Raw genomic sequence first — 144,179 nt, 5'->3', positions numbered from 1 at the left:
TGGCGTTGCGGATTCGGTCAAGGAGAGAGGCGATCAGAGGTAGTGGATATCGGTTCTTGATAGTGACGTCATTTAACTTCCTGTAGTCAATACAACAACGAAGACCCCCTTCCCTCTTAGGGATAAAAAATAGAGAAGAGGAGGCTGGGGAACGGGAAGGCCTATAAAACCTTTTGCAAGCATGTCGTCCAAATAATCACGTAAATACGCATTCTCCTTTTCAGTGAGAGCGTAAACTCTGCTGCATGGAATCCTTGCCCCTGTCTCTAGGTCAATGCGGCAGTCATAGACCCTGTGTGGAGGGAGGATCTCGGCTTCTTTTGCATCAAAGACTGAGTGCAGATCTTGATAGCAGGTTGGTAGTTCAGACTTATTCTCATCAATACTACTACACATGGGTACCTCGTCAGCGGAAGCTCCTACTGCTTGTGCACCTGGTTCTGGCGGAAACGCTGGTTCTGACGGAAACGCTATTGTAGAGGTTTTCCAATTGATATCAGGGTTTTGGGATCTAAGCCAAGGAATACCCAAGAGCACCGGGAATTGAGGAGAACAAATAAGATCAAACCTTATATCTTCATGATGCTCAGGTTCTATGGTCATGTGCAATACAGTGGTATGATGTGTTACAGGGCCTGAAACAAGTGAGCTGCCGTCTATGGTGGTAACATGACTGGCTATCTCTTTTTGAGTACAAGGTATCATGTTTTCCTTGGCCCACTCCATATCCATGTAATTCCCTGATGCACCAGAATCAACCATTACCAACACATGTAAGCCATGCACTCCATAGGACAGAAAGGCCGACACATACATATGGATTGGTGGGGTGCTATTGTAATCAGAGGAAGAGACTGTTAGTCCTGACCTACCTGGAATCCTTGTCTCACAGGATTCCAGGCTACCTAGTTTCCCGAATACTTGGACTGTGCGGGTTTCACTGGGCAATCCTTCAAGAAGTGACCTGCCTTCCCGCAATACAGACAAAGTCTATGTGTTCGTCTTCTCTGTCTTTCTTCTTGTGTGAGGGGCCCCCTTACTATGCCTATCTGCATGGGCTCACTCTCATCGCTTGGTTTATCTACAGTGCTCTTCTTCTCTCTTATAGGCAGATATCTTGCTTCATGTTTACCCCTCTCTTTCTTTCTTTCTTGAAGACGATGATCTATCTTTACCACTAAGTCAATAAGATCAGTACAGGCTGTCGCTAGATCTACGATCTGTGAGAGAGCGTCCTTCAGATCGTCTCTTAAGCCCCTGTAAAACATTGTACTACGTTTCTCCTCTGGCCAATGGGATTCAACTACAAGTCTGCGAAAGGACGTTATGTAGGCGACAAGATCTTGATTACCCTGCTTCAGATTCAATAATTCCGTATCTGACGAATGGGTATAGACATGTCTGTCGAAGAGTTTACGAAACTCCCTCCTGAATGCGGGGTAACTATGCAACAGTGGATCATCTCGGTCAACTAACGGTATGGCCCAATCTGCAGTCGCCCCACTGAGGTAGGATATTACAAAAGCTACCTTCGCCTGCTCAGATGGGAAACAAGTAGCCTTACAGGAAAAATGTAGCTGACATTGGCTAAGGAAAGCGGCACATCGTGCCGCGTCTCCTGCATACCTTTCAGGGGGTGCTAAAGGTAGGGAAGGAGGTGTGGTTACCTGAACCACTGATGTGCCTCCCCCCGTAGCTCCAGCAGTCTGTTGTCTCTGTAATGCGTCCACCCTAGATATCAATGCTTGGGTCTCGACCTGCAAATTCCCCAACATGCTAGCTACATCCGATAGGGAAACAGATTCGAGATCCATGACGCTCGGGCAGAACAAACCACGTGGGCTTTACGTTCTGTAATGATTTCCAGGCAGGTTCCGCAGGAGCGTCAGGAATCCGAAGATAATCCACAGCCTTCCCCTACGGCCTTCCGACTCTATCAAACACTAGAGTACCGAGAGGCTCGCCAGGGGAAAACAGGGAGACAAAACAAGGAAAGGTGGGGGAAGAAAATAACTTTGGCTGTAATCTTCTGCATGAAGTGGTATAAACACTGCAAGGACTTCTGTCGAATGTGGGGGCTGAAAGAAAATACAAGCTTTCTAACCACAGTTAACATACACATATAAATGTAACATATTTTCTGTACATGAACTTTACATACCATAAATGTCTTAAGCTAATCTGTAGAACAGATGTGTAGTAGCTGTAAGGTTTGGCTCGAGCTAGTATTGGAGAACAAGAAACAATAGTAACTACTCTATTATTACCATGAGCATGTGTAATTCTGTTCTAATGTGCAGGGCTCTTACTTAATAACCTGTAGAAGGCTCCTAAACGAGCATCTATATCGAATTGGACTGGACAAGAATCTGATGATAACACCACTGTTTTGTCTGGAAGTCTATGATACAAAACAGATGTCTATTAGGTCTCAATGTAGAAATATTCCAATAAAAAAACATAAATGTAGCGCACAGCGCTGTTACCGGGATTCTGGGTTATGAGGTAGAAATTCTGCGCCCCACACGAGTCCACGCAAGTATCCCCAAACACACCTTTGATGATGGCCAGGAACACAGGAAGTGAAGGGAATAGCTGATTACGGCCAAGTAAGAACATACGGGCAAAATAGGAATCGGGAACCCACTGGATGGCGGAGACAAGGCCCGGCCGCCGGGTGGTGAGTACAGGAAAATAAACCTAAATACCTAAAAGTGTACCCTGCTGGACGGCGGAGACCAAGCCCGGCCGTCTGGTGGAGCAGGTAGGTAATGGGGATTGTCGGGAATGCTGCCCGGCCGGACGGCGGAGAACAAGCCCGGCCGTCGGGCGGAGCAGGTAGGTAATGGGGATTGTCGGGAATGCTGCCCGGCCGGATGGCGGAGAACAAGCCCGGCCGTCGGGCGGAGCAGGTAGGTAAGGGGGATTGCCGGGAAATGCTGCCCGGCCGGACGGCGGAGAACAAGCCCGGCTGTCGGGCAGAGCAGGTACTAAGAACAAGGTCCCGTGCAAAAGTATAAGTAACGGAACAACAAGGGGAGCAGAAAAAAAAGCCTAAGCAACGTAGGACGGAGAAAAACCCGGCCTTGAACTGAAACCGGAAAGACCAACAGGAAGTCAGGCAAACGGGAACAAGACGGAACTGCAACAAACGGAGCTTGACGCAAGAACGTAAAGCGTCGCTCCAAGGGCTCTGGAAGCATTTATAGGGTTTTCTCTAAAAGGGACAGTACATCGTGGATCACGAGGCATGACAAACGCACACAATAGCAAGGAGCTCTTCAACATCGTGAAGGAACTCTCCAACACCAACGACATCCCGCCGTCGCAAGCCCTGTGCGACTCCCTTGCCACCTTCTTCCACTGCAAGATAGCAGACATCCACGACAGCTTCAACACCCAGACAGTCCCAACACACAGCAACACAACAGACCCTCCGTACACTATCGACCACGACCCCCTGCTAGCCTGGGCCAGCTTGAGCATCAATGACACCATCAAGACCATGCACTCCATCCACTCCGGCTCTCCGTCGGACCCATTCCCGCACCACGTCTTCAACAGAGCAAGCAGTTCCATCGCACCCCACCTGCGCAACGTCCTCAATCTCTCCCTCGACACCGCGACCTTCCCAGAGATCTGGAAACATGCCGAGATCAACGCCCTACTCAAAAAAACCTACGATAGACCTCAAGAACTTCCGGCCCATCTCTCTGCTCCCCATCCTGGCCAAGGTCATCGAGAAAACCGTCAACAGACAGCTAACCCGATACCTCGAAGAAAACAGAATCCTGGACCCTTCCCAGTCAGGGTTCCGCAGCAACCACAGCACAGAGACTGCCCTCATCGCCGCCACCGACGACATCAGGACCCTGCTGGACAACGGCGAGACCGCAGCACTTATCCTTCTAGACCTCTCTGCCGCCTTCGACACCGTCTGCCACCGCACACTACGCATATGCCTCCATGCTTCAGGGATCCGAGACAAGGCTCTGGAGTGGACCACCTCCTTCCTCTCCAGCAGAACCCAGAGCATCTGCCTCCCCCCATTCCGTTCCAAAGCCTCGGAGATCATCTGCGGCGTACCTCAGGGATCCTCCCTCAGCCCAACGCTGTTCAACATTTACATGGCCCGCTCCCATATGTAGCCCGACAGCATGACCTCAACATAATCTCCTACACTGACGACACTCAGCTGATCCTCTCCCTCACCAAGGACCCCATCACACCAAAGCCAACCTCCACGAAGGAATGAAGGCCCTCGCCAACTGGATGAAGACCAGCCGTCTGAAGCTGAACTCGGACAAGATGGAGGGCCTCATCCTCGGCTCCAACTCTTCAGCCTGGGACGACTCCTGGTGGCCGACGGCACTGGGGGCAGCCCCGACACCCACCGACCACGCACGCAACCTGGGAATCCTAATCGACTCAACGCTCTCAATGACCAAGCAAGTCAACGCCGTCTCCTCCTCCTGTTTCAACACCCTCCGCATGCTCCGCAAGATCTACAGATGGATCCCGTCAGATACAAGAAAGACAGTCACCCAGGCCCTTGTCAGCAGCAGACTCGACTATGGAAACTCCCTCTATGCGGAAGCCCCGACCAAGCTCATCAAACAACTACAACGCATCCAAAACGCCTCGGCACGACTGATCCTCGACGTACCACGCCACGGCCACATCACCCCCCACCTGAAAAACCTGCACTGGCTCCCCGTCAACAAGAGGATATCCTTCAAGCTCCTCACCCACACGCACAAGGCATTCCTCAAAACTGGCCCAGCCTACCTCAACAGACGGCTCTCCTTCTACATTCCCAACCGCCAGCTATGCTCCACCGACCTCTCACTCGCCACCGTCCTGCACATCCGAAGAACATCCACCGGTGGGAGATCCTTCTCCCACCTCGCCGCCAAGACAAGGAACACCCTCCCACTGAGCCTACGACAGACCCAAGACCTGCTGACCTTCAGGAGGATACTCAAGACCTGGCTTTTCGATCAGTAGGCCCCCCCCCCCTCTCCCCTCAGTGCCTTGAGACCCTCGCGGCTATGTAGTGCGCTTTACAAATGATTGATTGATCCCTCTGCTTCCAGCCTGGTGTTGTTTCTCAAGGCATGAGAAGGGCTTCCTGAGGTCCTGGTGTCTGGCAATGGGACACAATTTGTGAGTGGGGATTTTGACTCTTTTCTTGTGTCTTGCAACAGTAAGCATTTGAAGAGTTCACTTTATGATCCACAGATGAATGACCTTGTGGAGGGTATGAATCGTGTTGTGGGTGAGTGCAACAGGTGGGCCAAGTCTGGCCCACCTGATGGCTGATGTGTGGCTGACATCGAGGGACCTCTCCACTCTCCCCCGACGCCGTTGCTGCTCTCACAGCCGCCGAGTGGGGAGAGGGGACAAAGACTACATTTCCCAGCGTCCCCTGCCTGCCTGACGGGGACGCTGAATCATGCATCATACTCCCGCGCCCGGAGGCGCATAAATACGAGCTGCTCCTGCGGTGGAGCGGGGGCTCTAGCTCGTGGGGGTAACATCGTTCATTGACCTGTGTGGCTGACATCGAGGGACCTCTCCACTCTCCCCCGCCGCCGTTGCTGCTCTCACGGCCGCTGAGTGGGGAGAGGGGACAAAGACTACATTTCCCAGCGTCCCCTGCCTGCCTGACGGGGACGCTGAATCACGCCTCATACTCCCGCGCCCGGAGGCGCATAAATACGAGCTGCTCCTGCCGCGTCGCCGGGACGCGCGTGGGCGGAGCTCGGGCAGAGGGCGGGCCGTCTGTGGCCGTCCGGGGACGACAAGGGACGGGACGGGACGGGCCACCCCCCCTGAGGCGTACCACTCAACATGGGTAAGCGTAAATTACAAACTTCAATTAATGGAGGATGTGTTAAAGCGAAAGTCCCACGAAAATCAACTACTTCAGCTAACATCATGTCCTACCTTACTTCCGCTGTGGGTAAGCTAAGTAAAGAAATTGCTAATACCGAACGGGAGCTGGGACTGGAAAATACTACACCAGAGACACCGGGGGCTGCTCTGAACATTAGGCAGGCTATCCCACTGGAGCCCAGGATTCTAATTAATCCAAGCATTGACATTTTATACCCGGCCCCTCCCAACACTCTATGCCCTGAGGAGGATAACCCCGCCAATATCGTAACAGAGCAAGGACCCTCAAGGGGTGATACAAATACAGTTAAGAAACGCGGTAAAAGGCAGTCTAAAATGTACAAAATGCCTATCACAAATCAACAGAAAAAAGGACATTCTGCATCTAGCCACTTTGAATCTTCTATGAGAGACATGGTTGAGAGTATCCTCACAGAAAAACTGGAAACCATACTGACCCAGATCTCTAATGACATTATTGAGACTTTAAAGGAATGTGTAGCAGAAATCCTGAGTAAATGTGAGCGTTTAAATGCATTTTTAGCTTCAAAAGATCGTCATCCCCCTTTGTCTAATGACCCCCCCATTATTAACCCCCGACCCCAGCAAATGCAGCCTCCGGAGGTGATAGGAGAATGCACGCCACTAATCCCTTTGATTCCTCCTTCCTCTCCAATGCACCATAGTGGTATAGTATCTACTGGCCAAGATAAGGGTCCTATGGGCCAGGCGCTGGGTACAGCTCATTTTAGCTCCCCCCTCCCCTAAGGACATCTTAACAACAGGGAGGGCCCACCATAAAGGCAGGAGCTTGGGTCTCAAACCCATCATTAACCTACCCCCTGAGGCCACACCCTTTGTAGCTATATTAGTAAATGTACCCCCATTGAAACCAGGAGAGATGGAGTCCCAGGACACACTGTTAGCTAACATCAAGACATGGTGTGATGAAAACTGTTCCGGGGGTAAAAATATATCTGCCAGTATAAATATGGGTAGACGAGTAGGATGGTTGGGGAACACACAAAATAAATTTAAATGGGAATTGCCTCATTGTGAATTTTAAGAGACCCTATGAGGCGACACGTTTATTTTGGGATGCCACGGAAATGGATGCTAATGAGGGAGAGATAAGAGCTTTACCACTTGGCTTCTTTTATCCACGGCCAGAGCCACCTAGGAGCCATCTAGGGGTGGGCTGTCCTCTAGTGCCAGTAAGACATCCGGTCTGCCTAACCAGTTGGGCAACACAAAAACCAGGCCTATTACCAAAACCACAAAACCCTAGTAGAACAGAGCCCATGGAGGGACTGGCATTAACTGATAGGTTTTCACCCCTATCACATTTGGGAGACATAGATTGACTGACTCGCCAAGAAAGATCAATGAATCAGTCTCAATGTAACCCCTTAAATAAAGAGGGGAGGGGGAAACCGGCAAAATTGATGAGCTGGAACATTGCAGGATTACGCTCCAAGAGGGAAGACAAAGTATGGCTAGAATTTGTGAGACAGTATGATGTTGTGGCATTACAAGAGACATGGGACAGGGAGTGTAATTTCTGGGTGAATGGGTTCACCTCGTATTTTGTAGCTGCCCGCATGTCCACATCAGGGAGAGATAGAGGAGGGCTTATGTTTCTGATCTCTGTTAATATAAAGGGCACAGTGAAGGTGCTTAACACTACCTCCCCAAATTACTTAGTACTTGAAGTAACCCTGCCTAAAAATAATGAAACCCTAAATATTAACTTTTATAATGCAATGCAGGGAGAGCACTCAAATGAGCACCTCCAATCATTAGCTAAATTTTTTATTACATATAAGGAAGCTCAAACCACTTTTTTTCACTTCATCTTGATGGGTGATTTTAACGTTCATCTATGTGACCTAAATGGCCAGTATAGAGATTATAATTACCCGGATCACTCGTCCCACCAACACTTTGAACACAGCGCAAAGGAGGCTGCCCTGGAAGACCTGCTCTCGGACACTGACCTGTTCGAGCCAGGGTTCGCCGACAAGAAGGAACGGGTTGCCACGTATAGTGCTAGGGACATAAAACCATTATAGACTATATGTTTATATCTCCTGGCTTGTTAAGTTCAGTTATCTTTTATAATGCTATACAATCAATTTTTAGTGATCACAATCCAGTGGTGCTGGAACTTGATAATAACTTACTTTGTTTTAATAAATCAGTAACCACAGAAGCCGTAGTTGAGGTTGTAACAAAGGATCAGGGGAGGAGATTAAAATGGAACAAAATTACCCCAGAGGACTTTTTTAACACAATTAGATCTAAGGTCGGGAAAGAACTTAATGCCTGTAGCGACCCGCTCAGATATGGTGGGGATGTCATCACCTCATACGAAGCAATTTGTCACCAGGTCTCAAGTGATCTTACAGTGAAGGTACAACAGAAAGTAAAACCGGCGCAAGGATGGTTTGACCACAAATGCACAAAAATTAGAACCCCAAAGATAAGCATATAGTATCCTTGTTAAGGAAAAAATATAAAACTATCCTGCAGACACGTAAAAACGAAGTTAAAAAAGAGGCATGGGACTCGCTATATGAGAAAGCCACCCTGAGGGATAGCTCCAAATTCTGGTCAATCGTTAATACCCTTTTATTCAACGGTAAGGAGAATGCACCGTTAGAAGTTAACATCACAGAAAGGGATTGGCTAAATCATTTTGAAAACATATATGGGAGTAACCTAGAGCCTGTTACTTATGAGCCACTTAACAGTGAGCCATTGGTGTCCCCCTTGAGATTCACTATAAAGGAAGTGCAGAAAGCAATAGTAGATACGGCTGGTCATAAAGCACCCGGCCCTGATGGGGTGCCTCCCGATATGTATAAAGCCAACCCTAACTATTGGTCAGTAATCCTTACAAACGTTTTTAACATAGCAGCCTGCTCTACCCCTGTCATCTTCCCCGCCTCCTGGTCACGCTCCATTATAATCCCCGTATTTAAAAAGGGCTAAAGGGGGGACCCAAGATGCTACAGGCCAATTTCTTTAATTGATTCCTCAATTAAAATATTGGGGAAAGTAATTTTAGCCAGGATAACAGACCTGGGCCACTGAAATTGACATCTTAAGTAACGTACAATACGGCTTTAGAGCCGGGAGAGGCACCGAAGACCAGTGCCTAAATTTATTATTATTATTATTATTATTTATGGATTTTATAGAGCGCACGGCTACCCCCCACGGGGGTGTCCCGGCGCTAAAGTTATCTGCTAGAAGAGAAGAGCAATCTAGATAGAAGCGAATAGCCAAGTTTTCAGGCCTCTACGGAACAGAGCTTCAGATGGAGCGAATCTCAGGTCGATCGGTAAGCTGTTCCAGTGTTTGGCAGCTAAGACAGCGAAGGCTCTGCCACCCATTCTTGAGCGCCGAAATCTAGGCACAAGCATGAGACGCAGATTGTTAGAGCGAAGGTCTCTGACTGAGTAAGACAGTCTCAATCTTTTTCTTAAGTACTCTGGGCCGGAGCCGTTCAGAGCACGATAGGCCAGAACAAGCGTTTTAAATTTGATACGGCTGGCTATAGGAAGCCAGTGGAGTTCTTTACGAAACGCAGAGATAGAGTGTCTATATGGGATGTTACCAATCAGTCTTGCCGCAGCATTCTGTATCACCTGCAGGCGTTCAATTTGATACAGAGGGGCCCCAGCATATAGACTGTTGGCGTAATCCAGATGGGCAATGATTAAAGCCTGAGTGACGGTTCTGCGAGCCTCCATTGGCAGAAAAGGGAAGATCTTTCTCATCATTTTTAGTTTGCCAAAGCAGGTCGCAGTAACCTTATTGATTTGAGGGCTACAGGAAAGGGTATCATCAAATGTGAACCCCAGATTGCGGGCAGAGTGGACCGGGACTGGAGGGGGGTTAAGTACCGTAGGCCACCAGAGTGGGGGTGGGATGGTCATTTTTTGATTAAAAAACAGGACCTCAGTCTTGTCAGTATTAAGCCGTAGGTGATTTGAGGACATCCACGCACAGATTTCGCCCAGACAATGGCGGAAGCTGGAGAGGCTGGAGTCAGAGTGATCTCTAAATGAGAATATCAGCTGAGTATCATCAGCATATGAGATCACTCTGACTCCACATGCCTCCACCACTCTGGCCAGTGGGGCTAGGTAGACATTAAAAAACAGAGGGCTTAGCGCTGAGCCTTGTGGGACTCCGCGTTCGAGTGGTTTGCATCCAGATTTAAAGGGTCTGAGAAGAACCCTCTGTGAACGTTCCAGAAGAAAAGAACTGACCCAGGCTAAGGCAGTGCCGCTCAGTCCAATCTGCTCTAGTCGGCCTAGGAGAATTTGATGGGACACAGTATCGAAAGCGGCGGATAGGTCGAGGAGAACCAACATGGCCTCCTCGCCCTTATCCACACACTCTCGCACAGTCTCCGAAACCTCGAGTAGAGCGGTCTCTGTACTGAAACCAGCACGAAAACCGGACTGGGAATCATGTAACAGAGAGTGGGTCTCTAAGTACTCTGCCAGTTGTAGTTGGACTGCCTTCTCCAAAACCTTCGAGGGTTTCGGGAGAAGGGAAATGGGCCGGTAGTTAGTGAATTGCGTAGGGTCAGCATCAGCCTTCTTCAGGATGGGCACAAGGAGAGCCTCCTTCCACGCGGAAGGGAATTGGCCTAATCGTAGGGAGGCATTCCAGATGGTGGTGAGTGGCTCCAGCAATAGGGTAGACAGTTCACTCATGATTTTTGGGGGGACAGGATCTATCGGGGAACCCGATTTGCACTGTAAAAATAGTTTAAGTGCAAGATCCGGCGTAAGAGCCTTAAAGGAGTCTAGGGTAGGAACCGTATCCTGGGTGGTAGAGGCCAAGGGGAGGGGAGTGGCAGGTGGAGGAAAGGAGGATGCAATTTTTTCGATTTTTTCTTGAAAAAAATCAGATAGTCCGCTGCAAAGAGACTGGTTGGCTAAGTTGTTGGGGGTCATAGCAGGAGGTTTTACAAAGTCTTTGACAATTTTAAACAGAGTCTTAGCTGAATTGCCAGCGGCTTTTATTTGAGTGGCAAAGAACTCTGTCATGGCAGATTTTTTTAGTTTGATAAATTTCTTAAGGGCAGCTTTGTAGATAATTTTAGCCTCAGCATCATATGTCCGTCTCCAGCAGCGTTCTAATCTTTTACAGTGACTTTTCTCTGTCCGTAAAGAATCTGAGAACCAAGGAGCAGAGGGGCGAGATCTTGCAGAGGATACCGGTAGGAGTGGAGCAATTTCGTCCACCGCAGCCGATAAGATCGTGTTGAATGTATTAACGCAGTCATCAATGTTTACCACTTGAGACTCTAGAGGGTAGCTAATTAACGGCTCTAAGGCCGAGCAGGTGATCTTATGCCATTTTCTCCTGTAATCTGTTCCCAATACCACCGGAATCGGTGCCTGAGGGAGGGGAATGTCCACCCTAAGTAAAAAATGATCAGACCAGGTAAGGGGGAGGGAAGGATAAATAGTGATCCCTGGGAGGTTGGAGAAAATAAGATCCAGCGTGTGGCCAGCCACATGTGTAGGACCTTGGATTAATTGCTTCAGGCTTAAGCTATGAAGGGCGTCAAGAAAACGCCTTGCTTGAATACAGGTAGGATCATCTACATGGAGGTTAAAATCTCCTAGAACCATAAAGTGCGGGTGCTTAAGGGATAGATCCGTGATAATGCTTATCAACTGAGATAATGCAGAGGGTGAAGCTTTAGGGGGATTGTAGACTAAGATGCCAGTAAAGTAAACTGCAGCTAGGTCAGCAATAGAAAAATACATAGCCTCAATCAGTCCAATGTTCATAATTTTTTTAATGGTTATGTTAAGGTGGGATTTGTATAGGATGGCCAAACCACCTCCCGTTTTTCGCTCTCGGTTAATTCCCAGAAAGCGGTACTCCGGGGGGGTGGCAAGATGGATATCCGGGTTAGAGGTATCTTTAGTCCATGATTCTGTAAGAAACAGAATATCCCAACTGTGAGTGGTCAGAATCGACCAAATTTCATTGGCGTGTCGAGGAAGGGATCTGCAGTTGATCAATGCTAGTTTCAAAATACGAGCCTCCGGAGCAGGAGAGAGAGGTAAGATACGTTCACTCCAAGGGGGGAGAGATAAGTTACACTGAGGACAGTTAAAAGCCTGTCCGTCCAGGTTATTAGGGGGGCAGCGGGCCGATGTAACACAGGAGCCCACTCCTATTTGTAACAGCTGTGCCCTAGACCAACTTACCCGTGAGTCGGTAGTAGCCTGAGCAGGGGGACTGGCCCTAGGCCCGGGCCAGGCGCGGACGGGCGCAGACGGGCTTGCCTTAGGCACCCATCTTATAATTAACAAATATACGGTTGCGGCTAAGGGTTCAATCTTTCTGGCTTTTATGGACTTATCCACAGCCTTTGACCTAGTCAACAGGTCAAAGCTGTGGATAATGCTCCAGGAGCTAGGACTTGAGCAGGCCCTGGTGAACTTTTTGGCTGAATTACACAGAGACATGACTGCATCTATAAGGATGACGCAGGAGGGAAGATGTACGGCTGGGTTTAAATCCGGTAGGGGGGTGCGCCAAGGGTGCATTTTGGCCCCAATGTTATTTACATTATATATAAACTCCCTGGAAAATGTTTTGGTAACTGCAACAGCAGATATTCCACGTATGGGAGGAACGCCCATCCCTGTACTCCTATACGCGGATGACACAGTGTTATTGGCAAGGACCCCCATCGGCCTACAACGTCTTCTTAACTCTTTTGGAGACTTTATGAAAAAACTGGACCTAGTTATTAACATTGAGAAATCGCATGTCATGTCACTAGGGAAAAGGAGGAATAGTTTTAAAACCTCCTTTTGTAATGACTCATTAATATCCAGAGTAAAAGTCTTCACGTACTTGGGGGTCGTGTTTGACAATATAGGCTCATGGGTCCACCAAGTTTTGAATAAAGTAGCAGCCGTGAGAAGATCTTCGGCTGCTATTTTAGGGTTTGCTAAAAGACTGGGAGGCAAACCAGGAGAGGCAATACTGTCCATCTACAAAGCCAAAACTATGGCCATTGCAAGGTATGGGGCAGCAATATGGGGCTATAAAGATACAGCTCTCATCCAGAGAGAAGAAAACAAATTCCTGCGAGCCCTATTAGGTCTCCCCCAATCTACTGCTACATATGCAGTGCATCTGGAGCTTGGGATGGGATACATCTCTGATATATTAAACATGGCCCCCATCCTACTATGGATCAGATCCTGGCTGAACCCCAATCTCACACTGAACCAAAAAATCATCAGGGACTGTATGTTACTTGATAAAGTGATGAAAATACAATGGCTGTCCTTCATTAAATCTACATCTAATTATTTGGGACGACCAGAGATTTACACCAACCCAGAAGGTTTAACCAAAGCGGACATCAGCTGGGTAAAAACAAACATTCTAAGGTCCAGAGAACTGGATCGTGAAGTCACAGAAACAAGTAAACGAACTGTGAGGGTTCATTATATGCTGATATTGTCTAAATCCTTTCAACCGTACTTGACAATCGTCACCAAACCTTTCCATCGATGGCTGATAACAAAATTTTGTTTTAATCAGTCGCATTTGCTATTGGGAATTTTTAACGGGTGGTGTAAACCAGAGGACGCTGCTCCTTGCAAGTGTGATGACCATTCATATCAGGACTTGATGCACTTTGTGTTTTTTTGCCCATTTTATATGGGAGGCAGGAAAAAGTTTATCATCCCACTATTAAAAGATAATGGGTTCTTGCAGGTAAAACCCGCATTACTCTACCTTCAATTAATGGAATACCCTGTCGTCATGTTTGGGGTAGCAAACTTCCTGGTTGCATCCATCCGCAACAAGAAGAACAGATTATTGGGGCAAACATCCTCGGATTATGTATTATCTCAAATCGTAATTGACCCCACCAATTAATTGAGAACGCACATGAAGTAAATTCTGCTGTTTTTAAATCTGCATTGATCTGCCGACTACCATGTGCAATCTGTAAGCTTCCACGAACATTTAATAATTCGACACCACTGTGTATTTTGTATATATGAAATGTACATTTTGTGTAATTTAATTTTTATTCTTTTTGTATTAATTAATTTTGATACTATCATGTGTCTGTATAATCAAGTCAAGTCAAGTCAGCACTTATATAGCGCACTACATACCCAGAGGGTCTCAATGCACTTGAGGAAAAGGGGGGTAATTTACTTATCGAATATCCAAGTTTTTAGTTGTTTTCTGAAGGAGAGGTGGTTCTGTGTAAGGCGGAGGTGAATGGGGAGAGAGTTCCAAGTTTTTGCCGCTAAGTAAGAGAAGGATCTTCCCCCCATGGTGGTTCTGTGGATGCGCGGGACAGCGTATATATAGCATATAGCATATAGCATACTTTTATGATTTTAAAATAATCGAATAAAGTGGATTGGATTTGATTTGAAGTCTGGCCATCATGATGTGACAAAGTCTTTGGACGGCATATTATGGTTTTATATGACAGCTCCCCGTTCTACAACCAAGGTTTGTCCGTTTGAATTATTGAGGGGGAGGAGAGCCAATACAAGTTTCAAACCAGGATGGATGAACAAGTGGATCAAGTCAGTGTCTGACGTGGAGTGTCTTTTGTTTATTGTAAGAGAGAATGTTGATTTCTCAGACCAAACAAAAATGTTTGTTTGATCAAAAGAAAGCTGTCAAGACTGTTCCTGTGGGTGTGGGTGATTTGGTGCGTATCAAGTCTCCTGTCCATATTAAAAAGGGGTCGAACAAATGTGGATTACTGTGATAAAGGTGGGAAGAAATGCAGACAAGGTGGAAGGTGGAAAGTGGTGGAATGTGGGCAGAATTGTTAAGGTCAAGAGGAGTTATCCTGCTGGTGGTGTGGGTGACTCCTCTGGTGTTTCTGTTAGGAGAAGCTCTGGGACCAAGGTCATACCCAGCGTATACCGCGTGTGAACTAGTGTTTTCCTTGTATGCTGTATTTTGCTCTGTTTTGGGGGTTATTAGTGAGAAAGGAGCATATGTAGTATCTATGCTTGGTGCTGGAGCAGAGTGTTTTGTGTTTCCTCTGTCATTCTCTCCCAGAGTTTCCATGGTTTCTTAGTATACTTTCTGTTGGGACTGTATTGGTTCAAAGGCACTGTGTGCGGTTGGAGCTGGATGGGAACTCTGTCTACCGTGTAGCTTTACTGAAATAAAAGAACTGAAATCAACTCTGATCCTGCTTAATTACTACAGGGATGTGGTCAGGCAGGCAACTAGAGCCAAATTTTGTTTGGGGGCTGAAAAAGATTTCATGGGGGGAGGGGCGCAAATTCTTCCAGCCCCAGGCAGAGTGGCTCTAGGAAGGGGTGAAGACAAAAGCCTCATGAACAAGTAAATGGTCTTTTAAAGACCTGTGAAGTACTCGGGTGACACACACGACGGTTGGCTGAAGCCCGGTGAGCCCAGTGGGTTTTGCGCCCCTGGATGTAGTGACCGGCTGGTCCCTGTTCTAGTGTTTCTAATTGTATGCTTGTACCACACTCCCTGAGGGCTGCTTACACCATCACCCCACACCCGTCCATCACAGATCATGTGACCCTGTCAATGAAAGGTGCCTGGCACACGTGTCCTGGGCCAGTTCCAGATACCAGCTACCTGTGTGTGTGGTCATTATAAGTGTATGGGAGGCCTAGGGCCCCGACACCTTACAAGCACTCTCTCACCTTACAAGCACATCTCTCTCCTTCCTCCCTCTCCGCCAGCAATGCTGTTTTGCCCCCTTTCTCCCCCTGGTAACCCTTCCCATCTCCCTCCATCGGGCCCAGCTGAACCATCTCCTTTCTTCAACTTCCCCTTCTCCCAAACCCCCTCACTCTGCCAGATGCCGGTTCCCTCACAGCCACCCCTCCTAGCCAACAGGACCTCTCCAACCACCTCCCCTCTTTTCCTCCCAAACCTCCTACACTCCTATGACACCTCACAGTCCTCCCCTCTCCTTTCACCCCACCGCCTTGATCCGCACCTCTCTCCTCCTAAATATGTCCTCAATTCCTTTCCTTCGTGCAAGGCCAACAAAGACAACTCTCCCTTCACATCCGATACACCAACCCCCGCTCTCAACCCCCACCTTTCCCACCTATGAACCCTATACCCCAACTCTCCTCCTGCCCCCCCACCTCTCCATGCCCTCCACCACCTATTTCACCCCATCCGTTTGCCATCGAGACACCCAACCTTCCGTGCTCTGCCCTACTCTCTCTTGAAAATAAGCTAGGCTCTCTTGGGCGTACAATGCAGTTGGTGCCGAATGTGCTTCTGTTACAGGCTGATGCTAAGTACAGTAATCACCAGTGGACACTGGGTGTTTGTTTGTGATTTGTTTTACTATGACTAATTGTGCTTTGTGGTGATTTTGACAGTTGGTCCTATCATAAGTAAACCTTCTCTTGTAAACATTTTCTTGTGGCAGTTGGCTCCATATATATACCTTGATGAAGGGCCCAACAAACACCCACCTCTCTTCCCGGACAGCACATTAGTTCAGATCTCTTCACCCGACATCTGGAATATGTGCCCCCTTTCAGTCCTTTTATTTCTCCTCATCCCCGATTTCCCACTAACACCCCTCTCATATCCCCCCCGCACTCCTTCTCCCCATTTTCCCAACATGGCCACCACTCGAGCTAAGGTTGGAATTAATTGCTACAAAATCATTTATCCTCCCGGCCAGACTGGAGTTCTGGACTTTTTGGTTCCGTCCAGAGGTGTCAGGGATAACACCCGAAGACCCCGGAGTTCCACCTGTCTTGGTGCACAAACAAACAGAAACCCGGGCTTCTCGATGGTGGCGTCAAAGACCAAAGGTTTATTACTGCAGGGACACAGAAGTCACAGAAACTACACATGGGCAGTATCTAGGAGCCTGTTCGATTTGTACAAAGAGGGTTGCTCCTTATATACTAAATATTGGGCTTCAGGCAAATTCTTTACATGTTACCACAGTTCTAAACATTCGTGTCTTAAACAATAAATATTTGGCGTTGCACAGGGATCGTCAACAGTATCTGATGTCAAAACATTACAAATGAGGGGTTCCCACTAGTCCATCATAATCCCATGTCAATTCTTCATTCAAGACCCGGACCGCCTCATCGTAAATTTCGTTACCTCCCCCTAATAAAGGCCCAGAAGGAAAGGAGCAGAGCCAGGTGCAGAAGATAGAAAGACAGGATAAGAAATGTTTGTGGGTCGTAAATGGGCACGGTTACCAGCTTCGGCCGCCTAATCATGATCAGGCCAACGAACACAAGAACCAGTATAGCAGGACTGGCCTCAGGCTGGGGAGGCAGTTCTTGCCGAGTCATGCTGCCACAGCGTTGCTGGCCTAAGGTGCACGTGTCACTAGCAAGGTGAATCGCCGGTTAAGGCCTACGTGTCCTTAAATAAAAAGAAGTCATTGCGTGTCCATAGACTATGTGAGGGCAAGGAATACAAAATGGCTTCCGTGTTCTAAGATGGATGCCATGGGTAAATCACAAATGTGTTGGTAACAGGAGTGCTCTTGCTCGTAGCATAGCGAAAACACCAGGGTATACTAAATGGATCATTTGCGGTTCACTGATACCAAAATTATGTATTTACGACAATGATTACAAACACGAGTAAAATCGTCACGGAACCTCAGACCCTCCTTTTGCCCTTACATAGGCAATTACTCAGTCTATATCAGAGTCTAATTCTATGCTCATTAGGTCAGCAACATGTTGTTGCGTCATCATCCTGTCTCGTGTCTTTTCTCCTAATGTAGGTGGTTTTCTGAAACAGGTTGCAGCACAGAGGCTACACAGAGCGGGACCACATTGGATAATAAGGCAGCACGAGAACAGAAATACTAGGATGACACCAATGACCATCAGAACCTTCCATCCCCACGCTGATACCAGAGTCCAAAACCACTCCATGAAGGACCAGTTTCCCTTATCTACGTGTATAGAGTCGGAAATCTTATGTAGCTTAGAGATTGCTTCATAGACTGTTGGAGCATTATCTGGAATAAAGACACAGCAGCTTGATTGGATCATTCTGCATACCCCACCTCGATCTGCAAGTATTACGTCTAGAACCATACGGTTCTGCAACGTCATGAGACGATCCGCCTGAAGCTCAGCTGTTAAGTTACTAAGGGCACCTGCAGTTTCTGTAATTGTAGATTCAACTACCCGTGTTAGTTGACGAAGATTTCTACTATTGGCCATAGGCCCCCAAAACGGAAGGAAACCTTTGAAGAAGTCTCCAGCTTCTTGACCAGCGGTATCTTCCTTGCTGAAGACACCTCTTGCTACTCTGGTTTTGTGATAATCTGAAGAAGCAGTGTATGTCGGGGGTAACAATCGAGCAATATAACATGAACCTGAAAAGTCAGCAGGCAGCCATGTATATGCTCTGTCCTGACAAATGAAGTAGGTACCCCTAGCAGTCAGAAAGGCAGGGGAGGAGTTAGACGGAAATACGTAAGTCTCAACGCACTCACTCCTCCCTAGCTGAGCTCTCGGATTTCTCCCATTTCCTTGCAAACAGACCTGACCTCGGTGAGGCACGACCCAAACTGAAGTGGAGCTTTTACGCTTGCTTTCTCCCAAACTAAGGCGATACTCTGTAGAGTTCCAACTCAAATACACCAGTAATTCATCTCTAGGATAAGATGGAGTATTATTGACGTCTTTAATCATATCAATAATTCCCTGGACTAAAGCTTTGTTGGCTGAGTTGTATTTAGTGGACCGTGGTGGACGCGGAGGATAGGTCTCAAGGGCATATGAAAAAATGGTCTGAAAGGCCTGAAATGATCCATTATAGCTGAAAGGCAAGACTAGATAGGGAATGCCTTTATCCATAGTGTGGGGTATCAAGCCACACACCCAGCAGTCTGTAGTATTAACTATCAGTTGGTGTTGATGCAAGAGCTGTACAAATGTATTGTTAATAAATTCTGAGCGTCGAGCTTGTTCGTGTTCAGGAAATGAGTGAAAAGAATGCATAGAAGAAACCGTAGAAGTAGTAGGATCAAGGGAAGGTACTGTAGTTACTGGCATAAAAATCAAATGTACACCAAAGACGATTCCACCCACCAACGTTATCAAAACAATTAAAAATGTAACTGCACATTGCATTAGAAAGCATTTGCTGTGTAGTATTCTGTACAGTCTATTTCTGCGAACATAAATTACATTTTCTCGTTGTAGCTCAGGAAGCTCCATCTTCTACGACCGTTCGCGACCACTGATGATGTGTACGTAGATGAAAATGCCTCTATCAGCCCTGGGAGTTCCCAGAACTAACAGAAAGATCGACCTTGTGTCTGACCCCCGCAGATTCAACTAGGCACACAGCCACGACCCTACGGCTACCCAGACGGCAAGGCAATTTTAAAACAAAAAGAAACAATACAAAGTATTAGCAAACTTCCTGGCTGGAGGCAATGTATAGCAAATTCAAATCTGAAAATAGGCAGTTTCCTGCTTTATTTGTCCATATTGCGAGAACGTAAGTTGTATCTCAGTTTTGCAGGAGCTGTCTGATCTGGAAACAATGTATTTTCAGCTAACGTTGCAATGTTCACGTTCGCAGATGGCAAATGTTCTTTGGGTGTGGATGACAAATGTTCAGGGTTCAAAAGAGCAGTTTCAGGAGGAGAGTCAGAATTTGGTGAATCCGTGATTAGTTCTGCATCGCTGAAAGGTATGAACCTGGGGACTTGTTCCGTTTCAGAGGCACCGATTCCTTTCTTTACCCAGTTGTCGTAAGGAAGTGGCAGAGGCACACGTTTAGCATGTGTCGTATGGATCCAATTTTTCCTTCCGGCCACACGAATAGCAGTTCTCGTTGCTAGCAGGACTTGGAAAGGGCCAATGAATCTGGGCTGAAGATTTTTTGTTCTTGCAAAATTTCTGATGACCACCTGATCACCCGGTTTCAGCTGATGGCCTGGACTCTCCGGTGGCTTTGGCAATGCATCGAAAACCTGTTGGTGAATAAGACTCAATTTAGCAGTCAAGTCGAAAAGGTAATCAATTAACATTGGGTATTCCAGCTGCTTAAATTCTTTCGGTCTAGGTACCCCCCAAACATTTGCAGGACGGCCAAAAACTATTTCGTAAGGACTAAGCCCTACTCTAGAATGTACAGTTGCTCTTGTTGATAGCAAAGCCAAAGGCAATGCGTCTGGCCAGGACAAACCCGTGGATGCTTGTATCTTAGCGAGTTTCAGTTTAAGGGTGCCATTGTAACCCTCGACTAAACCCGCGGACTGGGGATGATTCGCACTATGAAATTTCTGTCTAATCCCTAGGCCGGCACACACACTCTGCATAACTTTCCCTACGAACTCACTTCCGTTGTCTGACCATACAATCCGTGGCATTCCGTATCTGGGGAAGTATTCTTTAAGAAGAATTTTGGCAGTGGATAAGGCAGTATTGTCCTTCAGTGGGTATGCTTCGATCCATCTGGAGAAAGCACAAACTACCACTAGGACGTATTTCAGATTATTGCAACGATCCATGTGAATGAAGTCTAGCTGGATCACCTCAAAGGGGCAGGAAGGAGGAGCGAAGTGACCTGCAGGTGTGGGGATTCCCTTGCCAGGATTATGCATCAAGCATACCATACAATTTCTCACCACTCTCTCTGCACACTTACTAATCCCGTCATTCTTCCAGACCGGAGCCAACATCTTACAAATCCCTTTTGAACTGATGTGCGCTGTTCCATGTGCCATCGTTACTACTGCAAGCACATACGCATCAGGCAACATCCAACGCTGTTGTTCCGACAAGTCAATCCAACACCCACTCGAGTCCAATTTACCCGTGCTCTCTCTCCATGCAAGTTTTTCCTCCTCAGTCGCCTCTTTCTGAATTACCTTCACGCTTTCCACTGTGTTCTCACACATTCCAGACTCAGAAATCCATCTTGCAGACGTTGCAACATACATTCTACTCATCATATTTCTAGCTGTCTGTTTTGCAATCTCATCAGCAAAAGCATTCCCACGACCAACATCATCCGTGATTGCTTTATGAGCACTGCATTTCACAATCGCAACTTCAGTCGGCAAGGTTAGAGATTCCAACAAGTCATTAACTAGCTGACCATGTTGAATCTTAGTCCCATGGGACGTAATGAAACCTCTTTCTTTCCACAAACGGCCAAAACTATGGGCCACGCCGAACGCGTACTGACTATCTGTGAACACATTCACTCTCTTTCCCTTAGCTAAAACGCACGCTCTTGTTAGCGCGATCAATTCTGCAGCCTGGGCAGAATTCTGACTCACTCTTGCAGTCTACACAATCGTACTCAAAGTTGTTACTGCATAAGCAGCAGTCACATCACCATTCTCCAATTTGAAGCAAGACCCGTCAACATACAACGTGCCATCTGGTTCTGACAACGGAGTGTCTTTTAGATCGATTCGTCCTTTTGTTTCTTCCTCAGTTTTGAAACAACAGTCGTGTGGTTCGGAATCACTCGACTCTTCGCTAGTCGGCAACAATGTTGCTGGATTCAATACATTGCATCTTTTGATCTGAATATGACTAGCTAACAGTGTCAGTTCATAACCTGATAATCTAGCACTGGTAAGGTGTTGCGTCTTGGTTCGGTTCATGAGTGTATCCACAGCATGAGGAACCATAACTACTAGCATGTTGTTCATTACTAAACCAGCAGATTGTCGAATGGAAGCTGCAGCTGCGGCTGTAGCTCTCAAGCAACTAGGCAATGCTCTAGCTACTGGATCTAATGTTGATGAAAAATACGCACAAGGGCGTTGTTTATCACCAAATTTCTGCGTCAAAACACTCAATGCACAACCTTCTCTCTCGTGGACATAGAGCGTGAATGGCTTACTGTAGTCGGGTGTACCCAATACAGGTGCTGAACACAGTGCATTTCGTAACTCAGAAAAACTCTGCTGACATTCAGCAGACCATGGTACCGGACTCGGAACACCTTTCCCAGTCAAGGCTACCAATGGTTTTGCTAGAAGAGAAAAATTTGGGATCCATTGCCTACAATATGAGGTAATACCCAAAAAGGCACGTACTTCTCTCTGCGTGCTAGGAACGTTCATCTGTGCAATTGCTTTTATTCTCTCTGGGGTCAACTTCCTTCCCTCCTTTGAGAAGAGATGACCTAGGTAGGTCACTTCTTGGCAGCAGTATTGCATTTTTGAAGGTGACACCTTGTGATTCAAATCTGACAAGTGATGCAATAAAGAAATCGTAGCTGTTTTGCAAGTTTCCTTGTCATCGGCAGCCACTAGAAGATCATCGACATACTGTACTAAAGCAGAACCACTAGGAAGTACGAAGGAATCTAACTGGCTTTTTAATGCTTGACTGTAAATGGATGGGCTTTCACAATAACCTTGTGGAGCGCGTTTAAATCTAAAACTTCGTCCTCCTAGAGAGAAACCGAAGATATCTCTGCTTTCCTCGGCTATCGGAATGCTGAAAAAGGCATTTTTCAAGTCGACAACCGAAAACCATGCTGCTGTAGCAGGAATCATCGTTAACAATGCAGTAATGTCTGGAACCACAGGAAACTGTGGGATCACAATTTTATTAACCTCTCTAAGATCAATTACGAACCTATATACTGGAGGCTTTGTAGGGTCAGTTCGTTTCAAAATAGGCAGTACAGGACTATTACAGACATTACCTCTAGTCTCTTCTATAACGTCTTTCTTGATCAGGTCTTGTACTATCAGTAGGAGCGCACGCTCACCTTCATTAGAGATTCTGTATTGTGGAATTCGTGGAAGTTTGACATTTGCTTTCAAAGTTACTACATAGGGTGGAATTTCCAATAGACCTACATCATTAGGACCAGTCGCCCAAATAGTATCAGGGAGTGAACGCAGCTCTGGTGGGAGCGCATCCATCGACAAGTACATCGGAGAGATTATTCTTTTACCCAACGTAAGCTGTACTCCTGCTGGAGAACAGTACAATGTTGCGTACAGGCGTTTTAACAAGTCTAAACCAAGCAGATTTTCGTTACAACCTGTCGTCAAAATCAGGGGTGCTTTCAATTGACGTGGTCCAACAGAAATAGACAAAGGACCAGAAACAGGGTTGTGAACAGGGGCGCCCGAAAAACCTACTGAAACGTTTGTTGAGCCAGACAAAGGTGCGCCAGGGAGTTTCGCATGTATGATAGAACTTTTTGCTGCACCAGTATCCAACAGAAACGGTTCGACTATACCTGATGTTGCTACTGCGACATAAGGCCCACTCTGATCTACTGGAACTGATACTACTCCCTCTCTTTGTCCATGGCTGTCCTAGTACTCACTTTGCTGAACTTCCTCACTAGCTTCATAATAGTCTTCGACATGATACTGTGGAGACCTATTCTGTTGGGCAGGTTGTCCATTTCGCTGGTCGAAATAATTAGAGGGGCGATCACTCGTCTGCGGAGGCATAGCGCCTCGTCCTCGACCTCTAGAGTTTTGCATAGAACTACCACGACCTCTCTGAGCTGCCGCAGCATTATTTTGCGTTCGAACTGGACATTCACTTTTGTAATGACCTTCCTTTTTGCAATAAGCACATTGATTCCATTGGTATTGTGGCCTTTGAAAATTATAATCCGTTCTTTGATATGACCCTTGCTGCATATTCGTCTGATTCATGCGAGGCGGATAAGCTTGCTGTAAAAGTACTTTAGTTTTCAAATCTTTCGTCTTTTTATCTGATTTTTCCTTTTCTTCTTTATCCCTGTTTTCATAGTACTGAGCAGTCGCAAGTATTTGCGCAGTCGTAGAGACAGCCCACGCACTTTCAGAATTCTTTAATTTACCACTAAGTTCTGGCAACAGATTGTGCACAAATTTATCAACAAATAATCTCTGACCTCCTTCTGTGCTCATATCCTGGCCACTATGATCCACGAAAGTCTCTTCGAATCTTGTGAAAAAGTCGGAGACGCTTTCGTCTTTCTTCTGTTTGCACGCGGACAATTTGTCCCAGTTAACGCGCAATGCTGGCATCAAGGTTTTCATTAAATCGATTATTCTACCAGGCAAATTAGCAATTAAAGGTTCAGGTTTGGAACCACCTATTTGTTGACCATCCGCTGCAATTATAGCTGCCCAGTCACCACCTAGGGCAACTGGATGATTCTCTTTACGAATTTTAGCCCAAATTGGTTGCGGTACTACATTACCAAATAGCAGATCTATGTCAGCAAGATTCAATACACAAGCGTCAACTGTTTGAGCCAACTCTTTGTAGTATCCTGCAGGATTTTTACGCGGATCTGGCAAGGCCTGTTTCACTGCTAATACTTCAGCTCGCTTCCATGGAATATGTATCCAGACTCTCTGGAATTGGGCCGGAGCGGCTGCAATACCAAGGTTTGCATTAGCTTGCACAGCTTCACGCCAAATTGGTGGAACCTCTCTCATTGGATATTGACGATTTCGTTTCGTACTACGTTTCTCTAATTCTCTCGGTGAACGAAGGGATGAGTCATTCCTATAACTTAAAATCAGTTCCATCGCTTCTTTTATATTTTGTCCAACTATCATACCTGCAGCAAACTCTTTCTGAACATTAATTAATTCTCCTAGATTTGATTCAGGGTCATCCTCTTCCAATTCCTCACGTAGAAGGAAACACATTTCATCGAACACATATCGTTGTGTCGGTTCGTTCCATTGCATAAATGTATCTAGTACATTTTGTACATTATATCTTCCAACTTTCGAAACCCATCTAAGAGCAGTGGAATCTAGTATTCCTCTTTCTTCAGTACTGGGAAGCTGACTACGTCTCTGCACAGAGTCAGAGGTAGGAGTCTTAATCAGAGTTTTATAGAAGGGAGATAGAATATTAGAGACAGAATCAGTGATTCTTCGACGAACAGAAAGCGGAGTCATAATATTAACAGAGGCAGTGAATAGAGTAGCAGTTGGAACAGATAGATCAGGAACAGTAGGAGTAGCAGGAAAAATAGCTTGTGAAGTAGCAGGTGTGAGCGACACAGGCATAGGTAAAGAAGCCGGCAACCCTAGAAGAGGGGTTGTCGAAGGAACATTAATATTGACCACAGGAGGTACAGGAACTTGATTCAGGGGAGCGGGGACAGGGACACCAGGTTGTCCAGCAACCGGTAATTGAACATTCGGTATAGGTGGAGCCGTAGCACCCTGTGCATACGGTGGGGGTGATCGTAACAAGTAAGACAACAGGGGATCCTTTTCAGGGTCCTCTACTATCTTAGCCGTACTCGATGGCAAAGCAGGATAGCACTTGTCTATCGCTAAATTACGCTCTCTATCGGCCACCTCCATCGCTTTCTCAGACTCGTTGAGTTGCAGCTGCCTAGCAGACTGTTCTAAAGTCAACACTTGCTCTTTCTGTTCTTTCTTCAACTTTTTAATTTCTCTCTGTTTAGATTCTTTTCGCCAATAACGGAAAGAATCAAACATTGCCGGCCGGGCTTTCTTCTTAAACAACCTTCTTTCTAGATTATCGAGAACTTCAGGTTCAAAACTACCATGTAGTGGCCAACTAAGGACACCATCTTTCTCTGTGTAGTGGATCCATATCTCGTTATAAGAGATAGGGCCCACACCAAACTTGCAATAAAGATCATAAAGGGGAGTTCCAATCGGAGGAACCAAACACGAGTCCTCCAACTGGGAATCACTGTTGCAACTAAAACAAGACAACATACAATTTTTCCGACTTACCATTTTATAATCCGGAACACAAAACAAACAAGACACAAACAGAAAAGATGCGCACTCGAACCAAGAACTTAGGCCTACCAGAACTGACAAATGTATCGATACCTGAACTGAACAGAATGATTATCGTAACCAGAATAACCAGTGATAACCTTACAGAACTGAACTGAACTGAGAACTAAAAGGATTATCCAAATAGGAGCAACCCTTACAAAATAACCAACTAGCAACCACTGAATACTTAACTGAGGCACTGAAGACGTCACCAAGGAGAAACCCGTCACGTTTCGCCGTACTGAGGACTGCACCTCGGGTCCAAGACAGGGCGACGGTCAAGGCAACGGACCACTGCAGCCGTCTGAACGGGAACCCTCGTGGAAGAGAACGTCGGGGCCACTTTTGCGATATGCCGGGATCGATGAAGTGGGGCGCCTCCCTCTGAAATCTTCACACGAAGCTCCTCGAACTCTTCAGGCTTTTGGACCGGTACCGAATGACGTCGCCCCACGTTGGGCGCCAATTGGAGTTCTGGACTTTTTGGTTCCGTCCAGAGGTATCAGGGATAACACCCGAAGACCCCGGAGTTCCACCTGTCTTGGTGCACAAACAAACAGAAACACGGGCTTCTCGATGGTGGCGTCAAAGACCAAAGGTTTATTACTGCAGGGACACAGAAGTCACAGAAACTACACATGGGCAGTATCTAGGAGCCTGTTCGATTTGTACAAAGAGGGTTGCTCCTTATATACTAAATATTGGGCTTCAGGCAAATTCTTTACATGTTACCACAGTTCTAAACATTCGTGTCTTAAACAATAAATATTTGGCGTTGCACAGGGATCGTCAACAGTATCTGATGTCAAAACATTACAAATGAGGGGTTCCCACTAGTCCATCATAATCCCATGTCAATTCTTCATTCAAGACCCGGACCGCCTCATCGTAAATTTCGTTACCTCCCCCTAATAAAGGCCCAGAAGGAAAGGAGCAGAGCCAGGTGCAGAAGATAGAAAGACAGGATAAGAAATGTTTGTGGGTCGTAAATGGGCACGGTTACCAGCTTCGGCCGCCTAATCATGATCAGGCCAACGAACACAAGAACCAGTATAGCAGGACTGGCCTCAGGCTGGGGAGGCAGTTCTTGCCGAGTCATGCTGCCACAGCGTTGCTGGCCTAAGGTGCACGTGTCACTAGCAAGGTGAATCGCCGGTTAAGGCCTACGTGTCCTTAAATAAAAAGAAGTCATTGCGTGTCCATAGACTATGTGAGGGCAAGGAATACAAAATGGCTTCCGTGTTCTAAGATGGATGCCATGGGTAAATCACAAATGTGTTGGTAACAGGAGTGCTCTTGCTCGTAGCATAGCGAAAACACCAGGGTATACTAAATGGATCATTTGCGGTTCACTGATACCAAAATTATGTATTTACGACAATGATTACAAACACGAGTAAAATCGTCACGGAACCTCAAGACTAAAGCTTCAGTAAAACGATTGAAGCATAACACTATTGAAAGTTTCCCAGATTCCCTTTTTGTTGATCAAGTTTACAATGGTCGTCTTGGGAGGCGCAAAAATGATTTCATTTTCTTCACTCACGACACCCCCTCTTGGTCCACCAGTTTTTATAATTTCCTTAACGTCACCTCCTCCTCATCTATCCCTCATGGGAAACAACTAAAGATTTCCCCCTCTGTGTATTTCAACGGCTCCCTCACCATCTCACTCTATAACAACGGCACTGTCATGATTCAAGGTAGAGACACCTGTCTCTCTCTCTTTGACCACCTCTTCCCCTCCCTACTCCTCTCCTCTGTGACCAGGTTTTCCCCAGACTCTCCTTCTAGCTCCACCCACTACTCCCTTTCTCCTCCCCTGACCCCCATACACTCCAATAGGCTGCACCCTCGGGAGGCACAGGTCAGACCTCTTCCCTCCCCTTCCCTTGTACCCTCCTCTCCCTTTCCTCCCACTTCACTGTATGCCCCCCCTTATCACGTCAGCCTTACCACTAGCTAATACGCTCCTCTTCCAATCTGCACCGTCCCAGTACTCCATTCTCGTTTCCTCCCCCCTACTCCTACCTGCTACTCCCTTTTTTAGTCCACCCCTCCACCAACCTCCTCCCCCAGCTAGTTTCCCTTATGCTCCCCTCATTCCTCCCTCTCCCCCTCTTCTCTCCCCCCTCCTCCCCTCGCTTCTTACCCCGATTTCTTCACAATCCCATTGCATCTCTCTCCTTCCTCCCTCTCCGCCAGCAATGCTGTTTTCCCCCTTTCCCCCCCTGGTAACCCTTCCCATCTCCCTCCATCGGGCCCAGCTGAACCATCTCCTTTCTTCAACTTCCCCTTCTCTCAAACCCCCTCACTCTGCCAGATGCCGGATCCTCACAGCCACCCCTCCTAGCGAACAGGACCTCTCCAACCACCTCCCCTCTTTTCTTCCCAAACCTCCTACACTCCTATGACACCTCACAGTCCTCCCCTCTCCTTTCACCCTACCGCCTTGATCCGCACCTCTCTCCTCCTAAATATGTCCTCAATTCCTTTCCTTCGTGCAAGGCCAACAAAGACAACTCTCCCTTCACATCCGATACACCAACCCCCGCTCTCAACCCCCACCTTTCCCCACCTATGAACCCTATACCCCAACTCTCCTCCTGCCCCCCCACCTCTCCCTGCCCTCCACCACCTATTTCACCCCATCCGTTTGCCATCGAGACACCCAACCTTCCGTGCTCTGCCCTACTCTCTCTTGAAAATAAACTAGGCTCTCTTATCACCTCCATCTCCCAGCTTGTATTTTCCATTTCACTTCTAAGCTCCAAGATTTCCACTTTCCCATTCACCTGAACTCCTTTGGAAATCTCTCACCTTCCCACGAGATGCACCTCGCTCCCTCACCCCATCATAGCCAAGCATAACCTGTCATCTGCAAACATCGCTCACTCACACAAGCCCATGAACGCCACCCTTCTTCAACCTACATCTCAGAGTAACCCAACTATCTACACTATTCCGACCATCTCCTCTGTCAGAACCAAGCATCCTCCTAAACCCTCCCGTGCACCCCCTTATAGGTATAATATCCCTATCACCCTTCTTAGCCCAAGTGCCCCCATCACCAAAACAGTCTCGACAGAGCTGCGCTGTCTGCTCCACAACTGCAGATCTGCAATAAAGCACAAACTCGAAATCTCTGACACCATCACCCTTCATAATATTGACCTGTTCTTCCTAACAGAGACCTGGTTCAATGATACCTCTCACTCTATGTTTGATCTCCGATTACCCACAGGCTACTCTATCTTCAGGAATGACAGACCTATCAAAGTTGGGGGAGGTGTTGCAGTCATCTTTAGAAACTCCCTTCAACTTAAGGCTTTTCCCATCAGCGCCCTTCGCACTTTTGAATGTCTATCTCTTGAGCTTCAACTACACCACCCCTCACCCCTCAAATTCCATTTCATTTACCGCCCACCTGGAAGCTGCCCTTTGTTTATAGAGGAACTCACTGACTTCATCAGCGACCAATACTCGCAACGTGAAAATCAGACCTTCGTGGGTGACTTCAATCTCCACTGGGGCTCTCTGCAAGACTCGTCCGCGAACCTACTGGCCACCTTCCTCTCCACAAACGATCTTATCCAACACTGCACAGAATCTACACACTCTAAGGGCTCAATCCTGGACCTTGTTATTTCTAAAGCAGGCATGCTTTCTATCGCTACCCCCTATTCACGTAGACTGGTCTGACCACCTCCTCATTCCATTCTCTCTTCACCTAGCACACTCTATAACTCTTGGCCAACCTAAGTGGGCTACCCCCTGGTTCCGTGACACTAAAAACATTGACACTGTTTCCCTCTGTGAATCTGCTTTGCTGTCACTTCCAAGGCTAGACCCGAACCTAGATGTTGACGATTTCACCTCCCAATGCCTCTCAGTCCTTGCAGTAGAAATCAGTAATGTCGCTCCTCTCCAAAGCAAAAAGAAAAGGCCCATTCCCTCAGCACCTTGGTTCAACAAATCCCTCTATGATTTAAGGTAGCACCTACGACTCTGTCAGGTGCCCTCGAACATCCACCGGAGCGGACGATGTACCCAATGCCCCTCCGACTCAGACGTCACCGGAACTACAAAATTCAAGGTAGCGTCTAAACCGGGGGCGAAAGGGGAAGTGGAGAGAAAAAGAGAGACAGCCTTGGTTGAGAATTGGTATATCTTCTCTGTAGTTGATAATGGTGTCTTTAATAACTGCACCTAGATAAAGACAAAATGAATACTTAACACATGGACTAAACCACATTCTAAACCTTTCTCATTATTTAGTCACTGCATTTACCCATATCAATCTTGGCTTTAGCTTCTCTCTTGTTGATTGTTGTGATTCCCAGTTACCCACCTTGGTGCTAGGGTACAGAACATTAGTGTTATTATCGCCCTGATACGTTTTCAGTATATTATCATAACATTTCAGACCTGCTCTTTACCTGGTAGTAACTGTGGAAGCTTTTATATTGTTCAACTGAATTTCTGAGTTCGTGGACAAGTTCATATAAATATGTATATCGAAAACATTATATGACCAGACGCATGAGTTCCTTCACAAGCTGCTAGAGCAGTCTGACAACTATGAGTTGTTTGCACTCATATACTGCATTGACCTACAGTTCCTTCACTGCAGTTCATAGTTCAAAGGATAGGAAAAGGGAATAAAACAAATTAAACAAGCCTGACTGGATTTCTTTGAATTTCTTCTCCTCGCGCCAGACGAAGTTTCATCCCACGTTGCGCATGCGATAGTTTAGATGAAGACTTCTTATCGGGAAAGACTGCTTTCGAGTTTTCAAGTTATTCAGAAGATTATTTTCAGAGTTCGTGTGAAGGCGTGCTTCGTCCTGCAGAAACACAGTTCTAATTACGAACGCGCACCTTGCCTTCATCTTCAGTCGTGTGACGGGCAAACACTAGACCGCTAACCTTTGCAGGCAGCGTCTGTACTGCACCACCATGTTTGCTGGTAAATGAATTCCGTATACTGTTTAAGCAGTGTCTTAGTGTGAGTATGGGGGTCGTACACCCTTTCTTCCTGAACTGACACCTAGTATGTCTACGCTGGCGTTGATTCTGACTTCCATTAGTTCTAGCCACTGATATCCTGACAGTACCTCCCTCCAAAGGGGTCCCACCCATTTTGGGTTTTGTGGATGGACCTTGTGGAATTGTTTTACCAACCTTGGTGCATGTACATTAGTAAAGGGTTCCCATGACCATTCTTCTGGTCCAAAACCTTTCCAGTCAACCAAATAATACAACACCCCTTTGGTAATTTTGGAGTCTAAAATTCTACTGACCTCAAACTCATTTTCTGACTCAATTATCATTGGTAACGGTTTCTTTTTGAGTCTGGCCTTGGCTGGGTTTCTCTTCAAAAGTGATATATGAAAAGTTGGGTGAATTTTTAGGGAGCTGGGAAGTAGTAGTTTAACCACCACAGGGTTTATGATTTTTTGAACCTTGAAAGGACCAATAAATCTGGGTTGGAATTTCCTATTCCCTTTTAGTCTTAGGTGCTTAGAGGACAACCAGACTTGGTCTCCCAATTCGAACTGAGCTCCCACTCTCCTTTTCTTATCAGCTTGACTTTTGTATGACTCTTTTGCTTTTGTCAGATTTTCTTGGGCCTTTCTATAAGAAATTTTTAAACCGCTTACTACATCTGTGACCGCAGGCACTGTCTCATAATTTTCCCCTAACATTAAACTAGGATGTCTTCCCGTGTTTAAGTAAAAGGGGGTGTAACCAGTAGAACTGTGAACTGCATTGTTATAAGCGAACTCCGCCGTCCACAGTAATTCAGACCAGTCACCCTCCTGTTCCATCAAGTAGAGTCTTAAATATTATTCCAATTCTTGATTGACTCTCTCGGTCTGACCGTCTGTTTCAGGATGGTAACTGGTAGAATACCGGGAGTCGATGCCTAAACTGTGCGTGAATTTTTTCCAGAATTTGGATACGAATTGAGCCTCTCTATCAGAAATGATTACTTGGGGAATCCCATGAGCACGGACTATGTGTTGATTAAATACTTTAACCAACTGCGGTGCAGTGGGTATAGTCTTCAATGAAATGAAATGGCTCATTTTGGAAAATGAATCTAATAACACCAGTATGGCTGTGTATCCCTGGCTAGATGGTAGGTCTACAATTAGGTCAAGAGACACCGTATGACATGGATGCGGTGCATTGGGCAGAGGTTGTAATAACCCTTGTGGAGCCTGCCGATTGGGTTTCCCTTTTATACATGACTCACAAGTTGCAACATACTGTCTCACCCGAGTTGACATGCCTGGCCACCAAAAGTATATTTTAATCAACTCTAAGGTTTTCTTGGGTCCTTTGTTACCTGCCAAATGATCATTGTGACATGTTCTCATAGCTTTCTCCTGCATTTCTTTAGTTGGTAGGTATAATTTCCCTTAATAATATGGAAGACCTTTCACCAATTTTCTTTTATCATCTTCACCTACCCAATCGCTTAACTGTTTCTCCGAGTGAGTTCTCAGGATTTCAGTGGTGAATTCTTCTGAATGAATTGCTCCAATGATTTTATTTTGAGGAATAATGGGTTCTTCTGAGGTCACTCTTACAGCATCGGATGTATTCATTCTAGATAAGGCATCAGCCTTCCCATTCTTCACGCCTGGCTTATACGTAATGACGAAATCAAACTCCGAGAAATACAATGACCATCTCAATTGTCGAGGAGTTAGCGTCTTTGCTGATTTTAGGAATTGTAAGTTACGATGATCTGTGTATACTGTCACACACTGTTTGGCACCCAGTAAATAGTGTCGCCAATCCTGAAATGCCTCTTTGACAGCTAATAATTCTTTGTCTGCAATGGAGTAATTGATTTCCGGTTCTGACAATTTTCTGGATCTCTAGGCCACTGGGTGAAGTTGACCTGTCTGCTTGTTTCTCTGCGATAGGATTCCGCCCGTGGCAAAGTCTGAGGCATCTGTTTCCACAACGAAAGCCTGCTCTGGATCAGGGTGCATCAAAATTGGAGCTGTGACGAAAGCCTTCTTCAAAAACTGGAACGCATCTTCAGCCTCTTGGGACCATTCAAACTTTGTATCCTTCTTTAAGAGCCGAGTGATGGGTGAGACCGAAGCGGAGAAGTTAGATATAAATCTCCGATAAAAGTTGGCAAAACCTAGGAAACTTTGTATTTCCTTTACGTTCCTTGGCGATGGCCAGTCTTGAATGGCTTGCACCTTTGACGGGTCCATTGATACACCTTCTGCCGATAAGACAAATCCTAAGAATTCCACCCGATCGGTGTGAAAAACACACTTTTCGAGCTTAACAAATAGGCAATTGTCTAACAATTTCTGCAAAATGGCTCTGACATGTACCACATGATCGTCCATGCTGAAAAAATTAGTATGTCGTCTATGTAGACGACAGCTACTCGATCTAGGAATTCGCTGAGCACATCATTGACCAGATGTTGAAAGGCTGCTGGCGCGTTGCATAAACCATATGGCATCACTTGATATTCAAACAGACCGTATTTGGTTCTGAAGGCCGTTTTCCATTCGTCGCCTTCAGCCACTCTTACTAAATGGTACGCCCCTCTGAGATCGAGCTTAGTATATACTTTAGCTCCTTTGACTTGATCCAAAAGCTGTGAAATAAGAGGCAATGGATATCTGTTTTTTACTGTTACCTGATTCAATGCTCTATAATCGATGCAAGCGCGCAGAGTGCTGTCTTTCTTGCGTCGTAAAAACAATGGTGATGACACTGGGGATTGCAAAGGCCTGATGAACCCGATCTTCAAATATTCCTCTAAATATTCTTTCAAATGAGCGTTCTCTGTTTCGGTTAACGCGTATATGCGACTGCAAGGTAATTTCGCTCCAGGTTCCAATTCGATTTAACAGTCGTATTCACGATGCTGTGGGAGTCTTTCTGCATTCTTTTTATAAAACACGCTGGCCAGGTCTTGATATTCTTTGGGAATTTCGCCTGTTTCCAACACACAAATGCTATTTGTAAGCAGAGCTAATTCCTTCGCCGGAGATCCCTCTGGTTTGTGACTCAATTTCGCAAAACAATTGTTCTTGCAATATTCTGAATTCAATGTGACAGTTCTTCTCTCCCAATCTATAGTTGGGTTGTGTTCGGACAACCATGGTAGACCCAAAATCAATTGAAACTGGGGGGCATCGATGAGGTTAAATCTGATATACGCACGATGTCCCTCCAATCCCAATAGTTCTAAAGTTTCTGTCTCTTCAGTTAATGGACCTGACGTAAGGTTGGTACCGTCTACAGCCTTAACCACCTCGAAGTGTTTCTTTTTCACCGCCTTTATACCAATTTCTTGGGCATACCTTATGTCGCAAAAATTTCCGGTGGCGCCTGAATCTATCATGACGGATACTCCGTGGTTCTCTTTTGCTCCAAAACTTACGGTGAAAGAGACGATCAAATGTGGAGCTGCAGATTGCAAGGTATTGGCTAATTGTTGAGGCTCTTGAGTTGGCTCCTCTGTACATCCCACCAGGGAAACTCCGTTCACTGGTGGGATCTGTCTTTTAACCCCGCATTGACCTTCGATCTTTTAGGGCACTCTTTCACGAAGTGTTCCGAACCACCACAATACATACACAAATTTTGGGTTCGTCTTTTCTCTCTTTCTTCTCTAGTAAGAGGGCCTCTGATGGATCCAATTTGCATTGGTTCCTCTCCTGATGCAGCATCTGACTTGACACCTTCGGGCTTAATGCGGTCTAATCTTGGAACAAAAGACTTGAAATCCTTCCTCTTTTCTGACCATCTTTCAAACAGACGGTGCTCAATTTGAAGAACTAAATCAATTAATTCTGAGATTTCCTGCGGTTGTTTTGGAATTTGTGCAAGAGCATCTTTTATTCATCTTTTAAGCCTCGATAAAAAATGGCCGATCGTTTGGCTTCTGGCCAATCGAATTCCACAATCAACTTGTTAAATTGTGCAATGTAAGCCACCAGGTCGCGATTTCCTTGCTTAAGGTCCAACAACTCGTTATCAGTTGCTTGATTTGCCGTTCTCCTGTTGAAAATTCTCAAAAACTCTTTTTTTAAAAGTTCAAAATTGTACAAGGTCTGCTCCACAACTGCAGATCTGCAATAAAGCACAAACTCGAAATCTCTGACACCATCACCCTTCATAATATTGACCTGTTCTTCCTAACAGAGACCTGGTTCAATGATACCTCTCACTCTATGTTTGATCTCCGATTACCCACAGGCTACTCTATCTTCAGGAATGACAGACCGATCAAAGTTGGGGGAGGTGTTGCAGTCATCTTTAGAAACTCCCTTCAACTTAAGGCTTTTCCCATCAGCGCCTTCCGAACTTTTGAATGTCTATCTCTTGAGCTACAACTACACCACCAGTCACCCCTCAAATTCCATATCATATACCGCCCACCTGGCAGCGGCCCTTTGTTTATAGAGGAACTCACTGACTTCATCAGCGACCAATACTCGCAAAGTGAAAATCAGACCTCCGTGGGTGACTTCAATCTCCACTGGGGCTCTCTGCAAGACTCGTCCGCGAACCTACAGGCCACCTTCCTCTCCACAAACGATCTTATCCAACACTGCACAGAATCAACACACTCTAAGGGCTCAATCCTGGACCTTGTTATTTCTAAAGCAGGCATGCTTTCTATCGCTACCCCCTATTCATGTAGACTGGTCTGACCACCTCCTCATTCCATTCTCTCTTCACCTAGCACACTCTATAACTCTTGGCCAACCTAAGAGGGCTACCCCCTGGTTCCGTGACACTAAAAACATTGACACCGTTTCCCTCTGTGAATCTGCTTTGCTGTCACTTCCAAGGCTAGACCCGAACCTAGATGTTGACGATTTCACCTCCCAATGCCTCTCAGTCCTTGCAGTTGAAATCAATAATGTCGCTACTCTCCAAAGCAAAAAGAAAAGGCCCATTCCCTCAGCACCTTGGTTCAACAAATCCCTCTATGATTTAAGGTAGCACCTACAACTCTGTCAGGTGCCCTCGAACATCCACCGGAGCCGACGATGTACCCAATGCCCCTCCGACTCAGACGTCACCGGAACTACAAAATTCAAGGTAGCGTCTAAACCGAGGGGGGGGGAAAGGGGAAGTGGAGAGAAAAAGAGAGACAGCCTTGGTCGAGAATTGGTATATCTTCTCTGTAGTTGATAATGGTGTCTTTAATAACTGCACCTGGATAAAGACAAAATGAATACTTAACACATGGACTAAACCACATTCTACACCTTTCTCATTATTTAGTCACTGCATTTACCCATATCAATCTTGGCTTTAGCTTCTCTCTTGTTGATTGTTGTGATTCCCAGTTACCCACCTTGGTACTAGGGTACAGAACATTAGTGTTTTCAGTATATTATCATAACATTTTAGACCTGCTCTTTACCTGGTAGTAACTGTGGAAGCTTTTATATTGTTCAACTGAATTTCTGAGTTCGTGGACTAGGTCGTATAAATATGTATATCGAAAACGTTAAATGACCAGACGCATGAGTTCCTTCACAAGCTGCTAGAACAGTCTGACAACTATGAGTTGTTTGCACTCATATACTGCATTGACCTACAGTTCCTTCACTGCAGTTCATAGTTCAAAGGATAGGAAAAGGGAATAAAACAAATTAAACAAGCCTGACTGGATTTCTTCTAATTTCTACTCCTCGCGCCAGACGAAGTTTCATCCCACGTTGCGCATGCGATAGTTTAGATGAAGACTTCTTATCGGGAAAGACTGCTTTTGAGTTTTCAAGTTATTCAGAAGATTCTTTTCAGAGTTCGTGTGAAGGCGTGCTTCATCCTGCAGAAACACAGTTGAAGTGCGCAGTTCTAATTACGAACGCGCACCTTGCCTTCATCTGCAGTCGCGTGACGGGCAAACACTAGACCGCTAACCTTTGTAGGCAGCGTCTGTACTGCACCACCATGTTTTCTGGTAAATGAATTCCGTATACTGTTTAAGCAGTGTCTTAGTGTGAGTATGGGGGTCGTACACCCTTTCTTCCTGAACTGACACCTAGTATGTCTACGCTGGCGTTGATTCTGACTTCCATTAGTTCTAGCCACTGATATCCTGACAGACTCCTGGAGAAACAATGGAGGCAAGCAACTTCCACCAATAATTTGGCCACGCTTCGCTCAGCAAGATCCAAGTACCACAAGCACCTCTTCCTTGGGAAAGCATCACACTTCAGAACCCTCCTTGACTCAGCCAAAAATAGACGCAAAAAACTATTCGACCTCATCAAGAATATTAACTGCTCTCCCCCAACCGCAAAGTTGGAGGATTCTACAAAGAAAGCTGCTGATTTCGCTGTATTCTTTGACAAAAAACTGAAATCACTTGTTGATCAGGTCGCTCATCCGACCCCTCCAGAGTAGCGCTAATCACTAGCCATTTGGCAGAACTTTGACCCCATTTCTGAAGATGTCCTCCTCAAGTGCATCCTCGAAGCAAAGCCCTCCAACCATTCTCTTGACCCCATCCCTAGTGCCATTGCCATTGACTTCTATACCCATTCTCTTCCCTATTGGACCACTCTGGTCAACCTCTCCCTCTATCGAGGCTCCCTTCCTGTTCCCTTCAAAACTGGGCAGGTCACCCCTCTGCTTAAAAAACCCACTGCGGATGCAAATGACCTCAACAACTTCCGCCCATCACTAACCAACCCTTTCTTGCGAAGATCACAGAAAGATGTGTTACGAAACAACTCTCTCGTCATATCAAGGACAAGGATCTTCTTGACAATTGTCAGTCTGGCTTCATCCAAGACTGCAGCACTGAAACAGCCCTGCTGCTAGTGATTGATGACGCGCTGCGGATACTCGATTCGGGGGGGGGGTCTTGTCTTCTAATTCTCCTTGACCTTTCTGCAGCCTTTGACACTGTCAATCACAACACCCTCCTCAACACTCTTCAACAGAGAATGGGCATGGAGGGCACTGTGCTCAAATGGTTTGCTTCCTTCCTCTCTGATAGATCCCAAATGATCAAAATAGCGGACAGTCTTTCATCTCCTTTGGCGGTGGGTCAAGGTGTTCCTAAATGCTCTATACTTGCACCCACATTGTTCAATCTCTATTTGGAACCACTGGGAAATCTCCTAAGTAAATCTGGGGTACACTATCATCTCTACGCAGACAACACTCAAATCTACCTCAAGGTTGCCTCCACTCACAATCTCTCCGTCCTAAGCTCTACTCTGGACTCCATTCAAAACTGGATGTCTATACATCAACTAATTCTAAATCCCTCCAAAACTGAATTCCTCCTCCTCTCCTCCTCACTTTCTCCTCCCCCGGTTCAATCATGGATGGACCAGATGAATCTACTGAACAATAAACCCATCATTGTTGACAGCGCAAAATCCCTTGGTGTCATCCTCGACACAAAACTCAATCTAATCTCCCACATTAATTCAATTGCAAAGTCTGCTTGATACCAACTGCCCCTTCTTTGGGGGATTCGTCGCTTCTTCCCGGACCATGACCTTAGAACTCTGGTCCAATCGCTGGTCCTCTCCAGGCTGGACTACTGCAATTCTCTTCTTACTAGCCTCTCCAAATCCCACCTGTCCCCCCTCAAGTCTGTTCTCCATTCAGCAGCTCGTTTCATTTATGGGGCAAAAAGAAGCGATCAAATCACACCCATGTTATCCACACTCCGTTGGCTTCCCATCGAGGCAAGATATATCTACAAGACTGCCTGCATTACCCACAAAGCCTTGCACTCCTCCTCTCCTCACTACCTGACGAATAAACTGAAACTCTCTGGAGGCTCTAGACCATCACGAAATGCGGAAAATCTACTGCTTGAACCGCCCACTTTCAAGAAGGAAAGATCGATGGCCCCATCCTTTTCAGGCAGCGCGGTGAGAATCTGGAACTCCCTTCCTCCGCAGCTCCGGACCACCGCCTCCTCCCAGGCCTTCAAGACGGACCTCAAAGTTCTCCTCCTTCAAAGACACTTCCAAACTTAATTCACGCCCTCTCTATTACCTGAAGGAAGATCTTCCATTATAGAAACTTCTTCTTTCCAGGACTATGGAAGTGCCTTTCCAGCGTGTTCTTGTGGTGTGAGAGTCTGCCATTTATTGTAGTATTATCCTTGTCCCTGTGTTTGGCACTCGTTTATAACATGCACACGTCACTTTTCTCTTGTATCACACCGTTTGCTACCTCTTACATTTTGTTTGCTTTCAATTCTTGCACAAGTGCCACCATTGTCTACGTAATGTTTGTTTTTGTGTGTGAGTGTCCTCCATTTATTGACGCTTTTGTAACCTGCACACATGTCACTTTTTTTCTCCTGTAATGCACCGTTTGCTACCTCTTGTATTTTGTTGGCTCACGATTGTCACTTTTGCCTCATGTAATGTAACGTTTGCTTTTGTAATTTGCTCACTTGTAATGTTCTCATGTATCAGTTCTGTTCCTATTGTGAAGTGCTCTGACACCTTCGGGTAAAGTCCGCGCTATATAAAAATGCATAAATAAATAAATAAATAAGCACAGTTCTATGTTCTGGGCCTGTCCTGGTGAGCAGTGCCCTGTGATCTGAGCATGTCCTGGTGAGCAGTGTCTTATGATCTGGGCATGTCCTGGTGAGCAGCGCCCTGTGATCTGGGCATGTCCTGGCGAGCAGTGTCCCCTGATCTGGGCATGTCCTGGTGAGCAGTGCCCTGTGATCTGGGCATGTCCTGGTGAGCCGTGCCCTGTGATCTGGGCATGTCCTGGTGAGCAGCGCCCTGTGAGCCGTGTCCTGAGATCTGGGCATGTCCTGGTGAGCAGTGCCCTGTGATCTGGGCATGTCCTGGTGAGCAGTGTCGTGTGATCTGGGCATGTCCTGGTGAGCGGTGCCCTATGATCTGGGCATGTCCTGATGAGCCCTGCCCTGTGATCTGGGCATGTCCTGGTGAGCAGTGTCCTGTGATCTGGGCATGTCCTGGTGAGCAGTGCCCTGTGATCTGGGCATGTCCTGGTGAGCAGTGTCGTGTGATCTGGGAATGTCCTGGTGAGCAGCGCCCTGTGATCTGGGCATGTCCTGGTGAGCAGTGCCCTGTGATCTGGGCATGTCCTGGTGAGCAGCGCCCGTGCACCGTCCTCGGGAGCGAGCAGTAGTGAGTGAGGGGGTTTGGACCTTGGTTCCAGGGCGGGATGACGGAGTCCAGTGTGAGTCTTTGTCGGGAAATCCACGTTTACATTTGATTTGTTCAAGAGCTGGTAAGAGACACATTCACCATCACTGGAGGCCGTCACACTGACCACTGGAGAGAGGAACGTTCACCATCACTGGAGAGAGACCCGTCACCATCACTCAAGAGTCACATTCACCATCACCGCAGATAGACCGTTCACCATCACTGGAGAGAGGAACGTTCACCATCACAGGAGGCAGTCACATTCACCATCACTCAAGAGTCACATTCACCATCACTCAAGGGACACCCGTTCAGCATCAGAGAGAGACGGTCCCTCTCACACGTCCACCGTCCCCGGAAGAGATGTCCCAGCGGGAGCCGGCCGAGGTGAGTGTCTGCACGTGGGATGTGATGTCTATAGAAGGGCCCTTGTCCCGCCCTTCTGACCCCCCTCAACCCCCCTCCTCTCTTGCCCCCCCATTCAGTGCTGACGTCACAGTCTCGTGGCTTTATTTGATTTCGTTTCATTTCGTGGCTGCAGTGTGGTGTATTCAAGGGTGCAGGGTTGGATTGGCATCAAGAGTAGGGCCGAGGCCCCAAAGACAGCCGCGCCGCCACTTATGACGTGTTTACAAGTCCAAGTGTCGGAATGCGATTTAAAATGTGTCTGAACCCTCAGGTGTGTGAGGCCTGTGACGCTGCCCTGGTCAGAAGCCCCCTGGTTTGCACCAAGAGGTGTGCTTCTGTGCAGCATTCAAAACGTGTTATCAAGAGAGGATGTGGTGTGACGGCCAGAGCTGCCGACCTTGGAGCTGGAGCTTCGGGGTCGGCTCCGCACCCTGTGATCCTGGGCACATCCCCGCAGCACCCTGTGATCCTGGGCGAATCTCTTCATGTCCCAGCACCTGGATGTGTACTGGTGTCATGCAGGGCCGGCGCTAGGCATGGGCAGTGTGGGCAGCCGCCCAGGGCCTCGCGCTCAGGGGGCCTCGCGCCCCCGTGAAAGGTCACACGTTCACAGCTACAGGGCCCCCTGCCTCACCTGATCGCGCCCCCGTGAAAGACACACATTCACAGCTCACTACAGGGCCCCCTGCCTCACCTGATCACATCACATTGCAGGTGGGGGAAGGTGCAAACGGATTGGGGGCGGCATAACAGCTGGGCCAGCAATTATGTTGGCTCACAATGTCAGGGGTGGGGCAGCGCCTCGGATAAGTACCGGCCATTCTAGGCTCTGTTTCTGCATTTTGTTTCCAGGCAACGGAGGCCCCTTTGTTTCTTGGCAGCACCAGCCGGACACAGGTAAGAGGAGGTGGGTGAAGGGAGGAGGGAGCAGCCAGATCAACTGGCGTTAAGTCATTTGTTATCCTTGACAGCAGGCATGGCTGTAATTTCCTTTTGTACAACAGGAAGAAAGGTCTCATCTTGCAGTTTGTTTCCGCGCATGTGGAATAAATGCCTGACATATTTAACAAGTCAAGAAGGTGGCACCCTGTTTACCCAGTAGCCCCACCATAAAAACGTTTATGTTGTAGATATCAACGTTTGCATTCTGAAACGTGTGTTTTGTTTTTGTATGTGTGCCAACAAATTCTGGCAAGCAAAAAGCTTTAATTTATAGAGAAATGTCTGGTTTAAGGAGTCCATACGGGTCGGGCAAAGCGCTTACGTTTCATAGGGCGAGACTTAAACCTCTTTCTACCCCATGAATTTGAAAAAAAATGTTACTTTATTTGTGAGGGCTTCACTTCAGAATGTGGAGATGGTCTCTGAATAGTTGCCACTCCCCCCTCCCAAAGTTCATACACACTCCTGCTCGCTGTCCCACGGTTTTCCGCAAAGCCCTCAAGTTTCCCTAGTCAATGCGTTAAGTATCCCATCCACTCCAGATTTGTGCTCGGTATTACCGATTTAATGGCAAAGCCAACAGGTCTTGCATTTTGTGACTTATTTGTTATTGCCAATGGCTTTTAACCCGGCTCTACAGTGCAGCATAGCTAAAGAATATTAATAATAAAATTCCTATGACGGCTCCGTCATTTTGAATGTAGGTGCACCATGCTTTTGCACACCTACAAAATGACTCAGGAACATTTTTTTAATACTTTTATTTTGCAATCCGAGTTGGAACAGGGAGGGCATGGGTAATGGAAGGAGGAAAGCAAACATGCGAGAGAGAGAGGAACAGCGAGATGGGGAGAGAAGCACACGGCTGAAAAGCAACAAGGGAGGAGAAGAGCACAATTGTGAGTGCATCACAAAAGGATGAGGGAGAGAAGCAATTGGGATTGAAAGAGCAACATCGAGCATGACAGGGGAAGAGAAGCACACTAGGGAGACAGCTTGAAAACACATGCATTCTTTTGGAGGGCTTGAGAAAAAAGAAGAAAGAAATTCCTTAAAAGTAGAAGTGGAAGGGTAAAAGTAAATTGCATATGTTCCAGGGGAGTGATAGACATAAGATGGGCAAGGCAAGCCATTCAAACGGAAGCAGGTAAACAAGAGTGACAGTAAAGCTGGCCAATGGAAATAAATGGGTGGGCTGCAAGTCCTTCTATGCTCCTTGTAATCTCACAATAAGTCTTTCACAACCAGAGAGGAATCGCCCTAAAATGTGGATCAGGAATAGCTGCTTATTGCAAATCAGGCAGTTCTTACAATACATCACAAGATTGAGCAAAAAAAAGCCCCAATAGTGACAAGTGCCATAACTATTGATGTTGACCTCTTAAAGGTAAAGCTAGCATGGCTATGCTATATAACTAAAAAAGGAGTGGTAAGGACTGGTTTTGTGGAAGTAGGAGACTGTAAGATACTTTGTGTAGATTGGAGAAAGGTACCGAGCATGCCTCTGGAACACATTCACCTCTGCCAAGTGTTTGTCATAGCAAGCTCTGTTTTTTTACCCTCGCCCTGCCTTTCCTGGCCCATTGTTCATTGGAAGGGCTGAAACTCACAGGATAACTAGGGAGTACAGAGTGACTAGGGAGTGCTAGGGAGTGCAGAGTGACTGCAGAGTGCTAGGGGGAGCTAGGGAGTGCTAGGGAGTGCAGAGTGTCTAGGGAGTGCAGAGTGACTAGGGAGTACTAGGGAGTGCAGAGTGACTAGGGAGTGCTAGGGAGTGCAGAGTGACTAGGGAGTGCTAGGGAGGGCAGAGTGACTAGGGAGTGCAGAGTGGCTAGGGAGTGCTAGGGAGTGCAGAGGGACTAGGGAGTGCTAGGGAGTGCAGAGTGCAAGGGAGTGCAGAGTGCAAGGGAGGGCTAGGGAGTGCAGAGTGACTAGGGAGTGCAGAGTGACTAGGGAGTGCTATGGAGTGCTAGGGACTGCAGAGTGACTACAGATATTAAGCTAATGGCAATGTAAATGACGATGCCACTTTTTGTCAATGTTACTGATATCCACATTAGTTAGCTTCCGTGATGCCAAATAAGATCAATAGTACTACGATGTCGCTTTCTGTGATGTCACTTCTTGTGACGCAATATGCAATTAGGGGGGCCTCGCATCTTCCCTTTCGCCCGGGGCCTCAGAAGGCCTAGGACCGGCCCTGGTGTCATGTGACCGCTGGTCGTGTGAAGCGCTCCCACTGCTTAATTTGAGCAGGTGCTCAGCACCGGCACCGAATCCTCAGCACCGGTGCTTATAGCACCAGTTAAGGACACACTCATTTGGAAGGCAGCCTGATTTTCCACAGAATCACAGGATGTTGAGCCAAGCTGAGACTCGAACCCGGTTCCCCAGCTCCGAAATCGGCAGCTCTAGCCATTAGGCAAAGTCCTCTCCAGAATGATAAGTGCCGGGACTCTAGTTCAGAGGCCGCCAAAGCCCTCTTGGTAAGCTTTCCCGTTGCACCGCTAAATGTCTCAACATCTGCAATGTGCAGATGTCGTGACGGGGTGTCACCCTCACCCACCCTCACACCCTCACACCCTCACACCCTCACACCCTCACAACCCCACACCCTCACAACCCACACCCTCCCCTCACACCCCCTCACCCTCGCACCCCTCTCCCTCACACACACCCTCACCCTCACAAACCCTCACCATCACTCCCCCTCCCCCTCACTCCCCCACACCCTCACACCCCCTCACCCTCACACACACCCTCACCCTCACACCCCCTCACCCTCACACCCCCTCAACCTCACACCCCCTCACCAGCATAGCATAACAAAACATAGCATAGCATAACAAAACACAACATAGCATAGCATAACAAAACAAAGCATAGGATAGCAAAACAAAACATAGCATAACAAAACATAGCGTAGCAAAACACAACAAAGCATAGCATAACAAAACACAACATAAGAAAACATAGCAAAACAAAGCATAGCACAACATAAAGCATAGCAAAACAAAACATAGCATAGTTTAACAAAGCATAGCATAGCATAACAAAAACAACAAAACATAGCATAGCATAACAAAATAAAGCATAGGAGAGCAAAACACAACAACACATAGCATAACAAAACATAGCAAAACACATCAAAACATAGCATAGCTTTACAAAACACAACAAAACAGCACAGCAAGACAAAACATATAATAGCATAGCAAAACATAGCATACCAAACACAACAAAACAGAACATAGCATTGCATAACAAAACATAGCATAGCAAAACAAAGCATAGCATAATAAAACACAACAAAACATAGCATAGCATAACAAAAATATATCATAGCATACCCAAGCATAGCATAGCAAAACATAGCATAGCATAACAAAACATAGCATAGCATAACAAAACACATCATAGCATAACAAATCCAAGCATAGGATAGCAAAACATAGCATAGCATAACAAAACATAGCATAGCATAACAAAACACATCATAGCATAGCATAACACATCCAAGCATAGGATAGCAAAACATAGCTTAGCATAACAAAACAAAACCAAACATAGGATAGCAAAACAAAACATAGCATAGCATACAGCATCACTCCGCACCACCACAGCATCATTCAGGGGCACCACAGCATCACTATGTGCTACCACATCATCACTGAACGCCACAGCATCACTCATTTGCCATCACAACATCACTCAGCGCCACCACTGCATCAATCTCTGCAACCATTCAACACCTGGTTCAAATATGTTCTCTCAATGTTTCAAGCTTTATTACAAATGTAACAAAAGATGTTAATATTTCACTTCTGTTCTTGGATTTTCGGCACAATAAAATTCACTGAACATAATCTTCACAAAAGTTATTTACAAAACTTTAAGCTATTGCCATTATAAATTAGAATTACTTTTATTTAAGTATTAATTATTAAAAAAAATTAAAAGCCATTGTTATTTGTAATATCAATACATGTAAGTCACGTAAATACAACACATATTGCATTACAAATGCTATAGGTGTCACATTTGCGAAAGTTATAACTATTGGCATTGTAAATGTCAAAGCTATTAATGTCGCTATTTTCAAAAACAAAACATAAATAAAAAAATTGTCATTTACAAGACCAATAGATCAAACTTTCCTAATGCGAGACCTATTGCCTTGCAAATGCTTGTTTTCCTTCCGTTTCAATGTTTCCGTTATTTTGCTACTAGAAATTCAGAGTTGCCAGTTGGCAAATAAAATCAACTTTTTATGATGTACTTCATTATAAGAGAGGATATGATATAGAAGAGAACAGGATATAGAATAATCAACAAGCCAGGATATTGAATAGGGTATAGGATAGGGTATAGGATAGCATAATAAGATCGGATATGCGAGTGGGTCATTGAAACGAATAGTCTGTAGGATAGGATGTAGGATAGTCTGTAGGATAGGATGTAGTACTGGGTTATAGAGTAGGATAGGATTTGAGGATAGGTTTATAGGATGTATAAGAGTATAAGGGAATACAGTCGGATATAGAATACAGCACAGGCCAGGATATTGAATGTGGTATAAGATCGGATAGGAGAGTTCTGGTGCATTTATTGCAAACATACACCCCCACATGGAGGCTCCGGCTGGCCGTGGCACGCGTGGGCGTGATCAGCGCCCTCTCTCGACGGATCTGGAGTTTGCAGCCCCCATTGAACCAGAACTGGTCAGATCCGACCTGCACGGACCGTGGGAGTAAGAAGGATTGTACCGTGGACGTCTGGGTGTGGGGGTCACCTCCTTCACCGATTGCTCCTAACAAGGGGGATGGAATCTTGATTTGCATAATTGTCTCTTGGGACATCCGGGGCTTTAACCCTCGGTTTGAGACTCTGACCTGTGATGACCATAGAGACGCGTCACTGCGATCCCTCTGAATCCGCCCTCCACCAACGAGGAGACAGAGTTTGCTGTTGGTGGCCTTGGGGTGACTTTGGTCGCCACTGCTGATCTGCAGTCGACCTCGAGGAAATACCAATGAAAGGTCAAACACAGCAGCAGTTACCTCGAGACTGAGCATGTCTGGTTTAATGATTCGTTCGTTTTTAGGGCTCGGGCCTACGTCACCACGAAGTGGGGCGGAGCTTCCGAGCTCTTATGTATTAGAAAAATAAATTCTTTAAGGGTCCGGGCTGCCACATTCCTTAGTGCGCGCCGCGTTTTTTATGGCATCTGCCTAGTGATTCGTCTTCGCTGTGCTGTCTATTTAGTAGCCTTGACGTGATAGGCTATATTTACTTTTCGTCCGTCATTTATTTCAGTTTCATGTCATATTGTGTGTGGTTACGTGCACGGCAGACTTATTAATCTTAATTAGGAGCTGTCAGAGTGCCCGTGTAATGCAATCCAGATGGTGGGAGTGCGTTCACCATTGCATTGCATGTATCATGCGCGCGTGTAACATGTACCTTTCGCACACAGCAGTCCATTCATTTTAATTAGGAGCTGTCAGAGTGCAGCGTTCACGGCGGAGATAATTGAAAGAAGTTTCCTGTAGCTTCAAGGGCAGTCACAGTACTTTTTAAGATACCTCGCATATTCTTCAAGCTAAGACAAGCACCCTTGCCTCGCCAATCCGCGTGTCTTCTAAAATAAAAGTGCGCATTTGCCTCTTCTCTGCAAGGAGTGATTTCCGTTGCGGTTTTCTCCTCCCTTCAATATGTTAGAGTTTAACAGAGATGTCCAGGGGTGCAGCAGGTGCAGTGACACCGGGGCCTCGAGGGTCTCACTTAATCCAGACAGTGCTGTATTTTACTACCAGTGGCTGTGAGGGTGCAGCAGGTGCAGTGACACCGGGGCCTCGAGGGTCTCCCTTAACCCCGACAGTGCTGTATTTTACTACCAGTGGCTGTGAGGTTGCAGCAGGTGCAGTGACACCAGGGCCTCGAGGGTCTCCCTTAACCCAGACAGTCCTGTATTTTACTACCAGTGGCTGTGAGGGTGCAGCAGGTGCAGTGACACCAGGGCCTCGAGGGTCTCCCTTAACCCAGACAGTGCTGTATTTTACTACCAGTGGCTGTGAGGGTGCAGCAGGTGCAGTGACACCAGGGCCTCGAGGGTCTCCCTTAACCCTGACAGTGCTGTATTTTACTAGCAGTGGCTGTGGGTGTCCAGGGGTGTAGCAGGTGCAGTGACACCGGGGCCTCGAGGGCCTCACTGAACCCTGACAGTGCTGTATTTTACTACCAGTGGCTGTGGGTGTCCAGGGGTGCAGCAGGTGCAGTGACACCGGGGCCTCGAGGGTCTCCCTTAACCCAGACAGTGCTGTATTTTACTACGAGTGGCGGTGGAAGTCCAGGGGTGCAGCAGGCCTCACTTTACCCTGACAGTGCTGTATTTTGCTACCAGTGGCTGTGAGGGTGCAGCAGGTGCAGTGACACCGGGGCCTCGAGCGTCTCCCTTAACCCTGACAGTGCTGTATTTTACTACCAGTGGCTGTGGGTGTCCAGGGGTGCAGCAGGTGCAGTGACACCGGGGCCTCGAGGGCCTCACTTAACCCTGACAGTGCTGTATTTTACTACCAGTGGCTGTGAGGGTGCAGTAGGTGCAGTGACACCGGGGCCTCGAGGGTCTCCCTTAACCCCGACAGTGCTGTATTTTACTACCAGTGGCTGTGGGTGTCCAGGGGTGCAGCAGGTGCAGTGACACCGGGGCCTCGAGGGCCTCACTTAACCCTGACAGTGCTGTATTTTACTACCAGTGGCTGTGAGGGTGCAGCAGGTGCAGTGACACCGGGGCCTCAAGGGTCTCCTTTAACCCAGACAGTGCTGTATTTTACTACCAGTGGCTGTGAGGGTGCAGCAGGTGCAGTGACACCGGGGCCTCGAGGGTCTCCCTTAACCCTGACAGTGCTGTATTTTACTAGCAGTGGCTATGGGTGTCCAGGGGTGCAGCAGGTGCAGTGACACCGGGGCCTCGATGGCCTCACTTTACCCTGACAGTGCTGTATTTTGCTACTAGTGGCTGTGAGGGTGCAGCAGGTGCAGTGACACCGGGGCCTCGAGGGTCTCACTTAATCCAGACAGTGCTGTATTTTACTACCAGTGGCTGTGAGGATGCAGCAGGTGCAGTGACACCGGGGCCTCAAGGGTCTCCCTTAACGCCGACAGTGCTGTATTTTACTACCAGTGGCTGTGGGTGTCCAGGGGTGCAGCAGGTGCAGGGACACCGGGGCCTAGAGGTCTCCCTTAACCCCGACAGTGCTGTATTTTACTACCAGTGGCTGTGGGTGTCCAGGGGTGCAGCAGGTGCAGTAACACCAGGGCCTCGAGGGTCTCCCTTAACCCAGACAGAGTAGTGAGTGCAGAGTAGTGAGTAGTGAGTAGAGTAGTGAGTAGTGAGTGCAGAGTAGCGAGTATAGTGAGTAGAGTATTGAGTAGTGAGTATAGTGAGTAGAGTATTGAGTAGTGAGTAGAGTAGTGAGTAGTGAGTAGAGTAGTGAGTAGTTAGTGTAGAGTAGTGAGTAGAGTAGTGAGTAGAGTAGTGAGTGCAGAGTAGTGAGTGCAGAGTAGTGAGTAGTGAGTAGAGTAGTGAGTAGAGTGGTGAGTAGTGAGTAGAGTAGTGAGTAGTGAGTAGAGTAGTGAGTAGTGAGTAGAGTAGTGAGTAGAGTAGTGAGTAGTGAGTGTAATAGTGAGTAGTGAGTAGAGTAGTGAGTAGTGAGTAGAGTAGTGAGTAGAGTAGTGAGTAGAGTAGTTAGTAGTGAGTAGAGTAGTGAGTAGAGTAGTGAGTAGTGAGTGCAGAGTAGTGAGTATAGTGAGTAGAGTATTGAGTAGTGAGTATAGTGAGTAGAGTATTGAGTAGTGAGTAGAGTAGTGAGTAGTGAGTAGAGTAGTGAGTAGAGTAGTGAGTAGAGTAGTGAGTGCAGAGTAGTGAGTAGAGTAGTGAGTAGAGTGGTGAGTAGTGAGTGTAGAGTAGTGAATAGTGAGTAGAGTAGTGAGTAGAGTAGTGAATAGAGAGTGCAGAGTAGAGTAGTGAGTAGAGTGGTGAGTAGTGAGTGTAGAGTAGTGAATAGTGAGTAGAGTAGTGAGTAGTGAGTAGAGTAGTGAGTAGAGTAGTGATGAGTAGAGTAGTGAGTAGAGTAGTGAGTAGTGAGTAGAGTAGTGAGTTGAGTAGTGAGTAGGGTAGTGAGTAGTGAGTAGAGTAGTGAGTAGAGTAGTGAGTAGAGTAGTGAGTAGAGTAGTGAGTGCAGAGTAGTGAGTAGAGTAGTGAGTAGAGTAGTGAGTAGTGAGTGCAGAGTAGTGAGTAGAGTAGTGAGTAGAGTAGTGAGTAGTGAGTGTAGTAGTGAGTAGTGAGTAGAGTAGTGAGTAGAGTAGTGAGTAGAGTGAGTAGAGTAGTGAGTAGTGAGTAGAGTAGTGAGTAGTGAGTAGAGTAGTGAGTAGTGAGTTGAGTAGTGAGGTGAGTAGTGAGTAGAGTAGTGAGTAGTGAGTAGAGTAGTAGAGTAGTGAGTAGTGAGTAGAGTAGTAGAGTAGTGAGTAGAGTAGTGAGTAGAGTAGTAGAGTAGTGAATAGAGTAGTAGAGTTGTGAGTAGTGAGTAGAGTAGTGAGTAGAGTAGTGAGTAGAGTAGTGAGTAGTGAGTAGAGTAGTGAGTAGCGTAGTGAGTAGAGAGTGCAGAGTAGTGAGTAGTGAGTAGTGAGTAGTGAGTAGAGTAGTGAGTAGAGTAGTGAGTAGTGAGTGCAGAGTAGTGAGTATAGTGAGTAGAGTAGTGAGTAGAGTAGTGAGTAGTGAGTGCAGAGTAGTGAGTAGTGAGTAGTGAGTAGAGTAGAGTAGTAAGTAGGACATCACAGGCAGCAGCTGTGCAAGCTTCTTACACTCACAAGGAGACCACAGGCAGCTGAGTTGCAAGCTTCTCACACTCACAAGAAGGACATCACAAACAGCAGCGGTGCAAGCTTCTCACACTCACAAGAAGGACATCCCAGGCAGCAGCTGTGCAAGCTTCTTACACTCACAAGGAGACCACAGGCAGCTGAGTTGCAAGCTTCTCCCACTCACAAGAAGGACATCACAAATAGCAGCGGTGCAAGCTTCTCACACTCACAAGAAGGACATCACAAACAGCAGCGGTGCAAGCTTCTCACACTCACAAGAACGACATCACAGGCAGCAGCAGTGCAAGCTTCTTACACTCACAAGGAGACCACAGGCAGCTGAGGTGCAAGCTTCTCCCACTCACAAGAAGGACATCACAGGCAGCAGCTGTGCAAGCTTCTTACACTCACAAGGAGACCACAGGCAGCTGAGGTGCAAGCTTCTCCCACTCACAAGAAGGACGTCACAAGCAGCAGCGGTGCAAGCTTCTCACACTCACAAGAACGACATCACAGGCAGCAGTAGTGCAAGCTTCTTACACTCACAAGGAGACGACAGGCAGCAGAGGTGCAAGCTTCTCACACTCGCAAGAACGATATCACAAGCAGCAGTGGTGCAAGCTTCCCTTACACACTCACAGCAGGTACTGTGCCAAGGCAGCAGCAGCAACAGAGCAAGAGTCCCTTACAAAGAACAGGCACAGCACAGAGATGCACAATGCAATCTTCTCATACTCACAGGCAGCAGCGGTGCAAGCTTCTCACACTCACACGAAGGACATCACAGGCAGCAGCTGTGCAAGCTTCTTACACTCACAAGGATACCACAGGCTGCTGAGGTGCAAGCTTCTCCCACTCACAAGAAGGACATCACAAGCAGCAGCGGTGCAAGCTTCTCACACTCACAAGAACGACATCACAGGCAGCAGCAGTGCAAGCTTCTTACACTCACAAGAAGGACATCGCAGGCAGCAGCAGTGCAAGCTTCTGACACTCACAAGGAGACCACAGGCAGCAGAGGTGCAAGCTTCTCACACTCACAAGAAGGACATCACAGGCAGTAATGGTGCAATATTCTCACACTCACAAGGAGATCACTGGCAGTACACACCACATGAACACACTCCATAACACATAGCAACAATACATTGGCATTTACAATGCCATTAGCTCAAACTCAAATAAATCCGAGCCCGATTGCATTTCTAATGCTTGTTCTTAAGGTAAGCCTCTATACATGAGTGAGTTGATTTCACATTTGAAGCTTGATTTATTGACTATTGGTGTTTATTCCTCTGCAACCCCCTTATGGTGGAAGGGCTGCAGCAAGAGAGTTCCAGCTGAAGAGCAGAAACTCTTTAGAAAGACATGTTTCGGTTCCAGACTGAGTTGTCTTCCCCAGGCTCTTACGCATGAGGGCGTCATGGAAAGGAAGCTCGAAGAAGCAGAGGTCTGCACCTCGAGTGGCCTCTTTCCTAATTATTTTCATCCTTGAGGTACAGGGAGACATAACCCCTCCTAAATGTGGACTACACCATTGGAAAATGACACAGTACCATACATTCCATTGGTAATTCCTAATTTCTTGGGATATCATTGAGGTACAATTTATAATCTTAAAGCAGCCTTTTAATGGCTGCAAGAGTTTACTGAGGCAGTCTGTACATTAATGATGCCTCAAGAGTTGGAGCTGTTACAAGCAGAAAGTCTGCAGTTTTAAATACTATTCCCAGAAATTTAAATTTCTGTGTGACTTCTTGGTCCATCATACTAAAACCTACTAAGTCGCCCTCGAGTATCTATTCTCTCATCCAGTGTGACGGAAAGTGCGTTGAAGAGAAGAGATGATGGAATCTGGTTTAAAATCCATGGGTATTTATTGTACTCCACACCCTCATCTAAGGAAGATCCTTTGGAAGTCGAGGCGCGGGTGAGCCCTGAAAGAAGTTCAAGTAAAAGGAGAGAAGGAAGATGCAGTTATAGGGTGATCTTGGAAGATAGTCTTTTGTGAATGTTGTTAATTTATATGTTAATCGATCAACTCAGTCAGTGACGCCTGCAGTCAAATCTTTGAAAAAACATAACATGACCTGCAGCCGGTGTGGTATTGCTTGACTAAAGTCAAAGTGTAACGTAAACTGTTTTATCTGTGCTGACATAAAATATTGTAAACAATTGTTCTGATGGTAGTTTTATATAACAAGCTATTTCATATTGTCTATTTGAAGTATAACGGTTGGTATGTTTGTAGGGACTAAGGGGCATATTACCAAGGGCTAGTATCGCCGCTTTCTCGGCGAATTGTGCCGAGAAAGCGGCGATACTGCTAGAGCCCAATTAACAAGGGCACTTTAACCCCTTTACTGCGGCGGCTATTCCGCCGCAGTGCTAAGGGGGCGGGGCGGCCACGCGGCGGCCGCATGCTGGTGACGGAACCGCTCCGTTAGCAGCGTTGGTTGAGCTGTGCTCGTGACGGAGCGGTTCCGTCACGGCCCGCCCCGCTCAATAGAACCCTCAGCGCAGGCGCGGAATTCGCGCCGCGCATGAGCGTTCTATCGAGCTGGACGGGCCATGACGGAACTGCTCCGTCATCAGCACAGCGCACCCGTAGCTGATGACGGAGCGGTTCCGTCATCAGCATGGAACGGGTTAAAGCCTGGCTCAAGCCCACTTTGCATGTCGGCGATAAACATCGCTAATGACATGCAAAGTGGGCGTTCTCATGTCCAACCACTTGAAAAATGTGGTTGGAGGTGTTAACACCCTATTACCAAGGAAGGCGATGGGAGGAAAAGACCTGCGATAAACTAATTTATCGCGGGTCTCCCAATGCCTGCTCTGACCAGGCGTTAGGCATTGATAACATGGGGGTGTGGATCATAAAGCTGAATCCACCCCCCCATATTATCAAGGCCCACATTAGCGCATGAAAACAATGTTTGTTTTCATGCGCTAATGTGCCATATCGCCGACTATCGCCAGATTTCTATACGCCTGCCTGATGCGCATTGATAATTGCGCGCTAAAAAGGTGATGAAATCGGGATACGGGAATGTGCGTTGTGCATTTTCCAACGCACTCCTCAGTAATATGCCCCTAAATTTGTCTAAAATAAAAGAATCAGTATTCTTTTCCACACTTACACTTTGTAAGCAGAGGGTAATTGTTAGAAGATGCGATCCCAGAGGGCCAGGTTATGCTCGCCCGACCACCCCGTGACCCACCTCTCCCACAAGTAATGCCGAGTCTTAACGTGAGGTCCTCACCGGGGAGGACTTCGTGTCTAGGATCGTACACACTGAGCTCACACCACACTTACGAACGGACCCCACACCGTGGATTTCAATAAACAAGTTCTTTATCAACAGTAAAAAGGATTCAGCATTCGTATTTACAAGCGATCGAGGGATCGTAAAGTCTCAGGGATTCGGGAAGAGGGACAGTCTCAGTCTTTAGGCCAATACGATGCGTACCCTGCGCACAGCTCTCAATCCTCGAGCCGGGGGATACGGAAGATGATGATCGTACTGGCTGCTTCACTCACTTCAGGGCGAAACAGGTTGTTTTGGTAGCGTCGATGGTCCAGCGTCCTTGAGCCACGACGAGGTCAGCAGGGGTCCATCCGGAGAATAGTTCTTGAGGAGCCGCGATCACGTCAGCAGGGCTCAGGATGTTTCCATGCAGGTCTTTAGAGTTCATGATCGAGCCTCGACAGCGTCAGCAGGGCTCCGATGTTCTAGTTCCGTCTTTACGAGGAGGGAGCCGCGACAGCGTCAGCAGGGCTCTGGTGTTTCAGTTCCGACTTCACGAGGATGAGCCGCGACAACGTCAGCAGGGCTCGAAGAGTTCGAAGGTTCAGTTTTCCCCAAGGGTAAGCCGCGATCAGATCAGCAGGGCTCTCTTGTCCAGGATACAACTGCCCGCTAGTTGTTGGGCGGGCCTTGATATAGTCCAGTGGCCCTTTGATGTCCGGACTCTCGCAGGCGGAGGTCTCATGCCTTGGGGGCTGGTCGTTGGAGAGCTCCGTCGGTTGGCCCTTTGATCCCTTTGACGATGCGTCTGGGAATTCCCAGACGCCCAGCAGGGTCTGGAGCCAGCTCTTGGGGAGGCCAGAGGTGCGATCGAAACCGGCCCACAGGGGAAGGCCAGAGGTGTGAGAGAAACCAGTCACTCAGGGGAGGCCGGAGGTGCAATCGAAACTCCCTGTCTTATCTCAGTCTGGGAGCCCTTTACCCCCCAGCCGGGACTGGCGCGTCTGGAGCCTAGGTTTCACTGGGGCCGGGGTGATGCAAGGCCCAAGGAGTCAGGGACCTCGGGAAGGGAAAATGGCTGCCGGGGCCCTGTGGGGTGATGCAGGTTCGGGGTGCCCGGGGCCGGGAAGGAGGACGGGAAATGCGGGGCTGGTCGTCGGCTGGTGGGGACGTGTAGGGAGTTTGTGTGTACATGGACAGGACGACACTTGTCCCCCCCCAGCTGAAAGGCAGAGAGAACTACCCATCCCCTTGGGGGTTTTCTTCACTGAGGCGGAAGAATCGGGACAGGCCGTCCGCGTTGGCGTGGTCAACACCAGGCCGTTGCTCAACAGTGAAATCCATCCCCTGGAGGGAGATGGACCATCGCAACAGTTTGGGGTTCTCCCCTCTCATTTGCATTAGTCACCGGAGGGGTCGCTGGTCGGTTTGGACCCGGAAGTGAGTACCAAACAGGTAGGGCCTCAGCTTCTTCAGGGCCCAAACCACCGCGAAGGCCTCCCGCTCGATGGTGCTCCACCTTTGCTCTCGAGGGAGTAAACGCCGGCTAATGAAGGCTACTGGCTGGTCTAGGCCTGTGTCGTTCACCTGAGATAGGACTGCTCCGATGCCATGCTCGGACGCGTCTGTTTGGACCACGAACTCTCGGGAGTAGTCGGGGACCTGTAGTACTGGGGCAGTGCACATGGTGTCTTTCAAGGCTTCGAAGGCCTCTTGGTAGGCGGGGGTCCAACTAACTTTCTTCGGCTGGTTTTTGGAGGTCAACTCCGTGAGGGGGACTACGATGCTGCCATACCCTTTTATAAATCTTCGGTAGTACCCCGTGAGCCCTAGGAACGCCTGCACTTCGGTCCTGGTGTGGGGGCCTCTCAGGCCAGGATCGCATCGATCTTGGGCTGAAGGGGTGCCACTAGGCCGCTCCCGACCTGGTGCCCCAGGTAGACCACGGACTCTTGTCCGATTTGACATTTGCTGGCTTTGATGGTGAGGCCAGCCCGCTGCATGGCCATCAGCACCTCCCAGCGGTGGTGGAGGTGCTCAGTCCAGTGGGAGCTGAATACCGCGATATCGTCCAGATAGGCGGCGCTGAATTCCTCCAACCCAGCCAGTACCTGGTTAACCAGCCTCTGGAAGGTGGCGGGGGCATTTTTCATTCCGAAGGGCATCACCCGGAAATGGTAGTGACCATCCGGGGTGGAGAAGGCGGATCTCTCTCTGGCCCTCTCTGTGAGAGCGATCTGCCAGTACCCGCAGGTTAAGTCGAAAGTGCTGAGATAGCAAACAGACACTAGGCGGTCAATGAGTTCGTCTGCTCGGGGAATGGGGTGGGCATCGGTTCTGGTGACTGCGTTGAGGCCTCGGTAGTCTACGCAGAACCTCTGCTCGGGAACAGCGCCGGGGGCGGCCGCCTTCGGAACCAGGACCACGGGGCTGGCCCATGGGCTGTCAGAGGCTTCGACCACTCCCAGGGTTAGCATCTTGGAGACTTCGGTCTTGATGCAGGCTCGGACTCGGTCAGGGACGCGATAGGCTCTGTGCCGTACCAGAGGGCTGTCCCCGGTGTCCACATCGTGGACGCACCAACTGGTGATGCCGGGGACGAGAGAGAAAAGGTCAGAGAACTGCCCCAGTAACTGGCGACAGTCCTCGCGCTGCTCGGGGGTGAGGGAGGAGGAGAGTCTCACTCCCTCTACGGAGCCATCTTTTTCCTTCGCACACAGGAGATCGGGTAGAGGCTCCGTGTCCTCTTCCGCTCCATCGTCGGTGGCGAGGAGCAAACTCAATTCGGACCGCACGACGTGGGGTTTGAGGCGGTTCACATGTAGGACCCTCAGAGGGTTCCTGGGGGACTGCACATCGATGAGATAGGTCACCTGGCTCTTGCGTTCCACCACCTTGAAGGGCCCGGTCCACTTGTCCTGCAGGGCACAAGGCTCCACTGGGGCCATCACCGAAACCTGCTGGCCGGGCTGAAACTCGACCAGAGTGGCATTCTGGTCATACCAACGTTTCATTTCTTCTTGACTGGCCTCGAGGTTGGTCTCGGCCAGCTCTCAGAACCTCCGCGTCTGGTTTCGTAGGGCCAGAATGTATCGAAACACGTCTGGGGGCGATCCTGGGCCGCCGTCTCCCAACCTTCTTTGACCAGGCTGAGGGGCACCCGGACGGGGTGCCCGTACAGCAGCTCGAAGGGGCTAAACCCCAAGGATTTCTGGGGGACTTCTCGGTAAGCAAACAGGAGGCAGGGAAGAAGGACGTCCCACTTGCGCTTAAGGAGTTCCTCGAGACCCATGATCATTCCTTTGAGGGTACGTTTGAATCGCTCAACCAGGCCGTTACCTTGGGGGTGGTATGGGGTGGTATGGGGTGGTGAACTTGTACATCACCCCACACTGTTGCCAGAGGGACTTCATGTACTTGGAGATGAAGTTCGTTCCTTGGTCCCTCATCACTTCTCGCGGAAATCCCACTCGGGAGAAGACCCCCATGAGGGCCCGCCCCACTACGGGGGCCGTCACTGTTCGGAGGGGAATGGCCTCGGGGTACCGGGTGGCATTATCTACAGGACGAGGATGAACCGGTGGCCTAAGGAGGTCCTGGGGTCTAGGGGCCCCACGATATCGATTCCCACCCGTTCAAAGGGGGTACTGACCACGGGGAAGGGTTGGAGGGGAGCCTTGCGCCTCCCTCCGCTCTTCCCGTTGGCCTGACACGTGGGGCAGGACTTGCAGTGGGCCTCCACATCGGAGCGCATGCGGGGTCAGTAAAAGTGGGTGACCAGGCGGTGGTAGGTTTTGTCTTGTCCCAGGTGTCCTGCCAGAGGCACATCATGGGCCAGGTTCAGGAGAAAGCCGCGGAAGCGTAGGGGTACCACCAGCACCCGGGCTGACCCTAGTTCGGCGGACTTCTGTTCACTGTATAAGAGGCCGTTTTCCCAATAGACAAGGTGGGAGCCGGACTGGTCACCGGCGGCCTGGGCGGCGGCCTGCTGCCGTGGCCCGACCAGAGAAGGACAGGAGGTCTGTTCCTGGCAGAATTCTTCTCGGGAAGGTCCTCCTTCCTGGCGCCACTGGGCTAACTCAGGAAGGTCGTCCAAGTTTGCGGTCTGTTCGACGACAGGGCCTAGGGGACCTGCGTCGGGGTCAATGCTCTCACTGGGGGGCAGCTCGGAGACCTCGGGTCGCTCGCTACCCTCCGGGTCGTCAGAGACCGGGCGAGTGTTCTCGGGTTCCAACCCCCGGGGTGGACACTCTGCCGGTCATGGATCGTGTGCTTACACATGCCCATTCGGGCAGGCCCACCATCTCCAGGTGAGTCCTTCGTTCCACCTGCTTCCACGGGGAGCTCTCCAGGTCGTGACCCAGTAGACAGTCCACGGGCATGTCGGTGCGGACCGCTACTCGTAAGTCCCTGGAGACTCCCTCCCACTCGAACGGGACCTGAGCTATTCGGCAGGTGTGGACTGAATTGTCGGCTGAGATTACCCTGCAGGAGGCGTGGGGTATAATTTGGGCTTCTGTGACTAGGTGACACCTTACTGCAGTAATGCTGGCCCCTGTGCCTCGGAGGGCCCCTATGCGGTGCCCGTTGACGGTCACCTGCTGTCTGTACTTTTCAGTGTTGTCTGGCAGGGGGGCTCCAGGGACCATTTCTCTATCCCCCAGGGAGACTAAGGTCATGGCTGCTGGTTCCCACCCCTCTGGGTCCTCTATCTCTTCCCCTTCTAAGTCTACTGTGGCTAGCTGGCGCGCAGGGTGGCTCGCAGTGGCTGTTTTCTTGAGCAGGGGGCACTCGGGGTCATTGGCATAATGCCCTGTTTGCTGACATCGGTAGCAGGCTGTGCTGATTCGGGGTCCTTGTCTAGCTGGGGGGAACCCTGCTCTCGCTGCGGGAGGAGAGGTTCCGGACTGGTTTCGGGGAGGGCTGCGTTGGGGCCCGGCCTAGGACCCTCTCTGTCTACCCTGACCTCCCCCTCCCCTCTGGCGGGAAGATCCTTGCTCGTTTTGGCCATAGTCTCCCAAGGGACCCTGTGGAACTCTGGTGCTCACCCAGCGATCTGCTTCGACAGCTAGCTTCCGGGGGTCTGCCAATTTGCTGTCCAGAAGGTGCTGTCTCAGTTCCACAAAGCAGTTGGTAGATAAGTGTTCATAGGCGATGAGATCAATGAGTCCTTCAAACGAGGTCACCTTGCTGCCCTTGATCCATCCTTCCAAGGCCCGGCTGTAGAAATTCACATATTCTACCCATGTGGTGCCGGGGATCTTTTTGCAGTCTCAAAACTGTTGCCAGTACATCTCGGGAGTGAGCCCATATCGTGATAGCAGGGCGTAATTCATATGGGTGTAGGAGTTCATGACGGCGGAGGTCAAGTCCAGCATGGTGTCTCTTCCCTCACTGAGGAAGCGGCCCCATAATCCGGCCCCCCAATCCTTTTCGGGTACTCGGTGGGAGGTCATGGCGACCTCGTATGCCTTGAACCATTGCTGGATGTCGTCCCCCTTGTAATACTCCTTCACGACATCCTTGGGTATATGTACTTTAGCCTCCACCGGGGAATGGGCTTCTTTGTTCCCCGGGGGACGTGAGTCTTCGCTTCTGGCTTTGAGTTCTAGCTCTTTCAAGCTGCGCTCATGTTCGAGCTGGAGTTTCTTTCCTTCATGCTCCCTCTGGAGCTTCTTCTCCTCCAGTTCTCCTTGCAGCCGTAATTGTTCTACGGCCAGTTTCTTTTCGGCCAACTTGAGTTCTCCTTCCATTTTAAGGCGTACCAGCTCTAGCTCGTGGCTTCGATTGCATTCTCGGTCTGTCATCTCCTGACAGGCCTCTCTCCGTGCTGGGACTCCGGGTCAGGGAGTCGGTTCTCTCACCTTCTTGGCCGCGGGTTTCGGTCTGCGGCCCTCCCTCTCCGCCGTCTCCTTCTGGTGGGGGGAGGAGGGCCCCGGGCTCTACCCAGGCTGTCAGGGCTTTTTGGTAGTCTTCTTTGGTGCTTAAACCAGTGGTAGCGATGTGGAAGTCTTTGCAGAATTGTTTCAGTTCTCTGTGGGTATACTCTTCCAGAAGTTCCTTTTGGAAAGCGATCTTTTCGCTTGTTCCAGTGAGACTCATGGTTGTTCCTCGTTCAGGTAGTGTGTCAGTCGTTTTACTGTACGATCTCTCAGACGTAGGCTCTTATCCCGTTGCTTGCCTCCAATGTTAGAAGGGGCGCGCCCAGAGGGCCAGGTTATGCTCACCGACCACCCCATGACCCACCTCTCCCACAAGTAATGCCGAGTCTTAACGTGAGGTCCTCACCGGGGAGGACTTCGTGTCTAGGATCGTACACACTGAGCTCACACCACACTTACAAACGGACACCACACCGTGGATTTCAATAAACAAGTTCTTTATCAACAGTAAAAAGGATTCAGCATTCGTATTTACAAGCGATCGAGGGATTGTAAAGTCTCAGGGATTCAGGAAGAGGGACAGTCTCAGTCTTTAGGCCAATACGATGCGTACCCTGTGCACAGCTCTCAATCCTCGAGCCGGGGGATATGGAAGATGATGATCGTACTGGCTGCTTCACTCACTTCAGGGTGAAACAGGTCATTTTGGTAGCGTCGATGGTCCAGCCGGACCAGAGTACGCTTCTTGAGGAGCCGCGATCACATCAGCAGGGCTCAGGATGTTTCCATGCAGGTCTTTAGAGTTCACGATCGAGCCGCGACAGCGTCAGCAGGGCTCCGATGTTCTAGTTCCGTCTTTACGAGGAGGGAGCTGCGACAGCGCCAGCAGGGCTTTGGTGTTTCAGTTCCGACTTCACCAGGATGAGCCGCGACAACATCAGCAAGGCTCGAAGAGTTCGAAGGTTCAGTTTTCCCCAAGGGTAAGCCGCGATCAGATCAGCAGGGCTCTCTTGTCCAGGATACAACTGCCCGCTAGTTGTTGGGCGGGCCTTGATATAGTCCAGTGGTCCTTTGATGTCCGGACTCTCGCAGGCGGAGGTCTCATGCCTTGGGGGCTGGTCGTTGGAGAGGTCCGTCGGTTGGCCCTTTGATCCCTTTGACGATGCGTCCGGGAATTCCCAGAGGCCCAGCAGGGTCTGGAGCCAGCTTTCGGGGAGGCCAGAGGTGCGATCGAAACCGGACCACAGGGGAAGGCCAGAGGTGTGAGAGAAACCAGTCTCTTAGGGGAGGCCGGAGATGCAATCGAAACTCCCTGTCTTATCTCAGTCTGGGAGCCCTTTACCCCCCAGCCGGGACTGGCGTGTCTGGAGCCTAGGTTTCGCTGGGGCCGGGGTGATGCAAGGCCCAAGGAGTCAGGGACCTCGGGAAGGGAAAATGGCTGCTGGGGCCCTGTGGGGTGATGCAGGTTCGGGGTGCCCGGGGCCGGGGCCGGGAAGGAGGACGGGAAATGCGGGGCTGGTGGGGTCGTGTTGGGAGTTTGGGTGTACATGGACAGGACGACCAGGGTTTTCTGGGTGCAGAGCTAGGCTAACGGGGTGCCGAGGAACGGGGGGGAACCACGCCATGAGGCCAGGTCCAACATAATGCATGTTTTGAATAACTGAAATTACTTAGTTGGAGCGCGATACATTGATTCAATGCAGTACAGACACAGAGATGGCTTTGGTGCCGATACTTCCAGCACTCCTATGGAAATCACAGACTCCTCGGAGCGCCATACATTGATTCAATGCAGTACAGACACAGAGATGGTGTCGGTGGCTATTCTTCCAGCACTCTTATGGAAAGCACAGACTCCTCGGAGCCCCATGCATTGATTCTACGCAGTACAGACCGAGAGATGGCTTCGGGTGGTGATACTTCCAGCACTCCTTTGGGAAGCACAGACTCCTCGGAGCGCCATACATTGATTCAACGCAGTACGGACACAGACACTCCTGTGGAAAGCTCAGACTCTTCGGAGCCCCATACATTGTTTCAACGCAGTACGGACACAGAGATGGGGTTCGGTGGCGATACTTCCAGCACTCCTATGGAAAGCACAGACTCTTCGGAACTCCATACATTGATTCAACGCAGTACGGACACAGAGATGGGGTTCGGTGGCGATACTTCCAGCACTCCTATGGAAAGCACAGACTCTTCTAAGCCCCATACATTGATTCAACGCAGTACAGACACAGAGATGGCTTCGGTGGTGATACATCCAGCACTCCTATGGAAATCACAGACTCCTCGGAGCACCATACATTGATTCAAAGCAGTACAGACACAGAGATGGTGTTGGTGGCTATTCTTTCAGCACTCTTATGGAAAGCACAGACTCCTCGGAGCCCCATGCATTGATTTACCGCAGTACAGACCGAGAGATGGCTTCGGGTGGTGATAATTCCACCACTCCTTTGGGAAGCACAGACTCCTCGGAGCGCCATACATTGATTCAACGCAGTACGGACACAGACACTCCTGTGGAAAGCACAGACTCCTCGGAGCGACATATATTGATTCAACGCTTTACGGACGCAGAGATGGCTTCGGTGGCGATAATTCCAGCAGTCCTATGGAAAGTACAGACTCCTCAGAGCCCCATACATTGATTCAACGCAGTACGGACACAGAGATGGCTTCGGTGGTGATACTTCCAGCACTCCTATGGAAATCACAGACTCCTCGGAGCGCCATACATTGATTCAACGCAGTACGGACACAGAGATGGCTTCGGTGGCGATACTTCCAGCACTCCTATGGAAAGCACAGACTCTTTACTTGTTCTGCAGGAGCTTCAGTGATATTCTCTATCTTCCATTGATAGCGCATGAGAATTACAGAGCATGGACCTAAAAACTGAAATCCCAAACTGGACCCTATCTGCAAGAGGTCAGAGTGCACGATCTGTGCCTTGGGGGGGAAACCAAAGGAGCCTTAAGGAGTGATAGTCCTGGTGCACGTGGCACAGAGCCTCGAAGCTCTCACCCATGGGCACTGATGTATTTGCGCACCAGCGACATGTTTAGGATAAAGGAGACCTGAGATCAGTAGGGCCTTCCTAGAGCAGTATTGAATGTGATCACATAATATTTCTATTTACATTCACTGTTCACTCCTTAGCACTATACCCCAGGATTTACATACCGCAAGCCAGCCCCAATACCTGTTGGTAAAGAGAGTGGAGTATGAGCTCCCTATAAGCTCTGTCCTTCTGCTAAGACTTGCAGGCAGAGGTCGCGGAGTCATGGCGGAGCCAATGCACCATGGCCTCAGACCCACAACTCGTGTAGCATGGAGATTAAGTCTGGTATCTTGCCTCCCACCCTAAGCTAAAATAAAATAAAAAACACCACCCTCTGCAAATATTTAAAAAATGAAATACTTAGTGCTCTGCTATCCACCCCTAGCACACACTGCATTACCTCCCATCTCTTGTCCACATAAAAACAAGCAGTGGCAAAGCCAATAGATCGGGCATTGGCTGCAATTCCTTTTGCTTCGACTATGCTTATTTTGGAATGGTGTTTGTTAAAAATAATTGCTTGGGGAGCTGCCGGACTTTCGCCAATTCAAAAAAGAACATTTTCTAAAGGAAAACCAATTTTGTGGTCTCTAAAACACACGTTATCGTAGTAGTCCCTGGCGATGAAGGGAACTACTTTGTGTGCAGATGAGATCCTTGTGAAAGAGCAACATGCTGTCACTCACAGCACAGTTAGTCAGAGGCTGAAGTGGGCAGACCCGTTGCCTCATTCTTCATCGTGTAACGGGTGGAAGAAAAGTGTGAATCTCATAATTAAAGACCATTGCGTGAAGAAGGATGGTGGGCTATAAATAAGAATAATATACATGTAATTTTAGTAATATCAAATGGTCTTGGCTAGCCCCAGACCTGCACCTTTCATCAAGAAGGAGATAGAAGATACATTTCTTCTTGGATTCCACAAATAGCCGAAGACCTGGCTTTTCTACCAATCAATCAAAATACTTTATTTCCAAGGATTACATTCTTATAGAACTATTGGACATTATGATCATAAAAATGAATAACACACATTTAGATAAATTTTAACCAACACATCACTTTGGCTAAGCCGTATATACACTTAATTTCCGACGTTAAAAGACAGCAAATGGTAGACAACTCAAAGTATTTTCAAAAAGGGGGCAGAAAGAGGGAAAAAGGGAACCATGCTCACCCTCCTTTAATTAACAGTAAACATAAAACCCTTGAAACAAAGGTCGAAAAACCTGGCTTATCAGTGACTAGTATTCACAACACTCGCTGGAGTTGAAATCACTATGTTTTGTAAAAGAAAGAAAAAGATTTTTCTTTCTTGTGTCCCCTCACTCACCGGGGTTTCCCCACGGTGACATGCTTCATCATTGGGGCCATCCCAGTCCGCTGCGGACTGGGGCGTGCTGCGACTTGCGAACTACGTAGGAGCACTTTAAGTGATGGACTATGTGTGGTGCAAGTGGTGTTGTGAAGTGGAGTGGTATAATCTATGTGAGTTAAAAATACCTTCCTAGTGAGCTACAAATAATTTATTCCTGCGCCTGGGGGTATATTAAAAACGGGGTTGAGAGATAGGAATCCTACTGTCAATGAGTCAGGTATGCCTAGTTACTCCTGTCAACATGTTTCGAGCTCCCCAAGCTCTTCTTTAGGACTACACAGGGACCAGCCCTGTGTTCGCCACTCCTAAAACGTGCATCTTGGGATGCGGGACGGAGGTTGCAGCGTAGGTGATTATGCCACGAGATCCTGAGTAACCAAATTGGATAGGATATGAACAACTCTCCGCATTCCATGGGGCTCAGTTAGGTCCCGATTAATGTACTACGTGACAGTATTTCTACGTATGTACTAATGCATACCTTATTATTGCAGCATTTAATCTAATTTAATTTGTTCCTGATAAATACCTCACTTGAGCACGTTTTAGGAGTGGTGAACACAGGGCTGGTCCCTGTATAGTCCTGAAGAAGAGCTTGACCCAGGTTCACCAACCTGGGTCAATTCCCACCCTCAGTCACAGGATTTAATTCCGTAAAGACTTATCTGCAATTGCGTATGTAGATACAGGAAGAAATCTACGCTGTCCTACTCAGCTAAAAAGGGGATAACTGAATTCTAAACTTTAAGATACTGATAGTCCTTTTTCCAACTGGTATCAATAGCGCTTTGCCTGAGGGTGCTCTTTATATGACTAACTTGAGCTACTGTCCGTCCCTCAGTGCACAGATCTCGAGGGCTTTAACATTCCTATCTTAGGGTTCCTCTTGATGGGATCTTCGGGGCTCGGTTGATCTTCAGACTCCCGAGGAGATCTAAAGCCACTCCCCTACTACAAAGTTTGCATTGGCTTCCCATTAAAGAAAGAGTGGAATTCAAGAAATTATGTACGGCCCATAGGGCAATCTATGGCAAGGCCCCAGCCTACATTAAAGATCGTTTGCAGCTGTATTGCCTTATGAGAACACTCCGATCCTCAGACTCCCAGCTACTGGTCTGCCCTCGCTACAGGTTAGTGACTAAGGGAGGGAGAGCCTTTTCCGTGTTAGTTCCCCAGTTGTGGAATAGGTTGCCTGGGGTGCTGCGTGGGGAAGGGAATCTATTACGATTCAGAAAGAGCCTAAAAACACTACTGTTCAGTAAAAGCATGAGCACAGTATAATCTAGCTATGGCCTCAGCTTCCACCTTGCCAAGTTATTGTCTGTTACCATCTTTCCAAGCGCTTAGAGACCTGCAGGTGATTAGGCGCGATATAAAACCACAATAACAATAACAATAACAATAACAAAAGTTGCCAGTACCTCTGGCAAAATTAGCACTGACAATTTCTCACCAGGGGCCCCACTTTTGATTGAGAAATAGAAGCGCAAAGATCTGGCGTCTTCCAGCCCCCTCCAGGCCGCTGTTCTCCGCTCCCTTCCGGTAGCTTGTATCATAGCATTTTTCGGTAAATCTAGGAGCAGTTTCAAGGAATTACCTTCTAAGACATCCAAACAATCCGCCTATCCAATTCCAACGCCTCTGCACCATAAAGCGCCTGATGTATTAATTTGCCTTGTATCACTTTTTTACCTAGGGGTTCAAAGGTATAGCTACCAAATTTATGGTTGAACGTCTTCAGGCCGTTCACTTAGGTTGAAAGTATAAGTCTCCGGGAGGCCACATGATCATCCCACCTCAAATCATCAGAAAATTTCATGCCCAGATATTTATACTCCCGAACCTGCTCCAATTGCACATTGCCAAAGAACCAAGCAAAATTATTTTTCTTTCTAGCAAAAAACAAGGTTTTTGTTTTATCAACATCCATAATCCATTTGTTTTCCAGACAATAAGCATTCAAGGCATTTCATTTTCTAGGGAGCCTTAAAGGCGGTAGGTCCATCACTACCAGATCGTTTGCGTACATTAGAGAGCTGATGTGCCTGCCCCCAATCTTTGAAGAGTAACTGTGTGTATCGCATCACACCTGGGGGAGGTCTGCAATGAACAGACAAAACAGCAGGGGTGGTGCTAAGATGCACTCCTGCCGTAAGCCATTTTCAACTGGGATTTTCCTCGACAGGCTTCCTTGTTCATCTAGTTCAACTTGGATCCAATTATCGCTGTGCATTTTCATCATAAGGCTTAACAAAGCTCCAGATATGTTACATAGTTGAAGTTTCGGCCAAAGCCATAGCTTACTTCTGTCCACCCTGACGAAAGCCCCTCGGAACTCAATGAAGCAGCAGCAAAGACCCCATACCAACCTCATTGCCTACCTTGCGACTCCCCACAGTGTGAAATAGTGGTCCATTGTAGATGGGAGCCCAGCCTGACCCCCAGCCCTAGAGGCTGTAACATTACTGATTATGTAGGAAAGCATTAACGAGTACTTGCAATCATTTCTGCCTCCGCAAGATCTAGCTTGGGACACAAACACATTTTCAAGGTTTCCATCACTGTATAGCAAATATATAAAGGTGCACCAATCCTCCTCACTTATCAGAGCCTCTAGAAAAGACAGCTATGAAAAGGTTACTGAATTCACTAACTACTAAACGTGCTTACTGTTTTTGTCAATAATGGTGGCTAACATTAACTCCCAATTTAACCTATAGGACTTCCTCTTTTTATGGGCACATAGGTCACGTTAAGCAAGTTCCACAGCCACTGTTGCTGTTTTAAGCCGATGTCACTAGGATTTTACTTTAAATGCAGATTACTCCTATTTACTACTCTTCTACCCTCCCTAAAATCATTGTCAACTAGCTGTTTTCTTTGCCTCTTATACTACTAGCTGAGTGACGGCCCCCATTCACCAGTTTTAAGAGGGCTAACAATTGCTTTGTTAACCTATAATACCAATCCAACACATCTTGACCGTCTTTCAGGTCAAAATTCTCACATTCCATTGTGGAAAGAGCCTGCAATACATCTTCGGAAATCAAAACTCATACAGCCTGATTCATCAAGGTACCGTTTTGCGAGTCTCTAATAGCGATTCATAGCGAATCGCTATTGAGGACTCGCAAAACGGTATTCATGTAGGAATTGCTAAATAAATAGCGATTCCTACATATTCCTTATTTGCGAGTAGCAAATTGCTACTCGCAAACAAGGAATAACTCCCCATTCATTCCTATGGGCCAAAAGGCCCATAGGAATGAATGGGGAGTATCCCTTATTTGCGAGTAGCAATTTGCTACTCGCAAATAAGATAGCGATTTTAAGGGTGCCAGGGGTGTCCAAAGGACACCCTGTAGCACCCCTGAAATGCTAATTGAAACAGGTGTTGCGCACACACATGTCCAAGGGACATGTGTGTGTGCAACATGCAACTTAGAAAAATTCTTTAAAAAGCATTTTTCTAAGTTTTTGTTATTTACCGAGAGGTCTGACCTCTCGGTAAATAGCGGCCCAAAATTGCTAATTCGCAATTTTTAAATGTGTCATGAATAGCATTTAAGGAATCTCTAATAGAGATTCCTTAAATGCTAATCCTCGCATATTTGCTAATTCTCTATTAGCGATTTTTGCATTTGGGATGATGAATCCCAAATGCAAAAATTGCACTCGCAAAGGGCCAGATTCTCAGAATCTGGCCCTTTGCGAGCGCAAATCAGCTTGATGAATCAGGCTGATATTCTCTTATGGTCAACTACCTCAAGAGACGAGGTGTTGCTTTGGCAGGGAAAATAATCTTCGCTGTACTTCAGACTAAGGGCAAGATGATCACTAGGCCACAAATCTAAAACTCCCAAAAATTGTATCCAATAGCACTGGTACCAGGTGATAGTCAATGGGCAGATTACAAATACCATGTTTGAAAGTTTTCATAGCTGGGGTATCATCATTAAACCAACCATGAACATTGATCAAATTCAATTGGACCACACGAGACAAACTTTGCATCACCTTCTCTAGGATTTTAAGGAAAAGTGCTTTCCGTAATATTTAAAGCTAACCATACCTCTTTCATGGCCACATGAAGCTCTTTGAAAGTTGACCTTTCATTAAACCCCACCCCCCCTACCACCAATAGAGCATCTGGATACTCACATATCAATTTTCCCACATCATTATCCATATTTAAGAATTCACACTCTTGCTGGGGCATACACATTTAGACAAATCATTTGTTTTAGCCCCTCGTCATTGGTGAACAAATCGATTAAACGAGCAAGGACCCATACATACGCAAGTAGTTGAGTGTTTCGTTACCTCCTTCCCACAACGGACCGATACCAAAATGAGCAGTTCACCTCCTGCTCTCACTCTCATCGAAGCCATGGCATTTTGACCCAATGCAATAAACCCCTCCACAGCTGGCTTTTTATTAGTCCCACTAGGACCTAGATTTGGCTAGACTTGCAACTACTCAGCGCCAAGATAGCCTCTCAGGTGATAGTGTGCGCTACAGACCTGCATAAAATAACATGATGAAACATGACAAGATACAGAGGTGGGCTAGGTACACTTCTCCACAATGCTATAACCAAATGTAACACTTGACTAATGTATTTCTACCAATCTGCCTACAACCCACAAAGAAGTATTGCAGAAAGAACTCTCTCCCACATCATCATCGATGTGGCACGCGTCATCATGGGGTGCTCTGCCGGAATGTGGCACCTTCAGATGGGCTCAGTTTGATGAAGGGAGCTTTTTAGATATTGTTATACCCAGGGGATCTACATAGAAAATAGTTCAAATTGCCTCTAAGAATGCTCTATCACAAGTTCAAATTATCTTCCGGTCTATGGCAAGACTAAAAACATAAGAAAATGCCGGGAGTGTGTAAGTGCCCCTGCATCAGTACGCCGACGTGCTACGGCTGACTGTGGGTCACGCGGTCTTCATCCAGACCAAAGATTCCGCTGGTTTTAATCTAGTGAAACATAGATTGTCTCTACCGTGCATGCACCTGTGCATGCACCCATGCATGCACCCGTTCATGCACCTAAGCATACACCCGTGCATGCACCCATGCATGCACCCATGCATGCACCCGTTCATGCACCCGTTCATGCACTCGTTCATGCACCCGTTCATGCACCCATGCATGCACCCGTTCATGCACCCGTTCATGCACCCGTTCATGCACCTAAGCATGCACCTGTTCATGCACCCATGCATGCACCCGTTCATGCACCCATGCATGCACCCGTTCATGCACCCGTTCATGCACCCGTTCATGCACCTTAGCATGCACCTGTTCATGCACCCATGCATGCACCCGTTCATGCACCCATGCATGCACCCGTTCATGCACCCATGCATGCACCCGTTCATGCACCTAAGCATACACCTGTGCATGCACCCATGCATGCACACTGCACTAGAACTTTCCCGGTTGTTGAATTATTCTGGCTCGCTTGGGCCTCATACGGGCTCTAAGTGAGTATGGTCTTTTTGGTCACAAAGTCATGAAATAATTCCTTCCAGAGAATATGCCTAAATGTTCTGCTAGTTCCTGTGTAATAAGCTACTTCTCTCGATGAAGGGGTTTGTAAAGCTGAGCCAAAAATGGGCTGGTGTCTTGCATCCCCCTCCCAGCACTGATAGGTACCTCCCTGCGGGCTCCTTAGCATGGGCGAACAATTCACGGTTAGCTCAGGTCTGTGCACGCCTGCGCGATGCCAGTGGAACAGTGCCAGCATGCTCACCGACGGAGACCCGACCGATGCGGGTGAGACAGTCATCTGGTATTCTGCTGCTTCATTGGGTTTTTAGAGGCCTGGGCAGGGCGCTTCCCTTGGTAATGTTACATCAGAGGAAAGCAAGTTTTAATTTTCATTTTTGTGTTGTTAGAGAAGTGAACAACCATATTTTGAATCCTTTTGTTCAGGCCAATGGCTTCTAATGCATTCTGGCTTAAGTATTCAACGATTAGTGATAGTTTTTTGTATTCACCTTTCAATTCAGTGACTGCATTTTGAAATAAAGTGATTTAACATTTTCTGTTCCAGAACCAGAGGATGTTCCAAGATGTGTCTGCATACTTCCCTGAAGAGGAGTGGAAGCTTTTACAGGATTGGCAGAAGGAACTCTGCAGTAATGTGATGAAGGAAATTCACCATGCTTTGATCGCACTTGGTAATCGTACACTATTTGCCTTTAACTGCAGGTTTATATGCTATCTGAGTTGATCCCATAATCATGCACCCCCACTTGGTGGGAAATGTTGAGGGGGGATAAGTAGAGAAAAAAAAGTGATGATTAAGAAAGAGGAATCACTCTTATCTTGAGGGAAGTCCATTGGCTTCCCTTGCCAGCCTTCACCATCTTCAAAACCAGCTGCATCATTTACAAAGCCATCACAGCCTGGCTTATCTGGCAGGCAAACTCGCCATCTCTGGTGGTTCTCGGCACACAACCAACCAGGACACCATCAAACTGCAGACTAAGAAGTACAAGGCAGCAAGCCTTTCCTATCTATGCATCCAGGACCAGGAACAACATCCCTGTCATTATCAGTGCCACCCCAACACTGCTCTGATTTGAGAAAGAGTTGAAGACCCACCTCACCCCTGAGACTACATCTCAATTCATTAACCTTACACAACCCGGCAAAATCTCCTCTTACTTGTTGACTTTATGTTTGTTTTTGACCATGTGCAGTTCTACGCTTCCTTTTGGATAGGTTAAGTCTATAAAAATACCATGTACATACATATCTACATTCACACACACATGCATGCATATATATACACATCCAGGGATTCTGTCATAGCTACCATCACATGATATGTTTCTAGGTAGAGAACTGTTAATGAGACTTTGGGGTGAGTGGTGTGAAAGTGGTTCCTACCTCCACTCTCCACTGGTTTACCTGGGGTCAATCAGAGTGCTCTCCTTCTCAAGCCCAAAAAATGTCTGTCAGCTGTTTTCCATTGGCTGACCTCCGTCCAACTCAAGTGCAATGAAGACAAGTCAGAAATCATCCTTTATGCCCCCCCCTTAGTTCAGGGAGTCCTTGTGACCTTCTGAGTTTCCCTCTCCGGCTTCAATGGGGCTTCCCACAAAAAATCTAGAAGTCTGATTTGAGGAGAACCTCTCTTTCCTCATCCAAATTAACAGGGCCGGACTGGCTACCGGAGAGTTAGGAATGCTGCCGAGCTGCTGCCTGTTTTTATTGCAGTGGGGGCTGATTTCGTCCATGGAGACCTGCGTGAGCTTCGAAATACGGAAAGCAAAACGAATTTCGTTTAGCTCACGCAGGTCCCCATTAACGAAATCAGCCCCCAGCTCAGCAGCATTCCTAACTGCCCGGTAGCCAGTCCGGCCCTGCAAATAAAGAAGTTAGTTGGGAATTGTATTGGCATACTGAAAACTCTGAGGACATTTTTCCCACTTCTACCCAGAGCTGCCAGGGAGACTGTGAGTCGGGCCCTAATTCTTTCTCGGATTGATTATGCCAACGCCTAGTACATTGGTCTTCTGCATTATCTCCTGAACAAATTACAGGTTGATCAAAATGCTGCAGAGCAGCTTGTCTTTAATATTTCTATATGATCCAGCGTTAGTCAGCATTTGCCCTTACTACACTGGCTCCCGGTGGCTAAACCAATGAAGTTTAACGCCTTGACTCTGGTGCACTGGGCTCTTTATGCCGGTGGTCCCCCTTATTTACGCTAGCGCTTTCTGTTTTATTCCCCCGACCGGCATCTCCAGCTTTTGGCTCATATCCCCCGATATTGGCTCTCAAGAATGGTGGGCGGCTCCCTTGCTGTTAGAGCATCATCTGCCTGGAACTCACTTCTTTGCCCTTTGCAGAATCCAAGACCTTCGCCTTTCAAGAAAAGTCTGAAAACTCATTTGTTTGTGTAACCTCTCCATCAGGGCTTGAGTTGGGGTACCACGCAGGTGGACGGCGTCCCCCCACTTATTTTACCGGGAGGACGCCATCCCCCCTGCCAAACAGCTGGACTTCACTCTTAGGCCTTTCTAAGATGAGATCGGAGCTCACAGCACGCTGCTCAGGGAAAAAAAAAAGTATTTGTAATCTAGTCCATTAAATGTGGTCAGGTAGTCAATTCTGACTCTTGGAGGATGGCTTACAGAGTCCAGTACAAGGCACAGGCTCCCTCTGAAAGTCAGACAGCAGTTTTCACTCCTTGAAGTAAACATTACAGTAGAATGAAGAGGCGAGGTAAACAGTATGAAGAGTGGGTCAAGCATCTTGAAACTCTGTCCTGCACACAACAGGAACCTGGCAGACGGCCATCTGGCAGTCAGACTTCCAGAGCGGTGCTTTATGTGAAGGAGTTGGATGGTTATGTGTGGGAAGAGATGTTAAGAGAGGGGCACTAGGAAGTGATTTATTTCCACATGATTTCCAGGCAGGTTGTAGACAAAGGTATTTTGACATGCCACTCCCACCCCCCCGCTTCAACCACATCCTTGCCACCCTGCGCCAAGCAGCTAAGATTCCCTAAAATATCTTCGGGTCCAGAGAATAAGAAAAGGCAGGCTGACATCACTGTATATTCCTAGGGCTTCTGGATTCCAGTTAAAACCCATTATGACTGATAAAACACCACCACATTGAATATTTGTTTATTAGCCAAAACTGTAAAACACTGCATTGAACTTTTACTACTTTGGTTCCTTCTGGTATCAAGCAGTATAAGTGCAGACCATGCCTCTAGGCACTTTTCTGTGATGGATGCTCCTGATATGACTCACTTTGACCAAGTTATGCCCCTTAGTACAGCCTTGTGAGCATCCCTGAAGCCTCTACAACGTACTTCCACTCTCGCTATGGGAGCCTGGCGCCCATCCTATGACTTCAGCTCAGTGTTCACTGCATCTTGCCCTGTAGTGCTCAGCAGGTTCACCGCTGGTCTCTGAGCAGTGTCTCAGTCTAGGACAAGAAGCCCCTACGTGATCCGGTCTTTCTTCATTTATCGCAGGACCATGTTTTTCTTTCTGTAAGCTCCGTTAACAGGATTGTGGTAACAAATATCAGTGTGCAAATGCTTTGCTCTGGAACCAGTGTTCTCCCACAGAACACTACAACCAACACTCCTATTCTTAGGTTTACGTAGTGATGGATAAAAGCATTCCTATAGGAGCAGAATACCGTCATTCGTACAAAAGGATCAGTGTTATGTTATTTTACAAGGGTATATGTATAGCGCACGTACACCAACAGGTTTCTTGGTGCTGTGACTTAATCACAAAAGGGGGTGGTGATGGACGGAGCATATGAACCAATCAAACACTCACACCCAGACAAAAGATCTGGGTTTGATCCATCAGGGGTGGTGATGGACGGAGCATCTGAACCAATCAAACACTCACACCCAGTCAAAAGATCTGGGTTTGATCCATCAGGGGTGCTGATGGACGGAGCATCTGAACCAATCAAACACTCACACCCAGTCAAAAGATCTGGGTTTGATCCATCGGAGGCTTGTTTCCGGTCCGGGGAAGGTATGGCTTGGCAGTTCGGGCTGGACCATGAGGCACAGGGTCAGACTGATTTGCATATAGCCATGTCTGAACTGGAGTGGCAGAGTGGGCTAAAGAACGGTGATGGATCAAACCCAGATCTTTTGACTGGGTGTGAGTGTTTGATTGGTTCGGATGCTCCGTCCATCACCACCCCCTTTTGTGACTAAATTACAAGCATGTTCAGGGCTCCTAGGCCACTCACAGAGGTCCCACAGCTGAATGTGAAGACACTGCACTGTTTTTAATGCATGCCTTAATTCAGAAAATGTATGAGTTTGTGTATAAACTGTAGGCAGAAAAGACAATCATTTCCTAGTATGTGCTGCGAATTGTGAAGCTTTGGCAAAAGAGGCGCAAGGACCATTCTGAGCCTGCACACTGAGGTAGATAGAGCCGCAGGATTGCCAGGGTCAACTTTCATTCCTATTGCTCCCATGCCAGAATAAGTTTGAACTTATGATGTCGAAACCAACCTTGACACTTGGCATCATTACCTTTACAAAACTCTGTGACTGCATGTAGTGGAAAGCTACTGAGAGGCTCTCATTCTTTCCCTCAAGATGGACGATGCACTATAATAGGGCATGATGCACAGAATACAAACGTAAAGTGCCTTGTGCAACTGTCACCGATGCACTATAATAGTGCATGATGCACAGAATACAAACCTAAAGAGCCTTGTGCGCCCGGCCGCATGCAGTCCCCGCACTGCTTTAAAAAAAAAAGCCCTGGTAAAAATCAAAGCATTGAGGTGATCAAATAAACAATATACGACAGACAAGGCCCAACAATGTAAAATAAACTTAATTCATGTTGCAAACTGCGCGTGTATATGAGCCAAGACACCCTGGAAGGAAGGAAGCGTCTTTACTACTGTAGCTTCTTCTTCATACAGCAGCACAGGTAGCTGCAACCAAAGATCAAATAGCATGAAATCATTTATTATCATGCATTTCCTCTGTGACCAGGCAGACAATAATCGGACCCGACATTTAAAATACATTTATTAGCCCAGTTCATTCTTGGTATCCGTAGGCAAAGAACAGGACCGAGTGACCCTGGCTTGCAATAATTGAGCATGGAGCACCACACTACTTGTGTCTCTTGTCCTCAGTAGGAAATCTTCATTCAGCAAACCTTTGCCATTTGAAAAGAGCAACAGGAAGGTGTGTTAAATGTCAACCACGCACTGTTTATCTGCTACAGTTAAAATATTCCAATACCTCAGCCGCTCCCCTTAGTAACACCAGTATATGCACATTGTTGCGTTTCACAAGCCTACACTTTCATTTCAATTACAACACTCGCAAATATAATATTAAATATAACACAAACCAATACCACAAAAAGTTAATAAATATACACATGGTTTTAATCCTATTGTATAGTCAAAAGACAATCATTACAAAGCACACATATTATGAAGAATGCATATACAAAGCATCAAATTCAAGGAGGATCTTCCAACCATAACACAGCTCATCTTTGAATATGTGCACCTCTACTTTTATGTAGCTCTGTGCCCATTAAATTTGTTAGTAACATGTAGGGTAAACCGGTGTACCATAGGTTGTGTCTTTTCAATCTGTTGTCGCGTTTCGGTGGGAAAGTTGATGAACACCACCTTCTTCAGGACTGTTACATAAATGATTCCTCCCCAAATAGACTCACGCAACCATCTGTCGATCCCATGAGAAGTTGATCAGTCATAGTTTTATTGAGAACCATTCCCCCAATCCTTGCAATCACTGTATCGCTGTGGTAGGAGACACTAACGAATGTAAAGTGCTGCTCTCCTTGAGTGCATCATTTTTTGTGTTGAACACGATGGCAGCGAAATTAAACTTTCAAAAGCCTTTCATTAATATTCTTCAATGTGGCTGCTTTCTTCCAAATGCTTCTACTAAAGACTTTTGTGCGTAGTTGAAGCTTGGGGGCAAGTGACATTTTTTTTTTCTTTCTTTCTTCCTGAATTAAAATCCTAGCATGGTGCAAACTAATGTTCATTCATGCACTTCCTTGACAGGGGTGAGACTGGACTGCTGGGAACTGGGATTTAAGTACTTGGGAATTAGACAGGCAGGAAGGTGAGAGAAACACTAAGAATTTACTTCATAGAGCAAATGTAATGAAACAGCACAAAGAAGGGAATTATGAGAAGTAAAGAATGTAAGAATAATTGATTGTCTGCGTCAAGCCGTGTTTATGTGGCAGCTCCCGCGGGCCAATACCGAACCACAGGCGCTAAAGTCCTAGGCACCAACCCACACGGTGTGAGTGCAATTGAAAGTTTTTCTACCCCTTGCTTATAGTTATAAATCGTGGCCCATTAATCATCTGCTCTTCTAACCACCAGGTAAAAGGCCATCTATGTATGAGTACTATCACTTAATCTTACACTGGTCGGCACTTTATCTACTCTTCCCTTCCATGTTTACGCACCTTCTTTTCTTTCCTCTTCCTGTGTCCTCAGTTTTTACTTTCATGCTGGCTTTTGCACCCCTGCCGATGCACCACCCCCACCTCTGCTGGCTTTCAGTCACACTGGATTTTCTAGTGTGCCCGCTTTGTTTTCGTCTACCTCCACCCACCCTTCGTCGTCAGGCTGTACCCTCCAGAACAGCACCATCCCATGTTTGCTGCCTCCCGCCCCCTGCATAGTTTGCTGTTGTGTCCTTTCTTTTGTTCTAATTCTTGTTAAAAAATATTTTGGAGTTATAAACACGATGCTCCTGAATTCACATGATGCAAACACACAAAATATCAGAGCTGCAATTGCCTGGATTCATTGCACTAGAAGCTGGAGTCTCAGTGACCCAAAATGCTGGCTGGTTTGTGACCGTAACCTGAACACTCTGTGATCCATAGTTAACCTGGAAATGCTCAGAGGCAAATAAATGGACTTGCAGTAAAGTGGCTACTATCAAGGGAGACAATATGGTTTAACGGGCAGAGAGTACTTTCGGCCAAGATATTGTGTGGCCTACACCCCGCAGCATTGTAAGAGTGCAGTTGGCCCAGTCGGAAGCTATTCAATTTGGTCCACACTCCCTGGTTTGACAGTAAAACCACAGCCACTAATTGTGGTGCAGTGATCTCCTCAGACGCCTGTGCCCCGGTGCAACTGGGCCTTCTGCACTATTGATAACTAACTCCCCATGGTCGCATCACGAGCCAGTGGTGAGGCCCATCCATAGTCACAGACTTTCTTTTTACACACCACTGTAAACTGAATAGTTCTGTACAATGTATTCTCTTGATGCAAATAAATACTACAAGTCCCATAATGCGTCTCCCTGAGGTCGCCAGCCAGGTTCTCCCTGTTTGTATTTTTCAGTCGGCTTCTTATATAAAATAACCTCGACGTACCGCCGCACACATGTTTTTCTCTCCCAGGAACGCATTGCAGTGATGGGTACATTTATAAAGATGCTTCAATACGAACGGATACATTTGCACCACTTACGTGCTCTGTAAATACTTTAGCAATAAAACACTGCAAATCGTTTCCTTCCAGTGTAAATGTTAAATATCCGTTGAAACCATAGCATTCTCTAAAGCGTCTGACAATACCCCGCATCCCTCATGCATCTGTTGTCTTCTTTACATTTAGTGTCCTGCTGTGGTTAGTAAAATTCCTGTTTGATGCTGCCTGATTTTGTTTACATTGTGTGTTCTTCTTCTACGCGGTGTACTAACAGCTATTGTTAACAGTTCATTGACATACACATTAATGCTTTGCTATTTTAATTTCACATCTTTAATTCTTAGGTCTTCCATACAGCATATTCCATTTCTTTTTCATCCTTCCTTTGTCTTTCTTTAACCTTCTGCCACTTTTCTTTTCTTATTCTTTCTTTCTCTCTTAATATTTCCTTTCTTCTTTCCTGTCTCTTTCTTTCTCCCTCCCTGTCTTTCTCTAATTCAATGCCCTTCCCCCTTTCTTTCTCTCTCTCCCTCTCTTTCTTTCTCTTCCTCCCTTTTCTCTCTATTTTCTTTTTTCTCCCTTTGTTTCTTACTGCCACCCTCCCTTCCTTCCAACCCTCTTTTTATACCTTTCCTACTTTGCTTTTATTCTTTCTACTGCCCCTTCGCTTCTCCCTAACTCCCATGGTCCCTCACTTTCTCGACTCTTTACACGCTCCTTCCCTTTCTCTCTTCCAGCTTCTGTCCCTTTCCGTGACTTCTTCCTTTTTTTGAGTGTTTAGCCTCTTAAAACAACACTCTCTGGCTCCAGAGACATATCTCCCCACTTTATATTATAACCAGTAACAACTTAATATATATTGCCTTTCTTAACAAACAAGTCATAACACTTCAACAGACTTTCAAAAACTTTTATTGCACAACTATTCACCAAACTACAACTTGCAACTGTTTTTTTATTATTGATCACAGAGGCGAAACCTAATGGATTTGACAATGCTTGTTTTGTATTTGAACATGCCCTGAAACATTAGAGCTTCTTTCCTTTCCATTTGATTAGTTCTTTTACAACAAATAATGTTGTATTCCAACAGAACCGTTGCGTTGTCAAAGCAGGACTCTCAGAGAATACATGTCAAGGTTTGTTGGGAGAAGGGAGGCGATTTCAGGGTGTTTGCATCTTAAGCAGATTTAATTGGCTGTATCTGAATTTGATTTGAGATGTTTAAGCTCGTTCTTAAGCATGATGGTCATGAATATGGTAGACCACAGTACCACACGATGGGAGCAGAGCGAGCAGAAACACTTAAAGATACATCTGGTCATGCAGTAAAGAAAAAGAATAAAAAAGAATACACATTTGTGAGTAGAAAAGAGAGACAAGGTTTGGTTGGCCTTTTAAAAGTCCATGTGGGCTAGTATGAACCTTCTTGGCTTCTGTCCTGTTTTGTTGTATTTTACTGTAGCTCACTGTATTTGCATGAACTGAAACATTTTTATTCCTCGCTACCTCAATATCAATTGTAATGTGCAAGTTAAGTCCAGTTTGTCTGCATTATTACTGTACATTCATTGTAACTGTGTTGCAGCACTGTGGAGTGTGGGGTTGCTGAATATGGGAAGAATGGTGAGTGTGGGGATTTTGCTGGTGTGTGGGGTGCTCTGAATTTGAGGGGGTTTGAAGAATGTGGCGGTGGCGGCTGGAAAGGTTGGGTTTTGTGGGCTTGCAGGTGGTATCTGAGGAACATGTTGAATGTGGCATACTCCTTCTTTCCATACTCGGGGTTGGTGAGAAAAGTAGCAACTCTACAGCTTTAATTTTGTGTTTTCTTTCAATCACAGGTCCTCTTATTGCTGCTACTGTCTGTTCATTACAATCTAAAGAAAAATCCGATCTGTGCCCCCCATACAGCCAGGACCCAGAGAGCAAACCCAGGCTTCACCCATCCCCAGGTAAGTGAGGATTGAACCGGGACGTTATGGACCTGCAGAAAGGCACACGCACGACCGCACAACAAAGAGGCACAATTTTATGATCAATGTTGGCGGGTATTGATTTGGACGTATGCCAGTGTGATCAGTATACTAACATTTGAGTTGCAAGACGCATCATGTAAGAATTCTAGGATTTGAAGACATTAAATGAAAACATAACAGCACAACAACCTTCATATCAAACAAGTTTGGTGATGAAAAACTCAGACAAATTGTAGTTGACATACTCCTGGTCTGTGCCGCAAACATGCAGTGGCCTCGAGATTGAGTCACGTGGTCCAGCTGATGTTACCGCACACAGGTGCTGGATGCTAACTGGTAAACTGCAGATCCTCATCAGGAATTGCATGGTTACAGGCCCTGTGGGACCAGTAGGAATCAGATAATATTAAATCCAAAAAAACAGCACAACTAACCTCTCCTTGTGGGGGAGAGTTACTCAAATTAAAACCTCTGTGATATGACAACCAGTGTATAGATTTTCTGATTAGAAACTTTCAAATCCTAGTTTGTTCTAGCAGTTGTTCTTGCACTCTTTCAGTGAACTGTTGCATTTATAGATGCGACTTACAGAGGTTGAATGCAAATGTTCACACTATGGAAAAGACAATTCCATTAGTTACCATTTGTTCTTCTTACTGCTTTTGTGAAAGATTTGTCTTTTAGGAAGACTAGATTTACAGCAGGATCACTCCAAACTTCCTCCAGAATCTTCCATTACAATTTAAAAATGTGTATTATTTGTAATGTGTATAACATATGCTATTTGTACATCCTTCTGCCAGTCTGCTAGAAGTCTGTTCTTTTTGTGTTCTCCTGTACAGTGTGTTTGATATATCCGGCCATCTCTTCACCCCTCCCCACCACCCCTTAGTATAGCCTGTTTGTTTTGTGCTATATTAAATGGTGGGAGAATACTGGGGAGCAGGGGCCACTTGCCTAAAGCAACGAGACACCATCACCAAGAAAATGAGAGATTTCAGGCTTGGAAGGTGGTGCATGTACAGCTGCCAAAGAAAAGAACATCACATCCAGGCCTGATTACGAGTTTGACAGTCTACTTGCGGGACGCCACACCAGCGACCTGCTGGAAGACCCCCAAACTCGAAGCCAGACTGCCCGCCAGATTACGCGTTTAACCCTGGCGGGCGGTGTGTGCTGCAGCGGTCCCAGAGCGGTGACTTCTAAGGCTCAAAGGAGAGCAATAGAAAGGTAGCGGTGATGGGACCACCAATACACGTTCCTGCACATGAAGAAAGGCACCATGCCGTGTATTTCTTCTCGTGCAGGAATTGCAGGGGCAGAAATACTGGGGGGCACTACATGTGCCCACCTGCATGCACCCCCTAGGCACAGAGAGTTGCCTTACTACCACTCTTTTATGGTGGACTCACTGCCATGGATAGGGTGTCGGTGAGGCAACTCGTAATGTGCTCGGCACCGCCAGCATATTGCTGTCTCAGACCGCTGCGCCACTGCAGCGGGATCAGTCATTCCCGTGGTTGTAGAGGTCCAGTGGCAGTCCAACTACCGACCTCGTAATATGTCAAGTGGACCCCCAGTTTAGCGGTCCTTGGACCGCCACTCTAGCGATCCACAGGCCGCCAGTCTAACCGTCCATGGACCACCACAGCTACCGTAGTTGTAATTAGACCCTTAAGTTGAATCGTCAAACTAAACAGAGGGTACATGGACATCTGACAATCCAACCCACCTGCCCACAGGAATACTTCTTGCTCTCCCATTATAAGCCCTTGCATGCTCACCCTGTCCTAGTCGCTTTATTTGGACAGTTTCAAGGGAAAGTGGCAGGCAGTCAATGAGGAGACCAAGATAGTCGCCGTCTTGGTGTCGGTTGTAACTGAGCTCCCACACTCACAAGGAGAGACCAGTTTCCCAAAGCTCGGTCCGTGCAGCGAGGCCTTCAGAGGTCGCAGAAGAGTCATTCTCCAGGAAAGGTTCCCTTAAACTGGGCCTGAAAGCACAAATTGACTAACTGAGAAGAAACAGAAAGGGGTTTTGCAAAAAAACTGGACAAAAACTAATATTTTAAAACACACTATTTACAAAGCTTCAATAGTGAATATTAAAACAAGTTGCATACAAAGCCAACACTACATGTGGCTCTAAGCCAAGGAATCCCACCTCCAAAAACACACACTGGATCAGAGACCACCAAGGCCAGGTAGACAAGCAAACATCAACAGTCGTCTTTCTTCTAGAGATAATGACTAGTTTTACCCCTGGAAATTGTGTCCTTACCCCTCAATAATCCCTGCGTGAGAGCTCGCAGCCGCTAGCCCTCCTGTCTCCCACAGAAGAAGGAGATACAATAAGCGGAAGGAATGTGGCGTAGAGTACCAGGTACCACTGGGTATTCTTATCATAAGGTGGACTCCAGAGAGCAGTACTTCTCCCTACAACTGAGCAGAACAGGATACGACTGCTCACCCCCTCCTGCATTACATTGTTTACTTTTTTGAGTTTTTTTTATGGTGGATTGTGACTTATACTCACAGACCTTTCACTGCTGAGTCTATGGCTTTCTGAGCCCTAATACTCAGAGCCGCTGTATGCACTTCGAAGAGTCCACCCGTCCTTCTCACCTGTAAGCATTCCACACACACACGAGGGACAGACCTGGACACTCCTACACGGAGAGAGTGCGGAGTGAGAGTTCATGGAGTAAAGTCCCTTCAGGAGCGTGAGGTCCACCAGATACCGACAAAAGGCAGCTCTTTTCTTTTTCTGACTACGTAGGATATGACATCATAACTTTCATGTTGTAACCCAAACGAGTTGTAGGATGTGGCTTAAAAACAATAATTTCATGAGATTTATTTAATACAATATTCATGCAAGAAGGAATGCATACATTTAAATGATTCAATCCTTTTAGCGGAGTAAAAACATATGTGATGGATAAAAAGCTTGAATTAATTTCAGCCATTGTTAATCACCATGGGCCACATTCTAAGATATCATGTTATATCCTCACATGCCACTACAAAGAGAAATCTAAAAGGGACAGGCGAGACAGAACTGCGAGACCACACGGCTTCTAGTTCTCATTTGGGAACCAGCTGAGGGACCCCGTTTCTGGGCATAGACATCTCACTTAATTTAAAAAAAGTGCTGAATGGATTGCAGGTCATGATGGGGATAGAGCTCCATTACAGAAACCTCTGTAAAAATCTGATTGTAAATTTCCGACTTCATGATCCATCTCCAATGAGTGTCTCTGACCACTTCAGACCGAGCATTATAAAGTTATTTCACAATATCAACACACGTCTTTTGGTCCATGATTGAGTAGTTATCCACAGTATGCGAACAATCCACTGTTTGGACAGGCCTCCTGTAAACAAACAAAATGAAATTGCAGATTCCGTGGTCCGAGAGTGACGGCCCTCTGCTTACCGGATGGTAGGCCTGTGCTCGTTGATTGCATCTTCTAACATGACTTGCCGTTCCTCTAACTCTGATTTACGTGAGGTCAGATCCAACTGCATAATAAGTTGTCTGCCATGAATTAAAATTAGAAAAACATCAGAACACACATTTCCCTATCCTTTCAGATGGTTCTCAGCCTTCTTTTTGCCTTTTTTCTGTGTGCTTGCAGTTGGTCACCACCCAGAGCCAACACCTTCTTGTGAGATCCCAATGTTTCCTCACAAAGCCCAGTTGTTCCTCCCTCGATTGACATAATCCGAGTACCCCGTCCTTTGCGTGTTTGGCTGTTTTAGGCCCTGGGTGCCTTGATCTCTTCTTCATGTCACTGACAGGACCCAGCACGGAAGTCAGTATAGAATGTTGTGGTAACATTTGTGGATTTCATGGTATGCGCGTCTTCGATAGCCTGGGTCGATATCCCCTTCCCTTAGTCCGGACAATGTCATTCTGGATGTAGGAGTGCCCCTCTGCCAGACTGTGGGGGCTGAACAGGGACACAGAAATCCACAGATGGCATTGGTGATCAGCAGCAACTATTTGCGCAAACTGTATGACTCCTGATCACCTCCCGCTGGAAGAAGCTGCCTATCGATAGCGCATAGAAGAACGAATGTCTGAATGGTCCGCGTGCTCAGTGTGAGGGAGGGTCAGGTATTTGACAGACAGGCTTGTGTGAAGAAATCCAGACACAAGTCAGGAAGGTGAGGCCTTAAAATGGGGCATTAAGCGTGAAATGAATTTGTCTTTCCTACAGCAGGTGATACAAGGAGCGAGCCTGATGGACTATTCAAGGAGGTCGATGGAGTAGAGCTGCATCTTCACAATCCTCAAGACTCCAGAAACAAGGAAGGTGCTGATGGTGTCAGCATAGGTGAGGTATAAGGATGTGAAACCCATGCTAGACAGATTCAGAGTCCTCACCTAGGGGCACCCAAGTAATCCTCAAAAACATATTCACTTGCCACATAGCTTAAGTAACATAAAATCTAAATGTGATAAACAATTCCCAGATGCTTGCTTCTCTGGCATTAAGTTCTCGCTTCTGAAAAACACAGGGCATATTTTGCGGTTTAGATGTTTCCAGTATCTCCTTTGGCTTGTTGGCCATGTACTTCTTTGTTGTCTTGTTACGCTACTGGATTCGGTTCAGTTTTCTGGCTATTTGTAGGTGTATGTTGCAGCTGTTACAGCTGATGTAGATTTACTCAGTGAGCTTTCTTAAAGCTGTGTTTCTACTGTCATGCGCAGGAGTAGAGTCGAATTCAGATAACTCTACAATCGGTTTGTAAATGAATCTATTTGGTTGGTTAATGTCGGGCCGGCTTAGATCTTTTAGCAGAAGGGAATTGCAGCTTCCTTTCCTCTTCTATAGTGTTCGACCTCTGCCTCCTCAGTTGTCTGAAATGTGTTTAACAGGATGTCTGCTGTACTGCTTAAAGTGTATGAGCACTTCGTGTACTCTGTTATTGTTACTCACACTGTGACATTAATTGTTTAGTCTCCAGTTGTATTTCCATAGTCAGCAACCAGTTGCAACACAAGGAGCCATCTCTTGCTGTATTAGAAAACTGATAATATGAAATTTCCTTTGCAACATTGGAATAAAAAGTAGAAACCTCTGCAGTAGCTTGTGCAAAGGCAGTTACCCTGATTTTTGGAAATTAAGGTCACTTAGTGTTATTCCACTGTCTCATCTTTGCAGGAGGTAAAACTGCAGTGATGACAAACAGTGTTACAACATTACATCGAGTCTTCATTTTATCTAGAAGTCTTCCAAGTGTTTTGCCATTTTTAAGTATCTTTTTTATTTACAATCTGTTAAAAGTTTGTTTGATCCTCTGCTTTTCATAGGAAACCCATTAAATGTTTGATTTAAATGCTTGTTTTTCAACCTATTAGATGATTGTTTTTACCTGATGTTGCTGATTGTCACTTCTAGTGGCGCCTACGATTGAGTTTGAAATGGCTGCATTTGAAGATTGAATGTTTGAGGCAGGTCCCGAAGCATATGTGCTGTAATTCATCACGGGCGGTAGTAGATATACTTGACTCTATTGTACCTCCTCCTGTGTTAGTAAGATGCCCTCCACTTACTAACATTCTACCTGACATTTGTTGACCTGGATGTGGCTAGCTGGGTGCTGCTATATTGTTTGTTTGAAGTTATGTGCAGGTTTACTGTTCACTTTGCATTTAGATCCTTTAACTTTGTAATGTATATTGGGTGCATAAACTCTAGTAGGTATTTTCTTAATTTTTTATTTATTAATGCGATTTATAGAGAGCGAAGAAATGCCTGAGGGTATGAACCAAAGAGTTTGCTCACTGCTCCTGAGGAAGGGACTGAGCAGCTAGCCTGATATAAGTAAAAGACTGTTGTCTGTGCCACCTCCCTGATGTGGGTGTAAGACGTGCCTTGCAGCTTAATATCTATTGACTAGTTTTGGGAGTCACTCTAAATGTGATTCTAGATCATTGCTGCTCTAGAGAACCCCTAACTAGAATGCAAATTATAAGAGAAACTCAGTTGTTCTGTGACCTTTTCTCAGTTTGACCTTACCCTCGTAAGTCTGACGGCCAAGGTGTGGTATCTTAAAAATCGGACCCACTGTACGATGAAACCAGACACCCACATCAGTGGGTTTACATCACACCAGCCGGTAGTTGCATATGAGTGACTGTATAAATCCCATGTGGTGCAGATTAATACTGGGCGATTGGACTGTGCAATCCTCTGAAACATCCTCATTGGCTGCTGAGGGATAGGACTTGATTAGGCGAGTCTCTCAAAATCCCCTCACAAGCAAACCACAGTTTGTATGGGTGTCATAATTATGAGTTTCTTGGTAGAACCCAATAGTCATATTTCCCCCCTGATGCATTTTGGCATGTCAACATATACCACATGAAAAATGCCCCGTAACACACGGAACGTGCAGCGTTTGGAGCCTTTGGTTTAAAAATCTGCATGTTAAGCCCAATTCCAATAGTGGAACTTGGTATTGGTGTTGTTTATCACAGCCCATTAATGATGATCCAGTGGATATTGTTATTTATCAAATGTAATAAATAACAACCAAATACTGAGGCACTCATCATTAAGACCACAGGGCTGGGAGAGGTAAAAAAATAAAAAATTATGACAATTCAGCTTCTTGTGCCAGAAGGTAACACCCTGACTCTTGGGAGTAAGAAACTGAGGCGAACGTTTCCCTGATATCAGAACCTCTGCGTTGATCCCTGGAAGCTCCTAGGGGTATCCTTAGTGATCATTCTCACAATGACCCTTCAAATCAGTTGTCTTTTGTCACAATTTGGGAGTAGCCCAGGCTTTGTGTCCTTCTCTTTCAATTCACTCAATGCCTTGGGGTACACAAAGGACCATCACATGCGAACTGCACATAATGCCATCCCAGAAGTGCTTTTGGATGACTTTTGACCCTTTTGAGTGTTTTTACACATATTTTTTTAATGTAAACTATAACACAAACAGTTTCTAATTAGAGGAATACAGCAAAGGCTGTACTTGAAACACAGAATACTACACTGTAGTTGGTGTTTTACTACCACTATACCTGGTCTGAAAGGATCCAAAGTGTTGCTGCCACTTCCATGGAAATGAAACCGTCATATACTGGGTTGTGAACCATCATGAAAAACAACTTTCCACCATTAACTGCAAGTATAAAGCAAGGAATAAGCAGATGAAAAAAACAGAAGGAAAGGAAGAGAAAATAAGAGAGGCCCAAAAGGAAGAAAGTTCTCAAAGGAATCTAAGTGAATGTAAACAAAAATTCGGGTAGAATAAAACACAACAAAGACATCATCTCACAGCACTCTCAGGCAGTCTGCAACATCTCACTGTCTGCATATTCAGCACAAGTGTGCAAACAGCTCCCTACCAAAGCATCCACTTCCCTAGTACCCATTTTAGAAATCTGTTCTTGGTCGGTTGCTCCCTAAAATCAGCCTATTTCTTGACAAACAGCCAGATCTCACTGGTCAAATTCAACCACAGCCCATCAACATTGACGCTCATTCCCTTACTCCACTGTTTACTCACAGCTGCTGGCTCTTTCTGCCTGAAATGATTTATCTTGCACTGCCCTATAACTCTGCCTCCCGGACCAATATTTGATCTGAAGTATGCCTGCTCCTGCCTGCTAGGCACCAGGTCCCTGTTCTCCACCACAATCCTATATGAACTTTCAAATTTCCTTGTGAACTTCAACTCACTGCAAAAGAGCCTTCAACCCTTTGAGCTCAGGTGTAAATCCGTTCTTGCGCTCAATCTTCTTACATAACCTCAACCGTCTTATCACTAGAAAAAAAGGCTTGGACACAAACCTGCCTCTGAGCCGGACTGAAACCCTCTGAGGTGGACCCTCCTAGCTGGTGAGAGGGATGGCATCAATCAATCAATCAGACACATTTATAGAGCACGCTACTCACCCGCAAGGGTCTCAAGGTGCTGGGAAGGTGGGGGTGCTGCTACTGCTCGAAGAGCCCTTGTCTGGAGTTGCTTCCTGAAGGAGAGATGGTCCTGGGTCAGGCGGAGGTGGGTGGGGAGGGAGTTCCACCTCTTGGCAGCCAGGTAGGAGAAGGATCTTCCTCCAGTGGTGGTTTTGCGAATCCGTGGGACGGTGGCGAGGGCGAGGCTGGTGGATCGGAGCTGTGGAGGTGTGTAGAACATGAGGCGGCTGTTGAGGTATATGGGGCCCATGTCATGGAGAGCCTTGTGAGCGTGGGTGAGGAGCCTGAACGTGATCCTTTTGCTGACGGGGAGCCAGTGTAGGTCTCTCAGGTGGGCAGAGATGTGGCTGTGTCGGGGGATGTCCAGGATGAGTCGTGCCGAAGCGTTCTGAATGCGCTGGAGTCTTTTCTGTAGTTTGGCTGTGTTTCCAGCGTAGAGGGCATTCCCGTAGTCCAGTCGGCTGGTGACGACGGCCTGGGTGACCGTCTTTCTGGTTTCGGTGGGGATCCACCGGAAGATCTTTCGGAGCATGCGCAGGGTGTTGAAACATGATGACGAGACCGCGTTGACTTGCTAGGTTGGCATGAACCCATCCCAAACCGAAACCTCCTAACCAGAGCCTTCCATGCCTTTACACCCTTCCCTGATTCACACTGCAGATACACAAACCTTTCAGTGCTTTGATCTCTATCCACAATAGCGCACCCTTCCGCGGCCTGCACGTCCTAACAACATATAACACGCGGCCACACTGTCTGAACCCCTTCCCCAGAGCGCCCGTCACTCGTACACGATAAACATCAGAAGCTTGTGTATCTGAAACATTCAGCCCCACTTCGACAAGCCCGCTGCCACGTCCTTGCACCCACCATTCAGTAGGCTCTACCTCCACTCACTTTAGTCTTTTTTTAACCAGATCTTTCTTTATCGTCATTTTTTCATCACTAATCATTAAAATATAAATGACATGGTAACCAAAGTTAAAGTATTTATCAACCCATGAATTCCATCAAATTTCAAACATTATCAGTTGTTGGCTTACTATTGTTGGTATAGTGAGTATTGCAACACAACACATTTTGGTCATCATCCTCCCGCAAATACGGCGTTGAACTTTGGGACCTACTCGACTCAACCTCCCAGACATCGCCTTCCTGACGGAGGCCTGGCTGAACCCCTCCTCAGCACCCGACATCGCCATAGCCATCCCGGAAGCTACAAAATCACCTGCAGGGACCGCACCAACGGAGTAGGAGGAAAAATCCCCATCGTCCACAGGAACACTCTCAAAGTCTCGACCAATACCCACGACACCCTCAGCACCGCCAAACACCTGCACTTCCAGATCCACACCGACACCAAAACCAACCTCAGAGGAACCCTCGTTTACAGACCCCCCGGACCCTGACCACAGTTCAGCAACTCCATTGCCGATTTCGTCAGCACAAATGCTCTCGCCTCCACGGACAACATCCTCCTCGGGGACCTGAACTTCCACTTCGAGAACAACAATGACACCAACTCCACCACTCTGATCGCCAACCTCGCCAACCTCAAACTCAGACAACTCGTCACAACACCCACCCACTCTGCCGGCTCACGCTTGACCCCATCTTCTCTGCAAGCACCCACGTCGACTTCAACCACACCACCGAACTCCACTGGACTGACCATTGCTGCATCCACTTCACCTTCTGGAAACCACCACGCACCACCGCACCCAAAAGATCCCCCGCCGCTGCTGGAGCAAAGTCACGGAAGACCAGCTAACCACCACTTTTGCCCGAAGCCCCCCGTCGACTCCACCGACCCGACACCGCCGCCCGCAGTCTCAGGCAGTGGTTCAACAACTGCGCCAACACCCTCGCCCCGTTCAAGAAACCCTCCAACAGCCACACCAGCTGGTTCACTGAAGACCTCCAGGCTTCCAAGCAAACCTGCCGAAAGCTAGAGTAGAACTGGCACCGTGAACGAACACCAGACAGCTATGCAGCCCACAAGAACGCCACCCGCAGACACCGTCACCTCATCAGATCCACCAAAAGGGCCTCCGTCAAAGACCACCTAGACAACAACGCACACAACAGCAACAAGCTCTTCAACATCGTGAAGGAACTCTCCAACCCCAGCTTCAACACCAACGACATCCCATTTTTGCAAGACCTGTGCTACTCGCTTACCACCTTCTTCCATTGCAAGATCGCAGACATCCATGACAGCTTCAACGCCACGATCGACCAACAACCACTGAGACCTCCGCCCCCATGGCCACCATCCGCACAGACTGCCTGCTCTCCTGGACCAACATAAACGACGACGACACCATCAAAATTATGAACACCATCCACTCCGGATCTCCGTCAGACTCATGCCCACACCACTTCTTCAACAAAGCCAACACCGCCATCGCACCCCATCTCCGGAAAGCCATCACCATTTCCTTCGTGACAGGAACCTTCCCGGAGAGCTGGAAGCACGCCGAGATCAACGCCTTACTCAAGAAACCCAAGGCGGACCCCAAGGACCTCAAGAACTTCCGGCCCATCTCCCTGCTTCCATTCCCGTTCCCGGCAAAGGTCCTCGAGAAGACCGTCAACAAACAACTGACCCGCTACCTCGAGGAGAACAGCATCCTGGACCCTTCCCAGTCCGCGTTCCGCAGCAACCACAGCACAGAAACTGTCCTCATCGCCGCCACCGATGACATCAGGGCCCTGCTAGACAACAGAGAAACCGCGGCCCTCATCCTCCTGGACCTGTCAGCCACTTCGACATGGTCTGCCACCGCACACTACACACACGCCTCCACGACGCGGGGATCCAAGAGAAGGCCCTGGACTGGACCACCTCCTTCCTTTCCGGCAGAACACAGAGATCATCTGCGGCGTACCTCAGGGCTCATCCCTCATCCTTCAGCCCAACGCTGTTTAACATCTACATGGCACCGCCTGCCCTCGTCACCCGACTGCACAACCTCAACATCATCTCTTACGCTGATGACACCCAGCTGATCCTCTCCCTCACCAAGGGCCCCCACACCACCAAAACCAACCTCCACGAAGAAATGAAAGCCGTCGCCGAGTGGATGAAGAAGAGCAGACTGAAGCTGAATTTGGACAAGACGGAGGTCCTCATACTCGGCTCCACCCCCTCGGCCTTGGACAACTCCTGGTGGCCGACTGCACTGGGAACTGCTCCAACATCCACTGACCATGCACGCAACCTAGGGGTCATCCTCAACTCCACCCTCTGCATGACAAAACAGGTCAAGGCCGTCTCCTCTTCCTGCTTCAATACCCTCTGCATGCTCCGCAAGATCGTAATGAGCAGAACGGTCACCCAGGCCCTCGTCAGCAGCAGGTTGGACTACGGAAACGCCCCCTACGCCGAAGCCTTGGCCAAACTCCTGAAACGACTTCAACGCATCCAGAACGCCTCTGCATGCCTGATCCTATACATCCCTTGCCACAGCCACATCACATCCCACCTGAGAGACCTGCACTGGCTCCCCATCAACAAGAGGATAACCTGCAAGCTCCTCACCCATGCACACAAGGCACTCCATAACACCGGACCAGCGTACCTCAACAGACGACTCAGCTTCTACACCCCCACTCGCAAGCTTCACTCCGCCGCCCTCGCCACAGTCCCCCGCATCTGAAGAGGGACCTCCGGCGGCAGATCGTTCTCCCACCTCTCCACCAAGACCTGGAACACCCTCCCCACCAACCTACGGCAGACCCAAGACCTGCTGACCTTCAGAAGATTCCTCAAGACCTGGCTTTTTGAGCAGTAGCAGCATTCCCCCCCCCCCCAGCGCCTTGAGACCCTCACGGGTAAGTAGTGCGCTTTACAAATGCTATGATTGATTGATTGATCAAAAAGCATTACAATTTTATATCGAGATAGTTGGTTTATTTATGTCTCGCCCCATTACCCAACCTGAAATTCCAACCCTTTTTCCAATTTTTCTGGTGTTTCTTTGGACAGCTTCTGGTATCACATATTAGAAGTTTTAATACCTGACACTACGGGCCACGTGCTTTCTCCAGTTCTGGACAATGTCCCACTCTCAGAAATATTTTAAAGGTTTGTGTATAGCCCTCATCTTCAAGCATGTTGAGTAGTGCAACCTTGGAAGTAAATACTACTGGTCTCCAAATACCCTGTAAATGTTGTTTTTATTCCTTCCAAGAAGGGAAGGGTCATTCTTCAACACCACGTGGTGTGAATTGGGTCTTCGACTGCTATTTCCAATCTTAAAGAATTGGATTGGGACTTCGGTTCATTTGCTTTTGGATGTTAGGTAAATTCTATGTAAATATTAAAATTATATCAACTTGCTGCCTTTCTGGAACCTATCAATGCAACCATCTATTCCACCTCATGTTGGGGGCAGTGTTAGTGTCCTGTTTTTCTCATAGTTTATTAATTAAATGTGTCAGCCGCGTTTATTACCATATAGTTAGGAAAATGTTTTAATATGCTTTCACCTATAATTCAGGATGTTTAGCCGATGCCGAGACTCAAGCCTTGGTCCCCAGCTCTGAAGTCGGCAGCTCTGGCCATTAAGGCCACATCCTCTCCCAACTTCCTTGGTAGTAGTTGGCTGTTTTTGGCAGTGTAACAGTAGAAATGGGCTGGTGCAAGCTGCCTCCTGATGAGAGCCCTGGCACTTATGTTTTCTTTTTACCACTGGTCGGGGGAACTTAAGGGGATAATTATGAATCATTTGTACTATTGCTAGTTTCTCTTTGTATGAGCCGTCCAATAATATCTGTAGGTTCTCGGTCCACGTGTCCCCTCCTCTTTGGCCACATGGATCCCAACTATTTACTATGTCCAGTATTTACCAGTATGCTTGCTTACTTTCCTATTATGCACCTGAAGGAGTGGAAGAAGTCTGGTTTTGGTTCTGTTCACTCTCAGACCAAAGTATTTGCCAAATAATCTGAGGAGGTGCATTACCAGGGGCCCTGTCTGCGAGGGTTATTAAGATACATTCTGGGGTCATCAGCATAAGCAAGACTTTATCCTCCATCATGTCTGAACATTGGAATCCTGTAACTTGTGTATCCTGTCTGAGCTTCTGTGCGAGTGGTTCAGTCGTCAGGGCAGCCCTGATGGGTCCTCCACGCTGCGTGGAAGGGGTTTGAGAGGAGCTTCCTCTTCTTTCCCTCACTGTCAGGCTACTATATAGCAGTAGATTGGCCATGCAATCTCGTCTTGTGCTGTCAAACATCTATTATTTTTATTTATATCATTTGTAGAGCGTCTGAATCACCCCAGATGGGGTATATCCGCGCTGAGGACGTATAGAGGTGAGGCACGCAGTATTTAGAAAAGTAGGGTTTTATAAGTGCTAAAGGTTTTTTAAATCTGTCTGCCAGAGCTGGTGCTTTAAATTCCCATCTGATGTATTGGTGTAGGACCTGGTGTGGCATAAAGCCGGTTTGGTCTTGATGGACCAAGCTAGTTATTACTCCAAAAAAGCAAGTTCCAAATGTTTTAGCAAGTATTTTAACTTAGTTATTGAGGAGTGAGTTTGGTTTAGGGATGCATTTGTTAGCTGGTCTGCCTAGTATTAGTATGACCGGGAGGTGTGCTTTGGTCATCTCTTTTGGGAAACTTCCCGTCTCTCATGCCTCCTGGAACATTTCTAGAAGAGTTTACGCTGAGAGGTCCCTTGAGAAATTTGTAAAATTCAGTTCGAAAACTGCTACTGCCTAGATACTTCCCTAATGACATTTATGTCAATACTTCTAAGTATTATTCTAATGTCAGCAGTGTGTCTGATAAGATATTTTTTCTAATGATAGTCGAAGTAGGTGGTTGTGGATAATCTACGACATTTTCTTGTGGCTTTCGTGATCCATTATAGGGCAATAAGCAAATCTGTTAGCTATACCTTAGATTAGGATAAGCAGATTGTTTTTTAATTTTTTTAGTTGAGCTATGTGCCAGGGTGCTTCCTCTCTGTAGCGCAACCACTGTAACTACTTGCCTCTTTTATCAACTTGATCATATATTTGACTTTGTGATGGAATCCATGTTTTGTGGGCTTAATCTGCATTGGTTTGTCCGAACAGTAGTGTTGTTTGCGTTAGTCTGTATAGGTTTTGTTCTGTATTATCATCTGTGTATCTATTTTCAATTTGTTTCACTTTTTGTCCGAACTCAGATGCTTTTTTGATCTTTGGCTTTATTTTATGTGATACTGTGGTTAAGACTTGGCCTTTGATAACCGCTTTATAGGCTTCCCACCTTGAAATGGATGGGCCCGATTCACAGACCTAACTTAAGACAAAATCCTAAACTTACTACCATTTTGGTATTCCCAGAAGGCACTTACTCATTTTGGTATTCCAAGGCACCTCTGTAGCATGCTGGAGGGCAGGGTGCCCGCCGCCGCCAGGGGATGAGCCTCTCCCTTGGTGCCTACACTCCAGTATGGTGTGGGTCTTATTACTGTTTATTGCACAGATTAAGGAACTAAGGCACTTGAACCGCGCAGCACGGAGATCACAGGCGCGCTTGCAGGACATTTTGCAGCGCTTTTCGCACTTTTAAAATTGTTTCTATTTTAATAGCTTAATTTTATTTTTGTCCCTCACACATAGTGCTTACCGCATTTAAAAGGCTACAAGCACCGCTGTTGGGAGCGGAGACACACTTAGACCCTTAAACACACTCGGGGATTGTTACCGCCATCTTGGGTGAGGCAGGGATTCATTGCGGCGCCATTTCGGCCAGCGCACTAGCCTCGCAGACAGGACTTCACGCCCTATTTAAAGCTCGCCATGACGACGCGCAGCGGAGACGCGCAGTGGAGTCGCCGGACTCACGCCGGAGTCCAGCCAGAGTCCTGCCCGTCTGGGCTCGTCCGGGCTCAGACGGGCCTGGGGCCTGGCACTATGCCAAACCTACTACCACTGCGTCGTACCTACTCTCGGGAGGAGCTACTTGCATTACGCATCCTGCCCATTGAAAACCACCCTGTCATCAATAATGGTGTCCTATCATCATCCCCACGAGGACTGGACGCATTAGTTCCTCCTCATTCAGGTAAAAGCACCTTACTTTGGGGCCTGCTCAATTGCAGGTCACTTCCGCGTCACGCAGTGGAACTTAATTCCCTCATTCAAGCTCAGGAACTGGATATCCTGTTTCTGTCAGAAACTTGGATTACTTCCAGTTCTGACGCTGACATCGTATTAGCCCTCCCACCAGGCTTTCTTATATTTCATTTGGATAGACCTGAGGGGCGAGGAGGTGGTCTTGCTATTATTTACCGAGACAACTTTAAATGTAGGGCTCGGAAGGGACTTGTGGCTGACTGTGAGAGTTGCCACTTTTCACTACAGATATCTCCTACGGTGACACTGGCAGGCCTGTTGATTTACCGGCCTCCTGGCAGTGTGGGCAACTTTGTAAGTTCGGTGATGGAAACAGTAACACTGCTGGCCACATCCACTTCTACTTTTATTGTCTTAGGGGATCTGAATTTGCATTTTAATGACACCGCAGACACTACTGCTACAGATCTTAAAGGCGATTTGACTGCTTGTGAGCTCCAGTTAATTAATACAGAAGCCACCCATGAGAAGGGCCACTTATTGGACCCAGTCTTTTCTAACATCCCCCGGCTTAAGGCCAGACCAGCCCTCCCTCTCCCATGGTCAGACCATTCTTTAGTTTCGGTGGAATGGCAAGTCAAATTGCCCTCAACACCGACACATCAAGCGGTTGTGGTGGACCGTGTATGGTCCAGATTATTGATCAGGGACTGGACCCACAACCTGGCAAAGTCACAACCTCCATCTGAGTCAGACCCGATTAAAGGAGATGCTGACCTTAACAGATGGCTGAATGCCTCGCTCGATGCCCTCATCCCTATGAAAACTATACAGAAGAGGGAGAAAAGAATTGGTTCTGCTCCTTGGTTTACGGCTGAGCTCCGCCTGCTTAAAAAAGGATGTAAGAAACTTGAAAGGGCTTGGAGGAAGAAATTTGATGCTGCTAAGCGCAGGGACTACTGGATAGCGATGAGAGGCTACAAAGCAGCCCTCCGCTTGGCAAAAGCGCAATTTTTTGAGGAACGAATACAACTTGCCTCAAATTCGTCCAGGGAAACTTTTAAGGTGGTGCAAGAACTCCTTAAAGTCCCCGAACCAGCAGCCACTCATGACCTTCAGAAGTGCAAGGAGTTGGCCGATTTTTTCCACATCAAAATTGTGAAAATACTCAACTCCCTACCCCAGGTTACTAAACCTCAAGGGACCCAAGAAGAGTTCCCCCCAACCCAGGGGAAAGAGCGACTTATTTCCCTGGACAGGTTTGGCCCAGTTTCAGAAGCTGAAACGCTAAAAGCCATAGCCTCCATAAAAAGCGGCTCCCCTATGGACCCAGTTCCTTTTAAAATTTTAAAGCAAGCAGCAACCGCTGTGGTAGGGCCCATTACGGACCTGATAAATGCCTCTTTTTCCCATGGTCTGGTGCCACCCAGCTGGAAAAAAAGCTGTGGTCAAGGCACTGTTAAAAAAATCTAACCTTGACACGGCGGAGCTGGCCAACTACAGGCCTATCTCTCTGTTGCCAGGCCTCAGCAAAATTGCTGAGAAGCTTGCAAATCATCGACTGTCCAACTTTTTAGAGTCGAATGGTCTGCTCCGAGACTCGCAGACCGGTTTTCGTCCCGGTCAAGGTACTGACACGGCCCTCCTGGCAGTCGTTGAAGAATCCAGACGCATCTTAGATTCGAGAGGATCAGTGGCAGTGATCCTCCTGGATCTGAGTGCCGCGTTCGACACCGTGAACCATCGGGTGTTGACTCAGCGACTGTCAGAGGTGGGTGTGGCAGGGGCCGCTTTGAAATGGCTTTGCTCATTTCTCGAAGACCGGTCCTACCAGGTCTGGGAAGGCAGCAACAAGACTACATCCATCTCTCTCCAGTGGGGGGTGCCGCAGGGCTCGTCCTTGAGCCCGACATTATTTAATGTCTACATGGCCCCCCTGGAGGATGTGGTGGCCCCTTACAACATCAAGATCATCAGCTACGCTGATGATACTCAGCTGGTGGTCGCCCTTCCTCAACTGGTGGAGAACCCCGACTTGTTGCACTCATGCCTGGTGGACGTCTATACCTGGATGAGCAGCTCAGCTTTGAAGCTGAACGGCTCTAAAACAGAGATCATGCTGCTTGGAAACAAAGCTCCCCCATTGCCATTAACATGCTGGCCAAGTTGTATGGGTGATCTCCCCACCATGAAAGAGGAGATTAAGAGCCTGGGAGTCTGGCTGGAGCAAGATCTCTCCTTCAGAACTCACGCTAAAAGAACCGCGGGAGTATGTTTTGCCCTGCTGCGGGCCGCTCGCAAAATCTTCCCGCTCCTTCCTCTTCCATCGAGGAAGTTGTTGATTCAGGGTTTGATAACATCTCGCCTTGACTATAGCAATGGTCTTTTTCTGGGCGCCCCTGAATCTACTTTTAACAAACTTCAGCAGGTGCAAAACGCGGCGGCTAGACTACTTATGGGCATCCCCAGAACAGAATCTGCTTGACCCGCCCTTAAGGCTCTGCACTGGTTACTGGTGCGGGAGAGAGTGAAGTTTAAGGCACTCTGCATCGCACACAAAATTCTTCAGGGTAACGGACCATCTATCCTGAAGAATTTGGCAGTGCCTTATAAAGCGAACAGAGCGCTGAGGTCCGACCAGAAATGCCTGCTCCATGTCCCGAGAGTAAAAAGATCGCGCACGGGCGGGAGACGTTTTTCTGTGCACACAGCAACGCTGTGGAACTCTCTGCCCCTAAAACTTCGTGCCGAGACCTGCATCTTGCGCTTTCGTAGGGGACTGAAAACACATCTGTTTCCTGCGTGAGTTGATCCAACTATCTCATGGTTTCACGGTTGATGCACTGTTCAAAGCGCCGGGATGCCTTAGGGTAGCTGTGCGCTATATAAGTTTTAATAATAATAATAATAATAAAAGATTGCTACGTTGAAGGCAAAGGATGTGCATATTTAAGAGGCATGGGATGCACTTACCGTGTTCACCTCTGTTTTAGCAGCCTCTCTGTAGACAGCCAGGATGTTTGCAGAATCTTAAGGCACCATGGTGACCTCAGCTGATATGTCTCGACCATCTTAGCCGGATGGCCATGCCTCTCCTTCACCTTACTGTTGACTTGGTTGTACACTATATGCTAATCCAACTATCTTTTAATGTATCTCTTGCTCCTAGCTGGCTAATTGTAAATCGATTTGCCTCTTGACACTTCTTCGTTACATTAAAAAATGTCCATAAACCAGTCTACTTTTGAGGGCCTCACAATAGAATTGAGTATCGAAGCCACATGCAAATGACTTTTATGTTATCATGTGTAACACCCCTGGAATGATGCATTTTCCTTACAACTAAACACTTAAAGAAGGTCAGAAGAGGCCATCCCTTGTTCTTGAATATTGTTGGCTCAAAAGTGAACAGTTGCAATATTTACGATTATTTACTTTCTCTGAACATGTTTTTGACTTATTTCACAGGATTCCCATTTCTCAATGCAGACATGTGTTTGAGAAAAGAAGAGCCCGTTTCCATATTGATCGATGATTTCGGTGCAGGGCTCGGAGAGAACAGCAGTGTCCACAGCTCAGGTAAGTTACCAGCACTTCTCTGTTAAAGCGCTGATATTTAGCATACTCCCTTTCCAGAAGCCTTCAGGTATACCAGGGGTTTTAAAGGGTTTGGATGCTGAGTTATTCCTTCCCAGCTCACATAAATTCAAGAAGTGCCCTTGACTCGCCTCGTCACATTCCTTAGACTTCAGAGCGCATGCACCAGTTGTACCATGTACACTGCATGTAACTGGTGAGGAAGGAGTCTCTGTAGCGCCTCCTTCTGTCCTAAGAATGAAAAGACAACTCTGTATTTGCTTCTGAGTCTATCCTCCTCAGAAGGAAGATACTCCACAGACCCTCCTGCAACTTGTGTTCTAAGAATGAGGAGAATCTGTAGTTTCTATGGGACCTTCGGCCTTGAGGTCGAGGCTCATCTATAGTCCCAACTGAAACTTACAGCCAGAGCCATCTGTCCTGAGCGGCCCTCCTGGACCCTCTGGGAGGAGGCCGAGGCTCATCGATACTCCCATCTAGAACTTCAGCCAGACGGTCCAGGAGGGCCGCTCAGGACAGAAGCTCAGGCTGTAAGTTTCAGTTGGGACTATAGATGAGCCTTGGCCTCCACGCAGAGGGTCCAGGAGGGTCACTCAGGACTGAAGGCTCTGGTTGTAAGTTCCAGTTGGGACTATAGATGAGCCTCGGCCTCCACGCAGAGGGTCCAGGAGGGCCGCTCAGGACAGAAGCTCAGGCTGTAAGTTTCAGTTGGGACTATAGATGAGCCTTGGCCTCCGCGCAGAGGGTCCAGGAGGGTCACTCAGGACTGAAGGCTCTGGTTGTAAGTTCCAGTTGGGACTATAGATGAGCCTCGGCCTCCACGCAGAGGGTCCAGGAGGGCCGCTCAGGACAGAAGCTCTGGCTGTAAGTTCCAGTTGGGACTATAGATGAGCATCGGCCTCCGCGCAGAGGGTACAGGAGAGCCGCTCAGGACAGAAGGCGCTGGTTGTAAGCTCCAGTTGGGACTATAGATGAGCCTCAGTGCAAGGAGGAGAAACATGTATAGTCTCTCCTGTGCCTTTCTTTCTTAAGAAAGAGAAAAATACAACGTCTGCATCCCTCATGGGCTGCCGCGACCTAGAAGGGGGAGAAGAATCGACAGTCCTTTGTGGCATTCTGCCCGAAGAGAGAGGAAGAATCGACAGACCCTCCAGGCCTTCCGTCATGGGATTGAGAGAAAGTATCGGTAGTGTCTCCTGAGCCTTCTGTCCTAAGAAGAAAGCAAATCCATAGTCCCCTTTGGTCTTTCAGCCCTAAGAAGAAGAACAATATTCTGTAGCCTCTTAAAGGCCTTCTGTCCTAAGGTGGAGAATATTCTGTTGTCGCCCTTCAACCATTTGCCCTGAGAAAGAAGAATCTATTGTTGCTCTTAGGACTTATTTCCTAAGAAGGAGAAAAATTATCTATAGCCCCTCTTGGGCCTTCTGCCTGAAGCAAAAGCATTTAATAATTTCTAGTCTCTTGCAAGCCCTCTGCCCTAAGATGTAGAATAACCTATAGTTCCTTCTGGCCTTCTGTGCTAATAAGAATAAGGATAATCTGTAGCCACCTCCACCTTCCTGACCTGAGAAAATAATTCTGTAAACACTTGTGGGCCCCTGAGCCTCCTTTCTGGGCCGTCTTTCAAAAGAAGTCTCTCTAGTCCCTTTGGGCCTTTGCTTCAGCAGAAAGGGAGAATCTGCAGCCTTCCTGTGCTGGTATTCTTCTGTTACTATAAAGGGGTTTGAGTCTGTAATATCCTGTGATTCCTCTTGCCCTAAACTCTTCTTCAGATTTAAGCGGAGTCACCAACTAGTGAAACAAATTGGAAAAAACGTGCGTTTCGTGCCAGTGGCTTGCATGACTTAAAGACTATACGAGAAAATTGCATTGAAAATACGGTTCATTTTAGCCCCACAGTAGAGATAAATGAGAAACCTAAAGCAGATTTTCCTCTCGCGGCTTCCCTACTCATTAAAAATATAAAACTTCTACATGCCTCCTAAATAGGTGCGAGACTCCTCATACATGTTGAAAATTCTTAATTTCTTGGCCCCCGATGCAACGTTGCCCCAGGCCTACAGCCTCTCGCTATATGACGCCTGTTGAGAAACAGCGACTGCCCTCAGGGTCAGTATTATTCCAGGTGTTCTGGTGCTGTGGTTGACACAGTATTGTTTACTTGTGGGACAACATTGTATTTATTTATTTTTCTTGCAGGATATGAGGTTGTCTCATTTGGTATAAAAAATGAAGCGGAGTTCTATCACCAGGACCATAAGGACAGAAGAAGAGTAAAACGGAACGCAAGTCCCTCCGGTGAGTTCGCATCGATGAGCTGTTAATATGAGAGGGTTCACTCTACATTCACTGTAGAATAGGTTTTCTAGTTTCTCAAATACGTTTCTACCCCTAAGGGTCTCTGCATCAGCACTGCTCTGTATTCTGATGATTTTGTTTGAGCCCCCCATCCCCTGTTTGCAAGGACCACACTTGAAGGAAAAAGTTTATTCATTAATCTCCAGGAACGGGAGCCAGACCTGAAAGGTTATAGACCAAGGATATGTAGAATGGATGTTTCCATTCCAGACCATGCTCTTTATTTTAAAGGGGTACAAAAGGGGGTGGTGATGGACGGAGCATCTGAACCAAGCAAACACTCACACCCAGTCAACAGATCTGGGTTTAATCCATCACCGTTCTTTAGCCCACTCTGCCACCCCAGTGCAGACATGGCCATATGCAAATCAGTCTGACCCTGTGCCTCATGGGAACAGTCCAGCCTGAACTGCCAAGCCATGCCTTTATTTTAAGACACCTTTGGAGAGAAGCTCATACTTTTATTCACCCTCTGATGGCTTGGTCCACTCATTCTTGGGATCTGGTGACGCTTTGGTTCTGATAACCCTTTGTCCTTAATGTCTTTATTATCAGTGAAGGTGACTGACTGTGAGAAGTAAATTGGATCGAGTCATTGCAGTGTCCGTGTTTTCCTCTGAAAACACCCACTGCATAGGCTCCTTTTTGTCGAAATCAAGGCTGTTTTGCAAACATAGCTATTTGTGTATAGAAATATATTCCTGGGCATCTTCAGACTATGGGACTGCTTTAGAGTTTCGCTGATGGAATATACGTCAGAAATATGATGGACTTCCCATCTGTCGTATTACAATTGCCAAAGGATATAATGCACATGTAATATGGCGGATGTGATTTCTGCCGCGTTTGTGATGGAGTATTCCATCTGTCAATCTCTAAACCTGGAAGCATGAAAATTGTATGATTAATTGCTTGTTTTCCTTTCTGTGACTTTCATAAATATTCCAAGTGTGAACCTGTAATTCCTTTCCTGCATGTTCTGTCCTCAAACGTGCTTTTTACCCTGCCGTTTGCCCTTGTTTCTTGCAAGGCGCTATTTTAAATCCAGTTGTGCATGCCTGTTATCGGAGGCCTCAGATCAGATCTCTTTTTAAAAATTCAGTTTCTTTTTTTAGGATTTGGCCACATTTATTCTTCAATACTGGGTTAAATCAGAACATCATGTCAAACACCTAAAGCTCAGCCTGGCAAAGACTAGGGGCTCCATTAGGATGTCGGGCGGATCGCCACCGCGATGCGGGGGGTGGCGATCTGCCCGACATCCTTCCACACCCACCACCTCTTTCCCCCCGCCATATTAGTATGGCGGGGGGACCGCGGCGGACGGAAAGACCGTACGCCGTTTTTCCGCCCGGTCAATGAGTTGACCCGGTGGAAAAGGGTTTCATATGGTGGCGGTGTCTATTAGACACTGCCATCCATATTAGTATGGTGGCGAAAACATGGTTTTCCATGGCGTCATTGCCGCCATGGAAAGGCATGCAGGGATGTCTTGTGTTTGCCTGTTGCGGGACCCCAGGGACTCCGGGGGGTGGGGGGTGCACATGGGGGGTACCTATGGTACCCCCTTGCACTTCATTGTATAACGGGGCAGGGACCGCACAGTGCCTGTCACGTTGTGGATTGAAGTGCGCAATGTTAAAACTGCGGGTTGCGCCCGCCAGTGTGGCCGGCGCATCCTATTGGCCCCCACGGGACCGCCGCCCTTATGGCGGGCGGTCCTGTTTTACGTCGGGATGGCGGGCGGACAGTTCACCCGCCATCCTAATGGGGCCCTAAGTAACTCCTGCTGGACAACAGCACCAAACAACCAAAGATTTAACCTTGAATATCCAACATAAACCTAGACATATTCAGCTTACAGCCAATAACAAACTCACCCAGTGACACTATGTAAATAGACCTCTCTTTCAAACGATTCAATATTAACAAAACCAAAACTGACTTTTTGGACAGTGCAAGCCTTGATTATTTCCCACCAGGAAAGAGGCAATGCTCTATTCATTAACTTCCCTGATTCTAAAGTGACGTCTGTAAAAGGCATCCTGCAGCTTATTTCTTCAGAGGCTATCAACAAGTTTGACCACATCATTCTGAAATGATGGCTGTACATTGGCTGCCCCTGCAGAGCTTGCATCATTTGAAGACAAACTGCGTCACGTAAAAGACCATCACAAATGACACTGCCATATGCCTTGTCAATAAACTAGCCTCCTAAGAGGGATAACACTACACCAGGGGCCAGAGGACCACCAAACTGGAGTATAAGAAAAGCAAGAAGAACAAGACCAGAAGGAAGCCTACTTTAGCTATGCACCCAGGTTCAGACTCACCGGAGATCCTCAACACTTTCTCAGACTATTACGCAAGGCTATAGCACGAATTGGCAACCTCACACGGACGCTGCATCCTACTGGGAGGATACTGCCCTAGGGTGGATTAGCGACTGCCGCAGAGAGTTCTTATCTGCCGATATTTAAGAGGATGAAATTCGAGCTGCTATAATGGGCCTACGCTTGGGGAAGGCTCCCAGGCCAGATGGGTTTATTTATTTATTTATTACATTTATAAAGCGCCTGACTCATCCCAAATGGGGTATCTCCGCGCTAAAGACAGCAGTAAACACAACACTCTGGGGGTAAGAGAGATTCAAAAGAAAAAAAAGTTAAAAAAGCTGAGTCTTAAGTTTTTTTCTAAATGTCAAGTAGTTGGCTTCCTGGCGAAGATCTAGAGGTAATTGCTTCCATAATTTGGGGGCTAAGTAAGAAAAAGATGGGTTGCCTGTAGATTTCTACAAGTGCTACATTGACCAGCTAGCCCCATTCCTCAAATAGTATTTTGAAGAAGCCAGGGATTGTCCAAGGCACAACTTCCCTACACTGTACATTGATATCACCCTTGAATGTTCACTTTGCACATATCGCATGCCAGGCCTATAGGCAGTAAATCTCACAATAGTATCTAGGAATCTATCTAGACATTTGTTAGTGTCTAGTGGCCATACTAACCATCCCCTCCAATTGGGATCTGATGAGTTATGTCTACTCTTACGCAGCATAGTGTCTATGGTGTTGAAATCATATGGTGTTATTTGTTGTCAGTTGTCAAATCGTCTAAGAGTGGGAACCTGTGGTGTGTTCAAGTTTTTTATCTTGGCGAGGCCAAGACAAGTAGTCTGTTGCACAACTTTGTTAAGGAAAATCATCTGCTGTGGTATTAAGCAGGTCCTAAATAAAGACTCAGTTCACTTGAACCTGACAATCTTTAGTTCCCCAGATAGATTTAACATCTACTGTATCCCTCCAGTAACCAAACCCCTGTATAGAGAGCTGAGAATGAAAGGAAGCAGAATATAGCAGCTTAGTGTCAGTTAACATATTTTTCTTAGAAATGCATGGTGCTAACTTATAATAAAATGAGGCTGGGTCAGATGTATCATTACCAGAAAAATAATTCAACTTTTGTGCAAACTCCTTTGAACTATCCTTTGGTGGTGTAAGGCAATGTTCCCATGGAGTAAAATTAAAGACCTCACGAGGTTTCCTAGATTTGTACAGAAAATGATTACTGTAATGTTGATAACAGAACTTTTCCTAAAAAATAGCTGTACCAACATATAACTCATCAGAAGAAAACACAGTTGAATGTTCTAGATTGTTTTACATTGGATATACAGTATTAGTGTCCTAATCGTCAGAAATGGTGCTAGTGGTGATAAATTCATTCAAGGAAATTTTAAACATATGTGGAATTTGTAACAGTTCAGTGGGACCATACACATCAAATCCCATACAATCCCATCCGCAACTGGAACAGCTGCAGTGTTCACCAGAGACAAGCCTCTTTGTTCATGGTGCATTGATGTGTGTGGTTTTTAGAACTTCACTGTGTGTACTGCAGAGCATTCTGGGACAAACTGTCCATTCAGGAGAAGAAAGAACACAGTCACAAAACCAATTCAAATAATTAAGAAAAGCAATGCAATTGTAATCCAAACATGTAACCTCATAGAATTAAAGTATGTTCTTTTTAGCCAACAACAGAAAACACGCACCTTTAGTGTAAATGGCAGGGGTGGTGCAGGCAGTGGAACCTCTGGTGCGTCTTAGGAGAAGTCATCAAATTCAATGAAGTTTCCAGACGTCGTCCTGTCAATTTGGGGTAGCTCTGCAGGCTAGTTCGTGCTAGAAGAAGAAGACTCGATCTGTGGTCCATTTACATAGAACTTGTTTGTAGGAGAGTAGGGTCTGCTTCCTATGGTCACCCCCACTTTTTGCTGTAATTTACTGTTTTTTTTACTTTAGTGTGGCTATGGGCCTGCTAATCAGACCCACAGCCCAGCTGTTCTCTCTCTAGAATTGATACCATGTACTTTAGGTACATACCTATTTGGGAATTGGGTCACCTCTGTGAGCCCCTGTATAGTGTACCCTAGGTACCCAGGGCATAGGCGCACCCAAGGCCTACCAGGGGCTGCAGCATGTATTATGCCACCCCTGGCTGGCCATCCAAACTGACACCACTGGCTGATCACTCAGCTGGGGTAAGGTGGTGTAATCTCCCCTTACTTAGATATAGTATACCTATATCAACCTTCTATATTGACGCATATGCACCTATAAGTCACTCCTATGGTAGGCCTCGACAATCCTGGAGGCAGAGAGCTTGGTTTTATGTGAGAGGGTGCTCTAGCATGAGCTGAGCCCTTCTACAGCTTTCGGAACCATCTCCTTATAGATGTTCTATGATTTAGCCATACCATATACTCTTAAGTGCATTATAATCCTCGCGGGTAATGCTAACTTTGCTTTGGCTTTATCGAAACATGTCGTGTAAGGTGTCAAACACTTTGGAATACTACCCCCTCGCCAGTTCTGGCAACGGGGGTAGCATTCCACCCTTCTAGAGGGAGTAGACATGTAGTTAGTGCTTTACCCGGTTAAAATTAAACAGAGCCTCAGCATCACAAAATGTTTGCTGCTGCCACAGACACAAGTCTGACCTCCTGCAGCTGGGGGAAACTCCAGTGAGGGAGGCCTGGACGATAGGTATTATGTTGAGGGAGGTGCTAGAACCTCCCCAGACAGCCTGTAGTGTATTGGGGCAGGGTGGGTTGAATGGAAAGATGCTTTTCCAGACACTGCCTGGGGCACACTAGGTGCTCCATGCATAGCCCGGTTCAAACCAGTTGCTTGGGCACTCCAGCCCCGCTCTGACGTGAAACTGGACGAAGGGAAAGGGGTGTAACCACCCCATTCCCAGGTACACCCATAGGAGGGACCTAGCAGGTAATCCAGCCCCTTAGATTAGTATAAAGATAGGACACTTTACTTAATTGTCTGCATACCCAACTGAGGAATTTAGCACTGCCAGCGAGCTACAGCCAGAGAGTTACAGCGGCTCACCCTTTTACAACTCGGCGCACCCGCTCCGCGGGTGCCCCTTCGCCTGTGTTGAGGCGGGGATCATACCTGACGTCCTTGAGGAGCATTAAGGCGGTAAGGAGGAAAAGCGGCACCGGGCGTGTGGCTGCAGCGGGGCTGCGAGCGTGCGGGGACTTCAATTCCCAGAAGTCCCTGCCAGACCGACGGAGAGCTTCCGGTCCGCTCTCCCTGCTGGCCCGCCCCCCGCCCTCCTGAGGCTTCATAACAACATTCTACTCCCGCAGCGCGGGACGCAGCCCGGGCTAAGACTGGGCAAAGACAGGGCCGTTTTAGGCCGTTATAGACCGATTACGACCGGACCGGGCCCTCCCTCTTGGCCTTTCTATGTGAACGATATAGTTGGGTTCCCTGCTTTGATTTGCCTCACATACTGCCCACACAATGTCTGTCCGTGAAACTAGGAGTAAATCTACTAAGACCTCAAAAAAGCCTACAGGCACCTTAGATGATTTCATCACTAGGACTAGCCTTTCAATTGATAACGAAATAACCAAACTCCAGCACAAAGTATCACTAGAACTAGAGTGTGCTAGGAGGCTCTCTACCGAGCTTGCACTTAAGAAAAAATCTTCCTTAGGTAGTATTGCTAATTCAAAAACTCCCGAGCGCACTACTGGACCCATGCCAATCATCACTCTGGCCGAGGTTCATTCTACTGCAGAGGAAACAACCCCCCCTATTAATTATGATTTTGTTGGGCCCTCCGTTAGTGCTGAACCCGAAAGCCTTCCTCCCTTGGATCTCACGATAGGGAGTATCGAGGGTACTAAAAATGAGGCGAAACCTAAAGTACTGGTTGAAATAGAGTCTAACAAAAGTCAGGTGCCTGTTAAGGCACCATTAAAGCACAAGAGAAAACGCAAACACTTAACTGCCTATGCTAGAAAAAAGGCAAGGGTAGCACTTAGCCAGAACATTATGGGGGGTGCTCCAAACATGCCTAGCGTAATTATTGACAATACTATATCTGAGGAAGCGCCTTTAATTGCAGAAAGTATTAATGACAGCACAGATGAGCAAAACTCGATTACAATGGCTGTTCATGAGGGCCAAAGAGTCTCTTTAGATATGACAGAACAAGAAGGGGGAAGGGAAGAATTTTTAAAATTGGTGTGGGAGACACTTAAGAGACTACTTAGACCGCTAGAAGTCAGGCTAACTGGTATTGAGAATCAGTTGCTTGAGGTAGAGAAAAGTGTCATCACCTTATCAAGCTTGAGCCTTAATTGTACTGATGTACCTATAGTCCCTAAGCAAGCTCCAGCCCCTGCTCCTGTACTTCCAACGAATAAAAACCCAACTAATGAACAGGAACAAAAGGAGGGAATAGTAAAACACACAAACACTAAACAATCAATAAACACTACTGACAAATCATATTCAATTCCCACAATTACTACATCTGTAAACACCACTAACAAACCCTCGCAGAAAAGTCATGGCCAAAGTAATACATCTCAACTGCCAAATGCTGCCACTACCCATTCTCCTATCCAGAGTGCACCGGCCCTAAAGAAACCCCCATCAAATCCTTCTGTCTACCCTCATATCATTCCGGCAAGTAACAAACTCCTGTCTGACAGATCCTTTGCAAATATTACTAACAAGACAAACTACCAATCTAGCCATACGTATAATAACTTTAAAGGAGGGTATATAGACCTACCACCTGATGCCAGCCCATTTGTAGCTGTTCTCACAGGGGTGCCCGAACTAGAAAGCCAATATGAAGAGAACTTCCAATCCCTAAAAAATAAAGTGATATATTGGTTAAATACAAATAAACCCATTCCGAATAACATGAAAAGCAAAATCCTTATGGTTCGGAGGGTACCGTGGGTAGGCCCCATGGCCAAATCAATTATGGGTGATTGTATTGTCATATCTTTTGAGGAACCCCATAGTGCTGAACAGATCTGCAAATGGAAATCATATGGAGCAACACCATCCATTGAAGCTAGACCTCTATCGTTTTTTTACCCTCCACCCAGGCCCATTCAATATGGCTCCAATTGGAATTTTGTTAACCAGTATCATGGTTACGCACCTAACTTGGCTAGACAGGTTGATCAAAATATGTGGTCTGGCATTCCCACTTTTAATAGATACAGTTGTTTAGATGCCGTCGACTGACTTGGAATTATGCCAGATTGTATTTCCAAGTTATATGACACCTTTTGTAATCTTGGTAATGACAATTCTCATCCCAGAATAGACCAACGAATGTCTGATGACAATAAGGATGTTGAGGATAGGATGCGTAGGATAATGCCAAATCACCAGAATAAGGAACTGTCTTTACCAGTTGACAAAGTATGCTATAGCCTAGATATGGGTTGTCTGGACGGGGGATCTGATACCGTAGCTAGAGAAATGGCTAAACAGGTAGAGAAAGAAATGGCCAACTCTCAGTTAGGCAGTGTACTCAATCAACTGGTAACCATGTCAGCCTTTGATGACCAGAGCCCAACATCTCGCTTGCTTATTCTATCATGGAACATCGCTGGTGTTGCCAAGAACCTAAAGGACCCCGATTGGGCAGACTATATTGACACCAGTGATATTTGTCTGCTGCAAGAAACCTGGGCGACTGAAGTTCCACACCGAGTCGGATATAAAACCTATGGAACTGAGGCAGTCCAGTCTGATAGAGGAAGACCATCAGGGGGTCTGATCATTTGGCTTAAAATTACTCTGGTCATGAGGGTTGAATCTATTGATACAGGCACTCCTGACATTTTGGCCCTAAAGGTTACTCCCCCTAATGGAAACGAATGCTACATCATTAATGTATACAATAGACCAATTGGTCATTCTAAGGTCTCACCTACTTTGGAAGCATTGGATCTCTTTTTGAAAAATGTAGTTGGAGACATTCCGGTTATTTTGGGAGGAGATTTAAATTGCAATTTCGAACCTGTTCCTGGCATTAATGATGTTTTTGAAGATGAGGACCAAGTGTATAAAATTCCCCAGCTCGAAACTCCAAAAATTGTCAAGTATTCTACTTTGGCTGGCCAACTACTAAGGCTAACTGCAGATCATGGTCTTAGAGCATGTAACGGCCCCCTCCTTTCGGATTTGCTAAAACAACCAACTTTTCCCAAAGCCAACAGCAATTTAGACTTCATACTTGTTTCACTTAGTATCTGGTATTTTTTGATTGACTTAAAAGTGACAAGTAGGGGGGAAAGTGATCACTATCCTTTGGAACTTTACATCGATGTGCATATGTTTAGTGACACTATCACCTCACCAACTGAGAACACCCACGGAAGAATGTGTGAGGATGTTCACATAAATAACAATAGACGCGCAGTAAAATGGCCCCGCATTTTGGCAGATGGCAAGGCTCTAGCGTCGGTGTATTCTCTCTTTGAGCAGACATTTGCACACATGGCTGACCAAACCTTTTTACCTGTACACTTTGATCATTTTACTGAACTCCACAATGCTTTTTTTAGTGAATTAAAAACATACCTGTCAAAAATGCCAAGGAAAAAACAACAAAACATAAGAGTGGGCAGTCATGGAAAATTATGGTATGACCACTCATGTAGGATTGCTAAGAGAAACTTATTGCTTGCTATCAAAAGTAAGTCAAAAGAAGAAGTTAAACTTGCAAGGGAGAAATACAAACGCGTCCAAAGAACATCAAAAAAACTGTGGGAGGAGTCGATCTGGGCTGAAATGTTAGCTGCTGCAAAAACCAAGGATAATGTTGGTTTCTGGAGGCTGGTGGCAAATGAGGGGCACGCAGGCAGAGCTGTGAAAGACATGTTTCTGGATGAAATGACTTGGGTGACCCATTTCACATCTCTTTACAAACAATACGATGGTGATAACAACAGGAGTACATGGTCTCCCCCTCCTATTGAACCCCTTAACTTTACACTGGAGGAAACAGTAAGGGCAATTAACTAACTAAAAAACACTAAAGCACCAGGCCCAGATAAAATACCGGGGGACCTATATAAACACGATGTAGGAGTCTGGGCCCCTTACGTGAACCGCTTGTTTAATGTTTTGTCTACAAACTGTTGTTTTCCAGATAGTTGGCGTGCAGCGGAAGTTGTGTTAATCTTTAAAAAGGGGAATAGACTGACACCTTCTAATTATAGACCAATTAGTCTTATGGACACGCTGCAAAAACTATATGCCAAACACCTGTTATTTCGGATCAACGACTGGCTGGACGATTCCAATATAATCTCCAAATTCCAAGCTGGGTTTAGGAGTAAGACCAGCACTATAGACCAAATATTTCGATTCTGTTGTTTGATCTGGAAGTACGTGCATATTAGGAAAGGTCACCTGTATGTAGCTTTCGTTGACCTGAGAGCTGCATTCGATCTGGTCCCGCGCAGCTTGCTCTGGAAAACATTGAGTGAAGTGGGTCTACCAGGATGCCTCCTGGCTCAAATAGTTGAGTTGCACGCTGGAAACTTTGCAAACATTAGGTGGGGTCCAAATGGTGAGCTGACGCGAAACATTCCTATTGAACGCGGGGTTCGCCAGGGGTGCGTTTTGGCCCCTACCTTGTTCTCTCTGTTTGTTAATGATGTCCCTGATTATCTGAATGGTTGTATTAATGATTCCCCGCAGCTTAATGGAGAAAGGGTGCCTGCGTTGCTCTTCGCAGATGACACTATTCTCATATCTCAGACCAAGAAGTGACTCCAGGCACTCCTTAACTCCTTTAGTTGTTACTGCATGACAAAGGGGTTGGAAATTAATGCAGATAAAACTAAATGTATGTCATTAAATCCCAGTAATCCAGACAGAGGGTTCTTGACTTTGAATAGTCAGAAATTAGGTACTGTAGAAAACTTTTCTTATTTGGGTGTTGCACTTGATTCGAAATTAAGTTGGAAAGCCCAAATTGAGAAAAGTAAGATATCGTATGCCCACAATGTTAAACCGATTATATGCAAATTGAATGCCAGCACAAGTAAAAGTGTAACCCCTGTTTTAGAACTTTTTAAATTCAAAATTCAATCTGCTGTGTTATACGGAGCAGAGATATGGGGACCTTGGGCAAAAGATAGTTTTCAGAGCCTGGACAATAAATTTATGCGTGCCATTGTAAGGGTCCCAAATAGCACACCTTTAATACCCCTTCAACTTGACCTGAATTTTAGAAGAACAGATTATTTTGCCATTCTAAGACCACTAATACTTTGGGTTAGGTTATGGACCACCCCAGAATTGGTAGAATATAGAAATGGTCTACAAGAACTGTTGAATCTTGATTCTTTTAATTCTATCCAGTGGCTTGTGCATATCAAAAAGTGGTTTACCCTTCTGGGCTTATACTCAATGTGGGAGACGCCTGAAAACTTGCCGACCTCTTCCAAATTAATAGTCAAGCGAGCATTCTGGACTCACATGAGTGATAAACTAGTAGATGGAAGTAGTGTTGGGTCCGCAGTTCAGGATTTTCTATCATTCAAGGATGAGTTTCGTTTTGAAACATTCTTGGACGAGATAGAGCCACCTATCGCAAAGTCCCTCTACTTAAAGTTCAGATATGGGATACTTATGCTGAACCATAATACAGATCGATGGTCACAGAAAAGACTGGGAGAATTGAATGTTAAAAGCGGGTGTTGTCCTATGTGTTCAATGCCTGTATGGAGAATGTGGTTCATATCTTTTTTATATGTAGTGCGTACATGAACGCTAGAAAGAAATGGCTAACACCAATGTGTAACCTTCTAGGAACCAGATCCTGTTCTATAGCCTATAGGGTCATGAAAAGTAATTCAACCCAATACATTGTATTTAGCATAAGTAGGTTCCTCTACTCTGTTTACATCATCCGTAAGAAACATGGTCAGGTACTCTGAGCAGGACCCGTGTATATGTTCACAAAACTCTGTCAAAATGAAATATATCTTAAATGGAGATTGTAAAAATCATTTTTTAACATTACCTTTTTAATTACTTGTTGCTATGTATGCTGCTATGATTGTTTATTTTTAAAGTGTATATGTGTCTTTTATGGCCAAATTGGCCGAAATAAAGAAATAAAGATAAAGATAGGAGCTGTGTCTAGAGACATTAGATTATCCTGGAACAAAACTCTGAAAGGAAACTCTTGGACCTTCGATGTTCTACATCGACTAGAAGACTGAAGACGTCTCCCTTGTGATCAAGGAGTGACCACCCTGTGCAAACAGGCACCACCAGTAACTTGCCGGTTTGCTTTGTCGATGCTCCTGCCGGAACCCGAAGACTCAGGAACTGGACTTCCAGACTCCTCCAACTCCGATCCACAGCAAAGTTGAGACCCATGGCGGACACGAGAGAAATGGGACCGGACACCGTAGACTACCTGCACTTTACTAACATTGCAACGACCGAGGCACCCTCGAAGTTGTGCATTGGGGTTTGAGAAGCTCCAGACCCGAGCGCCATTTGTACTGAAGCTCAGCCCTCCACACTCCACGAGTGCCGCATGGGGCCTGCCATTGCATTTCAGCTCAACGTGTGTTCCCGGTTGCTAGCCCATTGGCTAGTGAGCCCTCTGAAGACGAACCTTTGAAACTATACCACTTTCCTGGTTGCTCCAGGCTTGCTCCAGCTTCCCTCCAAAGGAGAAGCTCCACAGACCTTGCTGGTCTGACCTGAAGCCAATCTTCCGTTCCTGCGTGGATTGCATTTGCCAAGGCTTGTTGGGTCCAATATGGATACCGACACGGCAGTCAGTTAGATTCTTCGTGGGACAGCTCGAATCCAGCTCCTGGTTGTCGTCGACACCTCCTGGTCCTCGTGGCTGCAGAGACAAGCTTCACCTTCTTCACCTGAAATCACTCGACATCGCTTGGTTCCTTCCTGGTTCCTTCCTGGTCACTGGCTAGTGACCCAGACTCTGTCCCCTCTGCTTTCAGGTTCTTCACATCGCCGATCCACCCTTGGATCCACCCGGACACTTTTCTTCTGGTCGCCTGCAGCACTTCTTTGCAGCTCTCCATAGGAAACAGTGACGAAACCTGACACAAAAGACACCTATGCACCCGGCTTCCCTGGGTGAGGTAACTCGCGTACTCCGATGCTCTCGTGGGTATTGACTATCCAAGTGTCCTAGTTTAAAGGGGTTTTACCGTAATCCATCCGGAAGTGTCCTGAATCAACTACTTTATAACTTTTACGTTCCCATTATATCTCTATGGTAACTCGCGACTGTGTTTAGACACTGCATGCGTCCCCTGTGGGCCTCATACTTCCAATCCCTTGGTTGTCCAGTGTAGCCTCAGCGATTCCCTAGGCCCTAGGCCTATTCACCATTCCTGAAGTGGTTCTTATACCACTTACTTAGTATATGGTTTGTGAGGCCCCTAGGGCAGAACTGTATTTTGTGCAACTTATAGTATGCTAATTGAGTAACTTGTAATGTATTTCGATCTCTGATCTCATAAAGAGTCCAGAGGGGTTGTGTTAGAAATAAATACATATATATTTGATATATACCTTGTGTGGTGTCCTTTCATTTGATATTCAAGGGATTATATATGGTAAAACAGCTGGCTTCACATGCTCTCTGAAGTTTTAGCCTAAGACTGCTGGTCCATGCTACCACTAGGATAGCTTGTCTATAAGGTTGACTTTACAACCACCATCAATAAGGGTAGTTTAGACTGGTGCAAGGTGCCCACTAGAATAGTGGACATCATATGCCAGGCTAACTTCTCACATTGTTCATTTTAGGATTCTGAATTGAATTCTGTGTTTCTGTACTTGTAGACTGCATAGTAATTGTTGTTTTTTAAACAAGTTGAAGATATACCTCATTGTTGTTTGTTGTTTTCTCCCTTTCAAGAGAGTAGGCTTCATTTGAAATAAAAGCTTCCATCTGAACTTCCTTAACGGCAGCGAGTGGAGATTGGTAGCTATCTAGGATTCCACATGTCCCACTGTTGAGGATCTGACACATAGGGCCTCATTACAATGTATGTCGGACTTGCTTCCGACCGACACCGTTTGTGGAAGGAACCGCTCAACCGTAGGTCGGTGGTTCTGATTGCTCAATTAGGATGCAACCGCACTGTGTGTGGTCGGAAACTTTAATTTTTTAATGGGAGCTTGTGTGGCAGGCTGAAAACACTTGCAGCACAAACTCCCATTGAAAAATGCAAGTTTGTAAACATCTCTGCACATGAGGTGCCTACCACACGGTGCAGGGATGTTTGTGGGGGGCACCATAGATGCCACCAGGCCCAAATGCGTAGGGCCAAAGGGAGAGGGGGTCCTCAGGGACCCCCAAAGTCAGATTCCGACAACCAATCCATGACTGAAAGGCAGACATGGATTGGCTTTTGGAAACCAACATCATAATCCCGACGGTGGAAACACCGTCCTTAAGGGATTATGATGCATTTCCGAATGTCCAACGGGCTCCTTCAGCTCTTCGTAACTGTGTCAGAGTCCCCCCTGGTTTAAACTCTGACCGCCGTCATCCAAATGTGGCAGTCAGACTTTAAACCTACCCCGTTGGTCGGAAAGCCTCCGGCCATCATGGTTGTAGTCTTTCCGACTGGCGTCATAATGAGACCCACAGTGCGGTTTGGTCAGATTAGTAGAGACAAAGCGTTTGTCGCTGTGTCTGACAAGGGGCGGAAGAAGTAGTGTGTACCCTTAACAGCCAGGACAGGCACAGGCCCAACCTCTTTTTTGTCCGCAATCTTTTCTCGGACCAGATCCCCGATCTTTGGGATCCAATCTGGTTCTTGCTGGTACAACCTTCACTGCTCCAGTGGCGCTTCATTTCACTTGGACATTGCTGTAGTAAAGTGCCCCTTTTTTCATAGTCACCCCCCACTTTTTGCCTGATATCTGATGCACTTTGACTGAATGTACACTAGAACCTTGCCAAACAGGTTCCCAGTGCCTGTGTTCTTCTACAAAACTATACCCTCGTTTCCACAATTGGCACACCTCTGGACCACACGTAACTCCTTTGTAAAGGGTACCACTCGCACCAAGGGCTTGTGACCAGAGAGGGTCTCTAAGGGCTGCAGCATGTATTGTGCCAACATCAGAGAACCCTCACCTAACACATATACACTGCTATTAAAGACTGCCTGTTTTGGTGAAGACAAAACCTAAGAGTCGACATTACACACATCTTTGTGTGCCATGCCCACAAACACTGTCTGTGGCATAGGGAAGTCACTCCTCTAGCAGGCCTTACAGCCCTAGGCAGGGTGAACTATACCGCAGGTGAGGGTGTAGCTGCTTGAGCAATATGTCCCTACAGTGTCTAAGTCCATTCTTAGACTTTGTCAATTTCAGTGAAGCCATATTGAGTACATGGCTGGGAGTTTGTCATTACTAACTCTACAGATCCACGATGGCTTCACTAATGCTAAGAAGGTTGGATCAAACTTCTCAGCACAATAAACCCACATTGATGCCAGTGTTGGATTTAATATAAAATGCACTCAGAGGGCATCTTAAAGATGCCCCCTAAAAAAACACCAACTCACTAGTGTGCAGCTGCCTGTTCTGCATCTGCCTGCCAAACACAGACATGTTTCTGACCCCTGACGTGGTAGCCCTTGTGCTCTCGTGGGTCAGGAACAAAACCTGCTTGGGGTGATGAAGCTTCTCACCTACCCCCGAGAAGAGCATTCAGGGTGGTGAGCCTCAAATGCTTCCTGCCCTGTGTCATGCTAGCTATGGGCTCTCCAGCTAGTGGAGATGTTCACCCCCTGTAGTGTAGTTCCTATATTCCCAATAGGCTTGGCGCATTGGAATAATATATCCTGTAGTTTAGACGTAGGACTGAGGTCGACTAGGTCTCTACCGAATATATTAAACTTAATTGTAAGTGCCAGCTAGCTCAGAGGTCACTAGAAACTTTCTCGAATTCACAAGAAGGGATCAGTTTCTGACAACCCCATAAACATGACAGCTTTGTTTCCCAAGAATAAGAAATCAATCTCTAGAGTCGCAGAAACAATAGATAACTATTTTACTCAGTCAATCGTGCATGCTTTGTTTCACCAGAGGTGCTGAGAAAATAGAGAGACGGGCGTTTTCAATAAAAAGTAGTTATTGAACAGTCTTCTTCCTCAAGCATAAGAAATGTACTGCTACAATCGTAATACTGGTTATAAAGTACAAGGCATATAATACGAAAAGTATTATAAAGTAGTACTGTAAAAGCATGATATGGTTTCTAAGCCATAAGTTGTCTAAAACATATAAAATACATACAGTGATAAAATTATGACTAAAAGTACTCAACTGGTGCTTCTAAAATACGCCTACCCCGGTGTACCTAACCCAAGTCTAGTACAAGGGAAGAAGTAAGTGAGGAGTAGCTTAATTTTAGTATTTCTCTGCCAAGAATCTGTCCAAGAATTCTCTAAGGGTCTAATCAGCTCTGTACCATGGTTTTATAATGAATGAGCTCTTGTATCTCTCTCAGGACTCGATTTCCCAGCAACCCGCAAGGGTAGCCTGGGAACACTGGACCTTGATTTCTCGGAAGGAGAAAAGACAGCGTCTCTCAGTGCGTCAGCTGGAGGGTCGGCTTCCTTCGGCACTTGCGGGTGCAGGGCGTCAGGCAAGTAGTTAGTCGATCTGCTCCAAACCACTGTTTGTTTGTCTGGGCAAATCTAGGCATATTTATACTTTGAAGGTGCCTAGTTTGACGTGTGATTGGACTTAATAACGTCATCAAAGACTCAGTTCTTCGAAAAGTCCATGATGTCCTAGATAAATTAGTATTCAGGCAAGGGGAAATCCCGAGCTGCTGAAGGCGGGTTTCCCTAAGAAATCGTTGTTGATTCTTGGGATTTAGTGGAAGTATCCATGCCGTATTTGGGCTGCATAGGCTCAGTCTAAATATTGTAATGATTTCTATGCCTATATAAGGATGGAACAATCTATATCTATATAAGGGCATGAATCGGGAAAAATTACACTAGAGTCCTAGATTCATTTACAACACCCCCTGAGCAAGCCCCACATTTGGTGGCAAGTTCAGCGGGAAAATTAATAAACAGGACAGGTGTGTCACCTCTCATCCAGGACCACCCCTAAGTTGTCCAGAGCTGAAGTGACCCCCTCCTTAGAAAACCCTCCATGTTGGAGGGGAGGATTTTAGCCAATCAGGTTAGGGTATGCCCCCTCCCCAAACGGGGGGGGGGCATACAAAGGGTTTAGTCACCTTAAAGGTAAGTAGCCCATTGGCTACTATATGTCAATACCTGTAACCCCCTAAATTCAGTATTTAGGGACACCCCTGAACCTTGATCCTCATATTCCTGCAAGCTAAGAAGAAGGAGAACGAAGACACCTTGCAGCCAAGCCTGAAGACGAATACTGAATTGGCCCCAGCCCTACTGGCCTGGCTCCCACTTAAAGACTCTGCAAAGAAGACAAAGCCTGTCTTGCAACCAGCGGCTTCCAGAAACCCGAGGAAGACTGCCTGCTCTTCAACAAAGACCAGTTCTCCCGAGGATAATGACTCTGTCCACAAGAAACCAACTCCAAGGACCCCAGATCCAGCAGGAACAGCATCAGCTGCCCACTCTACACTCAACGCCAATGGCCCAAGTTTGAGTGGTTCCTCTGTCCAGTGAAGAATCCCCAGCCATCCTGCCCTCAAAACCATCAGTGGCTGACCACTCCTGGAACCTCACGAAGGGTCCCCCTGACGGTGACAGGCTCCAGTAAAGAAGTTCTCACGTCCTCAGCCCCCGACTTTGGGGAGCCTATCTGACTGCCCCAGCATCCACCGACACCTCTACTTACCTTCCCAGCTGTTGGTCACCTTCTTTCAACCTCCAGGTTGTAGCCTGCATCCTCTTTGTGCAACTGAGATTCCACAATCCGAATGCAATGGCGCCTGATGCTGATTTCATCCTGCACCTGACCGCCCTTGTGCCACTGGTGGTGTATGGTTGGTGCTGCCTTGTGGCCCCCTGTGCTTGCCTAAACCCCATGGCCTGTGCCCTAAAACCACGGGTACCTACCTGCAACCAGCACCTTTATGGGTGCCCCCAGTCTTCATTGACTAACATAGGACTCAGTGACGTCTGCTCCCAGCCACCCCAGTGCAGCTGGTAGTGCAGTACCTACCTTGATCTGGCCCTTGCCTACTCTTGGTCTAAACCCCCGAAGACTGGATGTGTAAGTCGAGTACTTCCCTGCAAATGTACATAACTGTTTTCCTTTTGTAGGATTGCATTGCATTTCTTGGCATTGCACTACGGGCCTGATTACGAGTTTGGCGGACAGGGTTACGCCATCACAAACGTTGCAGATATTCAGTTTGCCGTATTACAATTCCATTATATCCTATGGAACTTGTAATATGGCGGACGGGATATCCATCACATTTGTGGCGGAGTATCCCATTCGCCAAAATCGTAATCAGGCCGTAAGTGTCTATCTTTTACATTGCTAAGTTAGTGCTACTGTTGATTAACACCACAAAGTATTTTCAATATCACTGTAAAGTATTCTTATTGCTTTTGCTAACTCATTTTACTGTACCTGAAAAGTATTGCTATTTTAAACAGGTACTTACCTGCAACAGAGTTTCTCTTGGTTCTAAAATAAAAGTAACAATTATCTTATACAAAACAATTCACCTTGGATTCAGTCTTTGAGTGTGTGTAATCATGTCTTGCCTGAGTGTGTACAACAAATGCTTAACACAGCCCTCTGAAAGCCTAACTGCTCAATCACACAACCACAAAAGAGAGTAAGGTATTATCTACTGTAACCTCTGTAAAGTCTCGGGGGATCCACTGGACTCTATACACACTATACCTTAATTTGGTATAGTATATACAGAGCCAGCTTCCTACAGTTGCTTTGTTCATCCTGGAAATCGTTCGGTTCCTTTAAAACAGCCAAATGTTCAGTGATGTCAAATGGTGTTTCTGAGGCCACTGTGCTGGCAGTCGGTCTGGGATCCACATCTTAACCTCAAAAAGGATCTCATAAGGAATCTGACCACCCAGGGACTTTCTTGGCATTTTATTCAAAGCCCTCTGACCCATGTAGATGATGTACCCGACTGCAGTGAGCGCCAAATACCCTTGCTGTGAAACACTGCTTTAAGTCCAATTTTTTCTTCTCCACTGTTGTTTCCCTCGAGAAAGTATGGAGATGAGAAACGCAGGGTCACAATCAAACTTTCCATGGCCTCTTTGTAAGTCTGAGAGCCAAACACTGGACCCTGGTCGAAATGTAATGTTCCAACTGCTTATGTCCCTATAAAGACTTGTAGGTCCTTTATATCACTGTCTGCGTCAGCTGATCTCTGTGGCCATACCCACAGGAATCGAGAGCAGGAATCCACTGCCACCAAGACGTACTTGTAAGCCTTGTCAGATGATAGGGGGCCGCAGAGGTCCAAATACACACAAGCCAGAGGCTTGCTGGAAATCAAAAGCGGTATCTTGTGTGGACGCGCCAAGGTGTTACCCTTCAGCTGTAGACAGATGTTACATCTCAGGACAAAGTTCTTGGTCTGTTTATAAAGACCCGGCCACCGATAGCGTTGCTGCAATAGAGAAATTGTAGCAGCCACCCCTGTGTGTGCAGAAGCCAGACACTTATGTGCAGCCAGTATTAGTCTTAGTATGCGGTCACTGTTTGATATCACTCTGTTCTCCACTCGTGCAATCAGAGCATAAAATATGTTTTGTGCATCTAATTTGTAAGAGTACCTGAGTGGAAAATCTTCCAGCAAGTGTGTATCATTGCCCACAGCACGCAGCATTGATAGCCACCATGATGTCTCTGTCTATTCTCTACTGGAAAGAGTTATCACAGCAACTGTGGCAGTGCGAATCGTCGGCTTTGCTGCCTCATCAGACAATGAATTCCCTGCAATGTGCATACCAACACGTTGATGACTTAATGTATGAATGACATTCTTTCAGTCTTGCCACCTATTGCCAAATCAACTTGTGCTTCACTGTGCAGTTTTTGGAATCTCTGAATCCATTCTGACTCCAATAATGAAGATACTCATTATATGACTGCGCACAGTAATAGGATTCACACACAATGAGTATGGGAAATCCGACATCTGTATTTTGTAGTGCTAGTACTCGAGCCTTAAGTTCTGACAGCTGTGCTGTGCAATCACCTAGTGACTGCGTGTAGGTTTTTTTCCTAATGGAATGTTCCATCTTGCATACAGCTTTTTACAATTGCACATGCGGCTAAATATTGCTGTTTTGACCCTATGGCAGGTTGTGTAGAACTATCAGTGTAAATGATGTAGTCATAGCGATTTAGAGGCATTATTTCATTACACAGAGGATATTCTTGCTCATACTGGAGAAATGCTTGTGTTTGTAATGTAGAGTCAAATCTATAATCTACATCTGCTGCAGGGAGAGAGTTTGCCCTTGTGTCCATCTTGGATGTAGAGCTTTTGTGTTTGACACAGTAGCTCTTGTAACCATCTCTATGGTCAGTACTGGGGTCACAACCATATTTAGTTTCCCTTGTGCCAGTGCATGTTTTCTCACTACAGCAGTCAGGACTGTCAGACTCTTTTCAGTTGGTGCAAAATGCATTTCAGCATTTGAGATGTGATTTATACGCAATCAGTACCGTGTCACCTTAGCTGCACTGAAATAAGTGTACCCTGAAGTACCCTTAATTACATGGATCGCCAGGTTTGTAGTGTTTACATGTGCTGTAGTGTTTATATTTGTGTTCTAAGTCTTTGGGAGCTATCATGTCAGCTTTTAACATACAGTCCAGCAGGAAAAACGCATGATCCTGATGTCGCTTGGAATGTAAAATTTCTGTCTGTTCATGTGTTCCTGTGTTCAACTTGTACATGAAAAGTCTGGACATATAAAGTTGTAAGATGGTTTGACCTGTTCTGCGTAATCAGGAATGTATGTTCTGCCAAAATGTAGCAATCCTAATATAGATTGCAATTGGTTCAGATTCGTTGGTGGTTGGCTCAATGCACATTTTTTTTTCTTTTAACCCCTTGCATGCTGCCGCGATTCTGCGCCTTTGCGGCACATTCCGATCGCGGGTGCGGTCATGACGGCCCCCAGCCGTCATCAGCCCATGAGCACCGTAGTGCATGACGGCTGGGGGCCGTCATCAGCATGCAAAGGGTTAAATAGGTCGCCAGGCTCTTGCCTTCACTTGACTGCTCTTATTCCAAAAATTAGACATCTGTTAAGTATATGTCATCGACATATGACAGTGAATGATCTTCAAAGAAGTAATTCTGTGACTCTGGTTGAAAACAGCCCAGGTCTATTCTTATACCCCCTGGGTAAATGGCAAAATTGTTTCTCTAAGCCTAGCGCTGTGAAGGCTGTCAAATATCTGCTTCCATGCTCTATATTTTGGCAAAAGAATCTGTTTGAGATATAAAGTATTTTTTGCATTTTTCTGCACAATGTTATTCATTATTGCTGCACTGTGTGCATTTTGTACTGCACATGTGTGAGTAGCTGTGTTCAAATGTCTGTAATCTAATACTAGACAATATGATTGATCTGATTTCATTACCGGAAATAGAGGATTATTCCTTGAAGAGGTGCAATTTCTATTTTCTATTTAGGGGGTTTTATAAAGCGCATGGTGACGCAACAACGGCGTGTCCCCGCGCTGAGGAGAAACTCTTTCTGGAACCTACAGAAGCGGCATACCCTACTGAGTGAATAGTGCAGTTTTAAGCTTGGCTCTAAATACTGATTCTGATGGCTCTAATCTCAATGCCATGGGTAATTTGTTCCATCTCAAGGCTGCAAGGTACCTGAAGGATCTTCCGCCCATCCGTGCTCTAGACACCTTGGGAATAACCAGGAGTCCCGAGCCGGAGGATCTCAAGGAGCGGGACGGCTCATAAGTCGTCAGAAGTCCCTGCAGAGGGAGAGGAGATCTCCCATTGATGATCCGATGGCATGTGCATAGGGCTTTGAATTCTACCCTGCTTCTGACCGGGAGCCAATGCAAAGACCGAAGGGCCGCTGCAGAAGCGGCTCTTCTGGGTAGTCTGAGCACTAGTCGGGCAGCGGCATTCTGTAGGACCTGTAAGCGGCTGAGGTTCTTCTCCAAGGTCCCTAAGTAGAGAAGATTGCCATAGTCCATCTTTGATGTGACTAGTGCATGCACCAAGGTTTGACGGGCTCTCACAGGTAAAAACTTCAAAGTCTTCCTGAGACTTTTGAGGGTCCCAAAGCATGATCCGACCACCTGATTGATCTGAGGGCCAAAGTTAAAGTCAGTATCAAACCAGATGCCCAAGTTCTTTACTTTCTGGCATGGGATAGGTGTTGGACCTAGACAGGATGGCCACCATGCCGACGTCCACGCTGATTGGCAGCCCCCCACGACCAGCACCTCGGTCTTGCCTCCGTTGAGCTTGAGGCAGTTGGCGGACATCCAGGCAGCTAGATCTTGCATGCAGGCTCTGAAGATGTCCGCCGAAAGACCGGGTGCGCGCGACAGGGAGATAACCAACTGCGTGTCGTCGGCATACGACACCATACGGAGGCCGTGACTCTCTACTAAGGTGGCAATCGGAGCGACGTAAAGGTTGAAAAGTGTTGGACTCAGGGACGAGCCCTGCGGCACCCCCTGGTCCAAAAAAATTCGCTCAGAGTAGTGGTCACCCTGCCTCACTTGGAAGCCTCGGCCAGTAAGAAATGAATAAATCCATTTCAACGCTGCCCCTCTCACCCCGCCTTTGTTCAGACACTGTAGCAAGATGGAATGTGCTACAGTGTCGAACGCAGCGCTGAGGTCTAGTAGGATTAGAGCCATGGTTTGTCCCTCATCTGCACCCTGCCTGAGGGATTCGGTAGCCCTAAGAATGGCAGACTCAGTAGAGTGACGGGGCCGAAACCCAAATTGGGTAGGGTGAAGAAGGTTGCCTTCCTCCACATATTTCATTAGCTGTTTATTTACCACCTTCTCCGCTACCTTAGAAAAATAAGGCAGCAGAGAGATGGGACGTAGGTTGTCCAGCTTCTCGGAGCTAATGTTGGGCTTCTTGCGGAGGGGAAGCACCACAGCCTGTTTCCAGTCCTCAGGTAAAGAGCTGGATCGGAAGGAGACATCTAGCACGTGCCTGATATAGGGTTCAAGAGTCTCCAGACTGTTGCTCAACCTTTTTGGGGATGCTGGATCTCGGGGGGAGCCAGATTTAACAGATCTGCAGATTCTGACTAGCTCATCCGGAGAGGGGATGGTAAAATTAAGTAGCAGATTTTGATCATCTTCCTCTGCTACTGGGTCTACAGGCTCTTCCGCTGCAGGTGGGCTTTCAGGAAAAGCAGAGTAAATTTTCGACACTTTGTCTCCGAAGTAGTTAGCAATACGGTTGCATGCAGCTACTGAGTAATCCTCATCTTGAGTGGAAGTTTTAGGGGTGGCTAAGGACTTATATATGCTGAACAGTTCCCTGGCAGAATTCTCTGCCCCCTGGATTCTGTCTGCATAGTATGTGGCTTTCTCTATTCGGATTTTATTATGATAGGTGTGTCTCTTAATGAGATAGGCCTCTTTCATCCGATCATCATATGCCACTCTCCATTGTCTCTCTGCTCGTTTGCAGTCCCTTTTGGCGCTGCGCAGCACCTCGCTGAACCAGGGAGCAGTTCTTTGTCTGTGGACACCTTTTGTTGGCCGGCCTAAAGGGGCTGTGCGGTCCAGAGCAGCGGTGATGCGGTCATTGAGCAATTTATTTGCCGTTGCCACATTGTTGCCTCCTGGGGGCCCTTCCGCGATGAGAGCCTTGTTAAACTCTGGCACGGAGAATCTTGCCCACCTGCGACGGGGGTAGTTAAGAGGGGCGGAAGCGTTAACTCTATGCTTAGGCAGGTGAATAACAAATGGGACAAAAAAGTGATCTGTCCAGGGCAGGGGCACTGGGGGAGCAACCAAAACATCCTCCCAATTGGCAAATATGGGATCTAACAGATGCCCACGGTTATGTGTTGGAAGCTGCCCCTTGAGCTCTAACTGTAGGGTGTGAAGTTCTTCCCGGAACTCCATCGCTCCTTTGTCTAGAGGGTCTTCCAGATGTGCGTTTAAGTCTCCCAGCAGCAGAAACTTGTCTCTTCTTATCGCTGTTTCGGTGACGCACTCTAGAAGGTTGCCTTTAAATCTGGACATGGGTCCAGGTTGGCGATAAACTAGCAGGCCTTTTATAGTCATGCAACTTTAAATCACATACAATTTTTCCTTTTGGTTTATCCATTACGAAGTCAGCAGGCCAATCTTTCTCGGCCAGTAAAATGTCATACCCCTGAGTGAGTTCCCCCTAAAAGAGGTAGTTAATAAACCTGGGTACTTCCCTTTCCAACCGTAGCTGTACTTGGTATAACCAATGCAGGGCGCTCACCCTCACATCAGGTGTTTCCACCGTTATATACCCACTCAGTGCTACTCCCACCAGACAATCCATCAGGTACTGGCAAACTATTGTGACTTCAGCCTTGCTGTCCAGCATTGTCAATGCCCACTCCACACTCTCCCTCCCCTGTTCAACTCAACTTCCCCAAACTGAGTGAGGAACAGGTTGGGTGAGGTCCCTGTTACAGAATATTAAATCAGGGTCCCTCCTAGACCCAGCGCCACCCCATATTCTTGTCCAAGGAGGGGAAAGCATCCTACCCCAACTCTCACACCTCATTTCCCTATCCGTTAAAAGTGGAACTGTGCCCAAAGAGTGGAAGCATGCCACTGTAAAACCCCTACTGAAAAAAAACCAACTCGACCCCGCCTCTCTGGCGAACTACCGTCCAATCTCACTGTTCCCCATCTTGGGCAAGATCACCGAGAAACACGTGAACTGCACCATCTCACAATTTCTTGAAGACAATGGTGTCATACATCAGACACAGATGGGATTTCGACCAAAACACAGCACTGAGTCAGCTTTACTTGTGGTCACCGAAAAACTAAAAAGCACTTTAGACCAGGGAAGAGCTGCTGCGATTGTGCTATTGGATCTAAACGCGGCCTTTGACACGGTAGACAACGTCATACTGGTTAATAGACTCAAGGGTATTGGAATCAGAGGTATAGCCAACAAATGGTTGGCCTCCTTCCTGAATGACAGATCTTTCCAATGCATGGAAGCCGGAATCTTTTCAGACTCCTTTTCAGCCCCATAGTGAATGCCTCAGGGATCTTCCCTGAGCCTGACCCTCTTAAATATATACCTGAGCCCACTAGCTCACATAGTACAGGAGTTCGGCCTCTCCATCGTGTCATACACCAATGACACACAACTAGTGGTCTCAATCTCTGACTCCATCAATTCAGACCATAAGCTACTAGCCCCTTGCTTGGAAAAGATTGGTTCATGGAAGGCCGATTGTACCCTCAAACCGAATGGGGGTGCCCGGCTCCAAAACCTCCATAAAAATCTTGGGATGTGGCTGGACCAGAACCTAACGATGGAGATTCAAGAAAAAAAATTGGCGAGCACCTGCTTTGGGATGCTCCAAATGATCAGGAAAATATTGAACCTACTCCCAGAAGACAGTGGTTCAAGCCTTGGTGGTATCAAGGCTTGACTACGGTAACTCCTTAGACCTGGGCTCCCCCAAATATGTCACAGACAGACTCCAGGTGGTACAGAATGCAGCAGCCCGACTGCTTCTGAAGATACCCAGATACCCAGGCATCAGTCAGTTAGAGCTTCCATTAGGGATCTACAATGGTTTCCGGTCCTGGCCAGGATTAAGTTCAAGTCCCTCTGTCTGGCCCTCAGAGCCATGCACGGGAAAGGCCCAGCGCTAGTACTAGAGCTAATCTCTCAGTACTTACCCCGTCGACATCTCAGATCAGGTTAAAACTTTCTGATGAACACTACAAGAATCAAGAGATCGAGATGGGGTCGTTCAAACACCTGGTACCCAAGCTATGGAACAATATGGACCCAGAGCTGCGACTGATCGAGAACGAAGTGACCTTTAGAAAAATACTAAAAACATGGCTGTTTCCTTAAGCCAACGTGCTGGAATCTCTTCCTGTCTTGTTTCATACCAGCGCTGGGATGCCTAAGGGTAGCCATGCGCTCTACAAATCCCTAAACCTAAACTTAAACCTAAACCATTCAGAAGCAGAGTCCTCAAAATCTCACTCATACCTGACTTTTAGTCCTTTCTAAATTGAGTTTCTGATATTTTAATTTGATCTTCCTGTTTCATTAAGTATTCAGATCTTTTCTTTGTTTCACATACTCTTCCAATTTCCACTCTGCCCATCCTCCTCTCTCCGAGCACCTGTTGGATGTATCCTGAAAGGAACAAGAGGAACGTGCATCAGTATACTGATACCTGTCAGGTAGTTTAACATTATAACGGTTATGTAAGTTGTACGTTTTTCAGAAGATTTGTTTTTTTCTATATTTTTCTTGTTGCCCTACTAGTTCTTTGTTGAAGAATCTAGTGCTTGCTTAGACTTATTATTTTCAGAATTACTCTTTACCTGTGGTTTCCCTGGTCTGGCTCTCAAATTATCTCTACCCAGCGTAGCATAGGTTTCTTCGATAATTTTAGGAAATTTGCACTCAAGTTGTGCAGGAGGAAATTTCCTCAGGTATTGGCATATAGCTAACGCAACTGCTTCCCCTTTTATGTTACTTAATGTGGTAACATTGGCCTTCAGTTTCATCCCTATGGTGTTGCCCCATGCTAATTCTTAACCTGTTTTAATACCTCCGGTAGGACAGCCAAAGAAAGGGAACCATGCATACTGAAGCAAAGACTGTACCCCAAGTGGCAAAATCTTCTATCGGGGTAGCCATGCCCTTGTGCAAGCAAATTGTCAGTATTCTCTGTTTTTCCTGCGGGCCCATAGGGGAAATACTGCTTCAAGCTGGTTTGTTTTTTTGTGCTATCCATATGAAATTTCTTCCCTTTTGGTAGGAGTTTTCCCCATTTCTGCATTTAATGTTTGAGGGCTGATGCCGGGTATAGCTAATTAGAGTGCTACTGCTTGAACAGCACACTCAGAAGTGAACCATGAATTGTGTCAGACGTCTGTATATTGTTACTAGATTATGATATAATCCCCTTATCTGGCCTGTGGTCAGATGATCGACATTGGGATGTTTAATGTATCCGTCTAAGACTGGCCATGACGCTCCCTCATTGGTGAGCGGGCCCAGTCTCACATTTTGTATACTATGAGGAAGGGCGCTTTTAAAACAATTTGTATGTTCTTGGTAAGTTAGAGGAAATTCTACCTCACAAGGAGTGTATTTGTCTGGTGTTTCACCTACTTTATATTCATGAAATAGCTGTGCATCATCATCTACAGTGGGGAATTTAACCCATGAGTAAAATACCTCTGTTCTAAAATCTTCGTGTGCCTCTACCACAAAGGTAACATCCCGACCATCTCGTGGGAGGCCATGTTGAAGTAATTTTTGAGTGACTGCGTGTCTGCAGTTCTTGGAAATATTTTGTGCCATGTTTTGTAAAAAATGTATTACAGACTTTAGCTAACACTGTGGGAACGATATCCTTTCAAATTTGAATTTACCAATAACCATTACATAGGATATACCAGCTCCGCTGAGGAGGATGTTCCCTACCACCACGGATGCCTACAGTTTTAAAAGGTGTATAGGGATCACTGAGGAAGCACACTTGAACTACCCACTTGAACCATACAAAATAAGAAATCAACCAATGTTGGCAGCGCTATGTCGAGTAGTTTCCACTAATCAGTAGGAACTGTGCCTTTGCTGACAACATAAATTTAGGATGGTGCCAGACTGATTCCATAAATCTCTGTAACAGAAGTTGTCCCTTGGACTAGCTAGCTTGCAGTGCCACAGTTAGCCCCTCTAAGCTTGAGCAGGGAATTAACAGTTCTGGCAACCACTAAACATGACAACTCCACTCCCTCAGGAACCGTTGTGACGGACTTCAAACTTTCGCTCAGTCATTTGTCCTTTCTTGTGCTCAGAGAAATATACATAAGAATACACAAGGGGCATTTTCAATATTTATTGAACCATAGTGATTCTTGTCTATTCGGATATGTGCTGCGATGATTAATAGATAGAAGCAGACACATGTCATTGTAAGTGTCAACACAAAGAATAAAACAAAAAGCTCCACTATTTTGTTGAGACACGTTAGATATGAATACATATAAAAGATTATAACACTCTAGCGTACTCCTAGGAAGCTAATACTAACCTATAGGTCTAGAGTGTGAATGTACGATCTGCCAAGAAAACCCCAATCTCAATGATCTACCCCTTTTACCTAGTGGATAAGAGTGTATGACCCCGTTTTGGTCACAAACTGGACACCCGTCAGTCATCTGCTAGGTGAACGCTTCAGAATGCAGGGACACCTCAAAGTTAACAGAAGTGTCTTCTCAGATTATGTTAGGAAACACAAGGCTATACATTGAAAATGTCACCCTTGGCTCAGGCCGAGATTGTAATCGGGCAACCATTGTTTGTGTTTTACAGATAGCTGTCTCACCATATGGATGTAATTATAAATCACATTTGTATTACGCATGTGAGAAGCCTTGCACAAATGCAAAGGCTGGGTGATAGTATTCTCAAAACCAGTCCAAGCGTCACAAATGCAAAATGTGTGTCAAGCGTTAATGTGACAAAGTGAAGGCAATTTAGGAAGAAGGATCCCATACATGCGAGAATGGCACTAATTCCTACCTGGCCTCACTCGGGCACATGACACCACAGTCTCTTAATGTTGGTGCGCTGGCACCATCATGGGTGGATTCCCCAAGTCCCTTAGTCCCTCTCCTTTATAGTGGGTTTAGTTAGTCCCCTTTCAAGAATGAAGATCGAACAAGCAAAAAAGTCTAAGAGTCAGTCTATAGCAGTGCTCAAGTCCCAGGCAGGCTCAACAGCCTGGAACAGTGTTACCCGGCCCAATGGCTCCGGGAATCATGGTAGAACCAGGACACTCTTTCCCCAGCTTCAGTCCCCCGACTCTGAGGGCGTTCTCAATCTCTGGATGCTCTCACTCGTGTCCTGCGGTGATTGGTAAATGTTTCTCCCAGCTTCCTTGGCCTGAAAAACCAGGGAAACAGCCCTGACTTAACAGTGGCCACCCTCCTGGCACATCGCCACCTTGAGCCAGCACGTGGAGGGATGTCCTTGTCTTTACAGTGGCTTCTCCTTTTGCACATGAGGGTTGCCAGCTTTGGCATACACACAAACTACAACCTGCATTGAACACTGGTCCCCTTCCTGACTCTCACAGGGTATTCTATTTTGGCATGATTGGTCAGGCAACCAACACTACTGCAGTGAGCGGCCCTTTCCAGGCTAAGCATCTCACACTGCTCTCCGTGATCCACTAATCACGATCCCTGCTGGGCCTCACTTCCCCCTAGCGCTCTCCTCCTCCTCACATGATCCTCTTGTCTTAGCAGATAGGCAGACGATTGGTGCTCTAGGCTCATGGCAAATGGTCTTGACTTCCTGAGTGATGGCCTTTCACCCACCAGGGAGAGTGGCAAACCTTGTTCCCCAGCCCTAATTCCAGCAGCTCAAAGTCTTGATGGTCTTCTTTCTTGTGATGAATAGTGGTGTTGCACAACTTGTTCGCACCTCTATAGTCTAAGCACAACTGTGATTTTGTGTCTGGTCCTTTGAAATTAGGGTTGTGGATGTCAATTCTCTTGAAGTGCTCTCTCCTTTGCACTTCCTTTTGTCAAAGGGATAGTTTGCCACAGCAGGAGTGGCCCCAATTCTGGCTGAGTAACAACACTGGCCTGAGGTTCCGTGACGATTTTACTCGTGTTTGTAACATTGTCGTAAATACATAATTTTGGTATCAGTGAACCGCAAATGATCCATTTAGTATATCCTGGTGTTTTCGCTATGCTACGAGCAAGAGCACTCCAGTTACAAACACATTTCTGTTCTACCCGTGGCATCCATCTTAGAACACGGAAGCCATTTTGTATTCCTTGCCCTCACATAGTCAATGGACACGCAATGACCTCTTTTTCATTAAAGGACACGTAGGCTTTAACCGGCGATTCACCTTGCTAGTGACACGTGCACCTTAGGCCAGCAACGCTGTAGCAGCATGACTCGGCAAGAACTGCCTCCCCAGCCTGAGGCCAGTCCTGCTATACTGGTTCTTGTGTTCGTTGGCCTGATCATGATTAGGCGGCCGAAGCTGGTAACCGTGCCCATTTACGACCCACAAACATTTCTTATCCTGTCTTTCTATCTTCTGCACCTGGCTCTGCTCCTTTCCTTCTGGGCCTTTATTAGGGGGAGGTAACGAAATTTACGATGAGGCGGTCCGGGTCTTGAATGAAGAATTGACATGGGATTATGATGGACTAGTGGGAACCCCTCATTTGTAATGTTTTGACATCAGATACTGTTGACGATCCCTGTGCAACGCCAAATATTTATTGTTTAAGACACGAATGTTTAGAACTGTGGTAACATGTAAAGAATTTGCCTGAAGCCCAATATTTAGTATATAAGGAGCAACCCTTTTTGTACAAATCGAACAGGCTCCTAGACACTGCCCATGTGTAGTTTCTGTGACTTCTGTGTCCCTGCAGTAATAAACCTTTGGTCTTTGACGCCACCATCGAGAAGCCCGTGTTTCTGTTTGTTTGTGCACCGAGACAGGTGGAACTCCGGGGTCTTCGGGTGTTATCCCTGACACCTCTGGACGGAACCAAAAAGTCCAGAACTCCAGGCCTGACCGCCTCCTTTGGAATAAGCCTTCTAAAGGTTAAAAGTCCTAAGTCTTCCTCTCTTATCAAGAATCCAAGGCCAAACTTACTGGTTCCACCAGCTCCTTGACAATGAGCCCAGGCCCGACTGACCAATAACTCTTCCTGTAATCAAAGAAACCTTTGATGTGCAGTGAGGACACTCTGCTCTGCTTCCCCAGAATGTTCCCACCCAAGCACTCGGGAATGTCAGCAATCTACATCTCCTGTCTGGGCGCTGCAGTCCTCACCTCTCCAGCCTCTCCAGGCCCTGTGCTACTAAAATGGAACCCACAGTTCTCCATGTAATGTACTGTATGCATGCACACACCTCATCACACACACACAAGTATCACACATTCTGGTGCTACACACAATCCATGCAGGCCAAGGGTGAGTTAAGTACACAGACATGGACCTTTAACTTCAGTGACACAGGAAAAAAGATCTGTTCACACTGCTGATCACTATCAAACACAAAATGTGTATGATGTCACCACAATTGCTCATGTCACTTAACTCCAGGTAAAGGCAGTTGCATGTTACGATCACAAGGGTAGCGCTTGATACACCCAGTCCAAACAGACCGCATTACCCTGAGACAGGCGCACAGGCATCGGCTGGATCTCAAAAGAGCACTGAGCTTTTATATTAATGTACCAAGGAGCATTGTGTGGATGATCAACTCTTTTTGGGATTCTCTGGGGCAGAGAAAGGCAAGGCAGTGCAAAAAGATACCATCTCTTCCTGGATTGTCCTCTGCATCAATATCTGCTACACATTGGCTAACGAGCAGACTTCAGAAGGTACACTGACTCATTCCAACAGAGGTAAGGCTGTGCCGCTGTTCTGGCATGGGGAGTGCCTGTCCTCGATATCTGCCAGGCTGCTACATGGGTGTCAGTTCACACTTTGACAAATGTTTATTTCCTGGAGAGCCTGGTTTGTTGAGAGGTGCATTTTGCCTGCTTGGCCACACAGTGCCACCTACTGGCTTGCAGCATTACTGCTTTAAAGTTTCCGGATCCAGTGTGACGCCTGGGGACTATTCACAAGGAGAGGAATCTGCGGTTCAATAGAGTATCCACCAGAAGGATAATTACTAAATGTAGGAGATCTGTTCTTCGTACCCAACACACAGCCCTCAATATGAAATTCACTAGCTGTTACTGAGTAGAGGGTCCAAGACCCCTTGCTGGTGGTCAGATCCAGAATATAAATTGTCTTGTGCAAAGAATGATTTGACTCTCAACAGGAAATGGCCAACCTGAGGGATCTTCTATATTTACACGTCTTGAGTTTTGTCAAAAGCCCATTTGTTTTTTTAATAATGTTGATATTTTATAGTGTGCACAGAGTGATATTTCTATTCAGAATAATGTGCTCAAGAAACTGTTCTCTTTTGTCTTGCATACTGAAGATTAATTGATGACTCTTCTGTCATTCCAACAGGTGTTGAAATCATTAACAGAAAAATGAAAGTGGAAGACTCTATAAAATTCTCCGAAAGAACTCCACCATGCAAGTCTTCATCAGCAACAATTAACATAACAGCCCTCCATAGTGCTAATGAAGACACAAACCTTAGAAGCCAGACATGGTCTGAATGTTATCAGGAACTCGCGGGAACAAAGTCTACTCCAAGTGAAAGCAGTTTCAGGAGCCATTTTCATTTCAGTCTACACACTGGAGACCCCAGAGTGCGGAGATCAAATGCAGGAGACCCAAACACACAAATATTAGATCCAGGAGACCCCAACGTACGGAGATCGGATCGGGAGGACCCCAACATAAGCAGATCATATCTGGAATACCCCATCCTAAGGAGATCTGATCTAGGAGACCCCAACATACAGAGATCAGATCTAGATAATGGATATGAAAGCAATGCAATTTGTTCACCGATTTCAAACACCCAACAAGCACAGAGAGCAAATGCATGTATTGGAGGCAATAAAGGCTACAGTTTGAAGGAAGCATTCCATAGACATGGAAAAATAAATTCAAGGGCGAAGCCTTATACAGGAACAGATTGTGCAAAACTTGTCTTCTCTAAGAGCCATCTGATAACACCACATAAAATAGACTCCGCTGAAAAACCACATGCGTGCACTTTTTGTGACAAAAGGTTCAATCGCAAATATAATCTAGATGATCACGTACGAATCCATACTGGAGAAAGACCATATAAATGTACAAAGTGTGACAAAACTTTTATCCAGAAAAGCCATCTTAATGAACATCACAGAAAACATACTTTAGGCTCAACAGTAACAGCATCAGAGCTAGAATATAGACTGACCGAACTGGAAACCACTCAGGACACAGTTAATACAGAGGCAGGAAGGTAGTTTTAGAGCAGTCTTGTGCAGGTTCGGCATTGCGTATGAGTCATTATAGAAATTAGAATTGATAGACAGATTAGTCAAGTAAGTGGTGAGTACCGAGTAGGTGTAAACTGCACAGGTAGTAAAATGATCCAGGTTCTTCCATGACCCTTACAGACAGTTTAACACCATGACTTTATCTGGATTGTGCTTCTTGAAGATGGACCAGACACAGGAAGACCCACCCAGAGAAAAAGACCCTCTGCTGACTCTCCAGACATTAACTTACGTAAGCACTGAGGCCAAAATGTAGACCGAATTGTAGAAAACATCAAAGGTGCGGTTGTGCCGAATAAATCGTTACCAGGGCCCTGTAAGTTTTGTGGCACATTGTTGGGCAGTAAACATGTGCACAGTTCATCATTTGCCACACACACTTGGAAGACTTTACAAACAATTGTGTATTCATGGGATTAAAGGTTAAAAAGCCTTACAAAATTACTTAATTTATCTGTTCTAATAACTTTTCTTACTAAGAAAAAGTCAAAACGAAATACTTTAATCTTCTGTTCCCTAACTTTAGAGTGTGCTACGGGTGGAACTACCATACAGAAGCTGAAGGCAGGTTTTCCTTTCATAAAAATATTTCACTGTACCATAAGGCTGTTAGTGGTATTTTCTCTAAAAGGTACTTTTGTGCGTTATTTTTTTCAATGACAAAGTATTAGTTGATAAAATCTGCAGAGGCATTAGTCAATTTGTGCTGCAAAATAAAAGTTCTTACATGTAGCAGTAAATATATGTTTCAGGTTTATTGTGGAAGCACAAATTGTCAATGAGCTACACCACATCTTGACTACAGAAACAAATAAAAATGGAATAAATAGTATAAAAATTATATCCCAAAGAGTTGTGTTGTCTTTTAATATAATAACCTTTTTTATGTAATGGTTAAAGAGGGTTAATCACTGGATCAATTACTGCAAAGGATTCAGTCTAGGAACAGTATGGCTCAATAACACACTCAAAGTTTGGTGTCTGGTCAGGGACATGACTTAGTAATTACACAAAGGAATGATTATTCGAGACATGATTAAGAAAACAAGCTTTACGGATGTATTATATTTGGAAGCCTGTCTTCAACCCTAAACAGGATGCAGTGCTCAGTGGTAAGTAAACATTATATTTAATGCTCATTAACATTTAAGCCAGCAAGATTGCTCATTGAGTTAAAAGGTGATCACCACTTTGGTCACGGTTGAAAAGATTGAACCCCAGCAGTGCCATCTTAGCGTTTCATACTTCAAGTACAGTAAATTGAGTTTTGTTAAAGTAGGTACCTGTAACACCTGCTATTTACAATTCTCAGAAATGGCAGAAGGATTACATGAAGCATTATATGCATTTTTGTATTCAAAGATGCTACATGTGATCCTCTGAGTAAATCTTCAAACGTATCAATGCTCTTCAATCTGACTTTAGATATATAAAATTAAAGGATACTGTAGCTTTCATTCCCACCCTCCCTTTCAGTGCCAGAAACCATGTATCCCTGGTGTCCTTTCCTAGGCCAAAGCATTCCACAGAATAGGTAGGGAGAGAGAGGGAGACAGAGAGAGAGGAGAACAGAGGGAGATAGAGAGAGGGAGACAGAGAGAGAGGGAGGCAGAGGGAGGGAGTCCGGAGGAGACAGAGGGAGGGAGAGGCAGACAGAGAGAGGGAAACAGAGGGAGACAGACAAAGGGAGACAGTGGGAGACAGAAACAGACAGAGGGAGACAGAGAAAGAGGGAGACAGAGAGAAAGGGAGACAGAGGGAGAGAGAGAGGGAGACAGAGGGCGACAGACCGAGGGAGACAGAGGGCGACAGACCGAGGGAGACAGAGGGAGACAGACCGAGGGAGACAGAGGGAGGAAACAGAGGGAGGGAGACAGTGACAGACAAAGACAGGGACAGACAGAGGCTGAGACAGAGGGAGACGGAGACGGAGATGGAGGGAGACAGAGGGAGAGAGAGGGAGGGAGACAGAGGGTGACAGAGGGTGGGAGAGGGAGAGAGAGAGGGGACAGATGGAGACAGAGAGAGGGAGACCGAGGGAGTGAGTCAGGGGGAGGCAGAGGGAGGGAGAGGGAGACAAACAGAGGGAGGGAGACAGAGAGAGAGGGAGAGAGAGAAGGAGACAGCGGGAGAAGGAGAGAGAGGGAGACAGACAGAGGTAGACAGACAGAGGGAGGAGGGTGACAAAGTGAGGGTGACAGAGGGAGGGAGACCGATAGAGGGAGACAGAGGGAGTGAGACAGACAGACAGAGATGGTGGAAGGGAGACCGGGAGAGTGAGGGAGGCAGACAGAAAGAGGGAAACAGAGAGAGAGAGAGACAGACAATGTGAGTGAGACAGAGTGGGAGAGAGAGAGAGGGAGGGAGACAGACAGAGAGAGATGGAGGGATGGAGACAGGGAGAGTGAGGGAGGGAGACAGAAAGAGGGAGACAGAGAGAGATGGGGAGGGAGACAGAGGGAGGGAGAGAGAGAGAGGGAGAGCGAGAGAGAGAGAGACAGACAGAGATAGAGACAGGGACCGACAGAGACAGAAAGAGACAGGGGCAGACAGATAGACACAGAGACAGCCAGAGAGGGAGACATAGGGAGGGAGACAGAGGGAGGGAGACAGGGACAGACAGGCACAGACAAACAGACAGATAGAGGCCGAGACAGGGATGGACAGATAGAAGCAGACAGAGACAGAGAGGGAAACTGAGAGGGCGAGGGAAACAGAGGGAGAGGGAACAGTGGAGACAGAGAGGGGGAGACAGAAAGAGATGGAGGCAGAGGGAGGGAGACAGAGGGATGGAGTCAGGAGGAGGGAGGGAGAGGGATAAAGACATAGGGAGACAGACAGAGTGAGGGAGGGAGGCAGAGGGGAAGAGAGAGAGCGAGACAGAGGAAAGGAGACAGAGGGAGACAGAGGGAGACAGAGGGAGACAGACAGGGAGACAGAGGGAGAGAGAGAGAAAGGGAGACAGAGGGAGAGAGACGGAGGGAGGTAGACAGAGGGACAGAAATGGAGGGACAGACAGATGTAGACAGACAGGGAGACAGACAGGGAGACAGAGGGAGAAAGACAAACTGAGGGAGGGAAGGGTAACAGAGGGAGGGTGACAGAGGGAGGGTGACAGGGAGGGAGACAGAGGGAGAGAGACAGAGGGAGTGAGACATACAGAGACAGACAGACAGACAGACAGAGACAGACAGAGGGAGACAGAGGGAGGGGGAGGGAGAGAGAGAGAGAGGGAGGGAGACAGGGAGAGAGACCAAGGGAGAGAGAGAGAGGGAGACAGACAGTGATTGAGACAGAGGGAGACAGAGGGCCCGATTCACAGAACTAACTTAAGAGAAAATCCTAAACTTACTACTTTTGGTATTCACAGAAGTTAGGATTTTGTCTTAAGTTTGTCTTAAGTTTGTCTTAAGACAGACTTAAGACAGACTTAAGACAGAATCTTAACTTAAGTCTGTCTTAAGTCTGTCTTAAGACAAAATCCTAACTTCTGTGAATACCAAAAGTAGTAAGTTTAGGATTTTGTCTTAAGTTAGTTCTGTGAATCGGGCACAGTGAGGGCGGGAGAGAGGGAGGACGAGAGAGGGAGAGAGAGATAGAGAGAGGGAGGGAGAAAAAGAGAGAGAAAGATGTGTGTATGTCAAGTCTGGTGGCTCAGTGGACGAAGGCGTCCGCTGCAGGGGCCTGTGTCCAACCTCATGGTCACAGTTTTTTTTGTTGCTCTAGCCCCGCCCCTCCCCCACTGACCCCACCCCCACCGGTGCAGCCCTCGGCCACAAACCATACTGTAAATTTGGCCCCTGAGAGAACGTTTGTGAGTACCCATGCTTTAAGGCATACTTCGAGTGCACCTCGAGTTATTAACTAAGGGTCCACTACCTAGCTCAGGCAGGGCGCTACATTGATTGGTCAGTCCGTGGAACAAAGCAGGGAAGCAAGGTCAACCGCACATCCTTGTGCTTCTACTGATGGACTTGGTGGCACCTTAAAAAACTGGAGTAGAATGATGCAGAACAGCAACACAAGTTGCTGTGCCATGCAAGGTGGTGAAAACTGCAGAAGCATGCCTTATTTAATAAATATGCCTCTATGCTCTTTCCCTCTGCGATGGTGCTCTGTAAGGCTATCTGGTATCATACAGACATCTTTGCACAATAGCGTGGGGTTGTGAGCTTAATGTCTAGCAAAGGTTTTGTCCTGGAAGGTTACCCTTCCAGTACAAAATCATAAGTATAGAAATTTTTTATGAAGATTTCAAAAATTGGATGTATAATGTTCAGTGCAGCACACGTGCAATTTGGGCAATTTTGATAACAATTAAAAAATGTCCTCATAATGTCATTTTTTTTTACACAAAGCCAGCCCTAACAATCTTTCAGATCTTGCTTTGCACTAAAAGCCATGGGTGATATCGTTGGAACACCCAAGTACCATCCATGAAATGCCTCCTTGATTCAAAATAGGGCAAACCACTATGCAATACATTAAGGGCAACTTTCCAGTGCAAAAATGTTTTACTGTGGGTACAAAACACTTTCTCAAGACATTGCACAGGTTTGTAATCACTTTGTGTCAATTTACAAATTCTTGATTTTATTTTTTGTTCTTCATCTCTGCCAGCTGGGCAGTGGGCTCTCAAGCTTTTCTTCCTTATATGCCAGTCACAGAGGCGTTTGCCTTGGGTGCCCCAAGTGCAAGGTGGAAATTTTATCACAGCAGATCACCTTAAATTCAAGAATTGAAAAGGTCCGACAGCCTGAGTCCTAGCTTCAGAAAGTTGGTGTAACTGTCCTAGTTCTAGAAATCAGTCTCTCCTAGCTGTCCAGTTGTCAAGTGATGCTCTCATAGAGAACCAGCACTTATCTAAAGTTATGGGTGGTGGCGAGAAGCCAGAGCATAACAGTTCAAATTTGCAAGTCATAGCTGTGCCATACTATAGGATGCAACCAGAGTTGCTTGCTGGGAGAACCTGTACATAGTCTGATTATTCTATGAGTGACTTATTAGTACATACAGGGGCTTATTTATAAAAGCCCTGCGTCACTTTTCAGCTTGTAAAGTGGTACCTGTGTGATGCAGGGCTCTGATAAAGATTTATGTAGCCACGCAAAGCCACCCTGTGTGGCTTTGCGTGGCCTCATGAATCATGAGTAAGGCAACGCAGCACAAATCGCTGTGTTTTCCCATGTAACTCCCATGGATTTTGACGCTGCCCCAGATTTACAAAGGAATGTAAACCTGCAGAAGTTCCAAATCTGTATGCCCCTGCAGGGGAGGCATAATGAGGGGAAATATAATTATTTCTCCTCTTCCTGCACAAAATCAATAAATTCAGGCGATTTTCTCTTTCTGCAACACATATGGAAAACGGAAAAAAGTGAAGAATAAAATATTTCTCCTCGTTGTGCCTCCCTAACGCCACCCCTGGGGTGGTGTTAGATTCAGACGCATTCTCAGGTTTTCGAGTTCTTGTAAATCTAGGAATGCTTCAAATTCCATGGGTGTTGCGCGGAAATACCCACAACAACACCCATGGAACGCCTCTTTCACACAGTTTTCTGTGTTAAAAGGGCACATATTTACAAGGCCATGAAAAGCAACGTAAAGTGGTTTTACATGGCCTTGTAAAATGCTGTGACACATTACGCCACCTGAATGTCAAAAAAGTGATGTTGCAGCATTGCAAGAGTGCCACTAGGGGAGGCCCGTGGATAATAGGAGAACTCCCCAAATTCATCCTAGGCAAGCTCAACAACACCATGGACCTCTTGCTATTGCAGCTAGGAATACCCAGGAGACCACCACCACCACTCCTGCCATGCTTCACTCACCTGAACAATTGCTCGCTCCGTTCCCTTTGGGTGATGACTGGACCCGATCCCCTCTAAGTGCTGACCTTGGTAGCAGTGATAATAGGAAAACACAGCGCCGTCGGAAGCTCTCAAAGGGAAGGGGGAATGGGAAGGAAACAAAAAAATTAATCCAGGTCTCGGGATCTGTGTCTGGACAGGGACTAGAGCAAGGGTGCACTGGATCAAGGTGGGGTGGCCTTCTGTCTGGCCATCTTATGTTTGTGGAATATAATATGTAGTAGAATAAGAAATGGTTAGTACCCTTGGAGTCAAAGGGGAATATGCTCAAGAACGTGCAATAATCATTGCCAAAATAGGTTAATGCAATGTTTCATATCACCGTCTATCGTGAGAAAATAACACCATGTTAACGTCCTGTACACAACACGGCGATAAATGCGATATGTACCCTATAACGCGTCAAATGTTCACGATAAAGTCACTGGGATGGCGATAAAAATGTAAACCCCAACGCAAAAAAATATTGCGATGGGCCCAACCGCGATAAAAAAAATCTGCGATAATCTTCACCAGGCCTGCAATTCACACACGTCAGGTGGGAAAAATCACTATAAAAGGAGAGAAAAAAAACCAAAAGCAAAATGACTGCGAAGCTCAATGGAGGCAGCTGGAGCAAGTACATAGGACAACCAGAACCCTACAAGCCCCCCGCAGGACCAGCCTGGGACCTCGGGGGTCAGGGAAGGGCAAGGACGAGAAGAAGAGGAAGACGCGGTTCAGTCCGCAGGAAAACAGGATCCTGATAACGGAGGTGGTAGAACACCATCAACTACTATTCATCACCTCCACTGTGTCATTGGCAACAAAAAATGGAATATGGAAGTCTATCGTGGACAAGGTGAATGCAGTCGGAGTGCTGAGGAGGACAATGGAAGAGGTCAAGAGGCGCTGGAATGATGTGAAGCGCAAAACCAAGCAGAAACTCGCCAACAACCGGAAGGCAGCAATGCAGACTGGAGGTGGGAGTCCAGCGCCACAGGAGTAGCTGGACGAGATGGAGGAAATGGTGTCCACAGTCATCAGTGGGTAGACAGTGGCAGGAATTGGGGGACTGGACACTGCTCAAAATGACCTGACACAACAGCAACAGGGTGAGTAACGACCAGGGACTTGGGGGACAGAGAGAGATGGGCACAATGGCACACCTGCACAATAAAGCAGGTTGAGGGCTGGGTATTAGGGTTCAGGGCTCCGGGATAGGGTTTAAGCCTCCGGGATAGGGTTCAGGGCTCGGTAATAGGGTTTAGGGCTGGGTATTAGGGTTTAGGGCTGGGTATTAGGGTTTAGGGCTGGGTATTAGGGTTTAGGGCTAGGGTTGAGGGCTGGGTATTAGGGTTCAGGGCTCCGGGATAGGGTTTAAGGCTCCGGGATAGGGTTTAAGGCTCCGGGATAGGGTTCAGGGCTCGGTAATAGGGTTTAGGGCTGGGTATTAGGGTTTAGGGCTGGGTAATAGGGTTTAGGGCTAGGGTTGAGGGCTGGGTATTAGGGTTCAGGGCTCCGGGATAGGGTTTAAGGCTCCGGGATAGGGTTCAGGGCTCGGTAATAGGGTTTAGGGCTGGGTATTAGGGTTTAGGGCTGGGTATTAGGGTTTAGGGCTAGGGTTGAGGGCTGGGTATTAGGGTTCAGGGCTCCGGGATAGGGTTTAAGGCTCCGGGATAGGGTTCAGGGCTCGGTAATAGGGTTCAGGGCTGGGTATTAGGGTTTAGGGCTGGGTATTAGGGTTTAGGGCTGGGTATTAGGGTTTAGGGCTAGGGTTGAGGGCTGGGTATTAGGGTTCAGGGCTCCGGGATAGGGTTTAAGGCTCCGGGATAGGGTTTAAGGCTCCGGGATAGGGTTCAGGGCTCGGTAATAGGGTTTAGGGCTGGGTATTAGGGTTTAGGGCTGGGTATTAGGGTTTAGGGCTAGGGTTGAGGGCTGGGTATTAGGGTTCAGGGCTCCGGGATAGGGTTTAAGGCTCCGGGATAGGGTTCAGGGCTCGGTAATAGGGTTCAGGGCTGGGTATTAGGGTTTAGGGCTGGGTATTAGGGTTTAGGGCTGGGTATTAGGGTTTAGGGCTAGGGTTGAGGGCTGGGTATTAGGGTTCAGGGCTCCGGGATAGGGTTTAAGGCTCCGGGATAGGGTTCAGGGCTCGGTAATAGGGTTCAGGGCTGGGTATTAGGGTTCAGGGCTGGGTATTAGGGTTTAGGGCTGGGTATTAGGGTTTAGGGCTAGGGTTGAGGGCTGGGTATTAGGGTTCAGGGCTCCGGGATAGGGTTTAAGGCTCCGGGATAGGGTTCAGGGCTCGGTAATAGGGTTCAGGGCTGGGTATTAGGGTTTAGGGCTGGGTATTAGGGTTTAGGGCTGGGTATTAGGGTTTAGGGCTAGGGTTGAGGGCTGGGTATTAGGGTTCAGGGCTCCGGGATAGGGTTTAAGGCTCCGGGATAGGGTTCAGGGCTCGGTAATAGGGTTCAGGGCTGGGTATTAGGGTTTAGGGCTGGGTATTAGGGTTTAGGGCTAGGGTTGAGGGCTGGGTATTAGGGTGCAGGGCTCCGGGATAGGGTTTAAGGCTCCGGGATAGGGTTCAGGGCTCGGTAATAGGGTTTAGGGCTGGGTATTAGGGTTTAGGGCTGGGTAATAGGGTTTAGGGCTAGGGTTGAGGGCTGGGTATTAGGGTTCAGGGCTCCGGGATAGGGTTTAAGGCTCCGGGATAGGGTTCAGGGCTCGGTAATAGGGTTTAGGGCTGGGTATTAGGGTTTAGGGCTGGGTATTAGGGTTTAGGGCTAGGGTTGAGGGCTGGGTATTAGGGTTCAGGGCTCCGGGATAGGGTTTAAGGCTCCGGGATAGGGTTCAGGGCTCGGTAATAGGGTTCAGGGCTGGGTATTAGGGTTTAGGGCTGGGTATTAGGGTTTAGGGCTGGGTATTAGGGTTTAGGGCTAGGGTTGAGGGCTGGGTATTAGGGTTCAGGGCTCCGGGATAGGGTTTAAGGCTCCGGGATAGGGTTTAAGGCTCCGGGATAGGGTTCAGGGCTCGGTAATAGGGTTTAGGGCTGGGTATTAGGGTTTAGGGCTGGGTATTAGGGTTTAGGGCTAGGGTTGAGGGCTGGGTATTAGGGTTCAGGGCTCCGGGATAGGGTTTAAGGCTCCGGGATAGGGTTCAGGGCTCGGTAATAGGGTTCAGGGCTGGGTATTAGGGTTTAGGGCTGGGTATTAGGGTTTAGGGCTGGGTATTAGGGTTTAGGGCTAGGGTTGAGGGCTGGGTATTAGGGTTCAGGGCTCCGGGATAGGGTTTAAGGCTCCGGGATAGGGTTCAGGGCTCGGTAATAGGGTTCAGGGCTGGGTATTAGGGTTCAGGGCTGGGTATTAGGGTTTAGGGCTGGGTATTAGGGTTTAGGGCTAGGGTTGAGGGCTGGGTATTAGGGTTCAGGGCTCCGGGATAGGGTTTAAGGCTCCGGGATAGGGTTCAGGGCTCGGTAATAGGGTTCAGGGCTGGGTATTAGGGTTTAGGGCTGGGTATTAGGGTTTAGGGCTGGGTATTAGGGTTTAGGGCTAGGGTTGAGGGCTGGGTATTAGGGTTCAGGGCTCCGGGATAGGGTTTAAGGCTCCGGGATAGGGTTCAGGGCTCGGTAATAGGGTTCAGGGCTGGGTATTAGGGTTTAGGGCTGGGTATTAGGGTTTAGGGCTAGGGTTGAGGGCTGGGTATTAGGGTTCAGGGCTCCGGGATAGGGTTTAAGGCTCCGGGATAGGGTTCAGGGCTCGGTAATAGGGTTTAGGGCTGGGTATTAGGGTTTAGGGCTGGGTAATAGGGTTTAGGGCTAGGGTTGAGGGCTGGGTATTAGGGTTCAGGGCTCCGGGATAGGGTTTAAGGCTCCGGGATAGGGTTCAGGGCTCGGTAATAGGGTTTAGGGCTGGGTATTAGGGTTTAGGGCTGGGTATTAGGGTTTAGGGCTAGGGTTGAGGGCTGGGTATTAGGGTTCAGGGCTCCGGGATAGGGTTTAAGGCTCCGGGATAGGGTTCAGGGCTCGGTAATAGGGTTCAGGGCTGGGTATTAGGGTTTAGGGCTGGGTATTAGGGTTTAGGGCTGGGTATTAGGGTTTAGGGCTAGGGTTGAGGGCTGGGTATTAGGGTTCAGGGCTCCGGGATAGGGTTTAAGGCTCCGGGATAGGGTTTAAGGCTCCGGGATAGGGTTCAGGGCTCGGTAATAGGGTTTAGGGCTGGGTATTAGGGTTTAGGGCTGGGTATTAGGGTTTAGGGCTAGGGTTGAGGGCTGGGTATTAGGGTTCAGGGCTCCGGGATAGGGTTTAAGGCTCCGGGATAGGGTTCAGGGCTCGGTAATAGGGTTCAGGGCTGGGTATTAGGGTTTAGGGCTGGGTATTAGGGTTTAGGGCTGGGTATTAGGGTTTAGGGCTAGGGTTGAGGGCTGGGTATTAGGGTTCAGGGCTCCGGGATAGGGTTTAAGGCTCCGGGATAGGGTTCAGGGCTCGGTAATAGGGTTCAGGGCTGGGTATTAGGGTTTAGGGCTGGGTATTAGGGTTTAGGGCTGGGTATTAGGGTTTAGGGCTAGGGTTGAGGGCTGGGTATTAGGGTTCAGGGCTCCGGGATAGGGTTTAAGGCTCCGGGATAGGGTTCAGGGCTCGGTAATAGGGTTCAGGGCTGGGTATTAGGGTTTAGGGCTGGGTATTAGGGTTTAGGGCTGGGTATTAGGGTTTAGGGCTAGGGTTGAGGGCTGGGTATTAGGGTTCAGGGCTCCGGGATAGGGTTTAAGGCTCCGGGATAGGGTTCAGGGCTCGGTAATAGGGTTCAGGGCTGGGTATTAGGGTTTAGGGCTGGGTATTAGGGTTTAGGGCTGGGTATTAGGGTTTAGGGCTAGGGTTGAGGGCTGGGTATTAGGGTTCAGGGCTCCGGGATAGGGTTTAAGGCTCCGGGATAGGGTTCAGGGCTCGGTAATAGGGTTTAGGGCTGGGTATTAGGGTTTAGGGCTGGGTATTAGGGTTTAGGGCTAGGGTTGAGGGCTGGGTATTAGGGTTCAGGGCTCCGGGATAGGGTTTAAGGCTCCGGGATAGGGTTCAGGGCTCGGTAATAGGGTTCAGGGCTGGGTATTAGGGTTTAGGGCTAGGGTTGAGGGCTGGGTATTAGGGTTCAGGGCTCCGGGATAGGGTTTAAGGCTCCGGGATAGGGTTCAGGGCTCGGTAATAGGGTTCAGGGCTGGGTATTAGGGTTTAGGGCTGGGTATTAGGGTTTAGGGCTAGGGTTGAGGGCTGGGTATTAGGGTTCAGGGCTCCGGGATAGGGTTTAAGGCTCCGGGATAGGGTTCAGGGCTCGGTAATAGGGTTCAGGGCTGGGTATTAGGGTTTAGGGCTGGGTATTAGGGTTTAGGGCTGGGTATTAGGGTTTAGGGCTAGGGTTGAGGGCTGGGTATTAGGGTTCAGGGCTCCGGGATAGGGTTTAAGGCTCCGGGATAGGGTTCAGGGCTCGGTAATAGGGTTCAGGGCTGGGTATTAGGGTTTAGGGCTGGGTATTAGGGTTTAGGGCTAGGGTTGAGGGCTGGGTATTAGGGTTCAGGGCTCCGGGATAGGGTTTAAGGCTCCGGGATAGGGTTCAGGGCTCGGTAATAGGGTTTAGGGCTGGGTATTAGGGTTTAGGGCTGGGTAATAGGGTTTAGGGCTAGGGTTGAGGGCTGGGTATTAGGGTTCAGGGCTCCGGGATAGGGTTTAAGGCTCCGGGATAGGGTTCAGGGCTCGGTAATAGGGTTCAGGGCTGGGTATTAGGGTTTAGGGCTGGGTATTAGGGTTTAGGGCTAGGGTTGAGGGCTGGGTATTAGGGTTCAGGGCTCCGGGATAGGGTTTAAGGCTCCGGGATAGGGTTCAGGGCTCGGTAATAGGGTTCAGGGCTGGGTATTAGGGTTTAGGGCTGGGTATTAGGGTTTAGGGCTGGGTATTAGGGTTTAGGGCTAGGGTTGAGGGCTGGGTATTAGGGTTCAGGGCTCCGGGATAGGGTTTAAGGCTCCGGGATGGGTTTAAGGCTCCGGGATAGGGTTCAGGGCTCGGTAATAGGGTTTAGGGCTGGGTATTAGGGTTTAGGGCTGGGTATTAGGGTTTAGGGCTAGGGTTGAGGGCTGGGTATTAGGGTTCAGGGCTCCGGGATAGGGTTTAAGGCTCCGGGATAGGG

At 47.0% G+C, this 144,179-nt stretch overlaps 1 protein-coding gene across 2 annotated transcripts; it reads left to right on the top strand.

The window, feature by feature from the left end:
* The first annotated feature begins 39,289 nt into the window (after positions 1-39,289).
* LOC144772193 (uncharacterized) lies at positions 39,290-133,006 on the top strand. Of its 2 annotated transcripts, none has more exons than XM_078656320.1 (7): positions 39,290-40,281; positions 69,759-69,885; positions 78,517-78,627; positions 82,877-82,993; positions 97,141-97,251; positions 99,469-99,567; positions 131,232-133,006. In XM_078656320.1, the coding sequence occupies exons 1-7, from the start codon at positions 40,258-40,260 to the stop codon at positions 132,128-132,130; spliced, it is 1,488 nt and encodes a 495-aa protein (XP_078512446.1). In that variant the 5' UTR covers positions 39,290-40,257; the 3' UTR covers positions 132,131-133,006. The 2 variants fall into 2 exon arrangements, with proteins under 2 accessions (XP_078512446.1, XP_078512447.1); XM_078656321.1 differs by having other exon boundaries at positions 39,795-40,281; positions 82,880-82,993.
* Positions 133,007-144,179: the final 11,173 nt, after the last annotated feature.

This window comes from Lissotriton helveticus, chromosome 8, assembly GCF_964261635.1.
Source record: "Lissotriton helveticus chromosome 8, aLisHel1.1, whole genome shotgun sequence".
NCBI classification, from domain to species: Eukaryota; Metazoa; Chordata; class Amphibia; order Caudata; family Salamandridae; genus Lissotriton; species Lissotriton helveticus.
Note: the sequence above shows the minus strand (reverse complement) of the source record. Positions and strands in the feature narration are given on the sequence as shown.

Excerpts from the sequence above, each read along its gene's own strand:
- LOC144772193 (XM_078656320.1), top strand. The coding sequence starts at position 40,258 with ATGTCCCAGCGGGAGCCGGCCGAG. Across the intron at positions 40,282-69,758 it reads CCCAGCGGGAGCCGGCCGAG|AACCAGAGGATGTTCCAAGA; the intron begins GTGAGTGTCTGC and ends TTTCTGTTCCAG. Across the intron at positions 97,252-99,468 it reads CAGCAGTGTCCACAGCTCAG|GATATGAGGTTGTCTCATTT; the intron begins GTAAGTTACCAG and ends TTTTTCTTGCAG.